We start from the raw sequence: 144,179 nt of genomic DNA, 5'->3' as shown, positions 1-144,179 counted from the left end.
TCCTTGTAAAGTCCACTGGACAGAGACGTGTATTCACTATTCACTTCAGTTTCCTTTAATAGTGCTGGACCTTGAGGGTGGATCATTGTTAGGGTTAAGAGTGAGGAGCTGCAGTACATTCATACCAGAGACGATCCAAATCACTTATTATCTCTGGTTATACAGCCTCTCCATTGTCACACAAAGACAGCTGGTGGATCTTAATGATGGGCAGAGTCCCGTGTGGAGGGGGCTGGGGATGGCTGGGCCCCTGGCTGGGCCCCTGGCTGAAGCTCCTGTCTCTGATGCAGCAGCAGGTTTTCAGCAGATTCTTACCGCACAGTTGGGCCACCTTAGCCCGTCCTGTCTCTACCGCTGTCCCAGACCCTGCCACGGAGCTTCCAGAGAATACCCTCCACTCCCTACCATCCCTAGAGGAGGGTGTGCGGGACAGGGCTATGGAGGAGGAGGGGCTAAAGCAGGAGGGGTCACCTTGGCCATCTAGTCTCAGAGTGAGAGAATGACCCTGAACCTGGGCTGGACCCTGGTGATGAGTGGCTCTGGACTGGGCTCTCAGACAGCGCACTCCCAGAATACTCTGGAAGGCCTTCTTAAACTCCTGATTGGAACAGGGGTAGATGATAGGGTTGATGCAACTGTTGAAGTAGCCTAGCCAGAAGGTGATCTTGAAAACTGTGTCCGAAGGTCTGTATGCTGGGAATATGGAACCTATAATAGGCCACACACACCACACATACACACACATGTGCGCGCACACACGCACACACACACACACACACACACACACACACACAGACAGACAGACAGACAGACAGACAGACAGACACAGGCAGACAGACAGACACAGGCAGACAGACAGACAGACAGACAGACAGACAGACAGACAGACAGACAGACAGACAGACAGGCAGACAGACGGGAAGGGAAGGGAAGAAAACTGATTAACATACTTGAGCTCTTTACCACAACACAATGCACAACAACAAGTGTTTAACCCAGATTGTTATTTCAGGGTCTTTGTTGATGATATGACTACGTAAATCAGGATATCAACATCAGATAAGAAGAAACAAATAGAGGAGCATATTTCCATTAAGATTTTGTGCCATACTTTATAACATTCCTAATACATCTAAATCCAATCAGGGTTAATGTTGATCACGTGTGAAAGAAGCCGATACTTTGTATACACTCAACAGAAGAGCCAAAGACTGTGTTGAGAAAAACACATTTATTTCCACTTGGGTTCAATTTATAGTTTTATCATATTTCTAGAGCTACCTCTTCAAGGTATTGACATCAAGGTATTTGTTGTATTAAAATTGCCTTCATAAATCCTGCTGCTTCTGATTAGAGGGACTAATGTGAGAAAGTGTGAGAGTGTGTGAGCTGCACACTTAATAGTGCAGTAGAGGAAATGGTTTAAGATACACATTACATGCAGACTTTTCCAGTTCTTTAGAGTACTACTAGTACTTAAGTAGTTTTTGGGTGTATCTGTACTTTACTATTTATATTTTTGACAACTTTTACTTCACTACATTCCTAAAGAAAATAATGTAGTTTTACTCTGTACATTTTCCCTGACACCCAAAAGTACTTGTTACATGACAGGAAAATAGTCCAATTCACGCACTTATCAAGAGAACATCCCTAAATGCTTAGTTTGTAAATTATGTCTGAGTGTTGGAGTGTGCCTCTGGCTATCCGTAATTTTTTTAATTAATCATTGTGCCATCTGGTTTTCTTAATATAAGGAATGTGAAATGATTTATCATTTTACTTTTAATAATTAACAAGATTTGAGCAATAACATCTACTTTTGATACTATGTATATTTCAAATCAAATACTTTTAGACTTTTACTCAAGTAGTATTTTACTGGGTGACTTTCACTTTTATTTGAGTCATTTTCTATTAAAATAATTAAATGGCTGAGGTCTTGGATAGCCTTGAAATTGAGCATCTATCTTCAAAGGCAGGATGGGATGAGCTGTCTTGTGAAATTCTTTATTGGAGAGGCCGTCGGAGACAAAAATGAAAAATGACAGCGTGATGTGGAGATGGATAGAGAGAGAGAGAGGAGAGAGAGGAGGTAGTTTGAGCGATATGATTCCGTGCTAAGTACATCTCAGATGACTCCTACTGTGCAACGAGCAACAATAATTATATTACTCTGCTATTGACTGAATTCATACATTTTGGAGCCTAAAATCTCCTAAGGGGGAACTTGATTGGTATTTGGTATTTTATTAGGATCCCCATTAGCTGTTGCAATAGAAGCAGCTATTATTCCTGGGGTCCACGCAAAACATAAAATATGAAATAATACAGAATATTAATGGAAAATAACAGCTCGAGGACAGAACTACATACATTTAAGATTGCCGCTACTCAAGTAGCCTCATTTGTCTATAAAATGTTGAATCCATAAAAAGACAGTGACGCAAAACATGCTTTTTAAAGAAAACAGAGGGTTTATAGTGATGAATAGCAAAGGAAAACAAGATAGATTGAGCAATAAATAATGGAGGACCAATAGATATGTGCTTACTTCCCAAGAGAGACGTTGTCATACTGTACATCCAGGAAGACAAGGATACTATTGCTATAGTACTATAGGTCATTATCAGAATCACCACCACCACCACCACCAAATACGATTCATATTGTTGATAATGATTTAAGATAACAATACCAAAGATACATGGCTGGCACCATAGCAACTACTGACTAACAACCACAGCACCAGCGGGAAGGGTGCAAAATACCACTACCCTTGTGAAAATGTGAGTAAACCGTTGCTATGCTCTTGGTCATGCCTTCAGAAATGGCTCCTGGAATGTCAAGAAGAAGCAAGAACAAACCAGTCTCAAAATAAACACACTGCCAAGACAGTGATATGCCTCCTTAACCTTTTGACCCACTCAAATCCCCACAAGGGTTCGTTTATAAAGCCTGTCCCAATAAAACAAGCAAACAAAAATAACCATCCCCAGCCTAACACAATCAATCTTAAATGGAAAATCGTTATATTTAACAGGATAATAATAGATAACATTGTGACATGTTGTCCTTGATGCCTTCATGGTTTTGTTAGAAAGGGCAGCCAGCATGGTTAGGGAGTAGAATAACCAACAAGAAGACCCAGCCCTCTGTTGCGCTTGCTATATTTATGAGCATGAGAGAGTATAATAAATCTGAACCCTGAGGGGTTAGGAAGTCCGGAGTTGGACAGATAAAAAAAAAAATGAAACACTTGATTTGTATTTCATTCCCACATTCATCCTATACTAAAATTATGAAACTAACTAGCAGTGAGTGTAGAACACATTTGTGCTTTTGCTGAACTCCATATTGTTCTTTATTACAGTTTTTCTCAATTGCTAAAACAATAAAACCCATTGGCTGAACAAAGTTCTCAGTTGCTAAAACACTAAAACCCATTGGCTGAACAAAGTTCTCAGTTGCCTGGACTCATTTAGCTAATTATGCCGTCTGTTCTCAATACCTTAAACCATTTCACATGGTAAAACACAATTTGCAGATCTCACTTAGACTTTTCAGCAAAACAATGAAATACAAATAGAGAACACATGTCATTGATTGAAAACAACCACTCAAAATTGATTTAACCTGTTTTAAATGATGCGACACAACCAATATAAGCCAGTTCAGAGAGCAAACAGGTTGTTGAAGGTGGGAAGGAGAAAGTCTGAGAATGGATAGAAGAAACCATGTGAGAGGACGAGGACGAGTGCGTATGCGAGGTGAGCGACGAGGAGGAAGAGGTGGAGGAGGGCAAGAAAGAGGAAGAGGAGGACGAAGAGGAAGAGGAAGACAAAGAGTGGAAATATCTGATGAAATTTGAGCAACAGTTATAGACCATGTTCTTGTCCATGGACTGACAATGAGGGAAGCAGGAGTTAGAGTGCAACCCAATTTGAGCCGATTTTCTGTGTCCACCATAGTAAGGACATTCAGAAAAGAGAACAGGTACAGTATACTACTGTATTTTTGTAATTGCAAATTTACTGTACTACACTATATGCAGCTGTTTCAATAGACATTTGTAAAGTTAATCATTGTATGTATTGTACTGCATGAATATGTTTTGTAACTGCACAACTACTTTTTGTAGAATTGCAAGGCTGCCACATGCAGGTGGAAGGAACGCTATATTCACTCAGGAGCAAGAGGCCGTTATAGTTGGCATGGTCCTTCAAGATAATGCAATACAACTCAGAGAAATCCAGGAACGAGTGATACAAGACAACACACACTTCCAGGGAATCGACAGTGTGAGCATTTCCACAATTGACCGTGTCCTCCATCGTAACAGGATGCGAATGAAACAAGTATACAGGGTACCTTTTGAGCACAACTCACCAAGGGTGAAAGAACTGCGAGCTCAGTATGTGCAAGTAAGTGTGCATTCAGAAACATTTACTGTAATCCAGATTGTCTACAGTACTAACACATACTATGTGAATGACATTACTCTTCAGTACATACAATGTATGTGAATCAGAAGCCTAATTGTACTCTACAGTATAGCACTGTCTCTGTACGACTTACAAAATCCTACATACAGTATATTGTATTTCTACACAGACAATATTTGACTTGGAATCCTTGGACAGACCCCATGAGTTCATCTTTGTCGATGAAGCAGGCTTCAATCTAACAAAGAGGAGAAGGAGAGGCCGAAACATAATTGGACAGCGGGCCATTGTTGAAGTCCCTGGTCAACGAGGTGGCAATGTCACAATCTGTGCTGCTATCAGCAACCATGGTGTTCTACATCACCATGTTACACTCAATGATGTACTCGGGCCATATAACACCCAGCACCTTCTAAGATTTATTGCCAATCTAAGAGATATTTTATTTGAGCAGCAGGTTCAAGAGCAGCAGGGTCAAGAGCTAAATGAGAATCCCATTCCCACCTATGTGATAGTGTGGGACAATGTCAGTTTCCACCGAGCTGCTCAGGTAATGGAATGGTTTAACATCAATGGGCAGTTTATGAACTTGTACCTCCCTCCATAGTCGCCTTTCCTGAATCCGATTGAGGAGTTCTTCTCCTCTTGGAGATGGAAAATGTATGATAGACAACCCTACACCAGAGTAAATCTGCTGCAAGCCATGGATTTAGCCTGTGGTGATATAGGTGAGGAATCATGTCAGGGCTGGATACGGCACACAAGAGGCTTCTTCCCCCGTTGCCTCAGGAGGGACAATATTGCTTGTGATGTCGACGAAGTGCTCTGGCCTGACCCAGCCCAAAGACAAGAAGAAGCACATTGATCACATGTTTACTCCTTTGATTTTTGTACCTTTTAGTATTGTATACTGTGGTACAGTGCATTGTAGACTGTATACTGTACAATGGACAAATTGTATGGCCCTGAACATTGTGCTTTCCATTTATTAACAGTACTGACTGCTCAATAGATTTTGACTGGTTGCAGGTTCATATCAACAAAGAACAAGAATTACAGTATCACTGAGACAAATGACAAGTTTGTGAGATGCAGGGTACAGTACTGTAAAAATAGGGGTACAAAGAGGAGGAAGAACAAAAAACAAAATTGCCAAGAGCAAAGCAGAGTAGTAATTTCTGATCCATTTTGAGCTACTATGATAGAACATGTTTTCGTTCACCAAAAGACAATGATGGAAAAATATGAATCTTTTTTTAGATTAAAAAATCTACTTCTCCCTGAGAATTGTATTATTTGAACAATGTGTTTTCTATTTTTCGGTATGTTCAGGAAATGGAGCAAGGTTTCAGAAATTGTGTTTTAGCAATTGAGGAAAACTGTAAACAACCACGAAGGGGACCCGAGGTCGACCTTCAATAAAAGCAATGATGTGATGACTATCTGTCCTTCCTGCTGTGATCACATTGTTGAGAATGCCTCTATGTGATAAGTGAGTTGCAAGCAAGAGCAATAGATGACAAGTCTGGGTAGAGAGAGAGAGAGAGAGAGAGAGAGAGAGAGAGAGAGATGGAGAGGCAGAGAAAGAGAAAGAGAAAGAGAGAGCCAGATAGAGGTGGTGAGAGAGAGAGAGACAGATGGAGATAGGCAGAGAGAGAGAGAGAGACAGATAGAGAGATGGAGAGAGGCAGCGAGAGAGAGCGAGTCAGACAGACGGACGGACGGACGGACGGGCGGACAGAGAGATGGAGATAGGCAGAGAGAGAGAGAGAGAGATGAGAGAGAGCGGTGGAGAGAGGCAGAGAAAGAGAGAGCGAGAAAAAAAACAGTTATCTTGTCAAATGCCAGGAAGACTTATTGGCTCAGTGGGGGCTCAAGTGTGTTATTGAAATATGAGCAGCTAACAGGTCTGGCAGCGTGTGCTCAGCTCTCAGCAGCAGCATTATCACAGCAGCTCTTTCATCACACTGAAAAGATGACTGGGACAGAGGCTGACGGAAAGGGACTATAAAAACATTGAAAAGGGACTACCCACCCATGCTGAGAGTATCTCTGTTATCTGCGGAACCCTATGATAGCTCAGCGCCTGGCTAGCCTAATGCTAGACCAGACCACAGCTTTTACCTGAGTTAGCTGCACTGCATCACTGAGACACCTGACACCCAAATTACAGTAACCCCTCAGTGGCCTTCTGAAAAACGAAACTATTAATTTGAAAAGCACTTAAGGCTGTGGCTGGATAACAAATCAATAAGAGTGTCTGAAAATGAAAAATGAACTGGAAATGAATTAATAATGTCAATGTATACTGATCAAAAATATAAACGCACATGCAACAATTTCAAAGATTTTACTTAGTTCCAGTTCATATGAGGAAATCAGTCAATTGAAATAAATAAATTAGGCCCTAATCTATGGATTTCACATGACTGGGAATAGAGATATGCATCTGCTGGTCCCAGATACCTTTAAAAAAATGGTCCTCACATTGGGCCTCAGGATCTCGTCACGGTATTCCTGTGCATTCAAATTGCCATCGATAAAATGCAATTGTGTTCGTTGTCCGTAGCTTATGCCTGCCCATGTCATAACCCTACCACTACCATGGGGCACTCTGTTCACATCAGTAAACTGTGCACCCACACAACGCCATACATATGGACTGCGGTTGTGAGGCTGGTTGGAGGTACTGCCAAATTCTCTTAAATGTCGTTGGAGGCGGCTTATGGTAGAGAAATTAACATTAAATTCTCTGGCAACAGCTCTGGTGGGCCTTTCGGGCAGTCAGCATTCCAATTGCATGCTCCCTCAAAACTTGAGAAATCTGTGGCATTGTGTTATGTGGAAAAAACTACACATGTTAGAGTGGCCTTTTATTGTCCCCAGCACAAGGTGCACCAGTGTAATGATCATGTTGTTAAATCAGCTTATTGATATGCCACACCTGTCAGGTGGATGGATTATGTTTGCGAATGAGAACTGTTCACTAACATTTGAGAGAAATACACTTTTTGTGCTTATGGACAATTTCTGTAATCTTTTATTTCAGCTCATGAAACCAACACTTTACACTTTTTGTTCAGTTTAAATGGGTGTTCCAAACTTACTTTAGGTCTCTCAGTAGCTCTCTATCACTCTCACTCTTTAATGTGTGAGCGTGCGTGTGTGTGCACAACACAGGAGGTTGGTGGCACCTTAATTGGGGAGAACAGGCTCGTGGTAATGATTGGAGTGGAATCAGTGGAATGGTATCAAATACATCAAACACATGGTTTCCAGGAGTTCCCTGCCCTTCCATTTACTCTGTTCTAGACATTATTATGAGCTGTTCTCCCCTCAGCAGCCTCCTGTGGTGCACATGTGTGTGCGTGTGCGTGTGTGTGTGTTTGTGTGCATGCATGTGGGTGTGTAGTTCAACTCTCTAATGTAGGATCATTTCTTGAGACTGGTATTTTGGCTCGCATGAAAATCCTCTCAATAATTTTTACACAAAAGCGTTATGTAAACACGATACTTTCATAATATGAAACAGTGAGGATGATAATATTGCCTATTCTGAAACTTTCATCAATCAGTGTTATTTTTTAAATAATACTGACTCTATTCAAAGCTTTGTTAACATCAGAAAACGCTTACGGGCAATTATACTTGTCTTTCAACATTTTGTGTGGTCTGAAATAAAAGCTACTGAAATTACTTTATTTTATTAGTTACACATGAAATACCCCATTATTAGTACGTGTATTCATATACTCATAAAATAATAGTATGGTTGTTAAATTATATTTCAAAGCAGTCGTGTATGAAAGGTAAAATAACAACAGGATGAGAAGGAGATTGAAGTGTTGCATGTGTACACTTTCTGATGCAACATTTTACTTATTTCAGATCGTTTTAATTTGGCATCAATAAAAGGAAATCTTTGCAGATGCAGCCCAATACTGATTAATGGAAGAATAGCACAGAGCTCAATATAATTTTTTACATCATCCACATCGAACAACCTCACATAACATAAACCTATTTATTACACATGTAAATAAAGTTGTTCTACTTCTATGGTTGATATCGTATGACATGAGAAAGGTATGAATGATACGGCAGAGACTGTTGTGAAAATCTATTTTGGGAGTCATCCAACACCCCCCCCCCCTCACCCTCCCTCCCGCCAACAGCCATCTCTGCAATACAATTTAATTACAAAACCTCATAAATTATTTTGCCAAGTATAGATACAAGAGGGGGTGGCATTAACAGCATGACATGGTAGCTGTGGAGCACGGTCGACAAGGTAAGGAGCCTGGGTACAATGGGTAACACTCACCTATGGGCAGAACCAGGAAGAAAGGGAGCCAGCAGAGCACAAAGCAGCCAACCACAATGCCCAGGGTCTTGGCGGCCTTCTTTTCTCTGGAGAACTTCAGGAGACGCAGGGCGAAGTGTGTGCGGCTGTGCAGGGCCTCATCCTCAGACACGGCCATGTTGCCGCGGTGGATCCTCAGCGTGACGCTCTCTGAATCTGACTTGTCTGTTTTGTGCCCCTTTCTCAGGCCCCGGCTCTCCTGGCGGGCCACCACATACACCCTACAGTACATAGACAGTATGATGGCCAGCGGGAGGTAAAAGGAGCCCACAGCAGAGAAGATGGCGTAGGCAGGCTCCTCTGTGATCTTACAGATTGACTCGTCTTCTGGCGCCGGCTCTTTCCAGCCAAACAGAGGGCCAATGGAGATGGTGACGGACAGAGCCCACAGGCCAACCAGGACAAGCAGTGCCCTGCGCTCTGTCACGATGGCTGGGTAGCGCAGCGGGTAGCTGACCCCGATGTAGCGGTCCACTGAGATCACACACAGGCTCATGATGGAGGCTGTGCAGCACAGCACATCCACCGCTGCCCACACATTGCAGAAGGGCCTTCCGAACACCCAGTACCCTAGGATCTCAAAGGTGGCAGAGAAAGGCAGAACGATGGAGCTCAGCAGGAGGTCTGCCACCGCTAGGTTGACGATGAAGTAGTGTGTGACTGTTCGTAGGTGTCGATGACAGACCACCGACAAGATAACCAGGATGTTCCCAAAAACCCCACATACAATAATTGTCCCAAGTATCAGTCCCAGCACGACAGCCTTAACCACATTGAGCTCTGGGACAAACGCCTGGCTGCAGTTGGAGCAGTTCTGTGTTGGATGCTCTGGGGTCATGTTCATGTTGTCTGCTATAGGAACCATCTGTTCTCTAAATAGTATTGATACACTGTCCTGCCCTGTACTGAACAGTAGACTGACAGATAAACTGCAGACAGTTAAGTTCGCTGAGAGAAGACAAAGACATCAGGGCACTTTCCTGAGAGCCATTCAAATAGTGATTACATTAAGTCTGTCATGTCAAAGCATCATTTGACTCATGTTGTCTTAATCTAATGGGCAATTACAATGAATCAAAAGTAGAAAGCTATGAGCTTGTTTAAAACACTGATAGAGACAAACATTGTGTATGCAGAGGAACGCTATTTAACAAACAAAAGCTAATCCATCTTGAGATTATCCTTGATGCTAAACCACAAGTTTTAATACAGCTGGAGACCTAAAATATATTTGATGGAGTGTGGAGTTGACTCCGACAGTCTGACCTATCAGAGTAGTATTTGGTTACTGAGGATCATTATCATAGGCATAGGTTCTGGGGTCCCTCTCTCTGATTTTCCCAATAGCTAGATCAAAGTGAACAAGTGCAAGTCTGTATCATATAAAAAATGTTGAATAGTGGGAAGAGGAAGTGAGGCATATGAAATCTGTAAAAGCATCAATGCTAGTAATTTGGTTTTAGTTTGGTCCAGTCCAACTGGAAGTGAATACTGAACGATGTCCTCCCTGTTAAAGCATGAGCTCCAGACCAGACCCCTTACCAGGGTAGGAGGTAGGAGGGTTATTACAGGTGAAAAAACAGGCCAGTCCCAGGGAAAGTCTTCTGAATGTTGGGACAGCCTCAGTCTGGACGTGGATGAGTTCAGTAGTCACTGTGTGTCTGTGGCGTGACTCCCCCTGTAACAAAGAGATACAGCCACAGTGATTCTTTGCTCGAGTAAGGAAAAGTGTAAGCTGGTTTGACATCCAATATCCACAAAAGATCTAATGCTAAATCAACTCTCATCAGACAAGTGCATCTTATAAAAAATGTTCAGACAGCCACATTTTGCATTCTGCAGCATGTTTCAATATCATTAGCTGTTCAAAAAACTGTCTCCTATCCATCGCCATTGTATGGGAGCGAGAGCATGTCTCAAGAATGCCCTCTCCTCTGGCTGATCAATGGAGCTGTGGCCTCATTTTGTTGATTGGACATGTTGGTTGAAGAATACAGAGGCAGATCCAGCTATGGACACGAGTGACCAATAAGGTGCAGAGGCGTCATGCCCACAGGGGCACGTGCCCCCTCAGATTTGTCCTGTATGAAAATGATTGTTTTGTTAAACATTGTGGTTTTTGTTTATTTGTAATACTACTAGCCACCCAGCAATTGTATGAAGTTGGCTTTATCTAGCCCAGATTGAGAACCTATCTCCCAACCTCAATTAGCTACCAAGAAGGTATTACAGGCTATGAATCAAGTTAGAGTTGTCTATCTTAGCTGGCATGCCTGCTGGCAAGGTTGGTAGAAAATCAAGTGATAACTAAATGTACTGAATAAGACTCACATTCCTTTCAATCTTTTACCCAGATTTTATCAGCAATGCAGAGTATATTTTGTTTCTTTAAAAAAAAAGAAACGCCAGTCAGGAGGATAGAGACAGATCAAGTGGGAGGCTTAGATATGCAAAACGTCAGTACAGAGACAAAGTGGTGTCGCAATTCAACGGCTCAGACAAGACGTATGTGGCAGGGAATCCAGACAATCACAGATTACAAAGGGAAAACCACCCACGTAGGGGACACCAACGTCTTGCCCCCGGACAAGCTAAACATCTTCTTTGCCCGCTTTGAGGATAGCACCGCCCCCAAGGACTGTGGCCTCTCGTTCTCAGTAGCCGACGTGAGTAAGACATTTAAGATTGTTAACCCTCGCAAGGCTGCCGGCCGAGACGACATCCCAAGCCGCGTTCTCAGAGCTTGCGCGGACCAGCTGGCTGGTGTGTTTATGGACATATTCAATCTCTCCCTATGCCAGTCTTCTGTCCCCACTTGCTTCAAGATGTCCACCATTGTTTCTGTACCCAAGAAAGCAAAGGTAACTGAACTAAATGACTATTGCCCTGTGGCACTCACTTCTGTCATCATGAAGTGCTTTGAGAGACCAGTCAAGGATCACTCAACACACGTGCTTCGTTTGTAAATGATGTCTGAGTGTTGGAGTGTGCCCCTGGCTATCCGTAAATTAAAGTATAAAAACAATAAAATGTTGCAGTCTAGTTTGCTTAATATAAGGAATTTGAAATGATTTATACTTTTACTGTTTATAAGTATATTTTAGCAATTACATTGACTTTTGATACTTAAGTATATTTAAAGCCAAATACTTTTTGACTTTTGCTCAAGTAGTATTATTTACATACACCAAATACATTTAAACTCAATTTTTCACAATTCCTGACATTGAATCCTGGTACAAATTCCCTGTCATGTTCGTTATAATGATTGGACCAAGGCGCAGCATGTGTAGAATTCCAAATGTTTGCAACGAATTTCCTCCTCTTCGTCTGAGGAGGAGTAAGGATCAGACCAAAGCGCAGCGTGGTTAGTGTTCATCTTATTTAATAATAAACCAAACTGAACACTGAATAACAAAAACAACCGAACCAGTTCTGTCCGGTGCAGACACACAAAGACTGAAAATAAACACCCACAAAACCCAGGTGGAAAAAGGCTACCTAAGTATGATTCTCAATCAGAGACAACTAACGACACCTGCCTCTGATTGAAAACCATACTAGGCCGAACACAAAAACCAACATAGAAAAACAAACATAGACTGCCCACCCCAACTCACGCCCTGACCATGCAAAAACAAAGACAAAACAAAGGAACTAAGGTCAGAATGTGACAATGTTTAATAAATAATAAACTCCCCAAACAAAACAGAAGAAAAACAAAACGTGCCGCTAACAATAGTTCTAACAGGCAACTATCCATAGTCAAGAGCCCACCAAGCACAATGGGGAAATGGCTGCCTAAAATGATCCCCAATCAGAGACAACGATAAACAGCTGCTTTGAGAACCATACCAGGCCAACATAGATCATTAAACACCTAGATGACTCACCCTAGTCACTGTCACGCCTCAACCAACATAGAGAATAAGCAGCTCTCTATGGTCAGGGCATGACAGTCAGTTAGGATCACCACTTTATTTTAAGAATGTGAAATGTCAGAATAATAGTAGAGAGAATTATGTATTTCAGCTTTTATTTCTTTCATCACATTCCCAATGGGTCAGAAGTTTACATACACTCAATTAGTATTTCGTAGCACTGCCTTTAAATTGTTTAACTTGGGTCAAACGTTTCAGGTAGCCTTCCACAAGCTCCCCACAATAAGTTGGGTGAATTTTGGCCCATTCCTCCTGACAGAGCTGATGTAACTGAGTCAGGTTTGTTGGCCTCCTTGCTCGCACACGCTTTTTCAGTTCTGCTCACACATTTTCTATAGGATTGATGTCAGGGCTTTGTGATGGCCAATCCAATACCTTGACTTTGTTGTCCTTATGCCATTTTGCCACAACTTTGGAAGTATGCTTGGGGTCATTGTCCATTTTCAACCAAACATTAACTTCCTGACTGATGTCTTGAGCTACTACAGTCCCTCCTGCAGCAAAGAAACCCCACAACATGATGCTGCCACACCCATGCTTCACGGTTGGGATGGTGTTCTTTGGCTTGCCTCCCCCTTTTTCCTCCAAACATAACGATGGTCATTATGGCCAAACAGTTCTATTTTTGTTTCATCAGACCAGAGGACATTTCTCTAAAAAGTACAATCTTTGTCCCCATGTGCAGTTACAAACCGTAGCCTGGCTTTTTTATGGCGGTTTGGGAGCAGTGGCTTCTTCCTTGCTGAGCGGCCTTTCAGGTTATGTCAAAATAGCACTCGTTTTACTGTGGATATAGGTACTTTTGTACCTGTTTCCTCCAGCAACTTCACAAGATCCTTTGCTGTTGTTCTGGGATTCATTTGCACCTTTCGCACCAAAGTAAGTTAATCTCTAGGAGACAGAACGCGTCTCCTTGCTGAGTGGTATGACGGCTACGTGGTCCCATGGTGTTTATACTTGCGTACTATCGTTTGTACAGATTAACGTGGTACCTTCAGGCGTTTGGAAATTGCTCCCAAGGATAAACCAGACTTGTGGAGGTCTACAATTTTTTTTCTTCTGAGGTCTTAGCCTATCAGAAGCTTCTAAAGCCATGACATAATTTTCTGGGATTTTCCAAGCTGTTTAAAGGCACAGTCAATTTAGTTTATGTAAACGTCTGACCCACTGGAATTGTGATACAGTGATTTATAAGTTAAATAATCCGTCTGTAATCTTTGGAAAAATTACTTGTATCATGTAGATGTCCTAACCGACTTGCCAAAACTGTAGTTTGTTATCAAGATATTTGTGGAGTGGTTGAAAAATGAGTTTTAATGACTCCAACCTAAGTGTATTTAAACTTCTGTCTTCAACTGTATATACACTACCATTTGAAAGTTTGGGATGACTTATTAATAATGTCCTTGTTTTTGAAAGAAAATCAAAAAACATTGTCCATTAAAATAACATCAAATTGATCAGAAATACAGTGTAGACATTGTTATTAATGTTGTAAATTACTATTGTAGCTGGAAACTGCAGATTTTTAATGGAATATCTACAGTTGAAGTCGTAAGTTTACATACACTTAGGTTGGAGTCATTAAAACTTGTTTTTCAACCACACACAAATTTGACTAACTGACTTGTTGGAAAGGTGGCATCCTATGGCAGTGCCACACTGAAAGTCACTGAGCTCTTCAGTAAGGCCATACTTCTGCCAATGTTTGTCTATGGAGATTGCATGGCTGTGTGCTTGATGATACACTTGTCAGCAGCGGGTATGGCTGAAATAGCCGAATCCACTAATTTGAAGGGGTGTCCACATACAGTACCAGTCAAAAGTTTGGACACACCTACTCATTTAAGGGTTTTTCTTTATTTTGACTATTTTCTACATTGTAGAATAATAGTGAAAACATCAACACTATGAAATAACACATATGGAATCATGTCGTAACTTAAAAAGTGTTAAACATATCAAAATATATTTTATATTTGAGATTCTTCAAAGTAGCCACCCTTTTCCTTGATGACAGCTTGGCATATTCTTGGAATTATCTCAACCAGCTTCATGAGGTGGAATGCATTTCAATTAAGAGGTGTGCCCTGTTAAAAGTTAATTTGTGCTATTTCTTTCCTTATTAATGCATTTGAGCTGTGTTGTGACAAGTTAGGGCTGGTATACAGAAGAAAACCCTATTTGGTAAAATACCAAATCCATAAGAAGAAGATAATTGCTTGGGCCAAGAAACACGGGCAATGGACAATTAGACCATTTGAAATCTGTCCTTTGGTCTGATGTGTGCAAATTTGAGATGTTTGGTTCCAACCGCCATGTCTTTGTGAGACACAGAGTAGGTAAACGGATGATCTCCAAATGTGTGGTTCCCATGGTGAAGCATGGAGGAGGGGGTGTGATGGTGTGGGGGTGCTTTGTTACACTGTCTGTGATTTATTTAGAATTCAACACACACTTAGCCAGCATGGCTACCACAGCATTCTGCAGCGACATGCCTTCCCAACTGGTTTGCGCTTGGTGGGACTATAATTTGGTTTCAACAGGACAATGACCCAACACACCTACAGGATGTATAAGGGCTATTTGACCAAGAAGGAGAGTGATGGAGTGCTGCATCAGATGACCTGGCCACCACAATTACCCAACATCAACCCAATTGAGATGGTTTGGGATGAGTTGGACCGCAGAGTGAAGGAAAAGCAGCCAAAAAGTGCTCAGCATATGTGGGAACTCCTTCAAGACTTGGAAAAGCATTCCTCATGAAGCTGGCTGAGAGAATGCCAAGAGTGTGGAAAGCTGTCATTAAGTCAAAGGGTGGCTACTTTGAAGAATATAAAATCTGAAATATATTTGATTTGTTTAACACTTTTTTGGTGAATACATGATTCCATATATGTTATTTCATAGTTTTGATGTCTTCACTATTATTCTGCATTGTAGAAAATAGTAAAAATAAAGAAAAACTCTTGAGTGAATAGGTGTCAAAACCTTTGACTGGTACTGTACATGTGCATATATAGTGTATTTCAATATCAGTGACAACCTTTTATAAACACATTATCTTTGAAATGCTTTAATCCTTGACTTCATCAATCTCTATCCCATGTCCGTGTAAATCAATGTGGGATAATCAATGCATCACATTGTGACAACTGTAAGCCATGTTGATTACGATCTGGATTCTGAATAGTGTACTGTCCATGTTTAACTCCTCACACTGCACCCTATTGTATGGCATCAATTTACTTGCTTTTGGTTTTACTCGCTCTTGTCTTTTATAATTACCAGAATGCACTGATAAATAATGGCAGTCTATGCAAGATATGTAGCATTTAGAATTTTTTTACTAAGCTTTCGTCACGCTTTTTTTCAGTTACCCACTGGTCACAGACGCCAACTCAACGTCTATTCCACGTTGGTTCAGCGTAGTTTCATTGAAATGATGTGGAAACCTTGTTGATTCAATCCGTGTGCCCAGTGGGAAGGGATAAAAACAAAAAAAAACTAAGCTAAAACATAAAACTGTTCCATCACAATAACAGCCTTAATCTTTCTTCTAACCTTTCTTTTACATTTGTATTCTCTCGTCCTGATTTTAGTTCTTTAGTATCTTTTGAAAGAAAAACAGATGCAGAGTTTGCACCTGCTGCAAACGCTTAGCAAATATGTCCCTTTATCTCAATTTATCTGTGTAGACTAAGAACAGAAGAGAAAATTGGATTTGATTGTTGACTTTAATGACGTCAAAACTCTTAAGACATGCCGGGCTAGATCCTTTTATATAATTCATCTTGACTTTGATGTATGGCGGAAATGCAACAATCCTTCTGGCTGTCTCTCCTTCTGTTTCAAAACAAACTTTCACAATGTCTCACATAAAATGCCCACTGTCTCACTGCTCAATGGCAATTCGTACATGGACGTCATCTATGGAATATGGTTTTGATAAAATGCCTGACATTGACAACAGGGTAGAATACTAAAAGTGGAGGGAAACGGCCCTAGTGGATTTATATTGGGTTATGATAAGCAGCTTTGACTGAGAAGATGACATTAGAAGTTAATCTGATTGCAGCTCTTAGACTATATGTCCATCAGTGTCAAGGTTTATGTATTCTAACCAAACCCCCTCTCTTGCACTTTGCACGCACCCTATCCATTAGACCTGCCATGCAGAATAGGTGAGCAGGGGCGGACTAGCCATGTGGCATTTCAGGCAAGTGCCAGATGGGCTGGTCCATTTTTAGGCCAGTGGGCATGTCTAACTTGTCTCTTTTTTTGCACAATGTGATCATTATTTGGCTAATTATGGGTACCTCAAGAAAAAAATGGCCCGATGTGTTAGAAATGTCAGGGCCAATTTCTGGTCCCAGAGCTGATACAATGGGTGGGAAAAACGCAGATGTTGGGTCTAAAGTATTACTTGGTCCGCTACTGTCCTCCCTCGATATCTCCTCTGTCACATTATTAACCACAGCGTGACCTTTCCTCTGTGCCCCACTGAGTCCTGCTCCACACTGGCTGAGCAGCTGCCGAAGCAGCCTGGTGGACTCCTGTGTGCAGTCAGCTGCCATCCACATTCACACCTCCAACCAGCTCCTGCCTGTGCTGTGCTGCTGGAGCTAACACTGGGATGGTGCAGCCATATTACTCACAGTGTGGTTATAACACACAATAGCACTTGGCTTGTGTCCTACAGATGTAGAATATTAATTTGATCACCCTGTCGCAGGAGAACTGTCCAGCAACACAGGAAATGTAAAACATGTAGTGTATTTGAGGTTTAAAAAAGCTTCTAAAGTTTGCAATTTCCACTTTGAAATTTCAGACTTGATTTGCATTTACGAAAAGTATGTCAACCCCTACAAACATGTCCATTAATTATAATCCACATAATAATTCACAATTCCTGTTGGTGCAGGATTATTTTCCTGCTGTAGGAAACTGGCTCAAATTAAAATGCTACATCTGTAGCAGGATGAGAGTGCTCATTTGCTTTAAGGGCAATATAGGGTGCTAATACTGTAATATATCTTGGGTAGTGTTCTAGCAGGATAAGAGAGTGCTAATTTGCTTTGGGGGCAGTATAGGGTGCTAAGACTGTGTCTGATTCTCAGCCACTGAAGTGTGTGGAACAAATTAAAAACAGCCCATGACAAAGTTATGACATTTGTTAGTTCATTTCTCCAGAATAATCAACAATGACAGTTGCATCATCGTCACCCATGAAAGCTCAGTTGTCCTCAGCCTAGTGCCTTGTAGGCAACATCTGGATGCTAGATATTAGGTGCATACCAGACTCAGGTGCACAGGTCTCCTGAAATGTCTCAATAAATTACCACAAACCCAAACTGCAAACACATTGTACTAAAATCAAGAAAACAGGGATCGTTTGAGTCTAGCAAGCTGCACAAACAGTCAAGATAAGTCATGGATGGTTAAAGGCAAGCATTACATTAAGCCTAAAAAAATTGTGTCCGCATAACTGCAGTCGTGACTGCCCCTACAGCAAATTCCATTCTGTCCAAGATTACATTACAAATACTGGTACGCTTTAATGAACAGCCATCACATAGTATGGGGATGCTCAGCTATCACATGGCATGGGGTGGCAGGTAGCCTAACGGTTAGAGCGTTGGGCCAGTAACTGAAAGGTCACTAGTTTGAATACCCAAGCTGATAAGGTGAAAAATCTGTCGATATGTGCTTGAGCAAGGCACTTAACACTTGATCATAGCAGACCCAGAATTGTGACCCCACTCTCTCCGAGGGTGTATCACAGGAAGTTGGGATATGCAATAAAACACATCCAATTTGCATGTGTTAAATACACACTTGTACCTGTGTGAAATAGGACAAATATAAGCACCCACCAAATTATTAGTATGGTTGTATTCACTGTCCCTTACCAATAGCTCTAATGCTCAATAGTCACACTGTTTGTTTTTCACGTACATTATTCGACTAGACCTATTTCAGCTCAATTCTATTAAATAAAACTAGGAAGGAAGTAAATTAATACAGTATGTGGGAAAAAATGCATCAAAGAAATACAAATACACCATTTGTATGAACATACCATTTCCTCCGCAAAGAAAGAAAGATAGTAAGAAAGAAAGAAAGAAAGGAAGACATAGAAGCCATAGCCTAACAAATAACTGTTTCTCCATACTGCTTTTCGAGGCTAATGTAAAGTGCAATGCAATAAACAATTAAACATTATTTCAGGTATTGTTACTAGCCTACTGCAGTATACTGTTATTGTACACATTTTAACTACACAAGCCAGGCTCTGCAAAAGCAGCGGATATCTAACGATGAGTATGCTATTAGACCAGTATTGAAAACGACAAAGTTTATAAAAATGCAGATATTTATGATGAACTGTAGACACTAGAATGAACCGTTTTCATTCTGTACAAAATAAGAAGAATGAGAGAATGAAAAAGTCGAGTAGATAATCGGTCTTTTGTCCGTGACTGTGATTCTCGTAAATGGAACCGTGTTCAATATAACTGGGTGTAATTTTACACCAGAATTAGACTATCCTACATTGAATCTCCTTAGCCTATTATTCCAATGCAGCCCCGCGTACAAGTAGCCTGTGCAATGCATGCAAACGTTAATAACATATCTGTTGGCAATCAACCAAAATATATTGCAATTAATGGAGCCATCTGGGAAACAGATAAGATTCTTCAAAAAAACTTAAACTCGATCCCATTGACAAAGGCAATCAATAAAACATTTTTACCGGACCGGCAGGCTACTCACCTAACTCTTTATCCTTGTACGGATGGTTTGAACATCAACAAATGTCAAGTATACGGTAAAGCGAAAAGGAATATGAAAAAGAGGTATTGTTAGGTGTACTCATGGTGTAATGACTGCGGGCTTATGTGATGTGCTCCGCTATCTTGACCGAGGTGAGGTATTTGATATTTACGCAGATAGCCAAGTGCGCTCCTAATGGAAAGCCCTGGGATCCCGCATTATAATTGCTCCTCTTCAAGAGCATTAAATCCTTGAAACGATGACTACGGAATTAGTCATTGCTACAATCACCCCTTCACTCACCTGCCTCCGCATAGGCTTCATTATAACCTATACCTCTCTTTATTTAAAAAAAAAACAATCATTTTTAACCCCCTTTTTCTCCCTCTTTCCTTCATCAGATTAGCATTCCTTTGCGTCATCACTATTTATACAGAACTTTTGATTTCCCCAGCAATATAAACAGGGTGGCACAGTAATGTTCCATGATTTCCAGAAAAGTATGGTTCATTATAACGCGATCAAACTAAGGAATATAATAAAACAGATTTGGAGAGCCTGTTTAGTCGTTTATTCCTTAATTAATTGCTGTACAGTTATGTTTCTTTAAGCTCAAAACTATTGAGATGGAAAGTCCATAAAGACGAAAAAAGTTATACAAAATGCCTAAAGCTCTCCCCCTGTTTGTAATGCTAAAATAAATATGCCTGCAAGTCTTTTAGTTTGTGAATGTAATTTCACTCGCTGCACAATTAACTTAATGGCAAAAGGCAAAGCATGGAATCTCCCTTGACTTGTACATTTGCTTACTCTTTAGAAGAGCTGCAGAACAAAGCAGATGATTATGTGTTGTGAATCAAAAATATTGGTCTCAAATCTCTTACGGGCCTCAAACACACACACACGCACACACACACACACACACGCACGCACGCACGCACACACACTATGTGATTGAAATCTTATCTGTTTTCCAGATGGCTCCAGATATAAGGGGTTAATGGGTGCTGGGAAATGTATGATATCTCAGTTTTACAGTGAGAGATGACTGTAGTAGGACTCTAAATTACTTAATCAGGGATAGATGTCACTGTCCCTGAAAAGACCATCTGACCATCTCTGGTTAGTCCTATACTCTCTCTCTCTCTCTGTCTCTCTCTCTCTCTCTCTGTCTCTGACTCTGTCTCTCTCTCTGTCTCTGACTCTGTCTCTCTCTCTCTCTCTCTCTCTCTCTCTCTCTCTCTCTCTCTCTCTCTCGCTCTCTCTCTCTCTCTCTCTCAATTCAATTCAATTCAATTTAAGGGCTTTATTGTCATGGGAAACATATGTTACAGTTTTTCTCAATTGCTAAAACACAATTTCTGAAACCTTGCTCCATTTCCTGAAAACATTAAACACAAAACCTCATCTTCAAGCACTATTTACATAACCTCTGACTCCTTTTGCAAAGTGAAACATTCACCTCAAAACGGTTTTACCTGTGATCAAAATCAAACACGGCTCTAAAATCATAAACAAAGTGATCAACATGATATACACTCTCAAGCAGTCAGTAAACAATACACCTAAAATAGAAAACACATTGTTCAAAACATACAATTCTCAGGGAGAAGTACATTTTTATCTAAAAAAATATTCATATTTTTCCGTAATTGTCTTTGATGAACAAAAACATGTTCTATCACAGTAGCTCAAAATTGATCAGAAATTACTACTCTGCTTTGCTCTTTGCAATTTAGTTTTTTGTTCTTCCTCCTCCTTGTACCCCTATTTTTACAGTATTGTACCCTGCATCTCACAAACTTGTCCTTTGTCTCTGTGATACTGTAATTCTAGTTCTTTGTTGATATGAACCTGCAACCAGTCAACATCTATTGAGCAGTCAGTACTGTTAATAAATGGAAAGCACAATGTTCAGGGCCATACAATTTGTCCATTGTACAGTATACAGCCTACAATGCACTGTACTACAGTATCCATTCTCAGACTTTCTCCTTCCCACCTTCAACAACCTGTTTGCTCGTAGAACTGGCTTATATTGGTTGTGTCGCATCATTTGAAACAGGTTAAATCAATTTTGAGTGGTTGTGTTCAATCAATGACATATGTTCTCTATTTGTATTTGATTGTTGCCACTTGTGTTTACCAGTATGGATGACATGTGCATTAGAGTGCAGAATGTGTTTTGAGAATGAGAATGTGTTTAGAGTTTTGCTGAAAAGTCTAAGTGAGATCTGCAAATTGTGTTTTACCATGTGAAATGGTTTAAGGTATTGACAACAGACTGCATAATTAGCTAAATGAGTCCAGGCAACTGAGAAATTTGTTCAGCCAATGGGTTTTAGTGTTTTAGCAATTGAGAAAAACTGTAACATTGCCAAAGCAAGTGAACTAGATAATAAGCAAAAGTGAAAACAACAGCACAAATGTACAGTAAACATTACACTACTTATGTGCCAATAGTTAAAGTACAAAAGGGAAAATAAATAAACATAAATATGGGTTGTATTTACAATAGTATTTGTTCTTCACTGGTTGTCCTTTTCTTGTGGCAATAGATCACAAATCTTGTTGCAGTGATGGCACACTGTCGTGTTTCACCCAATAGATATGGGAGTTTATCCAAATTTGGTTTGTTTTTCGAATTCTTTGTGTATCTGTGTAATCTGAGGGATATATGGGTGTTTAATATGGTCATACATTTGGAAGTTTCCACCTAATTGTGTGGGCAGTGGGCACATAGCTTGTCTTCTCTTGAGAGCCTACGGCGGCCTTTCTCAATAGCAAGGCTACGCTCACTGAGTAGGTACATTGTAAGGGTTTTCCTGTGGTGAAGGAGAGGCGGACCAAAATGCAGCGTGGTGGTTATTCATGTTCTTTAATAAAGGAACTACACATGAAATAACTAAAAAAACAATAAATGTGCGAAAACCTAAACAGTCCTATCTGGTGCAAACACAGAGACAGGAACAATCACCCACAAACACACAGTGAAACCCAGGCTACCTAAGTATGATTCTCAATCAGAGACAACTAATGACACCTGCCTCTGATTGAGAACCATACTAGGCCGAAACATAGAAATACCCAAATCATAGAAAAACAAACATAGACTGCCCACCCAACTCACGCCCTGACCATACTAAATAAATACAAAACAAAGGAAATAAAGGTCAGAACGTGACTTTATCCCCCCCCCCCCCAAAGGTGCGGACTCCGGCCGCAAAACCTTGACCTATAGGGGAGGGTCTGGGTGGGCGTCTGTCCGCGGTGGCGGCTCTGGCGCGGGACGCGGACCCCACTTCACCATTGTCTTAGTCCGCCTCATTGTCCGCCTCCGTAGCTCTCTAACCATGGCAACCCTTCTCAATGACCCCACTGGACAGAGGGGCAGCTGCTCGGGACAGAGGGGCAGCTGCTCGGGACATAGGGGCGGCTGCTCGGGACAGAGGGGCGGCAGCTCGGGACAGAGGGGCGGCAGCTCGGGACAGAGGGGCTCTGGCGCCTCTGGGCTGAGGGGCTCTGGCGCCTCTGGGCTGACTGGCGGCACTGGCGGCCCCTGGCTGACTGGCGGCACTGGCAGCCCCTGGCAGACTGACGGCACTGGCGGCTCCTGGCAGACTGGCGGCAGTGGCTGCGCTGGGCAGACTGGCGGCTCAGGCGGCGCTGGGCAGACGGGTGGCTCAGGCGGCGCTGGGCAGACGGGGGGCTCAGATGGCGCTGGGCAGACGGGTGGCTCAGATGGCGCTGGGCAGACGGGTGGCTCAGGCGGCGCTGGAGAGGAAGGCTCTGGCAGCGCTGGACTAAGGAGCTCTGGCGCCTCTGGAATGAGGAGCTCTGGCGCCTATGGAATGAGGGGCTCTTGCGCCTCTGGAATGAGGGGCTCTTGCGCCTCTGGACTGAGGGGCGGGAGCTCTGGCAGCGCCGAACAGGCGGGAGACTCCGGCTGCGCTGGAGAGGAGGACATTTTTGGGGCTGACTCTCGGGCTTCCATCCGTGCTAGCTCCTCATAATGCCGCCTCTCTGCTTTTGCTGCCTCCAGCTCGGCTTTGGGGCGGCAATATTCCCCTGGCTCTGCCCAGGGTCCTTTCCTGTCTAGAATCTCCTCCCAAGTCCATCTCTCCAAATAGTGCAGCCTCTCCCACTGCTGCTGCTGCTGCTCCTGCTGCTGCTGCCTCTGTTGCTTCTCCTGCTTCTGCTTTTGCCGTTGCCCGTTACCACGCCGCTTGGTCCTATTGTGGTGGGTGATTCTGTAAGGGTTTTCCTGTGGTGAAGGAGAGGCGGACCAAAATGCAGCGTGGTGGTTATTCATGTTCTTTAATAAAGGAACTACAGTGGGGTAAAAAAGTATTTAGTCAGCCACCAATTGTGCAAGTTCTCCCACTTAAAAATATGAGAGAGGCCTGTAATTTTCATCATAGGTACACTTCAACTATGACAGACAAAATGAGAAAAGAAAATCCAGAAAATCACATTGTAGGATTTTTAATGAATTTATTTGCAAATTATGGTGGAAAATAAGTATTTGGTCAATAACAAAAGTTTATCTCAATACTTTGTTATATACCCTTTGTTGGCAATGACTGACAGCCACATTTCATCTTCAATGCCCTTGCTGATAGAAGGAGGTTTTCACTCAAAATCTCACGATACATGGCCCCATTCATTCTTTCCTTTATACGGATCAGTCGTCCTGGTCCCTTGGCAGAAAAACAGCCCCAAAGCATGATGTTTCCACCCCCATGCTTCACAGTAGGTATGGTGTTCTTTGGATGTAACTCAGCATTCTTTGTCCGCCAAACACGACGAGTTGAGTTTTTACCAAAAAGTTATATTTTGGTTTAATCTGACCATATGACATTCTCCCAATCTCCTTCTGGATCATCCAAATGCTCTCTAGCAAACTTCAGACGGGCCTGGACATGTACTGGCTTAAGCAGGGGGACACGTCTGGCACTGCAGGATTTGAGTCCCTGGCGGCGTAGTGTGTTACTGATGGTAGGCGTTTGTTACTTTGGTCCCAGCTCTCTGCAGGTCATTCACTAGGTCCCCCCATGTGGTTCTGGGATTTTCTTGTGATCATTTTGATCCCACGGGGTGAGATCTTGCGTGGAGCCCCAGATCGAGGGAGATTATCAGTGGTCTTGTATGTCTTCCATTTCCTAATAATTGCCTTCCTAATAATTAATTTCTTCAAACCAAGCTGCTTACCTATTGCAGATTCAGTCTTCCCAGTCTGGTGCAGGTCTACAATTTTGTTTCTGGTGTCCTATGACAGCTCTTTGGTCTTGGCCATAGTGGAGTTTGGAGTGTGACTGTTTGAGGTTGTGGACAGGTGTCTTTTATACTGATAACAAGTTCAAACAGGTGCCATTAATACAGGTAACGAGTGGAGGACAGAGGAGCCTCTTAAAGAAGAAGTTACAGGTCTGTGAGAGCCAGAAATCTTGCTTGTTTGTAGGTGACCAAATACTTATTTTTCACCATAATTTGCAAATAAATTCATTAAAAATCCTACAATGTGATTTTCTGGATTTTTTTTCCTCATTTTGTCTGTCATAGTTGAAGTGTACCTATGATGAAAATTACAGGCCTCTCTCATCTTTTTAAGTGGGAGAACTTGCACAATTGGTGGCTGACTAAATACTTTTTTGCCCCACTGTAGTCAAGTTTGGGTCAGTCACAGTGGTCAGGTATTCTGCCACTGTGTACTCTCTGTTTAGGGCCAAATAGCATCCTAGTTTGCTCAGTCTTTTTTGGTTCATTCTTTCCAATGTGTCAAGTAATTATCTTTTTGTTTTCTCATGATTGGGTTGGGTCTAATTGTGTTGCTGTCCTGGGGCTCTGTGGGGTCTGTTTGTGTTTGTGAACACAGCCCCAAGACCAGTTTTCTTACGGGACTCTTCTCCAGGTTCACCTCTCTGTAGGTGATGGCTTTGTTATGGAAGGTTTGGGAATCGCTTCCTTTTAGGTGGATTTAGAATTGAACAGCTCTTTTCTGGATTTTGATAATTTGTGGGTATCGGCCTAATTCTGCTCTGCATGCATTATACGTTGTACACTGAGGATATTTTTGCAGAATTCTGCATGCAGAGTCTCAATTTGGTGTTTGTCACATTTTGTGAACTATTGGTGGGTGAGTGGATCCCAGACCTCACAACCATAAAGGGCAATGGGTTCTATATCTGATTCAAGTATTTTTTAGACAGATCCTAATTGGTATGTCGATATGTTATGATCCTTTTGATGGCATAGAAGGCCCTTCTTGCCCTGTCTCTCAGCTCTTTCATAGCTTTGTGGAAGTTACCTGTGGCGCTGATGTTTAGGCTGAGGTATGTATAGTTGTTTGTGTGCTCTAGGACAATGGTGTCTAGATGGAATTAGTATTTGTGGTCCTGGCAACTGGACCTTTTTTGGAACACCATTATTTTTGTCTTGCTGAGATTTACTGTCAGGGCCCAGGCCTGACAGAATCTGTGCAGAAGATATCGGTTCTGCTATAGGCCCTCCTTGGTTGGGGACAGAAGCACCAGATCATCAGCAAACAGTAGACATTTGTAGTAGGATGAGGCCACTTTGTGTACATGGATTTTATAATGTTGTTTTTCCCCCAACACCACTTTCCATCAATTTGTATAGCAGACTCTCATGCCAAATTGATTCGAAAGCTTTTTTTTTATCAACAAAGCATGAGAAGACTTTGCCTTTGGTTTGGTTTGTTTGTTTGTCAATTGTGGTGTGCAGGGTGAATACGTGGTCTGTCATATGGTAATTTGTTAAAAAGCCAATTTGACATTTGCTCATTACATTGCTTTTATTGAGGAACTGTACGAGTCTGCTGTTTATGATAATGCAGAGGATTTTCCCAAGGTTGCTGTTGACACATATCCCATGGTAGTTATTGGGGTCAAATTTGTCTCCATTTTTTTGTGGATTGGGGTGATCAGTCCTTTGTTCCAAATATTGGGGAAGAGGCTAGAGCCAAGGATGATGTTAAAGAGTTTAAGTATGGTCAATTGGAATTTGTGGTCTGTATATTTAATACCATTGAGGATACCATCAACAATCTCTCTCATTCTCATCCATTGTAAACTGTTCATAGCTTGTTTGTTTTCAAACTCATAAAGATTCAACACCAACCCAAGCATTTAGGACGCTATCATAGCAGAGCTTTGGGAATCCTCTTTCTCCTGGAAAATGAGCAATGAACTGCCTCTCAGTACCTGCTGCTACTGCTTTGGGAAGATTCACTTTCCCCAACTAACACTTACATAACCATGACAACTCCTAGTTGTTAATCACCACTCATAATTACTAGCAATGGTAGTTATCAACAGTAAACATATTTCACAATGACAACATTTGGGTTGCACATTTGGGATCATGCAGAGTAAATCTGGTCTGACCCTTCGTTCCTGCACATCTGCCATTTAATTTCACTGATGTGATATTATCAGTGATGAAAAAATATCAAAGACATCATTAAATTGAATGATGGAATACGAACACATGTCAAAAAAAATAGATTAATTTGGTTAGAGATGAGAGATTTCTCTAAATGTTAGAACAATAGCAGACCATTACTAATACAGATTGTATCTCTTTCCCTCCCTTTCCACCACCTCTCTCTGTCTGTCTGTGTGTGCATCTTGTCAAGTTCCATCTGTAAAAGACCTGTCAGAATGGCAATTATCAGTCTGAGCCTTTCAGACACCAGGGCAGACTGCTGAGTTTTGACAATTCTAAAATCAATTAAATTAGACAGGTAGAGCACGTTACACTTAATTTAGGGACATATCTTGTCTAAACATTCCTACAAATATTGCAATTTACACTGACACTCACCTTAATGACTTCCCTTAGATACCCAGCTAGAACATTTGGTTCATTGGAAGTTGTGGGTACAGATGTTTTTGGTTTCACAACAGTTGTGGGAATGAAGCCATACGTTTCCTGACTGGTAAAACTGAAATTTTGCCTCTTCTGGGAATGTTTATTTTTAGGTTGCAGGGAGGTTCTGAGAATGTTTTACTCTGGTTCCTTGAAAGTTTTCCTGTATTTGTCACGCCCTGCCTTTAGTTATCTCTGTTTTCTTTATTATTTTGGTTAGGTCAGGGTGTGACGAGGGTGATATATGTGTTTTTGTCCTGTCTATGGTTTTTGTATGTTTATGGGTTTTTTTCCAGTCTAGGTGTTTATATGTCTATGGTTGCCTAGATTGGTTCTCAATCAGAGGCAGATGTTTATCGCTGTCTCTGATTGGGGACCATATTTAGGTAGCCATATGCCTTGGATAGTTTGTGGGTTATTGTCTGTGTAGTTGTATGTCAGCACTCGTGTTTATAGCTTCACGTTTGTTTAGTGTTCTTCGTTTAAATAAAGAAGAATGTTTTCATCTCACGCTGCGCCTTGGTCTCCTCGTTATGACCAACGTGACAGTATTTTTTCAATTGTTTTATTTAATCTTTATTCAAGTAGGCAAAAATGTTAAGAATCAATTCTAATTTACAATGACAGCCTTTATTAATTCTCTGAGAATGGAAAATATAGGTTAAATTAATTTCCTAGGCATTAATCACGCAAACACATTATTTTTTTTATTGTGACACAGCCTCAGTATGATTCAAACCTATGTTTTCTATCAATGGAATTAGTCCACTGTACCACCAGGATGGAGCTAGCATGCCATATTTTTTTAAAGCATACAAAGCTGTTCATTTTAGCCTATTCAAACAGACTCATTTCAAAGGAGACAAGAACCCATTAAGATCAGGTGTGGCCAATTAGTGGGCATGGGCAACACACCTGAGCACACTTAACAAGATAGAACATAGAGAAGGGTGGGATTAAAAGCTCATGATCTATAGTTATGACTGAAAACACTATAATGTATACTGAATGTTTAAGTACTATCCATCCAGATGTAATGCATATCAAATAAGTAGAGTTTTGCTATGTAACTATTGTGTAAAGAAGTACCATGTGTGTAGAATGTGCATGTAACAACAACAAAAAAGTTACAAAAGCAAAGTTATTTGTGTCATCCAAAGATGGGGGTGGTGGAATGGCCAATAACATTTTTTACATACAGTAACAGTCAAAGGTTTGGACACACCTACTCATAAATTTTTCTTTATTTTGACTATTTTCTACATTGTAGACTGATAGTGAAGACATCAAAACTATGAATTAACACATATGTAATAACCAAAAAAGTGTTAAACAAATCAAAATATATGTTATATTTAAGATTCTTCAAAGTAGCCACCCTTTGCCATGATGACAGTTTATAAAATATCCCTAACTTTAGATGAGACCACGTAAAAAGACTTAACTAATGATTAGTAAATGATTTATGAGGACCTATTTTGAACATCTTATAAATGATCTTATGAATCATTATTTTGTACTTCAAAAGTTTGTGTGAATAACTAGATTACTAGCATTTACAAATGTCAGAGTAAAATAAAATTATGAATAAATGATTTACTATTCCATTATAAATGCCTTATTACAAGGTGTTGTTATATACAAAAATATAGTGTTTTGTTAATGCTGTGAACATGCCGTTTTAAATAGCATTCTTAGAATGTTCTCTGAACATTACTAAAGTTTTCTTTTGGTTTTTATGGAAAGTTCTCGGAACAATTTAAGAACATGACTTAGAACCATGAGGAAACCTGTAGGAAACGTTATGCTGATGTACTGAAATTCCCACAGTAGAACATTGTTTCTTAACATTCTCTCAACTTTTTGAAAACATTCCCAATGTCAAATCAGATGGAGAGCATTCCTTGAACATTGCCAAAACGGAAATGTTCTGCGGAATCGTTCTGTTAAAGTAATGAAATACCAACATTTTTTGGTTTGTTTTGTCAAGTTCCTTAAAACCTCTCTGGGATATGTGGGACGCCTGCATCCCATCTCGCCAACAGCCAGTGAAATTGCAGGGCGCCAAATTTAAACAACAGAAATCTCATAATTAAAATTCCTCAAACATACAAGTATTATACACCATTTAAAAGATACACTTCTTGTTAATCCAGCCACAGTGTCTGATTTCAAAAAGGCTTTACGGCGAAAGCACACCTTGCGATTATGTTAGGTCAGTGCCTAGTCACAGAAAACCATACAGCCATTTTCCAAAGAAGGAGAGGTGTCACAAAAGACAGAAATAGCGTTAAAATGAATCACTAATCTTTGATGATCTTCACCGGATGACACTACCAGGACTCCATGTTAGACAATAAATGTGTGTTTTGTTCGATAAAGTTCATCTTCAAACCTCATTTGAAATTGGTGCGTTATGTTCAGAAATGCATTGTCTCAAACAAATATCCGGTGAATGTGCAGAGAGCCACATCAAATTACAGAAATACTTATCATAAACATTGATCTAAGATACAAGTGTTGTACATACGATTATAGATAACCTTCTCCTTATTGCAACCACTGTGTCAGATTTTTTTTTTTTAATTAAGGTAAAAGCACACCATGCAATTATGTTAGGTCAGTGCCAAGCCACAAAAAAACATACAGCCATTTTCCAACCGAGGAGAGGTGTCACAAAACTCAGAAATAGCATTAGGAATCCCAGTTCTACAATAAATGTTTGTTTTGTTCGATAACTTGTTATGGCTGGGGGCAGTATTGAGTAGCTTGGATGAATAAGGTGCCCAGAGTAAACTGTCTGCTACTCAGGCCCAGTTGCTAATATATGCATATTATTAGTATAGTTGGATAGAAAACACTCTGAAGTTTCTAAAACTGTTTGAATTATGTCTGTGAGTATAACAGAACTTATATGGCAGGTAAAAACCTGAGAAAAAAATCCAACCAGGAAGTGGGAAATCTGAGGTTTGTAGTTTTTCAACTCATTCCCTATCAAATGCACAGTATCTATGGGGTCAAATTGCACTTCTTAAGGCTTCCACTGGATGTCAACAGTTTTAGAATCTTGTTTCAGGCTTCTACTATGAAGTGGGAGCGAATAAGAACTATTTGAACCAGGTGTCTGGCAGAATGCCATGAGCTAAGTCTCACGCGCGGCCGTGAGAGCGAGCTGCATTCCGTTTAATTTCTAAAGACAAAGGAATTGTCCAGTTGGAATATTATTGAAGATTTATGAATAAAACATCCCAAAGATTGATTCTATACATCGTTTGACATGTTTCTACGAACTGTAATGTAACTTTTTTTACTTTTCGTCTGGACTTAGTGCTTGCGCGTTGTGCATTTGGATTACTGGACTAAATGCGTGAACAAAAAGGAGGTATTTGGACATAAATTATGGACTTTATCCTCTTTGGGCTGAGATCCCGCTAACGGGATCGATATGACAACAGCCAGTGAAAGTGCAGGGCGCCAAATTCAAAACAACAGATATCCCATAATTAAAATTCATTCCTCAAACATACAAGTATTTTACACCATTTTAAAGATACACTTCTTGTTAATCCCACCACAGTGTCCGATTTCAAAACGGCTTTACGACGAAAGCAAACCAAGCGATTATGTTAGGTCAGAGCCAAATCACAGAAAAACACAGCCATTTTTCCAGCCAAAGAGAGGAGTCACAAAAAGCAGAAATAGAGATAAATTAATCACAAACCTTTGATGTTCTTCATCAGATGACACTCATAGGACTTCATGTTACACAATACATGTATGTTTTGTTCGATAAAGTTCATATTTATATAAAAAAAATCTCAGTATACATTGGCGCGTTACGTTCAGTAGTTCCAAAACATCCAGTGATTTTGCAGAGCCACATCAATTTACAGAAATACTCATAATAAACATTGATAAAAGATACAACTATTATGCACGGAAATATAGATACACTTCTCCTTTTTTTTATTAATGGGTTGGAGCACAAAACCATCTATGGATTTACTGACAAAAAATTATGCCATCCAGTTCTAATAGCAAGAGCCTTTTACAGTATGAGGAGATGACAGATTAATAGAAAACCAAAGAGAGACATTGTATGATCATGCACATCTGTCCTGCAGCCTCTTATAGATACCTGGGTCTTCACATGTATACATCCTTTGAACTGAGGATGAAGCCTTATTGAAACTGATGAAGTTTGTTACCACACCAGCCAATCATCCATCCACCCACACACAAAAACATTTCAGGTAGAAAAAAAGACAGGCTTTGATGCGTCAGTGGTTCAAGTGAATTCAAGGCTCACATGGGCAGACAGTTGGAAGATGAGAAGGAAATTCTTGCATGTTGATTTTGAGAACCAACATTTTCATGTCAGATAATATTCAACAGGTTACAAATACATGAAATACAATGATGTTTGTTTCCAACAAAACAGGTTGTTTTCCTAAAGAAGTTAAATCTGCCTCCCAAGTGGCACAACGGTCTAAGGCACTGCATTGCAGTGCTTGAAGCGTCACTACAGATCCGTGTTTGATCCCAGGCTGTGTTGCAGCTTGCCATGAGGCAATGTACAATTGGCCCAGCCTCATCCGGGTTAGGGGAGGGTTTGACTGGCTTGGATGTCCTTGTCCCATCGTGCTCTAGCGACTCCTTGTCGCAGCCGGGCACATGCACAGCTGACTTTGGTCGCCAGCTGTACGGCAGTGATTCAAGAAGCAGTGCGGCTTGGCGGGGTCGTGTTTCAGAGGACACATGGTTCTCGACCTTTGCCTCTCCTGACTCCGTAAGGGAGTTGCAGTGATGGGACAAGACTGTAACTACCAATTGGCTATCAATAAAAAGTACAAAAATAAATACAGGTGGCAAAACAGTGTCTCAGTATCTCACTCTCTGTGAACCAATCACTTTCGGTAAGATCACCTTTTCTATCCCTTTAAGAGGAATTTAAAAAGCATCATGTTCCATGTAGCCTATGTAATGGCATCTGTGGGGAAGGAAAGGGTCATTATTGTTGTCATACTGTTCTATACCCACCTAAACTTAGCATATGTGTCAGACACACAGAATGTCCCATCGATTGATGTCTGGGGCCCAGCAGTGAGTTTAAACTGACAGCAGACCGGCACAGGGCAATAGTGTGACGCTGAAGTGGTGTAATGGTCAAGCCAGCGGTCAAGCCCCTCTCGGAATTTCTGTAATGAAGTCGGCTTAAATTTTTTTTAGCTGATGGAACTCTGCCCCCAAACAGGACTCTAATGATGGCCCTGCTGCAGCTCCCTGACTGCTGTGCTATGTCACGCCCTGGGTTACGGAGGGATGATACCACACACACACACACACACACACACACACACACACACACACACACACACACACACACACACACACACACACACACACACACACACACACACACACACACACACACACACACACACACACACACACACACATCCCCAGGGCTATGTTCATCTGGTATTATGCTATAACTGACAGTTGGGGAATTATGCTCTAGTGGTTATCATCTAAAATGACAACACTCCATGTCTCCTTCGGACAAACTATTTTAGATGTTGACAAACTAAGTCTTGAGCAATTTAGAGCTTGGTTTCACACATCTTTATCAAGTTTTATCATGTAACCATATTGATGTGTTTCAGTGTCTTTAGTGTCTCATTAAACACCCGGAGCAATATTTTCCAAATAAAATTCCCTTTACATCTGTATGTTCAAAGTAACATTTTCATCACATCCTTGTCAATTAAGTATTCCCAAGGTTACTCTGAACTCTAACCATATGTTGTATTATCTGATCACAGAGTAATTAGCTAAAGCATCTTCAAGATTCAAATACCTTTTCAGACAAGATATTAATGTATTTTATATAAAGCAACACTGATTTTTTTCAGATAATGAAATCATATATTCCCTGTTTTATTTGCTAAAGCACATTTATCCGTAAGATGATTCATAATCTACTGAGCATTTACTCCATGAACGCTGTGCCCTGTGACCCTGACAAAGTGCTCATATCACTGTTTCCCAGCTACCTGGCTGGAGGGCTGTATGGTGAGGTTGTTATCAGACACTCCTGCCTACAGGGGGCTCTCTATTTTGTCTATGAGATTGTCCAATTTTCCCAGGACCAGAGGGGAAATGTGAATAACCCAGCTAGCACATTTGGTTCCTTGGAAGTTGTGGGAATGTCTGTTTTTGCTTTCCCATTGGTTCTGGGAATGAAGCTATAAGTATCCTGACCAGTAAAATGCAAAGTTTTTTAATCATTCTGAGAACGGAAGTGAACATTTTGCCTGTTCTGGGAACGCATATTTGTAGGTTGCAGGGAGGTTCTGAGAACATTTGACTATGGTTTCCTGAAAGTTTTCCTGTGAGGTTTTACTAACATTCTGAGATGGTAAATTCCAGGTTATTTTAAGGTAATTAAATAATGTTCTGGGAACATGTTTCAATAAGACTTAATAACACTGCTAGCTTAGGTTAACTGTTTCAAACTCCAAGCACAAAGAGGACACATTGTAGGCTTTAATTATGCAAACATTCATTTTTATTGTGGTACGTCGTAAGTAAGATTTAAACCATGATCTTCTGTTGTCCATGCATGGAATTAGTCCACTGCGTCACCAGGATGGAGCTAGCATGATTTTTTTTGTACTCATACAAAGCTGTTAATTTTAGTCCAGTCAAACAGACCCTATTTCAAAGGAAACAAGCACTCATTAATATCAGGTGTGGCTAATTAGTGGGTGCAGCCAACACACCTGAACACACTTAACAAGATAGATGATAGACAGAGTTTTGGTGACACAGAACAGAATGTACAGTATATGTTTTTATATAAAATTCGTACAACATTATTTAAACGTTACTAATGATTTCTTGTGGTTTTTATGGAAGGTTTTCTTAATCTTCTAAGAACATGAGGAACCCTGCAGAAAATGTTATGCTGAAATACTGAAATTCCCTCAGAACATTGTTTCTTAACGTTCTGAGAACAATTTGAGAACATTATTTGAAATAGAACCATGAGAAAACCCGTATACTGAAATTCCCACCTCAGAATGTTATGTGCTAGCTGGGTATCCTGCACCATTCCCAGAACGTTGTGGGAAGGTTGTGAGCAAAATAACCATAGGACAACCACGCTCTCACCAAGCATTCAAAAACATATGATTCTCAGAACATTATTTACTAGCTGGGAATAAAGCAATTTTCAGGGAAGGAAGACAATTACCCTCTATCAATGGCAACTACATTCATTATTTATCAGAGGGTAAAAGGTGTGCAGTACTGCTTTATTGTGCCATCCAGGCCATTGCTGTGCGTGACCAGAGAGATGACAATCCATTGCACGGAGAATCCGTCAGACAACCGTAGTCACAACCAGATGAACCTTCATACATAATGTCATCAAAGCTTTTGTACAAGTTATCTGGTGTGCTTCTGTTTCTAATCGCCTTGAATACAACACACTGTAGAGGGTAAAAATAACATTGATGTCACTCTGCTACCTGATAAGAATCATCAGATAACCTGAATAGACTGTCTGCCTCTGCCCTTCTCTGCTTTCTCTTCTCAGACCGTGTATCCACTTTATTGACCTGTGCAGAGTCATCAGGCACAGCTCTTATTGCACGGACACTGGATGGATAATCAAATGGTTTGTAGTCTGTTAAACACTCTCCGAGACAGAGCCATGGTAAACACGAGCAACATCTTCTAAGAAGTGGATGGCCTTTAATTGTTTTTTTGATCCAATATCACCATTCATTGAAAAAGTAAACTTCTTGTATCACAATTCGTGAATGTACTAAAGGGCTATTGATCAAAGGCGATATGTCATTTTATAGACCACAGTGTTCTGGACAAGATTGACACTGCAGAGTTTTGTTTATTCTGAGGCAATTTGATGAAAACAGACATACAGCATGGGAGTGGATGGTGCAAATGTAATGCACCTCAGTAAGTACGTACACTGAGTGGACAAAACATTAGGAACACAGGCTCTTTCCATGACATAGACTGACCAGGTGAAAGCTATGATACCTTATTGATGTCACCTGTTAAATCAATCAGTGTAGGTGAAAAGGAAGAGACAGGTCAAAGAAGGATTTTTAAGCCTTGAGACATGAATTGTATGTGTGCCATTCAGAGGGTGAACGGGGTATGGTAGTAGGTTTCCAGGCGCAATGGTTTGAGTGTGTCAAGAACTGCAATGCTGCTGGGTTATTCAGGCTCAACAGTTTTCTGTGTGTATCAAGAATGGTCCACCACCCAAAGGACATCAATTCAACTTGACACAACTGTGGAAAGAATTGGAGTCAACATGGACCAGTATCCCTGTGGAACGCTTTCGACACATTGTAGAGTCCATGCCCCGACGAATTGAGGCTGTTCTGAGGGCAAAGGGGGGTGCAACTCAATATTAGGAAGCTATTCCTAATGTTTGGTACACTCCATGTATGCCTATTAGGACACAGAGATGGAAACAAAGCAGTGAAACACTGAAGTATATTAAACAATAAAGTCATTTTTACATCAGCAGATGTCACAAAGTGCTTATACAGAAACCCAGCCTAAAACTCTAAACAGCAAGCAATGTAGATGTAGAAGCACGGCGGCTAGGACAAACTCCCTAGAAAGGCAGGAACCTAAGAAGAAACCTAGTGAGGAACCAGGCTCTGAGGGGTGACCAGTCCTCTTCTGGCTGTGCCGGTGGAGATAAGAATACCCACAACAAAGCGCCGACAGAGATGGCCGCCTCGCTTCGCGTTCCTAGGAAACTATGCAGTTTTTTGTTTTTTTACGTGTTATTTCTTACATTAGTACCCCAGGTCATCTTAGGTTTCATTACATACAGTCGAGAAGAACTACTGAATATAAGATCAGCGTCAACTCACCATCAGTACGACCAATAATATGTTTTTCGCGACGCGGATCCTGTGTTCTGCCTTACAAACAGGACAACGGAGTGGATCCTATGCAGCGAACCAAAAAAACGACTCCGAAAGAGAGGGAAACGAGGCGGTCTTCTGGTCAGACTCCGGAGACGGGCACACCGTGCACCACTCCCTAGCATTCTTCTTGCCAATGTCCAGTCTCTTGACAACAAGGTTGATGAAATCCGAGCAAGGGTAGCATTCCAGAGGGACATCAGAGACTGTAACGTCCTTTGCTTCACTGAAACATGGCTCACTGGAGAGACTCTATCCGAAGCGGTGCAGCCAACGGGTTTCTCCACAGAAACAAACATCTCTCTGGTAAGAAGAGGGGCGGGGGCGTATGCCTCATGGCCAACGTGACATGGTGTGATGAAAGAAACATACAGGAACTCAAATCCTTCTGTTCACCTGATTTAGAATTCCTCACAATCAAATGTAGACCGCATTATCTACCAAGAGAATTCTCTTCGATTATAATCACAGCCGTATATATCCCCCCCAAGCAGACACATCGATGGCTCTGAACAAACTTTATTTAACTCTCTGCAAACTGGAAACGATTTATCCGGAGGCTGCATTCATTGTAGCTGGGGATTTTAACAAGGCTAATCTGAAAACAAGACTCCCTAAATTTTATCAGCATATCGATTGCGCAACCAGGGGTGGAAAGACCTTGGATCATTGTTACTCTAACTTCCGCGACGCATGTAAGGCCCTGCCCCGCCCCCCTTTCGGAAAAGCTGACCACGACTCCATTTTGTTGATCCCTGCCTACAGACAGAAACTAAAACAAGAGGCTCCCACGCTGAGGTCTGTCCAACGCTGGTCCGACCAAGCTGACTCCACACTCCAAGACTGCTTCCATCACGTGGACTGGGAGATGTTTCGTATTGCGTCAGATAACAACATTGACGAATACGCTGATTCGGTGTGCGAGTTCATTAGAACGTGCGTTGAAGATGTCGTTCCCATAGCAACGATTAAAACATTCCCTAACCAGAAACCGTGGATTGATGGCAGCATTCGTGTGAAACTGAAAGCGCGAACCACTGCTTTTAATCAGGGCAAGGTGTCTGGTAACATGACCGAATACAAACAGTGCAGCTATTCCCTCCGCAAGGCTATCAAACAAGCTAAGCGCCAGTACAGAGACAAAGTAGAATCTCAATTCAACGGCTCAGACACAAGAGGCATGTGGCAGGGTCTACAGTCAATCACGGACTACAGGAAGAAATCCAGCCCAGTCACGGACCAGAATGTCTTGCTCCCAGGCAGACTAAATAACTTTTTTGCCCGCTTTGAGGACAATACAGTGCCACTGACACGTGCGGTCTCTCCTTCACTGCAGCCGAGGTGAGTAAGACATTTAAACGTGTTAACCCTCGCAAGGCTGCAGGCCCAGACGGCATCCCCAGCCGCGCCCTCAGAGCATGCGCAGACCAGCTGGCCGGTGTGTTTACGGACATATTCAATCAATCCCTATACCAGTCTGCTGTTCCCACATGCTTCAAGAGGGCCACCATTGTTCCTGTTCCCAAGAAAGCTAAGGTAACTGAGCTAAACGACTACCGCCCCGTAGCACTCACATCCGTCATCATGAAGTGCTTTGAGAGACTAGTCAAGGACCATATCACCTCCACCCTACCTGACACCCTAGACCCACTCCAATTTGCTTACCGCCCAAATAGGTCCACAGACGATGCAATCTCAACCACACTGCACACTGCCCTAACCCATCTGGACAAGAGGAATACCTATGTGAGAATGCTGTTCATCGACTACAGCTCGGCATTCAACACCATAGTACCCTCCAAGCTCGTCATCAAGCTCGAGACCCTGGGTCTCGACCCCGCCCTGTGCAACTGGGTACTGGACTTCCTGACGGGCCGCCCACAGGTGGTGAGGGTAGGTAACAACATCTCCTCCCCGCTGATCCTCAACACTGGGGCCCCACAAGGGTGCGTTCTGAGCCCTCTCCTGTACTCCCTGTTCACCCACGACTGCGTGGCCACGCACGCCTCCAACTCAATCATCAAGTTTGCGGACGACACAACAGTGGTAGGCTTGATTACCAACAACGACGAGACAGCCTACAGGGAGGAGGTGAGGGCCCTCGGAGTGTGGTGTCAGGAAAATAACCTCACACTCAACGTCAACAAAACTAAGGAGATGATTGTGGACTTCAGGAAACAGCAGAGGGAACACCCCCCTATCCACATCGATGGAACAGTAGTGGAGAGGGTAGCAAGTTTTATGTTCCTCGGCATACACATCACAGACAAACTGAATTGGTCCACTCACACAGACAGCATCGTGAAGAAGGCGCAGCAGCGCCTCTTCAACCTCAGGAGGCTGAAGAAATTTGGCTTGTCACCAAAAACACTCACAAACTTCTACAGATGCACAATCGAGAGCATCCTGGCGGGCTGTATCACCGCCTGGTATGGCAACTGCACCGCCCTCAACCGTAAGGCTCTCCAGAGGGTAGTGAGGTCTGCACAACGCATCACCGGGGGCAAACTACCTGCCCTCCAGGACAAGTACACCAGCCGATGTCACAGGAAGGCCATAAAGATCATCAAGGACATCAACCACCCGAGCCACTGCCTGTTCACCCCGCTATCATCCAGAAGGCGAGGTCAGTACAGGTGCATCAAAGCTGGGACCGAGAGACTGAAAAACAGCTTCTATCTCAAGGCCATCAGACTGTTAAACAGCCACCACTAACACTGAGTGGCTGCTGCCAACACACTGACTGAACTCCAGCCACTTTAATAATGGGAATTGATGGGAAATGATGTAAATATATCACTAGCCACTTTAAACAATGCTACCTTATATAATGTTACTTACCCTACATTATTCATCTCATATGCATACGTATATACTGTACTCTATATCATCGACTGTATCCTTATGTAATACATGTATCACTAGCCACTTTAAACTATGCCACTTTGTTTACATACTCATCTCATTTGTACATACTGTACTCGATACCATCTACTGTATCTTGCCTATGCTGCTCTGTACCATCACTCATTCATATATCCTTATGTACATATTCTTTATCCCCTGACACTGTGTACAAGACAGTAGTTTTGGAATTGTTAGTTAGATTACTTGTTATTATTGCATTGTCGGAACTAGAAGCACAAGCATTTCGCTACACTCGCATTAACATCTGCTAACCATGTGTATGTGACAAATAAAATTTGATTTGATTTTGATTTGAATACATGGCAATCAAGGCTAGATTGTTCTTCAAGATGTTCAAATGTTCATAGATGACCAACAGGGACAAACAATAATCACAGTGGTTATAGAGGGTGCAACAGGTCGGCACCTCAGGAGTAAATGTCAGTTCTGCCCTTCATAGCCGAGAATTCAGAGGTCGAGACATCAGGAGAGAGAGAGAGAGAGAGAGAGAGAGAGAGAGGGAGAGAGAGAGAGAGAGAGTCGAAACAGCAGGTCTGGGACAAGGTAGCAGGTCTGGTGAACAGGTCAGGGTTCCATAGCCGCAGGCAGAACAGCAGAAACTGGATCAGGACCAAGTGGACTGGGGACGGAGACTGCCAGGAGTCGTCAGACTAGGTAGTCCTGATGGAATGGTCCTGAAGGCTATATTTACACAGAAATCTATATTTGAGTACAAGCCTCAAGGCAAATGAGGATATATGAGATAACCATATTAGATAATAATTTCAGATAACAATGATTGCCAATTCAATGTGACGTGCTGTCATCGTATGAAAAGGAATGTCTAACATGGATTTTATACCATTTCATGTTTAGTTACAAATACTTTTGTGCAACTGTGTAGGGGTGGGAGGTGATCCCTGAATAGTTTTGATTGTTATTTCAACAGACCTTCTTAATCTTATTCGCACAAACAACAGGAAGTGACAGATGCAGTAGCTGGAGGTCTGGAAGCCAATCAAGAGTCGTGTTAGGTGAACTGTTACAAAAGCCCTCCCAGTTACCATCTGTTGGTTTGATTTCTTTTCATATGCTCACAAAAGACACGAGTCAATACTATGCACTATGCTGTGAACATGCACAGTATAATCATGTACGATCTGACAACTACCTCAAGGTGTAGCCAGGGTATAAGTAGCGTAGCTCTTGAAAACCCTACTCTCTGTATGGTTTTCAGAGGTTAGCTTCGCCCTTGGCTGGCTCTGTGTGAACTACAACTCAGACACTGTGTTTTAACGTTTAGAAATGTCAATAATCATCGCTTGTGAAATGGTTTTCGAAACATATGGCCTTTATCTTTCATATCAGAGTGAAATACATTTTCAAATAAACAAGATACACTTACTGTAGGTGATTTTCACAGATCCATACACGGTGTGTGCCTCCAGTTGACGAACTACACTTACTCCTCAGTTACGCTTACACACAGGTGTTTGGAGCACACTTCTGTCTTCCGTCTGTTTTCCGTAAACAAGCACTGTAACATGGAGATATGGCCATGTGGGAACACTAACCCTAACCCTATAAAAGGTGTGTGTAGTAATTTAACCTTTTCTTTTTATTAATATTTCTCACTGATATGAAAAATACACTGAGTGTACCAAGCATTGGGAACACCTTCCTAGCATTGAGTTGCACCCCCTTTTGCTGTGGTGGACCATTCTTGATACACAGGAAACTGTTGATCACATCTGCATTGCTTGCTCTCTGGAGTTTTAGCCTCAGTTTCTGTATAAGCACTTTGTGACAACTGCTGTTGTCTTGCCCATTCACCCTCTGAATGGCACACATACACAATCCATTGTCTCAAGGCTTAAAATTCCTTATTTAACATGTCTCCTCCCCTTCCTGATTGAAGTGGCTTTAACAAGTGACATTAATACCGGATCATAGCTTTCACCTGGATTCACCTGTTCAGTCACTCATGGAAAGAGCAGGTGTTCCTTATGTTTTGTACACTCACTGTACGTTCCTAATGTTTCAAAAACCATTCTGCAAGCGATGATTGTTTTGAGCAAGTGTCGGGGCTCTTAGCAAAAGTCCCCGGGGAAGAAGAAACCTTCATCAATAGGCGCTAAAGGTAGCTTCTATGAATGGGCTGAAGTAAACTATGCATGGGAAGAGGATGCAGAGAAAGCTACACTAAAACCATTACAAAATCACAAAATACAGAATATAAAAACGCTAACTATCTAACATCAGTGTCACTATTACAATATGTGGACTCACACGTGATAGATCTATTGATTTTATGAAAAGACAGATACTGACATGAGTGTCTCCTTGCCTACATGTGTTGTGGTCCACTTGAGCTGCACCAACTTGTTTTTTAGATGTGATACGGCACCGCCCCTTAGTGGTAGCCTAGCCTACTTCCATTCCAGTTCAGGGACGGTTCAGAGCATTGCGCAGGCGTTGTACAGACTAAACAAGGAAGAGGGCATGAGTGCGGACGTTTTTATTGCAACAACATGTTATGTTTATGTTCTAACTCCTGATCTGAAAAGGCGGTATCCCTCTTTCTATTTTCATTTGGTTGCAACATAGGCTAATCGTAGTGAGTCGAGAGGAGCTGACACACTGATTAACACGTTCGTTGCAAGTTGACAACAGTGTATCTGAATAGGCAAGTGTCATCATTGTAGCATTTCTCAATATGAAATGATACAATGTACCGGCTGCCAATGTAACATAACAATGCAACAGTTTTAGCAAGTAATTTAAAGTAAAGATGAACGCTCGCAGCAGTTTAAGACAAGGAATACTTAACACTAAGGTCAGGTACTCCAAACTAGCCAATGATGATGACGGCTACATTGACCTGCAGGTAAGGCTTTAGTGTGCTAGAATGGGCCTGGTAGGGTTGGAATAGAATCTATATCGGTTTAGTTTTATTTGAAATGAACTGCCCATGGTAATTATGGGATTATGTAGCCTATAGACATAGTCCAATGTTGTTATTGCATCAAACAACCCTGTATATAGAATAATGTTTTCATATCAGTATTGAAAAAAAGCTTTTGGGATGGTTTGGTGATACACAAATTACAAAAATGTACCATTCAATTTATTGAACTTCTGTGGTATGTTGTTATGAAGTCATGTTTGTCCCCCCCAGTTCAAAAAAAGCCCACCAAAGGTCCCATACAAAGCCATTGCACTGGCAACTGTCCTCTTCTTGATTGGCTCTCTGTTGATCACCATTGGAGCTCTCCTTTTGGCAGGATACTTTGAAGTCACAGTGAGTATGAACTTTGAGTCCATCTGTACATTCCTGTCATGTTTTACAACAGCACAACAAATAGATTTCACATAATTAACTTTGACACATTCCATTGTGTTTCTTAGATATCTTTTTTCTTCTTCATTCATTTCAGCATGCTGACCGGACTGTGCCCGTTCTCATAATTGGAATCTTGGTTTTCCTTCCTGGATTCTATCACCTGCGGATAGCTTACTATGCATCGAAGGGCTACCGTGGTTACTCCTACGATGATATCCCAGACTTTGATGACTGAGCCACTCCTAACTGAGGCAACTTCTTTGTTATTTTCACATAACATTGTTGAATACAGTAAACAGACTGGGATCCAGGGTAATCCTAAAGCAGATGTCCTTTTGATGTTTGTTCATCATGTCATGTCTGTTCACTTCTTGTTCTTTGACTGGATTACCACCATACTTCATTATGAATGACTACTATATTTAGATAGGTTTGTGTTATTGTTTCTAACAAATAACATGCGCATTTGTATTTACTTCATGACATGTCTTGTTTTTTTTCTACATATGCATATATTTTACATATACATTTTACATACATGGCACTTTCATATACAGCAATCACATAATAATAATACAATAATACATAACCGAACAGAGCTATTTAATCCCACCTCTCAGCCACTCTCATCCCACCTATCACTGTAGACCACCCTTGATTTTTAGTTGACTGACCAATTGGAAATGTGATTCTAGGATGCATTTTTCCCCACATGACTTGCAGTTTGAGGTTTAGAGCAAATGTTGTTTATTTATTCCCATAGTTTTGGCCTCATGTAGGTATACCCACACTTATCTATAAAAGGGAAGGATGTAATTTCTGATAAAACACATAGCTGTCCTGTAAGGGAGGCATGAGTTTAATTGTATTGTCCAACTGAAAGACCTGATCAGTGTAACCGTAAATCAATTTACTCTCACTCTGGTTGGTACCCCAACAGAACCATGAGTTTGAGATATGTTATGGCTAAACTTGAAAGTTGACTTTGTTTTTCTGTTGAAATGTCTCTTATGCTTTCCTGGAGGGTTCCTGGTAGGAGTATTTTATGTGATTAATGCCAATCCTTTGATCTCCATATGGTGTGCTGCTAGGCCTGTGAGAGTCAAGAAGGAAAAGTTGTCACGCAACAATATAGTGTCTGGTGTAGTTTTCCACTGGCTGATTTTGAAAGGCATTGTCACTTGCAATGAAGTCTGTAGTGTATCCATATATTCAATTTAAAGGCATTTGTGGTTGAGCATCAGCTCCAATAAAGACTGTATCATGAACTACTCCCCACTTTTGTGTCAACTCACACCCCCCTGTGGTGTGCCAAAGTTGACTTTGTGGATAAAAAAAATATATATTTATATATACTGTATATATATATATATTCTACAGACAACCATTGATGTTGTCTGAACCAAAAGTGTAATATCTGTGAGTGTGAGAGCTGTTATTATTGGATATTTTCTGGGTCAATGGTGCTACTGGCAGTGTAGCAAGTCTACAGTAGTTTTTCCTAAATCAACTGAGCAGGGGGTTGCTACTTGGGCAGGTCTAGGATCAGTTTACCACAACAACTCCAGACCCCAAACAAAGCAAAGCTCACAGACATTACATGTCGTTCTTTGAGGGACAACACTGTTGCATTTGTTCAAAGTAAAACTATCCCACTCCCATATTGATTGGCAAACGTGTGGTGAAGGAACTTTATTGTAACTTTTGTGACAAAGTAGCCTATTTTCTCCCAGTAATAACGGCTTTATGAATAATTGAATATACACGGAAAGACACATGGAGGGGAACAAAAGCTTAACGCAAGAACTTTTGGATAACATTTTGATCATTTAAAAAAATGTAGAACTGGTGGATATGCAACATTACATTGCCATTGTCTAAGGACGTGTTCCGTTGCATAACGTTTGTCTTTTGTCAGGGACCCCGACACGTCCTCTATACGTTGGACTTTCCCACGAAAAGGCGCTTTTGTCTGGAGCGCTCAAACTGAGTGCATGTGGTAGGGAGGAGAAGAAAGATACGACGAAGGGACGAAACCGCGAGAAACGTAGTAGATGAATAGACGACTGTATTCTGTCTACACACTCCGTCATTGCAGTGGGGAACTGGCGGGCATACATCATTTTGGGGTATTTTGAGCAACGTATAATTTAAATGCGCTCTATGGATTCGGATAGTATTTTTTCTACTGCTCCTTTTTACAACACTTTGGGTAACTTTGGACAAAGCAACACGAAGAAGAGCAAAATAAAATAATGCTCGGAAACTTTTAAACGATTCTAAACCAATCTAGGTACTTCTTAGGTTTTTCTCTATCTTTATATGGGATTTAAAACCTGAGAATTGAATGAGATAGTGCTACAGCTAAATCTACAAGGAGCTTTTCCGACAACTTCCCTGGTTATGTTTAACAACTATCATGTGGCGCGCGTGAGACAGTCTGCCACGCTTTTATAAACTATGCGACCACTTGCCTTTGTCGAACACCTGCATTTTAAAGGCAACCTTATCAAACTTTAGAGTAACTAATGAATGCCCAAATACGTCAACCTGCATGCTGAAAAAAAGCAAAGGACCCGATGGACTGATTTGATTCTGGTCAAGTCAGAGAAGTGCCTCAAGCAAGGTAAAGGGACTTTTAAATCGGGCACAACCTACATGTGAATAACAGCCTCTGTGAGTCTCACACGGGGTCCACTTTTGATGCAAATGTCAATAGGGGCCATTCACTTACGATATACTATTATATTAAATGTTTTTATTTCACAATCACAATTCCTCATTCTAGTTTTAGTCTAGACAAAACTTATGCTGTTGTAGGCTATACTTTTGTCTCGAATATTCAACCGACCATGGAAACAGTCTGACAAGCAGAATATCTCCTGTAGTGCATTGTGTTGACGTCTGTTCTTGTTGATTATTTAGCTCGTGACATGTTTCTTTATCCACTGTAATTACAGATTGATAATTGCTTAAGCGTGCGTTAGCATTTACTGTAAGTGAACGTTTAGAACCAGGCAGATTATTCATAGCCTTCAATAAATTAAGATTAATTAATGCATTACGTTAATGCATACAGAGAAAAATGGTCAATCAATCACAGCAGAATAGTAATTTCTTATAGAGGTTGGGTCCCTTTCCTATCAGTCCACGTGACTGCACATCAGACAATAGAGGCAACTGTTTTTGCCTGATATGGAGACTATGACATGGGCACCCATGTAAACAAACCATCTAGTTACTTAATTGAGTTCTAAAGTAACCATTTCAGAAATGTTTTTTGATATTTGATTTAATGATTATTCTTGACTTATTTATTGCATGCAAATATAAGCCTGACTGCTACACATGATCTTTTTTCTTTGTGTTTGAAAACTGATAAATCAGAACAGCATCTGCTACTAAAATATGATGTAGAATTTCTTACTTCATACTCTGAATGAGTTGCCAGTTCAGTCCACACGTGGTTATTGAGACTGGTTTCATTCTGAAAGACCATGCGTTGTGTCTTTCATTTCTTCTGCTTGACATGGGTATGAGTTTGATACTGGAGATCCTGACTGTTGGCACTGTGGTGCTTCATCATGACACAAGGGCATCATTGATGCTAAAACGTTTAGTTCTCTAACATGGCACTTATTTCATGGTTTAGTAAAAGTTTCCATTATAACAGAGTGATGGGGGATTGTTATTGCTAATTTTGTAGATTTAAATATTCAGGGTTTTGACCTTTGTGACCGAAGTCCAACTGTAACGCTCAGTTCATCCATGGGCCTTAGTTATTTACCAGACTCTGTGGTTCAATGTTCTGCATACTTGTTTAGAGAAGGTCTACCTTTTTACACTGTTTTAAAATGTTGGGTAATGACTTATTTAGCATTGAGGTGTACTAAAGCATATATAATTGACTTTTCTGTTTCTTGCATGGATTTGAAACAAAACCGCTTATAGTTTTTTTGGGGGAAACCTAAAGGAGATTTAAGAGAGGGAGCAAAGGAAGAAATATTCTGCTGAATGTAGTGTCAATAGCACCATAGTATAGACAGAGCTATTTCAATCTGCAGTGTTGTTGGCAACTCTGAATATGTTCCTCAGTCTTAGACGGTAAGAGTTGACCTGGTTAGGTACAAATGAACCTCCAGAATCAAATTGGTTCTTTAGTGTTATTTTTAGCTTTCTTTGGCTCAACCAAGACATTGGGGTAGCATCTTGATTTTGTCTCTCACCTTCTAACAAAACCGACGTGGTCATTTGTGTGAACTATTCTAGCTCAGGTGCAGCAGTCAGCTATCTATGCCTTGAGACACTTTCTGTTCACCTCACTCAGTTCAGTGTCTGTAAGCAGCTTTATGTCCCCATGGTTTGGCCTGAATTAGGATTTGCCTGGCCACCAGAGGTCATAGGGTGGGACAAACCAATCTAAAGGGCTGGTCAAATTAAAGAAGGATGTCGGTACACAACATTTAGACCTAATGGGTCTCAAATGATGCCAGGCTGATCCACTTCTCCACTGAGGGTTTTATAGACTTGATAAGAAGCACACTTCTGGAGAGGCAAAATAGCACATTCAAAATGAAGCATTTCACTGTACGTATGCATGTGACAATAACATTTCAACTTGAACAGCATAACTGGTGGATGTAATGTTGTATAACTGGTGGACATGCAACATTACATTGCCTTTGTCTACGGACGTGTTCCGTTGCATAACGTTTGTCTTTTGTCAGGGACCCCGACATGTCCTCTATACATTGGACTTTCCCACGAAAAGGCACTTTTGTCTGAAGCGCTCAAACTGAGTGCATGTGGTAGGGAGGAGAAGAAAGATACGACAAAAGGACGAAACCGTGAGGAACGTAGTAGATGAATAGATGACTATACTCTGTCTACACACTCCATCATTGCAGTGGGGAACTGAGGGATACACATCATTTTGGGGTATTTTGAGCAACGTATAACTTAAATGCCCTGTATGGATTTGGAGAGTATTTTTCTACTGTTCCTTTTTACAGCACTTTGGGTATCGTTAGACAAAACAACACTAAGAAGCGAAAAATAAAAGTCTACACACTCCACACAATGAGTTTGTGCTACAGCTAAATCTACTAGGAGCTTTTCCTTCAATTTGAACTTGATATCAGAGTGGAAATGGTGGAACCTTCAGATCTTTTAAGAAGTAGGAAATGCTTCCTCCGATGTCTCTTTTTCCATTACATCTTGAAATAAGAGTTTGGTCTCAGTACTCCCTCATTGGGTCAGTGAAGTTTAGGTTGTTGGCCTAATCCTTTTGCTTTTAAGAATTAGTCTTGTGGGATGTGGAGTGGATTAATTGTTTCCTTTGTTTATGATTTACTAGTAGGTGTGTTCTTTCTTTTGCACCTGTGATATGGTCCTCAGTTTGTCAAGTTCCCCCCTCAAACCCAGCTGGCCTGTTCAGAGGCCATGGCCCAAGCAGGATTAACCAGGATTACTAAGAAAGTAATATAGCTGCTTATCAGTTCCATCTCTGTCACCACCATCACTGATGGGCCTTGGCCGCTATGCCAATAGGATTTCCTTAGGGTTAGGGTTATGTATTGCCAGATGAGTGGAAGTAGAGAGTAAAACAGATGGATAGTGTCAGGTAGATTTTTCATGAGTTCGAGGTATAAATTCACAATATTGTCTGGGTGTGATTCTAGCTGCAAAGCTGTGATCTCAATGGAAATCCTTTTGATCTGAACTTCACCTTCTTTTTTCAGGTCTGCTTTCAGTGGGCTCACTACTGGCCTGGCCTGGGGTGGATTATTTCCCTCCACATTTCGACCTTTTCACCTCTTAATGTAGGGCTCTTCAAACTGTGCTGCAGCCTACCTGCTGGTATGTGATCCGGCTTGGCCCTCTTCGTTGTCTGCTCCCTTAGCTCTACTGCAAGTATGTGACACATTTGGATGGGATAAACCGTCCATGTTATTTATAATGCGATCAAAATGGCAAGCATTCCTGTAAACAGAATGTTCTAGAGGATTAGGGTACAGTATTTGCTGACATGATTACAACACTTTACTTAGGAGTAGACACAACAGTATTGATAGATTATGGATTTGATGTATGATGGCTCTCTCACAGGTGATGGATGGAAGGGGAGAGTTTTGGTATAGTGCATCTGTCAGCTGGATCAAAGACTGTCAGTCTGCTAGGGGTAGCAGTGCCAAATAATAAATGCACCAAGTGTTTGTACAAGCATATCCAGGACAGTGTGCTGCTGACAGATGCCCTTTAACTTTGAATTCTAATTTGATTACACTATTAAGGTTGGGAGCGGCAGTACTGGATTAGACTAGGTGTTCACAAGGGTGCAGTCTAAGGTAATTTGTCTCATTGAAGACCAGTAAGAGATGCAACTAGTCTTAACAAGGTTAAAAATCCTTACACTGTCATTGCAAAGTCAAATGTAAGTGTGTATTAGTCTACTGCATTGATTGCCAAACTTATGGGAGCAAAAGCCCAGACTATATGAGTGTCTGTGGTTGTGTATCAGTTGTGTATCAGCTTACTCAGTTTGGCAGAACGGTCCAGATCACCCTCAATGGCTTCTTAGACATTATTATGTCATTTCTGTCTTCCCCTCAGATACCCCCAGGTTCCCCTCTCCTCAGTTCCCCAGACCCCTGGTTCATCTGCTCCCTGTGTTGGCAGAGCTGCATTTGTCTGCTGTTCAGGACTGTGTAAAATGGTCTTAGCTACCACTCATTCCCAACCCTCTAAACTAAAGCTAGTTTTTAGTGAAAGGAACTTAAGTTACTGTTGGGCAATATTAACATAATTCAAAAGTAGACGTCTAAGCTGATAATTCATAATCATTTACAAGGTGTATTGGTATGAAACCAGCTACTCAAAAAACTAAAAGAAAAACTCTTGTTGAGCAGGTCCCATAATTGCAATGATGTCTGAATATATGCTTTCAGAAAGAACTCTGAGCCCTCTGTTTAGTTAAAAATAGAGAGATAATCATTGTAAATGCACCCAATTTTCTTTTCCATTGTGAGAGGAAAGACACTTTGACATTATGGAAGATGGTGTACTGTGCATCAGCAGATGACTAGCACTATCATTTTATATACATACTACCAGTGACCTACAGTATGTAACCCCTCATTACTACATACAATGTATGTAGCGTCTTGAGCTAAACTTGTAGGCCTCATTTGTTTGCATTTAAAGGACTTTGTGCCTTGTTCTGTTGCCATGGGAAACAGGTTGTACCTGAAGCCACAGAATAGTGGTGGGGGCTGTCCTATGTCTCTCATGTCTACACTTGTAGACTTTGACCCCTACAGGCTCTCTCTGCAGGGTCTGTAGTCTGGACACTCCCCTGTCAACGGGTCTCTCACAAGACATGTCAAATGTTGTCAATAAGCAACATTAAATTCAGTAGGCCTAAAAAGTCGGTATTATGAAACAACAACTTGTTGTTCTAGGGCACGCGCCCAGGCTCTGGGTTCGCGCCCAGGCTCTGGGTTCGCGCCCAGGCTCTGTCGCAGCCGGCCGCGACCGGGAGGTTCGTGGGGCGACGCACAATTGGCCTAGCGTCGTCCGGGTTAGGGAGGGTTTGGCCGGTAGGGATATCCTTGTCTCATCGCGCACTAGCGACACCTGTGGCGGGCCGGGCGCAGTGCACGCTAACCAGGTCGCCAGGTGCCCGTTGTATCCTCCGACACATTGGTGCGGCTGGCTTCCGGGTTGGATGCGTGCTGTGTTAAGAAGCAGTGCGGCTTGGTTGGGCTGTGTTTCGGAGGATGCATGGCTTTTGACCTTCGAAAGCCCGTACGGGAGCCCGAGCCCGTACGATGAGACAAGATAGTAACTACTAACAATTGGATACCACGAAATTGGGGAGAAAAGGGGGTAAAATAAAATTTCAATAAATACAGTTACAGGCACAATAATTGCTCCCTGTGGGCGTATAATACAGACAATGGAGACTATGGAGGGTTTTATACACATCCAAACTTTTCACAGGAGCTGGATCCAATATATGTCCACTCACAGTTATGCTGCTCTCAAATGTAATGTTTTATAAACATCATGGAACTGTCTCACAGATCATATTTGCACTTCTCCGGAAATAGCAGACTAAATTGCATTGCATTTGAGCCATGTACTGTACATTCTCACCCATAGACAGTGAATTTTTATACGTTTTTTTTTTTTTATCATGTTAAACGAAAAAATAATCAATCAAACAATATTGCTAAATCTGATCGGGTCAGAAACATGATATCATAAATTGCTTCTCTCATTCTATGGCACTCTGTGCAGACTGCACACGTACTGTAGGCCTAAATGTATTTTTGCATAACATTTGCACATCTATACAAAACACTAGGCTCCTGTCAATTGTAGGGCTGTGACGATACCAATACCGTAATATTCTTTCCATGGCAAAAATGTAAACATGAAGTAGACCACACTCTTTGGTCCTTTAAAAAACTTGCTGTAATAAAATATTGTGTGGGTTCGCTGACAACGTCACGAAAACGATGCGAGTGCTTCAAGAGGCAGAAGGCAGTGTGTTGTTGTGATTCTGGACGGCCAGATAGCTAGCAACAATGACTACCATGTGGGAAATCGTAAGTGGCTCATTCCAGCAAGTTTGATCTTGTTCTTGATACCATGTCTTGTGTTGAGGTGTTTTGACTAACGTCATGTCTTTGGTAATATGGCTCAAATTCGCTGTAACAGTGTAACAATGTTTTTTAGAGACAACAAGTGCTCATTGTGCAAATTGATTTATGCTATCATAAACATCGTAGACTAAATTTGTCTTGCGGTGAAGGAGAGTCGGACCAAAATGCAGCGTGGTATTCTTGATACATGTTTAATAACGAATAAACACGAACAATACAAAAACAACAAACGTAACGTGAAAACGAGGCGTCACTAGAGACTCGGGTTCGATCCCGGCCTGTGTCACAGCTGGCCGCGACCAATAGACCCATGAAGCGGCGCACAATTGGCCCAGCATCATCCGGGTTAGGGGAGAGTTTGGCTGGCTGGGATGTCCTTGTTCCATTGCACTCTAGCAACTCCTGTGGCGGGCCAGGCTCATGCACACTGACAAGTTTGCCAGTTGGACAGTTTTTACTCCAACACATTGGTGTGGCTGGCTTTGGGTTAAGCGAGTAGTGTGTTAAGAAGCAGTGCAGTTTCCTGAGTCTGTACGGCGATGGCACAAGACTGTAACTTCCAATTGGATATTGAAAAAAAAATATATATAATAAAATGTATTATTTAAAAAAAGAAGAAGTTAAATCCGCTTTGTGTTTGGTTTCCTTGCCACGATACTAATGACTATCCTGATACTGGTATCATCCTGCCCCTAGTCATTTGTATCAATTCCTATGTGCGAGGAAGATTCTCAGTCTTTGGTAAACGGATGAGAGGCGCTCATTGCAAATGGGGATGGATAGTGTAGCACAGATTCAGTTTTCAGGATTAGGCAGCTAGATTCAGCCGCTGGCCAATTTTTGTCCGAGTGATTTAAATAATTTGTACCCTGCCAATTGACCACAATTAATCCCAAAAAGAGATTGTATTTGAAAATGACAATAATTTCATAAATTGAGACACAATCACCTTTGTCTCTTTTTTTTTATTCGTGGGAATACCTTTTAGCTGAATTCCTGGTGATTTTACAGTATTTCTTTTACCAAAAACGAAAATCCTAAAGACTTTAGTCGGCCCCAAAAAATCCCTTTCGGGACAGTTTTGGCCCGCGGGCCACCTATTGCCATCCCCTGGCCTACTTGAACAAGTGAAATTCAGATATGTGAATTGTGAGGGAAAAAACCTCAAAGCACTCTCAGTAGACCATATTAAAACCCCTTTATTCATAGGGTACTTTTGGCTAATGGTCAGGATAAAAAGACACACCTATGCGATGCTGCTAAACCAGCCTTGATTAAAGGGAGGGTAGGCTATGCTTAGTTTTTAATCTAATTAAACAAAATGGGGGGAAACCCATATATTTTTTATGTTTCTAAAAACGAGATTCACCGGCGCAAAAGCCACATCTCTCCTTCCATGTAAACTGTGGGTCATGGCTAGATAGGTCAAGGACACACCTCAAATATTGCCACTCCTCCCGTCTCAGCACTGGTAAATTGCCGAACCTGGAGTTAGGGCTGGATAATACTAGTGCGCCAGTTTTTACATGATGAAATGGCAAACTAACATGCGACACTAGAGCACCAAATGTGTCACGTGAGTTGAGTTGGCGTAATATGCTGTTGTTAGCTTTCCAAAAATAGCCTCCTTATATTAGTGTAATTAACTTACACTAGTGATAAGCTGGTATTAGTGGCTCTGAATAAAGTGTGTGGGAGAATACAGTGTGTATGTGGGGATGGGGGGGGGGGTCATTCCATTATTTTCTAAGAAAGGGAAGGGGATAATCTAAATTGTAGATTTTAAGATGTAGGTTGCAACCTTAACACATCACTGACCAGACAGTGTAGCACAGATTCAGTTTTCCCAGCTTTATTGACCTATTTTATTGTCAGGCTCTAAACATTTTACTTTCTAGGAAATTGATTATTGAGCAGTCTGGTCACAGTAATATCCTGTTCGTATTCAGTGGGTCGGAGCAATACTGCACAATGTCAGAGATATAAATTAAATTCCCTTGCATTTACAGGGTTCTCTTCTCAAAAACTCTGGGCGATACCATTTTTTACATTGAAACTCAAGAGGAGAAATGAATTGAAAGTTCATTGAAGACTGGGTTTTGGGATGAAGACTAGACTGGGTTTGGGATGAAGACTAGACTGTGGTTGGGATGATGACTAGACTGAGGTTTGGATGAAGACTAGACTGGGGTTGGGATGATGACGACTGGGGTTGGGATGATGACGACTGGGGTTGGGATGATGAGATCTCCTCTATACCATGTTTCTTGTAGGATGACAATGTCTGTATTTCCAATTTCTTTGATAAAGTCTGGGTTCCTGCTCTTTAGGCCAAAGGCAGATGACCTCAGACCTTGTATATTCCAGGTTGAGATAGCCAGTCAGTAAACAGAGATGTCGCTGGTGTTTTCCTCTTGCACGTGTCACATGTCTATAGCTTTTAGCCCAGTTAGCATGATAGGAGACCTACGGTATGAGCTGAACCAATCAAAGGCAGAAGGTAAATCTCTTTGACCGTATCAGTGACAGGGACACACACACACACACACACACACACACACACACACACACACAAACAGGGCATGATGTCCACTCAGAGGAAATATTTCCCCTCCCAATGCTAGTTTGAATAAGCATGTTTCCCAAATCCCAACCACAGATCAGACATCACATTTGCAGTGTGCAAAGATTATTTACAGAATGCAGTCAGTTATCAAGTGATCAACAGACTGGAATCCAGTTTAAAGTAGGGATTATGAAATACTTTAGGGTTGATGTTAACTTGGACGATTACCTTGGTCTTGTCTGATGCCAGATGCAGTGGGAAGGTCCTTGTACAGTATTAAAGGCTGTGTGTTACTGTATGTCAGAGGTTTGAATTGAATGTGTGTGTTTCTGTGTTTTCAGGTTGGGAGATGTGTGAAGGAGTGTGAGGGACGGCCATGGGATTGGAGAGACTGTGGCTTCTGGGTGTCACCACTGTTGTTGCCCTCTGTCTGCTGCGTAAGTATCATACTGTACATCTGGGAAGATTTGCTATGCTCATCACATTTTTATTGGTTTCTCTCCTTACACCTGCCTTGCTCTCCTAGCTACCCAAATAATTCACTTCATACATTTCTATTACAATGGTACAACACTGTAGTTAAGTTATACACCGTAAAAACGTATCAAGTAAACTGTACCTCTAGAGAAAACCTCTCATCCAATTCACTATCAGAGAAACCCTCTCATCCAATTCATTATCAGAGAAACCCTCTCATCCAATTCATTATCTTCCGTTTATGTCACTCTGCATCCTTTTCTACCCTTAACTACCAATGTATTTTCCTCTGTAGTTTATACCACTCTCTTTAGATTCATTGTTCACATAGCCCTTGACTCTCATGTACTGGCCAGTGGAATTTTCTGAATGTACTCCCTAGAACATATGATTCACAGCATCATACGGATAAATCTCTGACATCTGCCACTATGTACACATGGCCTGGATTGGGGAAAGTGATGAGGAGGGGGTCTGGGGGTCTAGACACAAGTGTGTACAAGGGAATGGGGTGAAATCCTACTCTAAAAAAAATCTACGGGTGCGGATTAAGATCAATCTGGGATTTATACTGGCCCCATCCCAAAGGCACGCTTCTAGGGGGAGGGGAGTTTTGTGGAGCGCAAGCCATGTGTGGACCCCAGGGGGTGGCGGAGTGGGAGGGAGCGGTGAGGGGCCTGCTGCCCTGCCCTCTATCAGGGAGTGTCCCCCTTTGAGATTAGTGCTTAATCACTAGGCCAGACGAGGTGCAGAGACAACACAACACTGCCAGGCTCTCAGGCTCTGGCCCATGTGTCGTTAATGGAATTGAAACATGTTTAAAGAGTTGCAGTCCAGCGGCCTTGTCACCAAATGGAGTGTCATTGTTTTACATGGCCCCTGTATGTCTGTTTTAAACTAAGGAAACTCTAGAGATTAACACAGTCATTGGAAATATGCAGGCTGACATCCAATATTTATGCTATCTACTCTAATCTCTTATCCTTTACTGCATGTTAGTTTCTCAATGTCCTTCCAGTTTTTTTCCATCCTTGCCTTTTGGGTTTAGCCTTGTTTCTTGTTTCTTGTCCTCCCCTTCCCTCTCATAAAGGAGCCAAGCTGTTGCTGGCTGCTAAACAATTTTATCATCGGTTCTCGGCCCTGCAAAAAATCAAGGGAATATTTACTCAATATCTTCAGAACCAGAAATTCCACAGAATGCATTTTGGAGAAAACTCAGCATGTATCTGGCTCTGCATGACTCAAACCTATGTGGAACAGATCCACATGTGGATCTTGACTGTTGACTCTTCAGGCATCAACATGTTTTACTGCCGATTCACCAGTCATGCTCAGTCTACCACCATTGTATTATTGCAACCTGTGTGCTTTCTCCTCAGGTACGTCCCAGGGTGTGGAGGCGGTGGTACGAGCCAGGGTTGGGGGGACTGCAGAGCTAGGTTGCAGTCTTAACCCCCTTTCTACTGGAGTAACCACCCCAAACTTGTTCCCACTGCACGTGGTGGAGTGGGTTCGTCTGGGTTACAATGTTCCCATCCTCATCAAATTCGGAGTGTACGCACCACGTGTGCATCCCAACTACAAGGGTGAGTCCTCTTGTCCCAGATCTATGTCTTATCACTGCTTCTTTCAAATTACACAATGCATAGCAAATACACTGTGGCAATTGCAGTTATACAACATGGCTGAACATTTGAACCTTTTGGGTCTCACTTTGAGTCCTGGTGCAATTGAATCTTTTGTCCTGCTGATTTATTGGGAGTCATTTGCCTGCATACAACACCCCAGTGCAGTCTCTACATTCCTCAGTGTATCATATGGGGGAAGGACAAAGGAGAGTTTAACCTCAAGACAAGGACCTGAAAAATACGCATTTCTCTGATTATATCTGAAGAGATTCTGTGCAACAAGGTCACATTGTCTTAAAACAACTTTCAATTACCTTCCTTTGAGCCTTTCTTTCCCCTCACTAGTAGCTGGCTGGGAATGTGATTTAAGTACAGCTGTTTTGTTTTGAGTGGGGGTGGGGAAGTGGAAGGGGGCTACAATGGTATTTATGAATGCTGGGGGGGTTTAGTGGTGAGAATACCCCAAATAGGTAATCCACCCAAACAAGAGCCCTGTAATTACACTGTGTGTCTGGGTGTGTGGTAGGGCCTCCATAGTACCGGGGCGGGGACTGGGGCAGGGGACTGGGGCAGGGCTTGGGTGAGGACGTAAATATGTTAATGGCTCAGTCAGGGAGGTGGGATGACAGACGGGGCTGTGTGTGGGTGTGTGCACATGAATGTGTGTATGTTTGTGTGTTTTTGTGTGTGCATGCATATGTGTGTGAGTGCAAGGGGGGGATAAAAAAAAAAGTATGGTTGAATTGAGACAGGCTTGGTTGGGGTGGGGGCTGGTGGTCTGATGACAGTTTTTTATTGGTATTCAGTGGGGTGACCCAGTGAAGAGGTTGCTTTGCTGTATGGAGAATGAATGAAGTATATGGAATAATATAGTTTTCTTACCTAGAGTACCATAATCCAGTCATTGTCTCTCAGAGAACAAAAGACAAAGGTCTATATCACATCCACCCCTTCCTCTGACGGAGCCCACACCAGTACTTGTGCCTCCAAAATCCCATATTCTCTCATCGAGGTCACTGAACCTGGCAGGAAGCCTTTCAAGTCCACCTACAGTTGGTTTTCACTTAAAAACAATCAGTAGATGATTTCAGCTATCACACTAAAGATCAAATGGACCCTGGCATGCACTGGACACCGACCAGGCTCTGACAATTCAGGAATGGCCAGAAGAGCACTAACCAACAGATGTCTGGCCGTCTTTCTGACCCACCCTTAAGGCAATCATGTGATGCAACATAACCCATAATTCATCACTGAGGCTATGGGGGTAAAAACAACAGAAAAGTAACAACAACAATCTAACGGTTTGTTAGAAATCAAAAAGGACTTGGTTTTGATGAGGGATATTCTCCCTCTCTGTGTGTCTGGGGTCTGCTTAACCCCTGTCTGCCTCATATCCTCTCAGCTCCCCTCCTTTTGGAGGCAGGTGGCAACATGTGAAGCGTATCAGCACTGCGGATCTAATGTATTCTACCATCAAATTAAAATGTATGGGGGATTTCAGATTGAACCACAGCCCCACCTCACTAGACAGTATGAAACACAACCACTTCCTGATCTTTGTCTCAAGCTGTCTATGCTCAGGGACTAACAAGCACAACAAAAAAATGTAGTAATAGGAAGAAATGCCTAGCTTTGTTTCATCCTTATTAAGAGTTTATGAGACTGCTCTATCTCTCATGTACAATCTTGCACTGACGCCATCCGCCAGTCTAATAGTGTCTCATGAAAGAATGAGAGGAAGCATTATCTTGGATGGGGGTATAATAAAGTAATACGTTTAATCTCTAATTGTTCAGATAGGATATCAAGTGTATTTCAGATTACAGTGAGTGCTTGAGGAGTGCTTGCTGTGTCTGTGTCTGTGCCACAGAGTAATGTCCTTCTGTTGACCCCATTAGAAGCCATTCGCTCTGAAACAGACAGATTACTTGTGCAGGCTGCTCTGCAAATCTTTTATTTCTGGAGAGAAACCATTTTGAAGGAGTCTGCCCAGTGCCACATCCTTCTTCCTCCATGTCTCTTTTCTAAACATGCCCTGGAGGGCTGAACATCAATCACCTGAGAACAAAGAGGAAGAGACAAATAAATAGTCACTGAAATACTGAAGTAGAGTGAACTCGGCTAGTGAAGTCTGTTGGAGTTGTGCTTTTTGAGGAAATGTGAGTCTCCATTCACTGGCCGCGCTGTCAGGGGCACTTGCTCTAAAAAGGGCAGATCAAATGTGTCCTCTCCGCTGAAGTAAATGAGTGGAGACGGTGTGAAGGGCACACCCTCCTGGGGGTAGAACGACAGCGGCAAAACCCCAGACTCAGCCCAGCAGGCCCCCATCATTCTGTCTCAGTGTGAGCCGTGAACACCGGGGGAGTCATGGCCTTGTTTGGCCCTCATACAAATACACACATTAAAGAACCTCAATTAATGAGCCTTGTTCCTCCACCATCTTTTAATTGGAATTGACATTTTACGTTGGTCAACAATGCCTTACTAAACATGACCCTATTCGACCAACTCAGCCAGGAAAGAGCCAAACAGAGAGGTGGCAGCTGAGGCTGACCCACATGATCCAGCAGCAATCTGTATTTCTACTAAAACTGGACCAGGGAGACGTTTGCCAAACAGTGACACAATATGAGAAGAATGCAGGCTAGACCCGTGGATCTCATGTTCTCCAGCTTTAAGTTACTCCATCAGGACAAAGGTTATGTTACTTCATCTCACATCGCTGTAGGTGTGTCCCATGGGAATGAGATCAGGCCCAGTATTGTGCTGCTTGGGAGCTTTTGTGTGAAGTTCTTCTTTAAGGCCCAAGCACTGCCTGGGAGGTTCTACCTTATCCCAGACCTGTCCCAGACTTGGCTTGAGTTTCACACAGGAGAAGAGAGGAGCTTTGGTTGAGCCAGGCCTCTGTTACCTACAGATATAGGATCTTAATCTGAGTTCATCTAAGTTTCTCACAGAAGGAAAATAATCATGCAGCAACAGGAAATGTGCATTTTTTGTTTGGATTATAATTTTAAAAAATTAGGGGTTGATGCAGTTTTGGATAGGGAAAATCAAGTCTGAAATGTTAAAGTGGAAAGTTTAAACCTTGAATACACTACAAATGTGCATTTCCTGCAACAATAGGATGATCAAATTAAGATACAACACCTGTACTGTTGGAAGAGTAGTTTACAACAAGGAGAGGGTTATAAATTGAAAGTATCAGAACTCAGGATAAGACCCAGATGCAGACAGCTAGAATCACAGATGTTTATTGACCAAACAAGGGGCAGGCAAAAGAAAGGTCAAGGGCAGGCAGAGGTCCGTAATCCAGGGCAGAGTCAGTAAGGTACAGAATGGGATCAGAGCAGGCAGAGGTTCGTAATCGGGTCAGAGTCAGGCAGGTACAGAACGGCAGGCAGGCTCGGGGTCAGGGCAGGCAGAATGTCAGAACTGGGAATATTAGGAAACAGAAACTTGAGAAAACAGGAAGACGGGAAAGCACGCTGGTAAAACCTGACAAGACAAGACAAGCTTTTAACAGACAAACAGAGAACACAGGTATAAATGCACATGGGATAATCGGGTAGATGGGCCACACCTGGAATGGGGTGGAGACAAGCACAAAGACAGGTGAAACCCATCAGTGTGTGACAGGACCCCTTCTGCCTGGGCACATACCTGGTTGACCAGGGTGCCGGCGGTGGAACTCAGCAATGAGGGCTGAGTCCAGGATGTTCTTAGCAGGAACTTAGCACCTCTCCTCTGGGCCATAACCCTCCCAGTCAACCAGGTACTGGTATCCCCTGCCTCGAGGTCGAACACTCAGGTGGCGCCTCACCGTGTAAGACGGATGGCCGTCGGTGAGATGGGGGAGAGGAGTGGACCTGGAAACACAAGATAAAGGACAGTGAGACACAGGTTTTATCTTGGACACACGAAACGTAGGATGGATACGGAGGGTGTGGGGCAACAGAAGGCGAACAGCAGAGGGGCTAAGGATTAGAGATGAGGAATGGGCCGATGAAACGGGGGGAAAGTTTACGGGACTCCACTCGGAGGGGCAGGTCCCGAGTGGAGAGCCATACTCTCTGCCCAAGCCGCTAGCGGGGAGCAGGGGTACGGTGGCGATCCGCTTGTTGCGATACCTGGATGTGGTCTTCAAAAGAGCAGCCCGGTACGGCGACAGCGGCGGATGAACATCTGGGCAGAGGGTATGCTGAATTCCTCTTGTTCGGGGAAGAGCGGGGGCTGATATCCCAAGGAACACTCAAAGGGCGAGAGACCAGTGGCCAAGCATGGAAGGGTGTTGCGCGCGTATTCAACCCACACGAGTTGCTGGCTCCAGGTGGTGGGGTTGGTGGAGACGAGGCAACAAAGGGCCGTCTCCAGGTCCTGATTGGCTTGTTAGATTGGGGGTTGAAACCAGAGGACAGGCTGGCCGACGACCCAATGAGGGTGCAAACGCCTTCCAGAACCGGGACGAGAACTGGGGACCCTAATCGGAAACCATGTCGCCCGGAAGTCCATGGATCCAGAAGATGTGCTGCACCATGAGCTGAGCCGTGTCCTTGGCTGAGGGTAACTTGGGAAGGGGAATAATATGGACGGCTTTAGAAAACCTATCCACCACCGTCATGATAGTAGTGTTGCCGTCTGATGGGGGGAGCCCAATATATGGGATCAGGGGCAGTGAGGAACAGGGAGTGGTTGAAATAGGCCAGCCATATCTTGCTTGAGAGTCTTATTTTGTGCACACACCGTGCGGGCGGTGGCGAATGCGGAGACATCCGGCACCATGGAAGGCCACCTAAAGCGTCGTCGAACAAAAGCCACGGTCTGACTGGAGCCTGGATGGCAGGTCAGTCGAGAGGAATGTGCCCATTCCAGGACCGGGGAACGGCCAGAGTCCGGGACAAACATCTGGTTAGCCGGAACCCCTCCGGGTGAATAACAGGGCCCAACGAGCCTGCCTAGAGTTGAGGTGCTTGGTGGTGCGGAGATATTCCAGGTTCTTATGGTCCACCCACACTAAGAATGGGTGTTCTGCCCCTTCCAACCACTGCCTTCACTCCTCCAACGCCATCTTGACAGCAAGGAGTTTTCAATTTCCCACATCATAGATCCTCTCAGCAGGGGTAAGACGATGGGAGAGGAAAGCGCAGGTGTGCAACTTTTGATCCTGGGCAGAACGCTGGGACTGGACGGCCCCAACTCTGACATCCGAGGTGTCGACCTCCACCACAAACTGACGGGATGGGTCCGAATGGACTAAGATGGGGGCTGTAGTGAATCGATGTTTGAGGTACGAGAACGCCTGGTCAGCTGTTGGAGACCACGTGAAGGGAACCTTGGGGGTGGTGAGTGCTGAGAGGGGGGAAGCCACGATGCTGTAATCCTGGATGAAGCAGCGGTAGAAGTTAGCAAAGCCCAGGAAACGTTGCAGTTGCACTCTGGATGTGGGTTGAGGCCAATCCACCACCACTCTCACCTTGTCTGGATCCATCTGTATATGTCCTGCAGCGATGACGTATCCAATGAAGGAGATGGTGGAGCGATGGAACTCACACTTCTCTGTTTTAACTAAAAGCTGGTTCTCCAGGAGACGTGAGGTGAGTGGTAGAGGGTATCCTTTACCCATTAACCCCTGTAGTTGATACATGGGTGCAGGGTTTTGTCCTTCTCCACAAAGAAGAACCCTACGCCAGCGGGGGAGGCCGATGGGCAAATACTCCCTGCAATGAGTGAGTTCTCTATAGCCTTGGTCTCCAGACCCGACAGGGTGTAAAGCCAACCCCCGAGGGGGTGTAGTGTCTGGGAGAAGGTCAATGGCAGGTATTGCGGGTGACTCTGCCAATAGTTTGCCCATCCAGCACTCTGACGTCCATGGGAATGGAGATGGGCTGAGTGGAGATACCAAGCTCCAACACCAAGGGAGCATTGATAAAGCTCTAATTTGCCCCAGAGTCAATGAGCACCCAGAGTGATTTGGCCTGGTCACCCCACTCTCAGCTGCCAACGTGTGATAATCCACCGCGTAGTCTGCCACACTATGGACGTCTTGACGTAGCTGGAGCAGTTTACGAGCAGCCTCTCTCCCGGACAATGGAGACCCGACCACCTTCCGTACCTCCGCCACAAACTCCTCCAGACTGAGGCAGACGGTGGACTGTTGCTCCCACACCGCCGTAGCCCAGGCGAGTGCCCTCCCGGACATCAGTGTTATGATCTACGCTATCCTCAAGCGGTACAAGGGGAATGAAGACGGCTGGAGCTCAATGGATGCCGAGCCCTCCCTCAGAAGCCCCACCTTCCTGGCTATAATAACTGGGCTCGCATCCATTTCCTCAATTCTTCGCACTTCAGCTCTCCCGAAGGAAGAACATGTCACGTAATTTACAAATGTTTTAAGCACACGAAGGCTACGAGATTTGGCTCCGAGTTACAATACGTGTCTGTTAGTGGAGAGAGAGTACTCGTCACTGTAGATGTTGTGAGTTTTGGGTCTTGGCATTGGTTTTTTGGATTTGCTAAAAGTAAACTACTTTGCTTTGCTTGTGTAGCTAATGCTTCCTTGCTTGAGTAAGATGGTCAGTGGCAAGAGTAAGTTCAAAAAGGCTAACCAGCTGAGTTTGAACCACTGACCCGTGGCTTATGGCATGTGGTTTCACAATGAAAATGAATGATACTCATGAGTGCTGTCCTGTTTGCCAGAGGTGGAAACAAACTCAGGAGGCATTGGTTTGGAATATTTTGTGTGAACATTGTCTCTCTGGCCGGGCTGACTTTGTGAGGAAGACTGATGGCTGGAGTTGATAGGGGTATCATCTCAGCTGAGTTTGGCTCATTCTGGTTTCTTTACATGTGTTCAGAGTTTGGATTCCGAGGACGATATACTATCCCTGATTGGCGGGTTTTCAGAGTGTGAATCGGATTACATCATTCCGGGGCAGCCTGAAGCCCCGGCTTTGGTTTCGGCGGGGGAGAGTGAACCATTGGTGGTGATGCGCTTTTGATGGTGTTTTTCTCCCCCGCAGTGGAGTTCCTCAAGATTTGGGTGAAGGTATTTACCTATTGTCCCTGAAGCGTGGCTTACCCCTTTTTAAAGATTTTGCAGATGAGTGTGTACCTAACCATAAACATCAATGCCTTTCTTTAAAATCAATACACAGGTATATATTTTTAAACCTGCATATTTAGTTAATAATGCCTGCTAACATGATTTTCCTATAACTAGGGAAATTGTGTCACTTCTCTTGTGTTCCGTGCAAGCAGTCTGTGTGAAGTCAAATCAAATCAAATATATTTATATAGCCCTTCTTACATCAGCTGATATCTCAAAGTGCTGTACAGAAACCCAGCCTAAAACCCCAAACAGCAAGCAATGCAGGTGTAGAAGCAGGGTGGCTAGGAAAAACTCCCTAGAAAGGCCAAAACCTAGGAAGAAACCTAGAGAGGAACCAGGCTATGAGGGGTGGCCAGTCCTCTTCTGGCTGTGCCGGGTGGAGATTATAACAGAACATGGCCAAGATGTTTAAATGTTCATAAATGACCAGCATGGTCAAATAATAATAATCACAGTAGTTGTCGAGGTTGCAGCAAGTCAGCACCTCAGGAGTAAATGTCAGTTGGCTTTTCATAGCCGAACATTAGGAGTGTCTCTAGAGAATTGAAAACAGCAGGTCTGGGACAGGTAGCACATCCGGTGAACAGGTCAGGATTCCATAGCTGCAGGCAGAACAGTTGAAACTGGAGCAGCAGCACGGCCAGGTGGACTGGGGACAGCAAGGAGTCCTCATGCCAGGTAGTCCTGAGGCATGGTCCTAGGGCTCAGGTCCTCCGAGAGAGAGAAAAAAATAGAGAAAGAGAGAATTAGAGAGAGCATACTTAAATTCACACAGGACACCGGATAAGACAGGAGAAGTACTCCAGATATAACAAACTGACGCTAGCCCCCCGACACATAAACTACTGCAGCATAAATACTGGAGGCTGAGATAGGAGGGGTCAGGAGACACTGTGGCCTCGTCCGATGATACACCCGGACAGGGCCAAACAGGAAGGATATAACCCCACCCACTTTGCCAAAGCACAGCCCCCACACCACTAGAGCGATATCTTCAACCACCAACTTACCATCCTGAGACAAGGCCGAGTATACCCCACAAAGATCAACCCAAGGGGGGGGCGCCTACCCAGACAGGAAGATCACGTCAGTGACTCAATCCACTCAAGTGACGCACCCCTCCTAGGGACGGCATGAAAGAGCATCAGTAAGCCAGTGACTCAGCCCCTGTAATAGGGTTAGAGGCAGACAATCCCAGTGGAGAGAGGGGAACCGGCCAGGCAGAGACAGCAAGGGCGGTTCGTTGCTCCAGAGCCTTTCCGTTCACCTTCACACTCCTGGGCCAGACTACACTCAATCATATTACCCACTGAAGAGATGAGTCTTCAGTAAAGACTTAAAGGTTGAGACAGAGTCTATGTCTCTCACATGGGTGGGCAGACCATTCCATAAAAATGGAGCTCTATAGGAGAAAGCCCTGTCTCCAGCTGTTTGCTTAGAAATTCTAGGGACAATTAGGAGGCCTGCGTCTTGTGACCGCAGCGTACGTGTAGGTATGTACGGCAGGAAATTCATTCCTAACAAAGACCATAATTAATTTGCCAGAATTGTACATAATTATGACATATCATTGAAGGTTGTACAATGTAACAGCAATATTTAGACTTAGGGATGCCATCCGTGAGATAAGGTTCTGTATTTCACTGAAACAATAAACGTTTTGTCGAAAATGATAGTTTCCGGATTCGACCATATTAATGACGATAGGCTCGTATTTCCGTGTATTATGTTATAATTAAGTCTATGATTTGATATTTGATAGAGGAGTCTGACTGAGCGATGGTAGGCAGCAGCAGGCTCGTAAGCATTCATTCAAACAGCACTTTCATGCGTTTGCCAGCAGCTCTTCGCTGTGCTTCAAGCATTGAGCTGTTTATGACTTCAAGCCTATCAACTCCCAAGATTAGGCTGGTGTAACCGATGTGAAATGGCTAGCTAGTTAGCAGGGTGCGCGCTAATAGCATTTTAATCGGTGACTTCACTCGCTCTGAGACCTTGAAGTAGTTGTTCCCCTTGCTCTGCAAGGGCCGCGGCTTTTGTGGAGTGATGGGTAACGATGCTTCGAGGGTGGCTGTTGTCGATGTGTTCCTGGTTCGAGCCCAGGTAGGGAGCGAGGAGAGGGATGGAAGCTATACTGTTACACTGGCAATACTAAAGTGCCTATAAGAACATTCAATAGTCAAAGGTATATAAAATACAAATGGTATAGAGAGAAATAGTCCTATAATTCCTATAATAACTACAACCTAAAACTTCTTACCTGGGAATATTGAAGACTCATGTTTAATGGAGCCACCAGCTTTCATGCTGTATGTTCTCATGTTCTGAGCAAGGAACTTAAACGTTAGCTTTTTTACATGGCACATATTGCACTGTTACTTTCTTCTCCAACACTTTGTTTTTGCATTATTTAAACCAAATTGAACATGTTTCATTATTTATTTGAGGCTAAATTGATTTTATTGATGTATTATATTAAGTTAAAATAAGTGTTCATTCAGTATTGTTGTAATTGTCATTATTACAAAAAAAACTAAAAAATTGTCAGATTAATCGGTATCTGCTTTTTTTGGTCCTCCAATAATCGATATCGGTATAGGCGTTGAAAAATCATAATCGGTCGACCTCTAACTTAGACAATACCTTTGATGATACAGTGGTAGTAATACAAGTTTAGAACATTTACAGAAAATACAGAAATGCCAGTGGTGGAGGTGTTGCTGTTTATATTCAGAGCCACATTCCTGTAAAGATTAGAGAAGATCTCATGTTAAATATTGTTGAAGTAATATGGCTACAGGTTCACCTGCCTCACCTAAAGCCCATTCTTGTGGGAAGCTGCTATAGACCACCAAGTGCTAACAGTCAGTATCTGGATAACATGTGTCAAATGCTTGATAATGGATGTGATATTGGCAGAAAGGTATATTTCTGGTTGATTTAAATATTGACTGGCTTTCATCAAGCTGCCCACTCAAGAAAAAGCTTCAAAAAGTGTAAAACTGTAACCAGTGCCAGCAACCTAGTTCAGGTTATCAGCCAACCTACCAGGGTAGTTACAAACAGCACAGGAATGAAATAATCAACATGGATTGATCACATCTTTACTAATGCTGCAGAAATGTGCTTGAAAGCATTATCCAGATCCATCGGATGTAGTGATCACAATATAGTAGCCAAAGGCTGGGCCTAATACAGTTTATAAGAGGTCATACAATACGTTTTGTAGTGATGCTTATGCTGTTGATGTAAATAATATTTGTTGGTCTGTGGTGTTTAATGAGGAGCAAACAGACGTTGCAATTGACACATTTATGAAATTGTTTTCCCCAGTTACTAATAAGCATCCACCCATAAAGAAAATGACTGTAAACACTGTTAAATCCCCATTGATTTATGAGGAATTGGAAAATTGTATGGTTGGAGGGATGAGGCAAAAGGAATGGCAAATAAGTCAGGCTACACAACCGATTGGAAAATGTACTGCATATTGAGAAATCATTTGACTAAACTGAATTAAAAGAAGAAGAAACTACACTATGAAACAAAGATAAATTACATAAAGAATGATAGTAAAAAGCTTTGGAGCGCCTTCAAATACATTTGGGGAAAAAGGCAAACTCAACTCCATCATTCATTGAATCAGATTGATTGAACCGACTGATATTTCCATCTACTTTAATGTTTTTTTTCATTGGCAAGATTAGCAAATTTAGGCATGACATTTCAGCAACAAACGCTGACAATACACATCCAAGTATATCAGACCAAATTATGAAGGACAATAATCATTTTTAAGCAACACAAACATAGGCATAGAGGCATGCATACACACACATGATAACATACGCACAATACACACACATACACCTTGATTTTGTGTTGTAGATATGTGGTAGTGGAGTATGGGCCTGAGGGCACACACTTAGTGTCTTGTGAATTCTGTAATGAATGTATTGTAATGTATTTAAAATGTTAGAATTGCCTTTATACAAATTCCATGTCTGAAATGTTCTGTATAAATAAAGCTTGATTTCATTTAAAACGAATGAGCAGAACAAATGCAGCATCTGTCAATTATTTACCAGTACTGTACATCATGTACAGAAATAAAAAGGGCTCATAAAAAAACTCACACATGCATGAACACCTGCACATGATAATTTCTAAGTCATACAGTATGTTAGTATGTCTCAAATACAGTGTCATTAAAAACAGGTATTGGTACATTGACACTTCCATGCTTTGTCACAGATTTGAATGCAGTAGACCATGGTTGACTTGTTGCTTCTAAATTGTTTGTTTTCTGATTCAGGCATGGAGGGCCATTCTGTAGTTGGCCAAGTTGGCTGGGGCTGAGGTTTGGATGTGTCACTCACTGTTGCAGTGGCTTGACCATGTGAGCAGAACGTGCTTGCTGGTGCAAGGGTTAAAACAGCCGGACAGAGAGAGAGGGACTGAGTTAACTGTAATCTATTGCTTGACAAAGAGCTATTCATAAGAGGGTTAAACTGATTAGGAGAGAGGAGGGTTGAAGAGGGAAATTTGGGGGTAAGGGAGGGGTGGGCTGTCAGGGGCTGGCCCCAGACTTATGATTGTATTCAAATCAAAACACATCCCACAATGCACCTCTGCCTGTCTCCCTTAAACACATACGGAACAGACAAAGAAAAACAAAACTGAGGCCTCTGTAAACAGAATGATCTGTCTTCCTCCATAGGTGCCGCTATTAATTGTAGCATATGAAATTCTGTATATCCCCGTGCATTACAACATGTAATTACGCAGCAGTGGGAACCACCACTGCAACAATCACATGTCCATTCCATTTCCTCCGAACAATAGAACATTATCCCAGAGATTTAACGCTGAGAGGCTGCATGGACCACAATGAACAGCATTTGCCACACAATCACTGCATCGGAAGTGTTGACTTCCATATGTGTGACAACCAGCTTGAATGGAATTATTTTGGGTAAAATTAATACGATTTTAACACCAGTTTGACTAAAGTAAGCATGGGAGCAAAGAGTGATTTTAAACACCATGCAGTACATTACAGTATATTGTATATTAAAACCCCAGGCCATGGTTACATAAAAACTGTTGTCACGAGTACAGGCAAGCCAGTTCTCTGGCAGTGCAGTGAGCGGTGCAGCTCAGAAAGAGCTGAGTGATTTTTAACCTGCCACCCACTGGGGGAGAACTTGACTCTGGCTAATGTGAAGAGGGTGGTGCGTCTTAAAGGGGAACGCTGAACTGAACGGGTGCATTAGAGTTTCCATTATGCACCCTTCACTGCACCCCAGCCAGACCTGTCAGAATAGCAGCTCGTTGTAAGGTAGACTGAAGTCGTCATGTGATATCTGGGGGTGGAAAAACAGTGAGGAGAATAGACAGGAAAAAGGAGCAGATAGTGTTTCTCTGTCTCTGTGCTCCATAGAGACTAGTGTATAGGAGGGCCTCAGGATATTGTGCTAATGCAGGCCAAGTGGGAGTAATGAATGTGTCTGCTGGAGTGTTGCAGGCTCACTGAGGTCAGTGAGGTCTCACTCATTGGTAGTAGTCGGTGGATTATTGATCCAAATTCCTTCTATAACCTCGCCATAATCTGTCATTGTATTCCTTGTAGAATGCAGCAATGAGCCGTTTAACAATTTTCATCAATACTTGGTCATCTTTGATGAGTATTCAGATCCCAATATTTTTCTTTCGAGTTGGGATGGATTGGAAATTGTCCACACCTTTAATTTGGAACATTATTTTAAATCATGTGGTAGTGACTCATCTGTCCATCTTAACAAAATAAATCATTTACAGGGCACATATTTAGTTTTTATCTTATTCTAATTTGTTTTTTATGAATGGAAGCAATTTTGCCATTTGTGACCATCCATGGCTAGACAAATAATTAAAATAAAACTGCATTTGTCACTATTGTCTGACCTTCCGATTCGAATTAAAACATGCTTTTCTCTCTCTGTCTCTCTTTTATCTCTCACACTGGGTGCGTTCATAATTTCAATCTGGAGTGCCAGAGTGCACTCAGAGTGCCCGCTGGGCGTAAATTCACACTGGAGCGCACACTGGACGCTCTGGCCGAGGAGCATGGTTGATCCGAGCGTTCTGGCCTCACAACTGCAGTCAAGTACCCAAGCTAACTGGCTAATGTTGGCTAGCTTGCTAGCTACTTCCAGACACAAATGAGAGAACACCTCACTCTGACCATTTTACTTGCCCTAGCAGAGCTGGGTAGGCTGTTTTTATGTTATCCAGAGCATTATCAAGAACTGCTGCTGACAACAATTGAATTACGCTTTTTTTGCCGACGTTTACTGACACCAGCCATATTCAATGGGTGTTGAGCGTTCGTAAATTTGTCAGTTATTCTGCGCTCTGGCACACTCAGACGAGAGTGAGTAGGTAGCCAGAGTGCATTTACGAATGCACCCACTGTCTCCATTTCCTACTGCTGAATCGGTCACAAGCCATTTACCCATTATTTAAATCCAAACATGTTTTCTTCCATGTGTAATTTTTTGAATCACAGGCACAAACCCACCCCCTGTGATTGGCCCTCCCTTCCCAGTGTTTTACCCCCGTCGCTCCCCGTTTCCACAGCAACTGAATTCAAATCCAAACTCCCAGCCCTGGGTATTCTTGGTTTCATCACTATGGTAATCTGAGAGAATTACGAGGGGTGGTGTGGGGGAGTTGCCTTCCCTTTGTAGTGATGGACAGACAGGAGGGGAGCAAGAAAGTTAAGTGTTTCATAGTCAAACTAAAAATTCCCCAGTGGTGAGCCAGTTGGAACTGCACACTCAAGGTTTTGAAAATCAACTCATATGCTGTGCACCCTCATGCTTGCATGTCAGTATTTAGATTTATTTGGCCATTGGGAATTCCTTGGTTTGTGTTTGATTCTTAATCGTTCTTAGAGGTGCTGGTAATCTTAATGAATTTAAAATGTTCCTCAGCATTTCTAGCCACAAAGGGATTAGGTGTGAGATTCTGTATGAAGTGATACACATGAAAGAGTTTTTCTCCAGTGCACTGGGTGTGGAGTTAATTCCATTGCTGTTTGGGAAAAAGTCTGTATAGGAAATAGACAGCTCAGGGAGGATCCCTCACTTTGAGATAACAGCCCATGCCTGAAGTCTTTGATACACCTGTTATCATTTCAGCACACATTTCCTTTCTTTGAGTGTCCTATCAGCTCTCCTAATAACACTGACCTGGGATCAGAGGTACCTTTTTATGTAAGCACAAACTGAGAGCCGCCCAGTAATGATTGGGTCTGTGTTGAAGCAGGTCAGACAATCATTATCTCTGCAGGCATACCTTGCCATTAACCAAAACAACAGCCCCTCTCTGGAATGTGGGGTTAATTGTGACTCATTCTAATCCCTTTTTAAACACAGTGTGGTGTTTCACCCTGAAGCCTCAAGGCTGTGGGTGCATTTTGCTTAATTAATCACAAGACGACCTCCGGCCACTGCTGTCTGAGGGGAAAACATCCTGGACAGCTGAATAGTCGCTGTTTTCCTCTGATCTTATTTGTCAAAACTTCAAAGTTGAAGTAAATTCAATAAATCTTTTCTGTCATTCAACACCCTGGTGAAATGACCTCAGGAGCTGAAGTACAAGATTGTGTCGTGAAAAGATTCAATGATGAGGGTGCAACTCCATCTCTATTCTCATGCTTATTCAATGAACAGACTAGGGGCTTTTTTTCATGAAAATAGGGGCTTTTTACACATTGTGTTGTCAATCATAGGATTTAGTGTACAAGATACCTACAGTCTTTATTCTAGATTCTGCAGGCTGTAGAATTGCATTGGTTATCTAATACAATTGCTTACTACAGAGGCTTATAAAGCCTAAGCATTTATCAGACCTCATCATATGAAGGCATTCAGTTGTACAACTGGCTAGGTATCCCCCTTTCCCTATTCCTTGTCAGAGGGTTAATTGGTTTAACTTTTTCCACCTTGAAAAATATGTATGTTTCCTGTGTTTAAAAGAGAAGGGCTTCCTCCTCTGCTCATTTATAGCTCCAAACATTATTAACTTACATTTATGAGTAACTCAGTGGGTACGTTTGTTTTGTTCTGAGGGGATGCATGAGGTTTCTCTGTGACTGCTCTGTTTATTTTAAAACTGCTTGTCTGTTGCCTGCTAAAAGCATGAGTTTTCCACTGCTTTACAATACACATCCTCCTATCATTTAACACCCTGCATTTGGGGAAAAAAAGAGTTCATTGAGAGACTGAATAAAAGGAGGGGGTGGGGAAAGACGGGTAACTTAGTACCCTGAAAACCAGGCTTCAGTCACCAGGCAACCAAAAGATCACGTTTCAAAGCCCGACAAGGAGTTGTAAGAAGTAGAAAGAAAAAGAGAGGGGCGGAGTGTGAGATAGAGATATGTGTGTTTGGAAGGAGGTGGGGGGGGGAGCACTTCATAAAGTGTCTTCCGCTTTCCACAGTTTCCCTCTCTGCCATATGCTCCTCCATGATAAACAAAAACAGGTGATACATTTCAAAACAAATCTTCAGATTCCGGTGGAATCTGGTGACATTTTGACATTGATAAGAGCTTCTCTCTTGTGTTGGTATTGGTACCAAACTGCCTTTACCCTTTTTATCTATTCTCTTCATCACTCTCCGTATTGTAAACAACAGGAAATCTAAATATGGTAAATCTTTCTCAACTAGAATCTTGCTCTGCTTGTCAAAATTGAATCATGTGTTTGTACTTCCCTATCCCAAGGTCTCTGTTTTCTCTTTAAATTACATTCTCTGTTTGCCATTTATGTCATTCCATATATTCCATTAAGCAGACCGAAAAGTCCTAAACCCTTTGGGGAATTTAAGTAATGTATAATTGATTATTTAATACTAACTCACCGAAAACTTTATGGGACAGTATAGTTGATGTCCTGAAAACCCATGAGGTTTGACTTTGCCTGTGGCCTTTTGTGACACTGGATGCCTGTGTCCTCTGCTTGGTAAGCTCACTGCCTGCATGTGCTGACTCTGCTAGTCTGGTTGTATGTTCTGACCCTGGGGGCTCTCTGTCTCTCTCTGTGCCCAGGCCGTGTGTCTCTGACCCGGGGGGCCTCGCTGCTGGTGGAGGGGCTGAGCCTGGAGGACGAGGGCTGGTTTGAGTGTCGCATCCTGCTCCTGGACTGCACCACAGATGAGTTCCGCAACGGCACCTGGACCTTCCTCTCCATCACAGGTGCAGCTCAGTGGGTCTCTGTGGCAGTCAGAGGAACTGGACCTACAGGACAAGTCATCCTCTAACTGCTCACAACCATCAGTGTTTTCCCTTTAGAATATATTCAACATCTTCAGCATGTCCCTCTCCTGTTTATCTTCATATGGAGTTTTTTTTCAGTGTATAAGTTGTTGTTGCAAAATGCTCAGTGTTTTACACAGTGCTCACGACACGTCTCGTCTCGTCTCGCCACAGGGGACGTAGACACAGTGCACGTGACCTCACCAGGATAGTGGAGGCTAAAGGGAAAACAATGTTTTGTGTTCAAGTGTTTCCCTTGTCCTGCATCCTTCTCTCCTCCTACTGTCACTCTCTCCTTCTCTCCTTTTCCTATTCTGTTTTCCCATTGCCACACACATATCAAAACACATGCTACTCCAATTTACTATCTACCTCTCATCCTCTCTTTCTTTCCATTTGTACATCTTGTCTTGTTTTCTTCCTCCCTTATGCATCAAATAGGATATCATCAGGGCAAGTATTGTGTTACATCCATGAAACGTACCTGGTTACTCAACATGTTTGGGTGATCAGAGGCCACTACTAGCTTACAGATATAGCAGTAACATAATTCATAGTTTCCCATTAGTTAACTAATTGTTACACAATAGTTAATTAACTAGCTAGATAATTGTTTTACATTTGTTTAAAGATCATCTAACTTTCCCCCTACAGCCCCACCTGTATTTATCAAGACTCCGCCTACCTTTGTGGAAGTCCTGCTAGGGGACTCCCTGACCCTCAGCTGTGGTGCCCATGGTAACCCTCGACCAACTGTTATCTGGCATAAAGATGAGGCCCCAATTGAGAATGGTGAAAACATGGTGGTATGTAGAAAAGCTTCTATTTGCTGTTGTTGGATGAAGTTGTTGGTCATGATTCAAAGCATCTGCAATCTCTTTCTCTCTCCCTCCCTCTCTCACAGGTGCTCAATGGCACCTTATCTTTGGCCCCCGTCACCAGAGAGACATCAGGAATGTATAAATGTCATGTGTCCAACTCAGAGGGGAATCTGACCCATACTACCCAGCTGCAGGTCAAAGGTCAGTCTGACTATCTTCTAACCATCTGGGAGAGGCAGGCTTCTCATAAGCCCAATCAGCTCAGTTCGCTCACCTTAAGGGTCTCCAATGTATTAACCCCTAAAGGTTCCTAAATTAGTCCTTAAAACCTTAGGTCTGGTCTAGAAGACAAACTATTTTGTTTACTAACCATTTAGTTTACGGAGTGGCTGCGGATAGGTCTTTTCTGGACCCCTCTTCCCGTCAGCTAAAGGTCCTAAAGCTTCTGCGCATGTATGGGATTCCCTACTTTACTCATAGTCTCTGCTCTACTCATAGAGAACAGGCTACTCGGATGAATGGTGGTTGTTTAATAAAGTTAGATCAAAGCTGAATCAATGTTCCTAACATTAGGAACACAAGAATTCAGTCTTTCTCACCACTGTATGTCTCTCATTGGAGAGGAGCCTGGAGAAAGGGAGAAAGAGCCTACACTGACCACACAAAGCATACTGTCTCCACCTAGTGTGCTTGCCTTTACCCTACACTTACATTTTTGCTACATAATTTCTGCAACTCCAAGATCTCAGGGTATTAGCAAGTACATACACTGAGTGTACAAAACATTAGGAATACCTTCCTAACATTAAGTTGCACCCCCTTTTGCCCTCAGAACAGCCTCAATTCGTATAATTATCTATATATATAATTATACTAATATATATATTCATTATAATATATATATATATATATATATATATATATTTTGCCATTTAGGAATGTCTTGTTCAATGTGTTTCTATGGGCTATAGTGGTAAAGGCCAAATTCAATATTTTATCAAATAATTTATACATATTTAGTTTGATACCTAAAGGTGTCCTAAAATTCAAAATCAAATAGCTAAATTATCCATGGTAGGACCTTCTTAAAACAATTCCATATGTCAGCTTACAATATTTCACCTGTAAAACTTGACCACAAAAATATGTGAGTAAATTAGAGGTAAAGAAACACGTGCACAGAACGTGATTCCGATCTTCAGCACTGGGCCACGTTCAGTAGCCAAATGTTGTTGAACATTGCAGATAGGAATGCCATGAATAGAGCCTACGTGATTCCTTGTTCAACATGTCAGAGAGGCATGTTTGCTCTACAACACATATTTCTCTCTGAACGTTCCAAAACATTGCGTCCTGCTGAATGCGTCCCTGGGGAAAAGGGTTCTTGGGGGCTGGGATAGGGGGGTTACCTACGGATCCGCAGCCTTTGCCTTTAGTTTAACAGAAAGCCAACTTAAAGAACATATGTTTTCTGGGAAAATAGTCTGGGTAGCCATTTGATTAGCTGTTCAGGAGTCTTATGGCTAGAGCGTAGAAGCTATTTATGAGCCTCTTGGACCTAGACTTGGTGCTTCGATACCTGATTTCCTGTTTGCTTATGGCGGTATACAGCTCATTGAGGTGGTATGTAGACAGCTACGAAAAATACAGATGAAAGCTCTCTTGGTAGATAGTGTGGTCTAAAGCTTATCATGAGATACTCTACCTCAGGCGAGCAAAACCTCAAGACTTTCTTAGATATCGTACACCAGCTGTTGTTTACATAAATGCATAGGCTCCCATCCCATGTCTTACCAGAGGCTGCGTTTCTGTCCTGCGATAGAGTGTATAACCCGCCAGCTGTATGTTCTTAATGTCATCGTTCAGTCACGACTCGGTGAAACATAAGATATTATAGTTTTTAATGTCCCGTTGGTAGAATAAACGTGCTTTCAGTTCGTCGCATTTATTTTCCAGCGATTGAACGTTAGCTAGCAGGACGGAAGGCATGGGAAGATTAGCCACTCGTCGCCTGATCCTCACAAGCACCCTGATCTCTTTCCGCAAAATCTGCGTTTTCTTCTCCAGCAAATAACGGGTATCTGGGCCTGGTTGGGTGTCTGTATTAAATCCCTCCCGCTCGACTTATTGAAGAACAACTCTTCGTCCAGTTTGAGGTGAGCAATCGCTGTTCTGATGTCCAGAAGCTCTTTTCGGTCATAAGAGATGGTAGCAGCAACATTATGTACAAAACAAGTTACGAACAACGCAAATAAACAAACAAAATAGCATGGTTAGTTAAAAGCCGATAAGCCTTCCCCTCCGGCGCCATTTTACTATCAGGGCCCGTATCCCCAAAGCATCTCAGAGTAGGAGTGCTGATCTAGGATCTGTCAATATAATCTTATTCATTATAATCTAAAAGGCTAAACCGATCCTAGATCAGCACTTTTACTCTGAGATGCTTTGTGGATACAGGCCCAGAGCTACTGTGACACTTCCATCTAGTGGTGTATGGTCTATAAATGCACTGTTCTTGTCACATCAAATCCTCAGCTGTTATTTGTGTCCGCATACCTGTATCATTAAGTTTATCAGTATGACTCACTTGTTTTACAACCAGAGAAAAATACATGTATGCAGTAACTTAAATTCTCCCAACTTCAAAATAGGTCCTCCACTCATCATCATCGCCCCAGAGGACACCACCCTCAACATATCCCAGGATGCAGTTCTGCAGTGCCAAGCTGAGGCCTATCCCTCCAACCTCACCTATGAGTGGTGGAAACAGGGACAGAATGTCTACCATATCGAGTGAGTTGACTTTGACACATTGTAAACACACAAACTACATTAGAAACACAAACTACAGTAGAAACACAAACTTCAACACAAACACACACAGGAATACAAACTACAGTAGAAACACAAACTACAACACAAACACACACAGAAACACAAACTACAGTAGAAACACAAACTACAACAGAAACGCACAGAAACACAAACTACAGTAGAAACACAAACTACAGAAGCTACTGGGATCAGTGGCGGTCAGTGCAGTTTAAGATGACGGAGGACAAGCTTTTTTATTTTCATAAGCATGGCCTTATTTTATTACAGCATATTGGATAACATTCATATTCCATTCACCCACTTTAATGTGACAGCGATAGGTTTAGGCTACTACAGTACATTATACTCAAATTTCCCTATATCCATCATGAGGTTGCTTCAACCTAGCCTATGAATGAAAGTTTACAATGTAGGTGCACACAGGTCGAGATATTTTCTTTTAGGTGACAGACACATGGACAGACAGCAACACATTCAATACTGCATTGCACACTCTTGCCTGCATCTAGCTGATCTAGGGTGGAATCATTAGTCCAACAGTTGCAAACAAGAGTTTCTATTGGACAAATTCTGGTATGTTTATCCCCGTTTCATTCCATTTGCTTCCGTCTAAGAAACGTTATTCAAGAGAATCGGCGGAATGAATACACACCTGATCACGTGTAAACACAGTTCACTTTCACAGCAGCCATGTTGAATTCCTTCTCGCATCTATGCTTTCTCCTCATCTCACCTTTTCCATTCCCTTGTGGACTTCAATGCACAACACATCAGCTGTATGTGACCAGGCAAAAAATAATAATCCAAGCCAAACCATATCATAACCGCCATGCACAGCCTACATTGTTGTCACCATATAAGCTAAAGCAACATCATCATCAACATAGCTAATAGAACTAATGCGTTTGTAAACCCTCTACAATCATGCAGTAACGTTACAGTGTATGGTCAGTAAGCAATTTAGCACTTACACCGGCAGGCCCCGATGGCAATAAATTAGTAAAACCAAAAGCTTACCTTGATTTGGAAGAGTTCCAGTGTTGTGTTGGATAGTTATAGCCAGCTAGCTAAAATAGCATCCCTCTGTTTGAGCAGTGTGTTTGAGTAGGCTAAACTAGCTACAGTTGTAGTCGGAAGTTTACATACACCTTAGCCAGAAACATTTAAACTCAGTTTTTCACAATTCCTGACATTTGATCCTTGTAAAATTCCCTGTCTTAGGTCAGTTAGGATCACCACTTTATTTTAAGAATGTGAAATGTCAGAATAAAAGTAGAGAGAATGATTTATTTAAGCTTTTATTTCTTTCATCACATTCCCAGTGGGTCAGAAGTTTACATACACTCATTTAGTATTTGGTAGCATTGCCCTTTAAATTGTTTAACTTGGGTCAAATGTTTCTGGTAGCCTTCCACAAGCTTCCCACAATAAGTTGGGTGAATTTTGGCCCATTCCTCCTGACAGAGCTGGTGTAACTGAGTCAGGTTTGTAGGCCTCCTTTTTCAGTTCTGCCCACAAATGTTCAATAGGATTGAGGTCAGGGCTTTGTGATGGCCACTCCAATACATTGACGTTGTTGTTCTTAAGCCATTTTGCCACAACTTTGGAAGTATGCTTGGGGTCATTGTCCATTTGGAAGACCCATTTGCGACCAAGCTTTAACTTCCTGAATGATCTTGAGATGTTGCTTCAATATATCCACATAATTTTCCTGCCTCATGATGCCATCTATTTTCTGAAGTGCACTAGTCCCTCCTGCAACAAAGCAACCCCACAACATGATGCTGCCACCCCCATGCTTCACAGTTGGGATGGTGTTCTTCGGCTTGCAAGCGTACCCCTTTTTCCTCCAAACATAACGATGGTCATTATGGCCAAACAGTTCTATTTTAGTTACATCAGACCAGAGGACAATTCTTGAAAAAATACTATCTTTGTCCCCATGTGCAGTTGCAAACCGTAGTCTGGCTTTTTTTATGGCGGTTTTGGAGCAGTGGCTTCTTTCTTGCTGAGCGGCATTTCAGGTTATGTCGATATAGGACTGGTTCCTCCAGCATCTTCACAAGGTCCTTTGCTGTTGTTCTGGGATTGATTTGCACTTTTCGCACCAACGTATGTTCATCTCTAGGAGACAGAACATGTCTCCTTCCTGAGCGGTATGACGGCTGTGTGGTCCCATGGTGTTTATACTTGCGTACTATTGTTTGTACAGATGAACATGGTACCTTCAGGCATTTGGAAATTGCTCCCAAGGATGAACTAGACTTGTTGAGGTATACAATTTTTCTTTCTGAGGTCCTGGCTGATTTCTTTTGATTTTCACATGATGTCAAGCAAAGAGTCACTGAGTTTGAAGGTCGGCCTTGAAATACATCCACAGGTACACCTCCAATTGACTCAAATGCAGGTACACCTCCAATTGACTCAAATGATGTCAATTAGCCTATCAGAAGCTTCTAAAGTCATGACATAATTTTCTGGAATTTTCCAAGCTGTTTAAAGGCACAGTCAACACTTAGAGTATGTAAACTTCTGACCCACTGGAATTGTGATACAGTATAAGTGAAATAATCTGTCTGTAAATAATTGTTGGAAAAATGACTTGTGTCATGCACAAAGTAGATGTCGTAACCGACTTGCCAAAACTATAGTTTGTTATCAAGAAATTTGTGGAGTGGTTGAAAGACAAGTTTTAATGACCTAAGTGTATGTACACTTCCGACTTCAACTGTAGCTGCATTTGCTAGCTAAATCTGTCTCTCTATCTCTTTCTTGCTTCTTTATTTTTGGAATAAATTAATTTGTTCAAAACTGTTCAACTATTGTCTTTCTCTCTCATTGATTCAACTAATCACCACATTTTATGCACTGCAGTGCTAGCTAGCTGTAGCTAATGCTTTCTGTACTAGATTAATTTTCTGATCCTTTGATTGGGTGGACAATATTCCAGTTCATGCTGCAAGAGCTCTGATAGGATGGAGGATGTCCTCCGCAAGATATAATTACTGTGTATGTCTATGGAATGGGGTGAGAACCATGAGCCTCCTAGGTTTTGTATTGAAGTCAATGTACCCAGAGGAGGACAGAAGCTAGCTGTCCTCCGACTACGGTGGTCGCTACTGTAACGATGTTCGCTGAGAGTCGGGAAGCAAGTTTAGGGAGTGAGTGTTGTAATAAATAAACACAACATAATACAAAACATGAACAATGCACAGCCATAAAACTGAAACAGAAGCAATTATGCCTGGGGAAGGGGAGTGACATATATAGGGCAGGTAATCAAGGAGATGATGGAGTCCAGGTGAGTGTCATATTGCGCTAATGCGCTTAGCGATGGTGACAGGTGTGCGCCTTAACGAGCAGCCTGGTGACCTAGAGGCCAGAGAGGGAGCACACGTGACAGTACCCCCTACCCGACACGTGGCTCCAGCCGCAGGACGCTGACCAAGATGACGATCCCGGGATCAGGAGCGGACTGGTCACCTCTGCTAAGGCGTGGGAACCTGTCGATCCAGCTGAGGTGCAGGAGCATGGCGACCTAGAGCATACGTGACAGTAGTCCCCTCCCCGGCGCGTTCGGCTCCAGCCGCAGCCACCACGACGATCCCGGGGATCAGGAGTGAACCGGTCGCCTCCGCTGAGGCGCAGAAATCTGACGAACCAGCTGAGGAGTGTGAGCCTGATGAGCTGGCTGAGACCTCCCCGGTTGCCTCGGTCCTGACACCCGGACCCGACATCACCTCCAACACAAAAACAAAAAAACTCCCTGATGCTTCCCTTTGGTGAGGTGTCATTCTGTATGATGTTCGTGTCGTGTTCTTGGTTTTGTTGTTTTATTAAAACGTTTCACCTGCACTTGCTTCCGACTCACCGTCTCATTATTACAGCTACCCTACAGAGTGCTGTTGAGGCTACTGTAAACCTTCATTGCAAAACAGTGTATTTTAATAAACTATTTAATGACATTTGAATATATTTAGTATAGCTTTATCTAAAACGGATGGTCCTCCTCTTCCTTCTCTGAGGAGCCTCCACTGACTGGGATATGTGAGAAGCATACTGTCTTATGATGTGTATCTATGTTTCCAAGCCCATTGCATTGATTCTATGTAATCTCACAAAGCGTTTGCCTCTACAATACAAGTTAATTTGATTGTTAGTGAGTCAATTATATACCAGTAGTAGCATTGTGACCACAGGTAATTCTTAGACAATGGAGCATATTGCAACTAAGAAGACACTCAAGGCCAGGTTGTGATGTGTGTGTGTTTTGTTCTCAGCTATCTCAAGACCCGTGTGAAGATCTTAGTGGACGGAACACTCCTCATCCCTAGTCTTGTCCCAGAGGACACTGGGATTTACACCTGTACACCAACCAATGGGTTGATGACCCCACCCTCTGCCTCAGCACACCTCAAAGTAAAACGTAAGAATTGTGGTTGACTATGGCTACTGTATGCATGTCTTGATTTCCTGGCCTGTGTGTTATATTCCATCTCTGGGAGAGTGACTTACTGTATATATATTTCCTTTGTCTCTCTTAGACCCTGCTCGGGTGGGCCGGATGCCCAGGGAAACGTATCTACCTACGGGCATGAGGGGAGTCATCTTCTGCCCAGTCCAGGCTGAGCCCCCCATGCTCTTTGTCAACTGGACCAAAGATGGGAACAATTTAAACCTTGACAATGTAGGTATTCACACTGGGAAACATGAATCCTAATACATAGAATATATGTAATTGATCTATGTTGTATTTCATGTTTGTTTTCTCCTTATGTCTATGTCTGCTCAGGTCCCTGGCTGGAAGATGAACTCTGAGGGCTCAGTGTTTATAGCCACAGCCAATGACGATGCAGTGGGCATGTACACCTGTACTGCCTATAACAGCTATGGAACCATGGGCCAGTCTGAACCCACTAAGGTTATCCTGCAGGTAAGGCTGGTCTCCAGGCCTCTGTTCCCTGGTCATAGAAAACCCTGCTGCCTGTGGGTCTGGTATGGACTTAAAACTGTCTTTCCCTCCGCAGGATCCGCCCTCATTCTCTGTGTCCCCTCGTGCTGAGTACCTGCAGGAGGTGGGCCGGGAGCTAGTCATCCCATGTGAGGCAGATGGAGACCCCTCTCCCAATATCACCTGGAGCAAGGTGAGATGTCCCTAATAGACACAGCTGATGGAACCCCAGAGAGCATAGCCCTCTCTCTCTGTCTGTTTACGCTCATCTCTGTTGTTGCTCTCTCAACTCATAGGTTGGTCCCACTCCTCGCTCCACATACACTGTGCTGTCCAATGGCTCCCTCCTCCTGAAGCCTCTCAGGAAAGACCACCAGGGGGGCTGGGAGTGCCTTGCCACCAACCGCGTGGCCACTGTCAACACTGGCACTGTGGTCTTGGTTCTGGGTGAGTTGACCTCTGCATGGAGTAACATGGCAAGACATGCCATTCTGTAGTACATTGGTAAACAGGGTATACCGTTCCACTGGTGTATGCCAAATTGCCCTCCTCATCTTCCCCCCCAGGCACCAGCCCTCATGCTGCCTCATTCGTGTCAGTAAGCACCGGGATGAACCAAGCCAATGTGTCCTGGGAACCTGGATTTGATGGAGGATACACCCAGAAGTTTACTATCTGGTTAGTAATTAATCTCAATGTTTATTTGAATGACACTGGCCTATCTCTTCTTTGTTATGGTTTTTAAATCTCTGAGTCCCTCCCTCTTGGCCCCAGGGTTAAGCAGGCTTCCAGAGGGAAACATGAGTGGGCATCTCTCCCAGTGCCCACGTCCAAGTTCCACCTTTTGGTGACAGGGCTGCTGGCTGGCACCAGCTACCAGTTCAGTGTCCTGCCTCAGAACAAACTGGGCTCTGGGCCCTTCAGTGAAATCATCTCTGTCAGGACGCAGGGTCAGTACAAGTTTTAACTGACAAAGCACTCTTTCATTTATCTGTATTGGACACTGATCAACATTTTTTTGTATGTACAAGTATGATCTTATCCTGTCTCTCCTCCACAGCCCTACCAACAGATCCACCCACAGTGGTCACCACTCTACCAACTATCGACCCTCCCTCGTTCCTGTCAGCCAATCAGACGGTGCTTGGGATTGTTCTACAGTGGTATGCTCCTGAGTCTCAGGCCACATCCCTCACTGGGTATGTCCTCCAGGCTCGGAGGAACAGAGGCCAATGGGTCATTCTCAACAGCGCTGTGAAGGCCAACCAGAGTGAACTACTCGTACAAGGATTACTGAGGGTGAGAGGCAATTATAATTTTGGACCTTGGCAAAATGAATGAAGACACTAACTATTAGATAAATGAGGTGCAATGAAAAGTACTTTAAAGTACATTAACTGTAATCTGAAGACGATGACTTGCAAGCTTTAATGTGTTTTCAGATACAGTGCCTTGCAAAAGTATTCACCCCCCGTGGGGTTTTTCCTATTTTGTTTCATTACAACCTGTAATGTAAATTGATTTTATTTGGATTTCATGTAATGGACATGTACAGATCAGGGTTAGGTTATAAAAAATATCCGAAACTTTGAACATCCCACGGAGCACCATTAAATCCATTATTAAAAAATGGAAAGAATATGGCACCACAATAAACCTGCCAAGAGAGATCCACGCACCAAAACTCACGGACCAGGCAAGGAGGGCATTAATCAGAGAGGCAACAAAGAGATCAAAGATAACCCTGAAGGAGCTGCAAAGCTCCACAGCTGAGATTGGAGTATCTGTCCGTAGAACCACTTTAAGCATTTGTCCGTAGAACCAATTTAAGCTGTACACTCCACAGAGCTTGGCTTTATGGAAGAGTGGCCAGAAAAAAAGTGATTGCTTAAAGAAAAAAATAAGCAAACACATTTGGTGTGGGAGACTCCCCAAACATATGGAAGAAGGTACTCTGGTCAGATGAGACCAAAATTGAGCTCTTTGGCCATCAAGGAAAATGCTATGTCGGGCGCAAACCCAACACCTCTCATCACCCTGAGAACACCATCCCCACAGTGAAGCATGGTGGTGGCAGCATCATGCTGTGGGGATGTTTTTAATCGGCAGGGACTGGGAAACTGGTCAGAATTAAAGGAATACTGGGAATTTCTTGAGGGAAACCTGTTTCAGTCTTCCAGAGATTTGAGACTGGGGTGGAGGTTCACCTTCCTGCAGGACAATGACCCTAAGCATACTGCTAAAGCAACACTCGAATGGTTTAAGGGGAAACGTTTAAATGTCTTGGAATTGCCTAATCAAAGCCCAGATCTCAATCCAATCTGTGGTATGACTTAAAGATTGCTGTACACCAGCGGAACCCATCCAACTTTTAATTCCAGGTTGTAAGGCAACAAAATAGGAAAAATACCAAAGGGGGTGAATACTTTCACAAGCCACTGTATGTTGCCCAGAATTGTGTTTATTGAACACGTGTCCTTCTCCCCTCTCAGGACTGCATTTATGATCTGAGATTGGTGTCTCGCAGTAACAAGCTACTGAGTGAGCCCAGTGAGTCTGTCAATGTGAACACCACAGGTTAGTATCATTACTGTACAGCCAACCCTGATCAACTGTATTATAGAAACACTGGTTATGTTATAAAGTTAAGACTATCATGACACAAGGCAAGACCTAGATGCAGACACAGGAGGCAGATGGTTGGAGTCTTACAATATTTAGTAATCCAATAGGGTAAGGCAAGAGAATGGTCATGGACAGGCAAAAGGGTCAAAACCAGTTCAAAAGGTAAAAAAAGTTACCAAAGGGCAGGCAGAATCAAGGTCAGGGCAGGCAAGATGATCAGGCAGGGGTCAAAACCGGGAAGACTATCAAAAAGAGAATCGCACAAGGAGAACGGGAAAAACATGCTGGTTGACTTGACTAACATACAAGACAAACTGGCACAGAGAGACAGGAAACACAGGGATAAATACACTGGGGAAAATAAGCGACACCTGGAGGGGGTGGAGACAATCACAGAAACAGGTGAAACAGATCAGGGCGTGACAAAGACTAAACAGCTCTAAACATTATGTAACAGTTATATCAATTGTGCTTGGTGATAGTCATGACTCTTGACAGTAGTCATTATGTTGATACATGTATTACGCTGATTGTTAGCCAAAAGCATGGCTGTCTCTACGGTGTTGTTAGTGCATTACTAACACACTGTGCCTGGTGTGGTTGCAGGCATGGAGATGTACCCTGTCTGGCCAGGCTTCCTGGAGTTTGTCCCTGAGCCCTTATTGGCTGGTGTGTTGGGTGGAGTGTGCTTCCTGTTCCTGGCAATCATCCTCTCCTTGGTGACAGTCTGTGTTATGAGTCACAGAAGAGCCCATCATCGCAGGAAGAGGAGAGATGGTAAAGACTGCTTTATCCTAACATTCCCCTGATACTAAAAGAGAAAGAATTTCAAGCGTTCTATCCATTGAAGTGTTTTATGAGAGGTTATCTTTAAATGGGCACTCTGCAGTTGAAACAATAACAAAGGAATGGAAAGCTGAAAGATGGGCCTGGAGAAATGTTACCACTCATAGAAATAGCTATTGATGCAATGTACTGACCATCCAAGATATCAAAATGATAGTTTTAAGCATATTGTCAGGGAATCCCATGTTAACAAACATTGGAGTAAAACAAGCTTTTATTTTGGATTCTGATTGAGTTGAGCTGAGCTCATGAGGCATACATGTACAGTACCAGTCAAAAGTTTTGACATACCTACTCATTCAAGGGTTTTTCTTTATTTTTTACTTGTTTCTACATTATAGAATAATAGTGAAGACATCAAACCTATGAAATAACACATATGGAATCATGTGGTAACCAAAAAAAGTGTTAAACAAATCAAAACATATTTTAGATTTAGATTCTTCAAAGTACATGTCTTGATGATAGCTTTACACACGCTTGGCATTCTCTCAACCAGCTTCACCTGGAATGCTTTCCCAACAGTATTGAAGGAGTTCCCACATATGCTGAGCACTTGTTGCCTGCTTTTCCTTCACTCTGCAGTTTAACTCATCCAAAACCATCTCAATTGGGTTGAGGTCAGGTGATTGTGGAGGCCAGGTGATCTGATGAGGCATTTCATCACTCTCCTTCTTGGTCAAATAGCCCTTATACAGCCTGGAGGTGTGTTGGGTCATTGCCCTGTTGAAAAACAAATGATAGTCCCACTAAGCGCAAACCAGAAGGGATGGCGTATCGCTGCAGAATGCTGTGGTAGCCATGCTGGTTAAGTGTGCCTTGAATTCTAAATAAATCACAGACAGTGTCACCAGCAAAGCACGCCCACACCATCACACCTCCTCCATGCTTCATGGTGGGAACATTCAGAGATCATCCTTTCACCTACTCTGCGTCTCACAAAGACACGGTGGTGGGAACCAAAAATATCAAATTTCGACTCATCAGACCAAAGGACAGATTTCCACTGGTCTTATGTCCATTGCTGGTATTTCTTGGACCAAACAAGTAATTTATTCTTATTGGTGTCCTTTAGTAGTGGTTTCTTTTCAGCAATTCAACCATGAAGGCCTGATTCACCCACTCTCCGCTGAACAGTTGATGGTGAGATGTGTCTGTTACTTGAACTCTGTGAAGCATTTATTTGGGCTTCAATTTCTGAGGCTGGTAACTCTAATGAACTTATCCTCTGCAGCACAGGGAACTCTGGGTCTTCCTTTCCTGTGGCGGTCCTCATGAGTGCCAGTTCCATCTTCACGCTTAATGGTTTTTTGCGACTGCACTTGAAGAACCTTTCAAAGTTTTTGAAGTTTTACGTATTGGCTGACCTTCATGTTTCTATTTTCTTATTTGAGCTGTTCTTGCCATAATATGGACTTGGCCTTTTACCAAATAGGGCTATCTTCTGTATACCATCCCTACCTTGTCACAATACAACTAATTGGCTCAAACACACTAAGGAAAGAAATTCCACAAATTAACTTTAAATAAGGCACACCTGTTAATTGAATTGTATTCCAGTTGACTACCTCATGAAGCTGGTTGAAATAATGCCAAGAGTGTGCAAAGCTGTCATCAAGGCAAAGGGTGACTACTTTGAAGAATCTCAAATATAACATATATTTTGATTTTTGTAACACTTTTTTGATTACTACATGATTCTATATGTGTTATTTCATAGTTTTGATGTCTTCACTATTATTCTTCAATGTGGAAAATAGTAAAAAAAATAACCCTTTTATGAGTCAGGGTGTCCTAACTTTTGACTGGTACTGTGTATAAGTTATATTCTTCAAGAATCAATGTGTATATATAATTAATTTATGTCCAAAAACAGATGTAGCAACTAAAGTATTTTCAAAGCCTATTAAGCTGGATTTCCAAAGCCTTGAGAGCTGGTCCAAAGCCTGGTTCCTTTTCATGTAATTGCATGTTAATCTATTTCAGTTGACAGCATTTTTGTTTATTTTATATGTGCCATTGTTTGACCTCCTTGTTCTCCCTCCTCCAGATCTCCCCTCTGCTTTCCAGAAGAGTCCTTCTCCAGAGTAAGTGCCCATCCATACCAGCATATTTCCCTCATTGCATTGGCTGCATTCTAACCAACCCATTTTCCATTCTTATGTGCCCTTTTTAAAGAATCATTGCATATTAATGTGTGTTTATCTGCTTCTCATAACAAAAGGCATAGCAATTTTAGCCACTGAATGCATCCTTACATATTGTTATTTTAAGCTTGAGACAATAATGTAATATTGCACTATCCTGTCTTATTCTGTTCAACTGAACTCATCACTTCTCCTATGACTCTCCTCTCTTCCTCAGAGCTCGCTCGCCTTCTGACAGCCCTGACAGCGTTCTGAAGATAAAGCTGTGTCCTCCCCTGTCTTTCTTCCCCAACTCCTCATCTTCCCAGTCTGACCGTTCCTCCTTTGATAAAGGCAGCCGTGGAGAGTACCAGGACCAGCGTAGTCAGCTCCTGTCCAGCTCCTCTCCCCCACCCCACTACACCATCTTTGAGAGCCACCTGGGGGGTAATGCCCCCTCACCCTCTGCGCTGGAGTCCATCTCAAGAGGCCCAGATGGACGTTTCATTGTCCAGCCCCTGCTAGAGGGGTCTACTCTTTCCAACATGAAGAAAAACGTGAAAACAGTCTTCCTACAAACCAAAACCAATGGGGGAGATAGCGGCACAGGGAGCAATCAGACATCTTTCAAAGACTCTCCAAAGTCCAGCAGTCTGGGCTCTGAGAGGGGAGAGAGAAAGGACTCCTACCTTACAGTGGAAGTTACAGACCTCAGCAAGCCCCCTGCTTCCCCGGGTAGAGTGAGGGCCATGGCCAGGAACTTCTCCCGTCACGGCTGCTTCCACTCTGATGACGATCAGGGCATCTCAGAGGCTCTGCTGGAGAGAGACAGCTTCTACTCCGACAGCAGTGAGAAGAGAGCCTGTGACTCCCTGAAAAGATACCATGCTGGGCACCCAGAGGACATCTTCCCCAGCCTGGGCAGGAGAGCCAGACAGCTGGAGAGGGACAGGCATCACCAAGCAGGCTACCATACCATGGAGAGAGAGAGCCAGCTGACCAACGCCAGCACACTGGTCTCACAGATTGATACAAGTGACCAAGAGCGGGATAACCTCAGCAAGTGTCTGCAGTTGGCCAAAGAGAGGGAGGAGATGGAGAGGGAGCTGGAGAACTATACCGCCAGCCAGAGGGCAAGGGAGCGGGAGAAAGAGGAAAGGCAGCCTGAAAAGGCAGAAAGCCCTAACAGGGAACTAGATAGTTCAGGGGCTGAGGATCCTATATGGAAGCCACAAAACATTACCTTACGTCCCAAAGCCCACCGGGCTTCCGGGCAGACCCATCAGCTGTTGGACTATAGGAGGGCCTGCTACTTTGGGAACACGAGCAGCCCAATGGACCGGCTCCCTTCCTCCTACATCCAATGGGACATCAGCCCAGTCACCTCTATCAACAGCCTTATCCCAGTGCAGAGCCCCTTAGAAAGCACGACACCAAGGGTCCAACATCCTCACCAAGGTCACATTGGGTCGGCCATGAAGGACTCGCTACCTGAAGACTGCTCATGCTCCCCAGCCACTCAATGCACCACTCTATCTCTGCTCTCCCCTACAACAGAAAGCCCACCTATTGGTCAAGGAACAGCCAGAAGCAGAGCCAGGTCGAGGAATCCTGACAGAACTGTAGAAAGAGAGCAGGACACGTATCGTAGAAGCTCTATGGTTGAGGAAGGCTGGAGGGGAAAGAAGCAACCAGGGGGAGGTGCCTTAAAACTAAGATCGTCCTTTGCTTGTGGTACACAGCATCTGGAGCCAGCAGCTGAAAGTGTGAGATCTGTTTCAGCAGATCGAGTAAGGGCCACAAGTCCTGTTCAGCCTTACCCAGGCACTGCATCATATAGTCTGTCTGAGAAAACAGAGACAATAGATGGCCTAAGGGAGAGAGTAAATCAGAGTCCTTCTAGTTATTCTACTTTACCCTATGAGCTCCACAAAGCAGGGGCCAAAGGGAAAGTGATAGATGATAAGATTGGGAATGACCCTCGGAGTTCACTGTTATACCCTGAGCAGGAGAGAGAGTGTGTCAGGACACACTCCAGAAGGAGTGATAGGGCGCTTTTTAGTGACAGCCCCAGTCACATTTCCCACTTAACTCTTCTGGAAGAGTGTGATAGTGACCAGTCCCAGTTCTCTGTTGCCAGAGTCTCAGAGTCTTTCAAGAACAAGCAGACAAACCAGGCTCCCAAAATGTCGCCACTGCAGACAAGTGCAATTCTGGAGTATTTGAGCCTCCCGGGTTTCATTGAGATGAGTGTGGATGACTCTGGGGATGAATCTGAACTCACAGTCACTACTTGCCAAAGCGTAGAGCCACAGACAGAGACTTCTCTGGAAGGTAAGCCAGACGTGGTTCCAAAAGACTGGGCAGTTCATGTGCAGGAGAACCTTGAGACAAGTTCATGCCCAAAAAAAGTTTCTTTTTTAGAAAACAGACACTCTGTTGGTCAAGCAGGAACTTCAGAAGCAGTTGAGAAGCCAGCCTACAGATACTCTCTGCAAGTGGAAGCAAGAGATTTAAGCCACAAAGCTGGGATTCCAGACTGGTCAAAAAAACAATCACCTGGTTCAGAACTCACAGGGAGTTATCATCACAACCATGAGCAGTCGCAACCACTGATTAGTCAAAAGACCACAGCCTCAGAGAGACAACTATCGAGAAGGGGTTTAAGTCCAGTCAAGACGTTGGTTAGTGCAGATAAAAGCATGGCAGACGTTGTGTCAAAACAACCTGACACTTTTGCCGGTAAACCAGAGTCATATTCAGAACAAGCCCAAAGACTTCATTCTCAGGGCAACAGGACTAATAAAATAGCCTCTAAGATCCATCAGCCCCGTGCACCATTCATGAAGAAATCTCTGAGCATCGGCCCCTGCAGAACACTCTCAGGCATGGGACAGCCTCGTCCATTTCTGAAGAAGTCCATCAGCTTAGGGTCACAGAAATGGGAGCATTTTGAAAGCCCAAGGACTTATGTCTCAGAGAAATGTTACTGGGATAAGTTCCCAAACTCAGACGTCCAGGTCAAGTCCTATAGTTTAGGACGCACCCCTGCATCCTCCTTCTCCAGGCCAGGCCCCTTGTGGCAAGAAGGTGTCCCTTTTAGACGGCCGAGTGAAAGCAGCTTGGAAAGGGCTAGGTATGCTGAAAGATCCCTGGAGAGGCCTCGGTATGACAGATCCCTATCCAGTTCTTCCTATACCTACCTAAGCTCCTCCATGTACCCGCCAAGCCAACCCCCTGGCTCTGCTAGACGAGACCTATCTGATCTGCGTAGACAGGCCAGTGCTTATCCTGATGCATCCAGGTCACCTATCACATATCAGGATGCCCTGAGGTCTGTACAGCACATATATGTCCCTATGGATTTCTCAATACCCCAGTACCCACCCAGACCAGACAAGTACCCACCCAGACCAGGCATGAGGGGGGACTACCCCAGGCCGATAGAGTCCAAGAGGGGCCCACTGAGGCCCAACCTGCCCCGGATGTATAGCTGGCCCTCACCCTACAATGGTGGCCCTTTCCCACCCAGAGATGTAGACAGTCATAGACAAGCAGAGAGAAGGATGGGTAAGGGGGCAGGGGCAGAGGTGGAGATGAGCGATAACAGGGAAGGAGGGAGGGCCAGTTATGCTAGTCAGAGCAGTGGGAGAGGTAGCGTTGGCCTCCTTCGCCAGTCCCTCTCTATCACTCCCACCCTTCTCAGCTCCCCAGAGACAACCGAGGAAAGTGAGACACAGAGACACAGAGCCGAGATGGATCTACTTGAGCGGAGAAAGAAAAGGTGAAACTACCGCACCAGTCCAACATCACACAGATTTCTTCACAGCCCAAAAAATGTAGGATATTGCAAATATGTTATTGATATATTTTGTTGTCCTGTGTATGTCTGACTGACCACTTGTTTTGTGTGTCTGTCAATAGAAGGAACACATCAGTTGATGAGAGTTATGAGTGGGATTCTACTGATGTCTGTGTGGACTCGGAAGTCCTGGAGGCAATGAAGCCACAGGCAGGGGTTAGACGGGGCAGGGGGGAGGCCAGGCATGATCGACCCCGTTCTGCGGCTGGCCTCCAGGACCGCCACAGGAATGGTAAGAGAATAGTATGTTATTATTCACCACACTGAATGTATCATATCATGCGTGAATGAATTTGTGCCTTTTGTTGTGGTTGTGGTTGTGGTTGAGTTGTACCCATGACTCTCCCATTCCATGCTGTTCCTCTCCCTCCCGCCCCTCAGTCAGTTCACCAGTTTCCAACCCACCTCGCTGCCAATACAGTCGCTCCCTAAGTGAGGCACGCTTCAACGCACTCCGCCTGGAGTACCAGGAGTACAGGCGCACTCAGGGATCCTCCTGCACCAGTGATCCCTGCCTCCCCCCCGACACAGACTCCAACTCAGCGCTCCTCTAACCGCCTGCCCACCTTGGTCCGTTCCTCTCTGCCTGCTACTGCTACCCTCTCACCTTCTCTTTGACCTCTCACTGCCTGCCTTTGTCCCTAACAGTTTTCATCCCTCTCTGTTGTGAAATTGTACATTCACTTTTTTCTTTAATTTTACAACGCTGTCTTTTTAAGCAATGCACAATTTCACAACAGATGGATGAAAATTGTCAGGGACAACAGCAGGCAGTACTAGCTAATGGAATGACTATCTTGCAGTATTTTGATGTATTGTTTGTCCTGGGAATGTATTTAACAGTGTGCTGTATTCTATCATTTTGTGTTTCAGATATTTCAAAGAAAGGAAGTAAATAGTTTCTCAGATGCACATACTACAGCACTGTGGTCCTCGATAAATGCTGGATATCTTTATTGAAGCTTCATGATACCTAATTTTTATATGTACAAAATCCATATCCTCAACAGTTCAACTGGATCTTCTGTGGACAGAACAATGCCAACTGACAGACCGGATATGCTGCTTGATCATATGGCGCACATTGTACACACCAATTGCCACAGATATTGATACTTGTGTTGTGTGCCATCATTATTGACACAGAATAATACTTTGATCTGTTTGAAGCCTATTATGAGATGCTGGATATTTATATTTCTTGTGTTTTGTGTAATCAACACAAACACTATTTTGCATTTAGAGTCACCAATCCCCAAGGGAAATGGATTGTGCTTTGAGTGAGCGAGGCTTCATCTTTGTATTGCATTGTTACAGTGGGTAGAAAAATGTTTTTTTTTTATTACTTTCCCAATTACAATCTTGTCACAGGTGAATCTCCCTCATTTATGTGTTTGTAATCATCCTTAGTTTTCTCTGCAGAGTATTTCAGACTAACAGGAAAGTGTTGAGTGATTGCTTGTAAGAGTTAACAGTGTAAATGTGTTCATGTACTGTAGCCCTAGACAATTAAACCTTATATTTTTGGTACCATTTAAAAACTCAACATCCTAATACTCGATCATATGAAAAATAATCCATGCTGACATTTCTTGACTTGAATTTAAAAATATCTTATGTTGTTCATGACAGGGAAAGGTTGTGTATCATCTTTGCTTTACCTTTGTCAAAAATAAGGTAGTTAGTTCACTGTTCACAAATATGGTTAAACATATTCCCAAATTAAGCATATATTAAATTATTAGAGATCAAGAATAACAATATGGTTTGAGATTAAGTACTATATATATTTTAATCATTATTTTTATATTTTGTACTACAAGCATAATTAGCATTATTGTATATTTATTAACATGGGTTTTGATATGCAACAATGTTTACATGCAAATTCACATCATTGATGTGAAAACCACACTGTGAATATACTCAGTTAAGATTAATTATATGTTGGAATAAGAAGTCTCCATTTATTGTTGTACATTTTATGCACAAAAATGTGTCCTGACTTTTGTTATGTAATGACAAAACTGTACTTTATACTGGAACTGTTTTACAGTAACCAAAAAAGGAAAATAAAAAAAGAATCGAGGCCTGTACTATACGTAAGGAGCGGCTGTAAATCTGTACATTTGGAGCACATCTGCATTTTTTAAATAAATGTTTTAAAATTTTGTTCCAACTGGGTTTAAAAAAATATATCTGCACATTTGGTTGTTCTTAATGTCATTTTTATGTTTGTATTGAATAAATGGTTTTATTCTGAATGTACCAGAATGTGACATTATTTGACATCGAAGTATTGAACAGGGTCCTGAACTATCCAGTTTACACTCATGTTAATTTTATTGGTCACGGCCGCACGCCCGACTAGCATCACCACCCTGGATGGTTCCGACCTAGAATATGTGGACATCTATAAGTACCTAGGTGTCTGGCTAGACTGTAAACTCTCCTTCCAGACTCATATCAAACATCTCCAATCTAAAATCAAATCTAGAGTCGGCTTTCTATTCCGCAACAACGCCTCCTTCACTCACGCCGCCAAACTTACCCTAGTAAAACTGACTATCCTACCGATCCTCGACTTCGGCGATGTCATCTACAAAATAGCCTCCAATACTCTACTCAGCAAACTGGATGCAGTTTATCACAGTGCCATCCGTTTTGTTACTAAAGCACCTTATACCACCCACCACTGCGACCTGTATGCTCTAGTCAGCTGGCCCTCGCTACATATTCGTCGCCAGACCCACTGGCTCCAGGTCATCTACAAGTCCATGCTAGGTAAAGCTCCGCCTTATCTCAGTTCACTGGTCACGATGGCAACACCCACCCGTAGCACGCACTCCAGCAGGTGTATCTCACTGATCATCCCTAAAGCCAACACCTCATTTGGCTGCCTTTCATTCCAGTTCTCTGCTGCCTGTGACTGGAACAAATTGCAAAAATTGCTGAAGTTGGAGACTTTTATCTCCCTCACCAACTTCAAACATCTGCTATCTGAGCAGCTAACCGATCGCTGCAGCAGTACATAGTCTATCGGTAAATAGCCCACCCAATTTACCTACCTCATCCCCATACTGTTTATATTTATTTAATTTTCTGCTCTTTTGCACACCAGTATCTCTACCTGTACATGACCATCTGATCATTTATCACTCCAGTGTTAATCTGCAAAATTGTAATTATTCGCCTACCTCCTCATGCCTTTTGCACACAATGTATATAGACTCTTTTTTTCTACTGTGTTCTTGACTTGTTAATTGTTTACTCCATGTGTAACTGTGTTGTTGTCTGTTCACACTGCTATGCTTTATCTTGGCCAGGTCGCAGTTGTAAATGAGAACTTGTTCTCAACTAGCCTACCTGGTTAAATAAAGGTGAAATAAAAAAAATAATAAAAAAAACAGTTAGTGAGATGGAACTCAAGAGTGTATCATTCACAGACTTGACACCTTTACTTTATTCACAGACAACACACTCAGTTCAAAACTGAGGGATGCATATTTTGTGATGATAATGCTGTGTCCTACTGCACCACTCTTCTCAGACGGGATCTCAGCACAGCTCGTGCCTTCTTCTGCCTCTCTTCTATTCTGGAGTTTAGGCTCTGTTTAATGGCTGGCAAGATTACTCTTTCTCTCATGCCAATCGGGGCTGGGGGCCTTCAGAAGGCAAAAATAATATGCTTATTTTAAGTAATATCATGGAGCACATTAATAACACTATAAATAGCATGACTGACTTACAGTTTTTTTGGCAGCGACTTGAGAGGTAGTTTTGGAAACATTCCAATGTCTTTGTCTCTGAAATAAATAATTCAATATGAAGACTATTTTAGGGATGAGTTTTTCCAAACATTTTGATAAATTCTGTAGGCTATTTCACCTGTCTGCATCAGAGGGGTAGGCCTTGGTCAGTGTGTAAGCCTCTTGGGACATTTTCTTGTTGTTGACTATTATGTCTTTGAGGGTGGCCTTCACACGTAGCAGCTGAAAAACAAGTTGAGAGAAGAGAGTTTTAACATTCTAAGATTAAATGTGACATGGTGTTCTTACATGCTGACATGGAATGAGAGCAGAACATGATACAGTAGGGTCCTCTCTGTAGCCTACCTCCTGGGACTGCAAGTTGTTGTTTTTACAGAGCTGTCTGATGATGACCTCACACTCCTGCAGGGTGGGGGCATAGGGGGAGTGAAATGGACCACCATCAATCCGCAGGGGAAGCAAGGATGTGATCAACCCCCTTTTTGATTTTGCATTTAAATCTGATCTTAAAAGATGAGATGTGCTTGCTGTATCCACTCTGCATGCGAGTGAAAATAAAGACAATGTTCAATCAACACTGCCACCAAAGTATTTTATTATTAATGATATGTAAGAAAGATATTATATGGGTGTTAAGTGTGATGATTACCTTAGATTTGCTGATGGAGATGGCAGACCATGCAGAGGGTGGCTGGTCTGCTCTGTGTAGCTGGGCTGTTGTGTTTGAGATCTGCATCTTGGAGATACTAAACCACAAGGGGAAAAGGGGGGGGGGGGGGTATAAGAATACATTTCAATAGGGAGGGACACTTACAATTTGTTCCCCAATAGCATGATGGTGTGGGAGGAAAAAAACTACAGAAGAAAATATCAGGCATAGGCCTACTCATACCTTCAGATTGTTGTGGCTCCATTATCGATTGATAGTGCAGTTCTGCAAATTGAATCAATTATTAGGGCTGTTACAACACTATTTAATAATACAGTAGCCTACTAGGATACTCATGATGCATTTAACTGTATACCTTTATTTTCACGTTTTAATTCTTCGATTTCCTCATGCAGTTTCCTCAGTGTTTCTCTGTGCTGTTTTTGTAGGAATAAAACATCCTTCTTCAATGATGCCACTCGTCTAATGTCAGAATCCATGGTGCATTGAAAAGTTAAACTTTCTGGGTCCATCATTTGTGGAGGATTGGGTGGCCAGTCACGGGGTAATTTTCGGTGACATCCGACATGGGACCAGTGGGGCAGGTTCCGGACTGCTTTTTTTTGACATGATAGTAGAAAATACAACACGCCTGTCTATTAGCTAACGTACCACTTGACACTATATATGAATCTGGCTAACAATGTTTGACATTTTAAAATTGTAAAATCAGTGCTTGACTTGGGCAGGAGCTCACCGGAATGTAGTGAACTACCGGTACCTAAAATTGTCCACTGCATGAGTTAGTGCACTTCTTATAGAATATTAGCTTAAAAGTATTGCAGAGTTCGTTCACCTAAATATAAAAAGTACCGTCCCAAATTAAACAAGTACCAGCACATATTTCAGTCCAAGCCCACCACTGGGTAAAATTAGGCTACATATCTCTTAGCAGCATGGTAGCCTAAATTAATAGCACCAAGAGCCACATATGGCAGAGAACCACGATCATGAAAAAATACGTAACTTTTCAGATAGGCCAATAGGTCCTGATTAGGCTGTTCATGCTGACATTTCTCTTATCTTAAACATTTCAGCTTCAAAAGACTGGACTCCGCACTGCTCGACTTACTTCCTGATGTCTCAATTTTGCCTCCCTTCAACAAAACAGTCGTTACCATAGCGACCGACAGTTAAATTACTAGAGGGCTAATGTCATAATCCCTCAAAGTTCCAGAATGGAGTTAAAATGACAGCCATATTGGTCAATGAGACCTCCAAACCAGTCAAATTGGAATAAATGGCAGTAGAGGCATAACCTTGATTTTATTTATGCAGGAACATAAAAGTAAGGCAGGATATTAGAAATTGTGTAATATAATTATTGTCATCCTAAAATATTGTTATCTAATTATAAATACAGTTGAAATAGGTTTTATACACATTTTCTGTATAAATCTCCTATAAAATATATGTAAACATACCCTAAATGTCTGCATTTTTGTTTTCTTGGAAAACTGTGTGTGCTATTATATGAAACAATGGGTGCGTTCGTAAATTCGCTCTGACTCTCTTCTGAGTGTTCCAGAGCGCAGAATAACTGATTCATTTACGAAAGCTCAACACCCGTTGAATTTGGCCGGTGTCAGTAAACATCGGCAAAAAAAACGTTATTAAATTGTTGCCAGCAGCACAGTTACAGTCACCAACGCTCTGGATACCATGAAAACAGCCTAACCAGCTCTGCTATGGCAAGTAAAATGGTTAGAGTGAGGTGTTCTCTCATTTATGTCTAGAAGTAGCTTACAAGCTAGCTAGCTTTAGCCAGTTAGCTTGGGTGCTTGACTGCAGTTGTGAGGTCAGAACGCTCGGATCAACCCTACTCCTCGGCAGGAGCTTCCAGGTTGCGCTCTAAACACTCCGAGAGTGAAACACTCTGAATTTACAAACGGACAATCTTGACAACGCTCTCAATATACGAACGCCCAGAGCGCACTCTGAGTGCTCTCTGGCACTCCAGAGTGAATTTACGAACGTACCAAATATCAGTACTTGTTGCATCTACAACTTGTCCCAAGTCCTATCAACTGATCTCAGCCAGTCTATTGCTGTGACCGCATTGTTTGAATGGAATGCTGGCATATTGGCAGTTAATGTGAAAAATGTATGGAATCATTCCTCTAAAACTGTCTGGATAGCTAGCTAACAAACATATAGTGCAGATAGATTCTTCAAATTCATTATTTTACACAATATCTTATCACAGCACAGACAAACCATGGTTGACCAACTCCCTGACCTTTATCCCATCATAATTAGGTTCATGTCCATTCTAGTATTCTAATTCCTAATTATACTGTAGACCACACATGGCTCAAGACATCCACACATGATTGCATAAATATTGTGTGCAGCCTACATTTGAATAGCAGTGGAGGCTGCTGAGGGGAGAATGGCTCATAATAATGGCTGGAATGGAGTAAATGGAATGGTATTAAAAACATGGTTTTCATGGGTTTGATACCATTCCTTTCACTCCATTCTACTCCATCCCAGCTATTATTATGAGCCATTCTCCCCTCAGCAGCCTCCACTGTAACAGTTTATTTCCAAAACATCATATAGACCAATTTTTCACGTGTTTTTTCATCAGAAATAAATGCTTATGGGTAGCTAGCTACCTTTATGTGTCTGTAAAATATTACTCTTCTCAGATTTTAAATTCATAGATTTTAGACATTATTGGGCAGTGGTAAAACTACATGTAGTTCAACTAGTAATTTAATTACATTTTGCAGTAGCTTGGTGGTAGTTGGAACTAAATTCAAATTTTGGTAGTGTTTTCAGTAGTTAATTAGGCTACTTTTTTTTGCCATGTAGAGGTATAGCCAACTACTGGAACTACACACTACCCTATCCCCCCCCCCCCCCCCCCCCCCCCCAAAAAAAAAAAAATATGGGCGTACGGTAGGTAAGAATTTTCTTTCTTCAGACCTGCCTAATTCTCACGTGAAACACTTTTTGTGAGCTTAATTCTCACTTTGTGTTTAAAGCTGCAATATGTAACTTTTTTTGCGACCCGAGCAAATTCACTTTGGAATGTGAGTTGTCGATATCACTCTCATTGAAAGCAATTCTAAGAAGCATTAGATCTGTTCTATATGCGCTATTTCAACACTACACTATGCTTGTTTTGTCAGAATTTTTTTTAATTAGGCAAACTATTTGAATTTTAGCAACCAGGAAATGGCATAGCGATTTCTGCATATTGCATCTGTAACAGGCAAAATAACATTTAGTTAACATCTGACTACAGTGTTCTGTTCTTGCAATTTATACCCTATGACATTTCAGATTTAGATACATTTTTTACCAAAGAAGTTTGGAAGAAGTTACATTTTTGGGGGGTTTTGTCCAACATGTCTCTGGACCTACTCACTGTCACAGTCATACTCTGGACCTAGTTTTGTCCCATGGAATAAATGTTGTGGATCTTAATGTTTTTTCTCATAATCCTGGACTATCGGACCACCATTTATTACGTTTACAATTGCAACAAATAATCTGCTCAGACCCCAACCAAGGAGCATCAAAAGTCATACTATAAATTCAGACAACACAAAGATTCCTTGATGCCCTTCCAGACTCCCTCTGCCTACCCAAGGACGTCAGAGGACAAAAATCAGTTAACCACCTAACTGAGGAACTCAATTTAACCTTGCGCAATACCCTAGATGCAGTTGCACCCCTAAAAACCAAAAACATTTCTCATAAGAAACTAGCTCCCTGGTATACAGGAACTATTCGAGCTCTGAAAAGCAAGCTTCCAGAAAATTGGAACGGAAATTGCGCCACACCAAACTGGAAGTCTTCCGACTAGCCCTCACTGCTGCTCGATCATCCTATTTTTCCAACTTAATTGAGGAAAATAAGAACAATCTGAAATTTATTTTTGATACTGTCACAAAGCTAACTAAAATGCAGCATTCCCCAAGTGAGGATGGCTTTCACTTCAGCAGTAATAAATTCATGAACTTCTTTGAGGAAAAGATCATGATTATTAGAAAGCAAATTACGGACTCCTCTTTAATTCTGCGTATTCCTTCAAAGCTCAGTTGTCCTGAGTCTGCACAACTCTGCCAGGACCTAGGATCAAGAGAGACACTCAAGTGTTTTAGTACTATATCTCTTGACACAATGATGAAAATAATCATGGCCTCTAAACCTTCAAGCTGCATTCTGGACCCTATTCCAACTAAACTACTGAAAGAGCTGCTTCCTGTGCTTGGCCTTCCTATGTGGAACATAATAAACGGCTCTCTATCCACCGGATGTGTACCAAACTCACTAAAAGTGGCAGTAATAAAGCCTCTCTTGAAAAATTCAAACCTTGACCCAGAAAATATAAAAAACTATCGGCCTATATCGAATCTTCCATTCCTCTCAAAAAAAAATTAAAAGGCTGTTGCGCAGCAACTCACTGCCTCCCTGAAGACAAACAATGTATACAAAATGCTTCAGTCTGGTTTTAGACCCCATCATAGCACTGAGACTGCACTTGTGAAGGTGGTAAATTACCTTTTAATGGCATCAGACCGAGGCTCTGCATCTGTCCTCGTGCTCCTAGACCTTAGTGCTGCTTTTGATACCATCGATCACCACATACTTTTGGAGAGATTTTAAACCCAAATTGGTCTACACGGACAAGTTCTGGCCTGGTTTAGATCTTATCTGTCGGAAAGATATCAGTTTGTCTCTGTGAATGGTTTGTCCTCTGACAAATCAACTGTAAATTTTGGGTGTTCCTCAAGGTTCCGTTTTAGGACCACTATTGTTTTCACTATATATTTTACCTCTTGGGGATGTCATTCAAAAACATAATGTTACCTTTCACTGCTATGCAGATGACACACAGCTGTACATTTCAATGAAACATGGTGAAGCCCCAAAATTGCCCTCGCTAGAAGTCTGGGTTTCAGACATAAGGAAGTGGATGGCTGCAAACTTTCTACTTTTAAACTCGGACAAAACAGAGATGCTTGTACTAGGTCCCAAGAAACAAAGAGATCTTCTGTTGAATCTGACAATTAATCTTAATGGTTGTACAGTCATCTCAAATAAAACTGTGAAGGACCTTGGTGTTACTCTGGACCCTGATCTCTCTTTTGACAAACATATCAAGACTGTTTCAAGGACAGTTTTTTTCCATCTATGTAACATTGCAAAAATCTGAAACTTTCTGTCCAAAAATGATGCAGAAAAATTAATCCATGCTTTTGTTACTTCTAGGTTAGACTACTGCAATGCTCTACTTTCCGGCTACCCGGATAAAGCACTAAATAATCTTCAGTTAGTGCTAAATACGGCTGCTTGAATCCTGACTAGAACCCCAAAAAAGTATCATATTACTCCAGTGCTAGCCTCCCTACAGTGGCTTCCTGTTAAGGCAAGGGCTGATTTCAAGGTTTTACTGCTAACCTACAAAGCATTACATGGGCTTGCTCCTACCTATCTCTCTGATTTGGTCCTGCCGTACATACCTACACGTACGCTACGGTCACAAGACGCAGGCCTCCTAATTGTCCCTTGAATTTCTAAGCACACAGCTGGAGACAGGGCTTTCTCCTATAGAGCTCCATTTTTATGGAATGGTCTGCCTATCCATGTGAGAGACGCAGACTCGGTCGCAACCTTTAAGTCTTTACTGAAGACTCATCTCTTCAGTGCGTCATATGATTGAGTGTAGTCTGGCCCAGGAGTGTGAAGGTGAACGGAAAGGCTCTGGAGCAACGAACCGCCCTTGCTGTCGGTTCCCCTCTTTCCACTGGGATTCTCTGCCTCCAACCCTATTACAGGGGCTGAGTCACTGGCTTACTGGTGCTCTTTCATGCTGTCCCTAGGAGGGGTGCGTCACTTGAGTGGGTTTAGTCACTGATGTGATCTTCCTGTCTGGGTTGGCGCCCCCCAACCATGGGTTGTGCCATGGCGGAGATCTTTGTGGGCTGTACTTGGCCTCAGGATGGTAAGTTGGTGGTTGAAGATATCCCTCTAGTGGTGTGGGGGCTGTGCTTTGGCAAAGTGGGTGGGGTTATATCCTTCCTGTTTGGCCCTTTCCAGGGGTATCATCGGATGGGGCCACAGTATCTCCTGACCCTCCTGTCTCAGCCTCTAGTATTTATGCTGCAGTAGTTTATGTGTCGGGGGGCTAGGGTCAGTTTGTTATATCTGGAGTACTTCTCCTGTCTTATCCGGTGTCCTGTGTGAATTTAAGTATGCTCTCTCTAATTCTCTACTTCTCTCTCTCGGAGGACCTGAGCCCTAGGACCATGCCTCAGGACTACCTGGCATGAGGACTCCTTGCTGTCCCCAGTCCACCTGGTCGTGCTGCTACTCCAGTTTCAACTGTTCTGCCTGTGGCTATGGAATCCTGACCTGTTCCCTGTCCCAGACCTGCTGTTTTCAACTCTCTAGAGACAGCAGGAGCGGCAAAGATACTCTTAATGATCGGCTATGAAAAGCCAACTGACATTTACTCCTGTGATTATTATTATTTGACCATGCTGGTCATTTATGAACATTTGAACATCTTGGCCATGTTCTGTTATAATCTACCACTCGGCACAGCCAGAAGAGGACTGGCCACCCCTCATAGCCTGGTTCCTCTCTAGGTTTCTTCCTAGGTTTTGGCCTTTCTAGGGAGTTTTTCCTAGCCACCGTGCTTCTACACCTGCATTGCTTGCTGTTTGGGGTTTTAGGCTGGGTTTCTGTACATCAGCTGAGATATCAGCTGATGTACGAAGGGTTATATAAATATATTTTATTAGATTTTTTTCTAACTAACTTTAGTTAAGTAAACTATTTTTCTTAAGAGTAGCTTTAGTGTAGCTTACCTTCTTCCTGTATGAAGTAATTGGTAGCTTGGTAAACTATTTATTCAGAGTAGTTTCCACAACACTGATTCCAGATGTGTGTATAAAAAATTGGTTTTGTCGCAAAACACTATAGCTTAGATCCATTGTTTAGCTGGAATGGAATGTTCATATCTTGTATATTTTACATACAGATCTCATATTACTGTATCATATTATTGTATTATTAAATTGCATAGTTCTTTATTAAAACATTTGACTGTAAAACCTTACAGCACTTTTTTCTCTGGACATATATAATTTTGCAAAAATTGTCCCTCTGAAATGAAACCATTTAGTGAAATGTATTTGTTTAATAATAATAATAATATGGGAAAAATATACACCAATCTCTTTCATAAGCTCTTTAAACCAAAAAATGCTAATTGGCCAACATTTCTGAAACTGCATACATACAAAATAGGACGTTTTGGAATGAATCTCTTCATTTTTAGTTCTAAGATTGAATGCAATTAGTTAAAACAAAATTGGACATTTATTTTTTATTTAGAATACGACCAGCTTTATATATAAACTGTCCACAATATTTTACTTAACATTTCTACACACTTATGAAAAGTAAAGCAGAAAGGCTAAAATAAAAGAAACAATATCAAAATAAACAATAGAGCAACAAATCACTTGTACAACTAGATTATTATTCACATGAAAAAAAGGCTGAATCCTAACACAAGTTGAGATTACTTGTGTGAAGTATTCCATCCCAAAAGATTTCAATAAGATTCTCACAATCCTGAGGATCAGGGGGAAGAACTCATGCACAGACAACACACATTACTTAACTTGAGTTATCACAAAGTACAAATAAAAGTTGTCATTCAGTTGGATACATTTGAGTGAAATTACTGAATTTATGAAATGACCAATGCATTGTGGACAGAGGATGAGTCTACATCTACAATGGCATACTACCCTTTTTGCCAGAAAATAATGTTCCTCTATTTGTCCAACATCTGAAAAATGTGAATAACGTACATTTCAAAACCATGAGAAACTTTACATTTCTCATGGCTTTCCATTAATTACTTTCATAACAATTTGGGCCTCAATCACTGGCCATGTTTATGTAAAATAACTATTTTTACTACTACTGTGACTAACCAATCTTACTTAATATGGAAAACCTATTGACTTCCAAGTTCAGAACTGCACAACTGTTAAGACTAAATGAAATGCAAAACAGTGCCTTGCATTCACATAAAAAAAAGTTACCACACCAGGCAGGGACAGACAGTTAATAAATAATGGTCCATTTCAATTGAGAAATAAATGTCTAAAATTCAGTGTGTTTAACCTCGGTGCCTTTCAGGTTTAACTGATAAAATGTCCAATTATAATCACATGGCAGGCAAGTCAAAGAGTTCACTCAAATGATCGATGTTAAGCGGTCATTTAACACTTCAAACCAATGCCCAATACTACTGCCACACTGTCGAAAGCCCAAACTTCCGAACTTGACCTTTGTTAAGCCATGACTTAAAACACTGTCATACACTATGTTGAGTCTCACGCCATATCTGATCATTCAATAAACCAGGTGTAGACCCAAACCGTACAACAGTTCTTAAAATAACACCCCATATATTGCCAGTTTCTCTTGCTTTACATGTAAGGGTCAAGTCCTTAATGACATATACATGCAAATTCCTAAAAGCCAAGCTTCAGTGGTGAAAACACGAATCAAGTATTGAATCTCTGCCACCGTAAAAGGAAGCTTTCATGCACTCAAGCACCCACAATCAAGAAATAAGTGTGTCCATTTGTGTTGATGTTGATTATAGAAAGCAGAGTATTTGCAGAGAATATCCATTGGGTACAGTTTTTGGATCACATATCTGTAGGTGTTTGAGACAAGGCCAATAGACGTGCTCATAGAGAAGCATGGATGTAAGAGAAAGAAGTGGCCGGGCTGGCTACATTAAGGCGTGTATGCAGGAGGCGGCTGGAACTGGTTGGCAATGTCATAATCGGCAGGATATGTTTCACTGCTCTCCTCCATCTCTGAGAGAAGCTCTAGAGCCTGCTCCTCCTCCTCTGTGGGGTAGTGGCGCAGCAGGTTGGCAGCTGTGGCCAGAATGGAGGCGCCGCCAGCCCCCGCCACCAGGTAGAAGCTAATGGCAAACGTGACATAGATGAGTGATCCGTGGTACTTCTTATGCTGCTGCTGTAGCGACAAGATGAGCTCTGAGGCCCAGTAGCAGAACCCGATTACTGTGGCACACTGCAGCACTAAAACCATAAAAAGAAAGAGCAGGCAGGGGAAAAAGGAAAGGGATTATTTTATTTCCATTGTTTCTACTAGGGCCAGTATTGTGATACTCATTAGTATCGTGGCAGAGAAACAAAACCATTTATTTTGAACTTATTTAGCAAAACAGCCCTAACGTTGGAAACAAACATCAATATGTCATCCAGAGTCACATGTATTTATTTTCCAAGCTATAGCACACAATATTTACATACAGCAGGTTTTTAAAGGACCAAGTTTGCTTTGTGTTTCCATTTTTGCCATGGGAAAAATATTGCCATACTGGTATCATACCAGCCCTAGTTTATACTTTGCCTTGAAATCGCTGTTACACTTTAGCTGAATCGCTAATTTCCTCTCTTGTCCACAGCCCAAATCCATTCATACCTGTGAGAATGTGGGCAAATGCGTATCTGCGGGTGATCTTGAGGGCAGGGTGCTTGGGCCCAAAGACATCCAAAAGGAAAGCTATCAAGCTGCATAGGATGCCCAGGAAGCAGAAGGCAGCAATGACCCTTAGCAGCAAGATGGTCTGGGAGTTCACACAATAATCTGAAGAAGAAGTTGGTGATAGTTAACACAAACCACAGGTAGTAAGTAGGTGCTTTGAGCCACTGTTGGCAAAATCATTACTTACCCTCCAGGAGTTTTGGGTCAATGTATCCCAGGACATCAGCCACTCCAAGCTCCTGCTTGGGACACGTCCCTCCATGAACTCGGACCCAAGCTGGTTCGGCCAAGGCCGTACATAGAGCCGTGATGGACAGTGCTCCGGGGAGGGCAGATGCCAGGCTTCGCTCTGGCTGCTTGGGCAGTGCAGTACCCCCTCTCCTTCGCCGGTTTCCGGGGACAGTGGTACCCGGTGGTGCATACATTGTCATCCAATTCCCACTTGGCCGTCAACCAGGAGTCAGTGCCTGATTTATAGCTATGCTAAGTCAGTCTTCAAATGACAGACAGCTTTTGTTTTGACAAAGCGTCCTTCTGTCTGTGAAATTATCAGCTAACTTAACTAAAACCGATAACGTTAGTGTAGGTCAACTGGTAACAATGTGTCAAATAAATAGGTTTAAGTCTATTCACAATGCGTAATCTCTTAGCTAAATTACTCAACAACAAAACAAATTGAACAATAATTTTCAGTCTAGCTAGCTACAAAGCTCAGACCTCGACGTAGGCCTGTTAGCAGCAGAAGCTAGCTAGCAGTCTAAAATCCTAGTTGATTTACTTCAAACAAATTGTAACGTGAACTGACACCCATAATATATCAAATCTGAAGACATGATACTCACAATCTGTTCAAGTAATCTAAAACGCCCAAAGGAGGAAGCATACTAACGATATTACGCTAAAAACAAAAGGCAGCCAAGTAACTAGCTATCTTCCTGTAAAATTGTTTCCTTGTTCATCATCACTTCTTCTTTTTAGATTTAATGTTACACCAGACCAAGGTACATTTGTTGTTAATACCGCCACCTACTGGGATATTCTGCAGTTACACTTTGGCCATTTGGTACAACGTGTCCATAAAACATGCAATGATCATCGTGTACTGATAGTGGCAGTAATGAGCCGAATGGACTTTAGATTGGCAGCACTTACCTACGGAGAGGAAGAGAAAGTAGCACATTGATGGAGTATTTTCGGTAAAACGTTAGTTGCGAAATGTATTTACAAATACCATATACAAACCTCGTATTTGAAGTGGATATTAGCTGTCTTCCTTGTTTATGTGTATGACGTTTGCATAGCTACGACTAGCTTGCTGTTTTGGTAGCAGCATTATCAGTTGCCAATAACAAGTCACTAGCTAGATAGCAGCTTGCTAGCAATGAACGACACTGTGGCCCTTCTGCAGAAATTCAATGCGCATCCAGATTCCCGCTGTTGGTATGTGGCATGGAACCCCAAAGGCACATTGCTGGCATCATGCGGTGGTGACCGAGCCATTCGGATATGGGGAAGGGAAGGTAAATACGACAAATCCGCTGTGAAATTAACATTAAAAGCAGCATGTGCCCGCGGAAACAAAACAAACATTTGAAGGGGGCGTTCCTGCATGTGGGCATTTCTGCATTAGCAGGCACCTCTTTATATTTAAATTGTTTTTAAAGATCCACATTGCAGAAATCGCTCCGCCATTTCCTGGTTGCCACAATTCTGATTGTTCGCCTAATTTAGGTTTGTGACAAAACAAGCAGTCATTGTACCATCTAAACCTTTGTGAAATGTTTTCCAAATCCACATATATTGTATTTTCAACTGTTTGAAGTTGGTCTACAAAACCAAACTTAAGCACATTTAACAGATCTACCGCTTCTTAGACTTGATTTAAATGAGAATGAAAGATCTATATTTCTATGTGAATTTGTTCTGGTCGTTCAAAAAGTTACATTCTAGTTTTAAGTTAGGGACAGGCAGGATGCCAATGCCCTTCAGTACAGTAGGTGGCATTAATGCACAATAATGTTGGATGCCAGCCACTGATAAACCATCATAAGTAGGATCGGTGGCGACAACGTTATCTATCTAGCCGTACGCCAGTGGACAGTCTGCTAGTTTAGCCATCTAGTCCTTAGGAAGACTCCGGTACACATTAGACGGGAGTGTCACCGTGTGTTAGTTAACTAGCAGGCTAGCTAGCACATGGAGCGACAGTGTGCTAGCAATCTAGCTGGCACGCGGTGTCGCTAACTATCAAGCTAGCTAGTACAATAACCTCCAGTCTGCCCTATTCATTTATTTCAATTGAGTGATTTCCTTATATGAACTGTAACTCGGTAAAGTCTTTGAAAACAAGGCTCCCTAAATTCTATCAGCATATCGATTGCGCAAACAGGGCTGGCAAAACCTTAGATCATTGTTATTCTAACTTCCGCAGCGCATATAAGGTTCTCCCCCGCCCTCCTTTTGGAAAAGCTGACCACGACTCCCATTTTGTTGCTTCCAGCCTATAGACAGAAACTAAAACAGGAAGCTCCTGCACTCAGGTCTGTTCAACGCTGGTTCGACCAATCGGATTCCACGCTTCAAGATTGCTTCGATCACGTGGACTGGGATATGTTCCGCATTGCGGCGAACAACAACATTGACGAATACGCTGATTCGGTGAGTGGGTTTATTAGCAAGTTCATCGGCGATGTCGTACCCACAGCATCTATTAAAACATTCCCAAACCAGAAACAGTGGATTGATGGCAGCATTCGCGCAAAACTGAAAGTGCGAACCACTGCTTTTAATCAGGGCAAGGTGACCGGAAACATGACTGAATACAAACAGTGTAGCTATTCCCTCCGCAAGGCAATCAAACAAGCTAAGCGTCAGTGTCGACAAAGTAGAGTCGATATTCAACGGCTCAGAGACTAGAGGTATGTGGCAGGGTCTACAGTCAATCACGGACTATAAAAGGAAAACCAGCCCCGTCGCGGACCAGGATGTCTTGCTCCCAGACAGACTAAACAACTTCTTTGCTCACTTTGAGGAAAATACGGACAAACTGAAATGGAAATGGTCCAAACTGAAATGGTCCAACCACACAGACAGCGTGGTGAAGGCGGCGCAGCAGCACCTCTTCAACCTCAGGAGGCTGAAGAAATTTGGCTTGTCACCAAAAACACTCAAACTTTTACAGATGTACAATCGAGAGCATCCTGTCGGGCTGTATCACCGCCTGGTACGGCAACTGCTTAGTCCATAACCCTACGGCTCTCCAGAGGGTAGTGAGGTCTGCGCAATGCATCACCGGGGGCAAACTACCTGCCCTCCAGGACACCTACACCACCCGATGTCACAGGAAGGCCAAAAAGATCATCAAGGACAACAACCACCCGAGCCACTGCCTATTCACCCCGCTATCATCCAGAAGGCTAGGTCAGTACAGGTGCATCAAAGCAGGGACCGAGAGACTGAAAAACAGCTTCTATCTCAAGGCCATCAGATTGTTAAACAGCCATCACTAACATTGAGTGGCTGCTGCCAAAATACTGACTCCACTCCAGCCACTTTGATAATGGAAAAATTGATGTAATAAATGTATCACCAGCCACTTTAACCTCTCTGGGATCGTTCGGGACGCTAGCGTCCCACCTCGCCAACAGCCAGTGAAATTGCAGGGCGCCAAATTAAAAACAACAGAAATCTCATAATTAAAATTACTCAACCATACAAGTATTTTACACCATTTTAAAATATACACTTCTCGTTAATCCAACCACAGTGTCTGATTTCAAAAAGGCTTTTCGGCGAAAGCAGAACATATCATTATGTTAGGTCAGCAACTAGTCACAGAAAGCATTCAGCCATTTTCCAACCAAAGAGAGGTGTCACAAAAAGCAGAAATCTAGATCAAATGAATCACTAACCTTTGACAATCTTCATCAGATGACACTCCCAGGACTCAATGTTACACAATACATGTATTTTTTGTTCGATCGAGTTCATATTTATATCCAAAAACCTCAGTTTACATTGGCGCCATGTTTAGAAATGCCTCCAAAACATCCGGAGAAATTGCAGAGAGCCACATCAAATAACAAATACTCATCATAAACTTTGATGAAAGATACATGTTTTACATAGAATTAAAGATAAACTTGTTCTTAATGCAACCGCTGTGTCAGATTTCAAAAAAGCTTTACAGCAAAAGCACAATGTTCAATAATCTGAGAACAGCGTTGAGCCACAAAAGCAAGCCATACAGTTACCCGCCAAATTGTGGAGTCAACAAAAGTCATAAATAGCATTATAAATCTTCACTTACCTTTGCTGATCTTCGTCGGAATACACTCCCAGGACTTCCACAAGAAATGTTTGTTTTGTTCGATTACGTCCATATTTATGTCCAAATACCTCCCGTTTTGTTCGCGTGTTTAGTTCACTATTCCAAAGGCACAATGCGCGAGCGCAAAATCCAGATGAAAAGTCAAGTGTTCCATTACAGTTTGTAGAAACATGTCGTACAATGTTTACAATCAATCCTTAGGGTCTTTTTATAATAAATCTTCAATAATATTCTAACCGGACAATAGCGTATTCATTACAGAGGAAAAAGAAGGAATGGCGTGAGCGCGCAGTAAACAGCTGATTGGCCTCAGCCTAGTCCACTTGTTGGAACAGCTCTTATTCGACACCCTTCCACAATAGAAGCCTTAAACAACTTTCTAAAGACTGTTGACATCTGCTGGAAGCCTTGGGAAGTGCAATCTGGCCCCATAGACACAGCATATTGGATAGGCAATCACTTAAATGAAACTACAAACCTCAGATTTCCCACTTCCTGGTTGGATTTGTCTCAGGTTTTCTCCTGCCATATGAGTTCTGTTATACTCACAGACAACATTCAAACAGTTTTAGAAACTTCAGAGTGTTTTCTATCCAATACTACTAATGCATATATTTGCATCTGGGACAGAGTAGCAGGCAGTTTACTCTGGGCACCTTATTCATCCAAGCTACTCAATACTGCCCCCCTGTCACCAAGAAGTTAAACAATGCCACTTCATATAATGTTTACATACCCTACATTACTCATATGTATGTATTGTACTCTATACCATCTACTGCATCTTGCCATCTTGATGTATCACTAGCCACTTCAATATAATGTTTACATACCCTACATTACTCATCTCATATGTATATACTGCACTCTATACCATCAACTGCATCTTGTCTATGCTGTTCTATACCATCACTCATTCATATATATTTTTATGTACATATTCTTATTAATTCCTTTACACTTGTGTGTGTGTGTGTGTGTGTGTGTGTGTGTGTATAAGGTAATTGTTTTGAAATTGTTAGGCTAGATTACTCGTTGGATATTTCTGCATTGTCAGAACTAGAAGCACAAGCATTTTGCTACACTCGCATTAACATCTGCTAACCATGTGTATATGACAAATACATTTTGATTTTGATTTGATGTTGCATTTATAATTTTGTTAGGCATAGCTTGCTGTGCACACTGTGTCGCAAACTACACTGAACAAAAATAGAAATGCAACATGCAACAATTTCAAATATTTTACAGAGTTACAGTTCATATAAAGAAATGAGTCAATTGAAATAACTTCACTGGGCCCTAATCTATGGATTTCACATGACTGGGAATACAGATACCCTAAAAAAAAGACAAGGGCATGGATCAGAAAACCAGTCAGTATCTTGTGTGAGCACCATTTGTCTCATGTAGCGCTACACATCACCTTCACATAGAGTTGATCAGGCTTTTAGTGGCCTGTGGCATGTTGTCCCACTCCTCTTCAATGACGGTGCGGAGTTGCTGGATATTGGTGGGAACTGGAACATGCTGTTGAACCAGAGCATCCCAAACATGCTCAATGGATGACATGTCTGGTGAGTATGCAGGCCACGGAAGAACTGGGACATTTTCAGCTTCCAGGAATTGTGTACAGATCCTTGTGACATGGAGCTGTGCATTATTATGTTAAAACATGAGGTGGTGGTGGCGGATGAATGGCACGACAATGGGCCTCACAATTTCATCACGGTATCTTTGTGTATTCAAATTGCCATCGATAAAATGCAATTGTGTTTGTTGTACGTAGCTTTACCTTCCCATACCATAACCCCACTGCTACCAAGGGACACTCTGTTAACAACGTTGACATCAGCAAACCGCTCGCCCACACGATGCTATACGTCTGCCATCTGTCCGGTACAGTTGAAACCGGGATTTATCCGTGAAGAGCACACTTCTCCAGCGTGCCAGTGGCCATTAAAAATGCATTTGCCCACTGAAGTCGCTTATGATGCCGAACTGCAGTCAGGTAAAGACCATGATGAGGACGACGAGCGTGCAGATGAGCTTCACTGACACAGTTTCTCAGGGAAGCTGGGTGAAGAAGCTGTATGTGGAGATCCTTGGCCTGTGTGGCTACACTTGGTTTGCAAGTGTTGGTCGTACTGCCAAATTCTCTAAAATGACGGAGGCGGCTTATGGTAGATACATGAACATTACATTCTCTGGAAACGTTCTGGTGGACATTCATGCTGTCAGCATGCCAATTGCATGCTCTCTCAAAACGTGAGACATCTGTGGCATTGTGTTGTGACAAAACTGCACATTTTAGAGTGACCTGTTTTTGTGCCCAGCACAAGATGCACCTGTGTAATGATCATGATATTTATACAGCTTCTTGGTATGCCACACCTGTCAGGTAGATGGAATATCTTGGCAGAGGAGAAATAATCATTAACAGGGATGTAAACATTTGTGCACAAAATTTGAGAGAAATACTTTTTGCGCTTATGGAACATTTCTGGGATCTTTTATTTCAGCTCATGAAACATGGGACCAACACTTTTTACGTTGCGTTTATATTGTTCAGTGTAGTTAGCACACAGTGTTGCCGGTGTTTCATGCAGGAACCAATGGGATGCTTGGGGGGATGCAGGAATGCCCACATGCCAGACCGCCACAAATTGTAGGTTGCAGTAGCATACTACTGGAAAAAATGACCCCCATTTGATTATCTGTGTAGGTGACTCTTGGGAATGCAAGACCTTGCTCCAGGATAGACACCAGAGAACTGTCAGAAAGGTGGCGTGGTCCCCATGTGGGAACTACCTGGCCTCAGCCAGCTTTGATGCCACAACCTGCATCTGGAAAAAGAAGAATGATGATTTTGAGGTGAGGGGACTGGTCACTGTGAACAGCTTACTACTGTATATGCATTTATGGTGATGGTAAGATATGGCCCTAGTTGAGAGCATCACACTGTCTCTGTTTCTTTCAGTGCTTGACTGTGTTGGAAGGACATGAGAATGAGGTCAAATGTGTGGCCTGGGCCCCATCCGGTAACTTGCTGGCCACGTGTAGTAGAGACAAGAGCGTCTGGATCTGGGAAGGTTAGTCCGGCATCAATATAGGAATAAAATGTGTTTGTATTTCTATCATGTGAAACAAGTATTAACATTCAACTGTTTCTCTGTATGTAGTTTTGAATAGTCTCTCACAATCTCTTTCCTTCTCAGTGGATGAGGAGAATGAGAATGAGTGTGAGTGTGGTAAACTCTCATACACAGGATGTCAAGCATGTTGTCTGGCACCCAACACAGGAGGTACTGCCTATTTCATATGCTGTTTCACTCCTTGTACTAATAGCAATGTTATATAATCTCATGACACCCCATTGCTATTGCAAGGCTTCTCTGGACTAATCGTTTCAGTATTCTGTACTCTGCATTCACTGTCTACCCCACTAAAGCTAAGTGATGTTCTCTACGCAGCTCCTCGCCTCATGTAGCTACGACAACAATGTGTGCGTCTATAAAGAAGAGGATGATGACTGGGAGTGCAGGGCGACCCTGGAAGGACACACCTCCACTGTCTGGGGTTTGACCTTTGACCCAAGTGGCCAGCGACTGGCCTCCTGCAGTGATGACTGTACTGTAAAGATCTGGAAAGAATGTCAGCCAGAAGGTGGGCAGGGTGAGAAAGATACACACAATGCTCCATAGATGGTGTGGTGAAAAGGAAGGTCAGGAAAAACAACTTTTTTTATTATATATATTTTTTTTTTACAGAAGGCACTGACGCGGCTTGGAAATGTGTTTGTACCCTTTCAGGGTTTCATGGACGGACAGTGTATGATATTGCATGGTGAGAGTCCTCTTTATAGAAATATATACTAACGTTCAAAAGTTGGGGTCACTTAGAAATGTTTGTTTCTGAAAGAAAAGCAAAAAAAATTGGCCATTCAAATAACATCAAATTGATCAGAAATACAGTGTAGACATTGTTAATGTTGTAAATGACTATTGTAGCTGGACACTGCAAATGTAAAAAAAAATTTTTTTTTTAAATATCTACATAGGCCCGTTATCAGCAACCATCACTCCTGTGTTCCAATGGCACATTGTGATAGCTAATCCAAGTTTATTGTTTTAAATATCTAATCGATCATTAGAAATCCCTATTTCAATTATGTTAGCACAGCTGAAAACTGTTGTCCTGATTTAAAGAAAAAATAAAACTGGCCTTTAGACTAGTTGAGTATCTGGAGCATCAGCATTTGTGGGTTCGATTACAGGCTCAAAATGGCCAGAAACAAAGCACTTTCTTCTGAAACTCGTCAGTCTATTCTTGTTCTGAGAAATGAAGGCTATTCTACGTGAGAAATTGCAAAGAAACTGCCAAGAAACTGAAGATCTCGTACAATGTTGTGTACTGCTCCCTTTACAGAACAGTGCAAACTGGCCCAAACAAGAATAGAAAGTGTGGGAGGCCCTGGTGTACATCTGAGCAAGAGGACAAGTACATTATAGTGTCTAGTTTGAGAAACAGATGCCTCACAAGTCCTCAACTGGCAGCTTCATTAAATAGTACCCACAAAACACCAGTCTCAACGTAAACAGTGAAGATGCGACTCCGGGATGCTGCCCTTCTAGGCAATTGCAAAGAAAAAGCCATATCTCAGACTGGCCAATAAAAAGAAAGAATTAAGATGGGCAAAAGAACAGACACTGGACAGAGGAAGATTGGAAAAAAGTGTTATGGACAGACAAATCTAAGTTTGAGGTGTTCGAATCACAAAGAACATTCGTGATATGCAGAACTTGACGCCATCTGTCAAGCATGGTGGAGGCAATGTGATGGTCTGGGAGTGCTTTGGGGGTGGTAAAGTGGGAGATTTGTACAGGGTAAAATGGATCTTGAAGAAGGAAGGCTATCACTCCATTTTGCAACGCCTTGCCATACCCTGTGGACGCTGCTTAATTGGAGCCAATTTCCACCTACAACAGGACAATGACCCAAAGCACAGCTCCAAACTATGCAAGAACTATTTAGGGAAGAAGCAGTCAGGTGTCAGGTATTCTGTCTAATGGATTGGCCAGCACAGTCACCGGATCTAAACCCTATTGAGCTGCTGTGGGATCAGCTTGACCGTACTATTTAATGAAGTGCCCATCAAGCCAGTCCAACTTGTGGGAGGTGCTTCAGGAAGCATGGGGTGAAATTTCCTCAGATTACCTCAAAAATTGACAACTAGAATGCTGAAGATCTGCAGGGCTGTAATTGCTGCAAATGGAGGATTCTTTGAACGAAAGCAAAATTTGAAGGACACTATTATTTATAACCTTGTCAACATTTCCTATTCTTTTTGCAACTCATGTATGTTTTCATGGAAAACAAGGATATTTCTAAGTGGCCCCAAACTTTTGGAAGGTAGGTTATATTTGAATGGATTTACATATTTTAAAATGTAGCCAGATTCACCAAGTCAGTACTCTTTGGTTGTTCTCAGGTGTCCACTGACGGGTGCCCTGGCGACTGCATGTGGTGATGACGGAGTACGTGTGTTTAAGGAGGATGAGACGGCTGACCCAGACCAGCCTGCTTTCTCCCTGTCTGCCCATGTACCCAAGGCCCACACCCAGGATGTCAACTGTATCGCCTGGAACCCCAAGGAGGCTGGGCTCCTTGTCTCCTGCAGTGACAATGGGGAGATAGCAGTCTGGAACTACCAGTCTGGGGTCTGAGAACATGTACAGTATGTGGGGCTAGTTAGGACTTCCAGATCCAGTGTTTAACAATGCTGAATTTACCTTGTACTGTCAAGGGTGCCAACAGCACTGAAATGGTCATGTATGATGTTTATTATTAATCCCTCTTGCAATAACCTGTTTTAATGAGGTTAGAGTGGTTTTGATTTCATTATACTGATACCTGCCTGTGCACTTGTGGTTCAAAACTGAATGTGGGCCCTAAATGTCATAATTATGTATTTGATTAACAATACAATATAAACATTCCAATGGTGTTTTGTAATATCAAGAAAATAAAATTGTCATAGCTATTTAATTAAGGGATTCAGCACACTTATGTCTAGAACTAGATAAATGTTTCCAGAAACCACTTCTAGTAAGCGTTGATGGAAAATGTCTTCGCTTTCACCTTTTATATTAATTGTTCATAAAGATGGTCTTCAGATATATTAATTTACAGTCAAAGGAGTCTGGATCATTTTTATTGGAAAAGCCATGACAGCACAAAGGTATTTCACCAGCAAACAAAACAGGCTTTTCACTCTTAATAGCAGACAGGGTTGGGAGTAACTGAATTTATTTGTACTAATCAGTTGTTGCCAGGGGGAAAAAATACATTGACTGTTCAATGACATTCAAATTAGTCTTGAAAGGCGCCAGCTTGTTCCACCTGAGCGAGTCAGAGGCCACTATGATTACACATGATGGATGGATCCTTTCTTCTGATTTAAGGGGAAAGTAATCAGTTTCACAATTGACAGATTATTTAGAAAGTACCCAACCATGATTGCAGAGTTGTGAAACCGCTACAGACAAATTGAGAATCTCTGATATACTATGACTTGTTTACTACAAATGTAAGCAGACTTCTCTAATTAGGTACTATATACACATCACTATCCTCGACTGGAGCACATTTAAACAAAAAGGTCTGACAATTACCTCAAGCACAATAGAATAGCAGCCCATAAACGTGACTCATCTACACTGAACAAAAATAACCGCAACATGTAAAGTGTTGGTCCCATGTTTCATGAGCTGAAATAAAAGATCCCAGTAATGTTCCATATGCACAAAAAGCTTCTCACACATTTTGTGCTTTGTTTACATCCCTGTTAGTGAACGTTTATCTTTTACCAAGATAATCCATCTACCTGACAGGCGTGGCATATTAAAGAGCATGATCATAATACATTGTGTGGGCAAGTGGTTTTCTGATGTAAACAGTGCCCCATGATGGAGTTATGGTATGAGCAGGCATAAGCTACGGGCAATGAACATTGGCAATTTGAATGCGCAATAATACCGCAACAAGATCCCGAGGGCAATTTTTTTGATGGTATCTGTATTGCCAGTCGTGAAATCCATAGAAATGTATTTATTTATTTCTTCATATGAACTAACTCAGTAAAATTGTTGCATTTATATTTTTGTTCAGTATAAAACAAACAACCTCTACTGATCCCAGCTTGAATTGAGAAATGACTTGTCATCTGATGCCTGATTAGTCTGAATCACTGTCTCCATCGCTGTCTGCCTCCTTCACATCCACGCTGAACTTATACTCCTGATCGCAGCCCATGTAGGCATCACTCATGAAGTACAGTGTGTAGTTGTGAACGCCCAGCACTGGTGCAACAAAGTCCAGCTTCACCTGCAATGGGAGAAAAGGGCACAGAGAGTGAGGCCAAGCATTGCTGACACAGAGGGTATTCACCTTTAAGATTACTTTCGGGCTTTCAGACGCTAAATCAATATGCAGATGCAGATGCTTGCATTTATTGGCTCTTTAAGGTCCAGTTAGGGTTATAAACAGACCTTGGCCTTCTGCTGCAGGGTCAGCCTCTTTATGGAGATCAGGCTATTGGACTTGGGGTCTCCAATCACCACCCACCAGCCCTCCTCACGTTTCTGAAACAACAACACAGTCAAAGGTTAAACATGGTCATTGTTGAGTTTGTGCTTTTTGAATGAATCACTAGAGGAGTTTTGACAAACTGGAGGTGATGATCCATACCTGGGGGAAGAGTGGGGCAATAACGGGCCCAGTCACCTCTTCTTCTCTCTCCAACTGGACCAAAACCAGCACTGGACCTCCACTGTAAACACAAAGATATGATCAGACACCTTCACTTACTCTGCTCCTCTCATTCTCAATGGTCTATAGATTCACTGAGCAGTCGCTAGTAAGTAGCAAAGACCTGATAATTAACAACCTCCGAAGCAAACAAACATTTTCCTGTGGTACTGATCTCTCTATATTCAGTCAACCTATTTCCCCACAATTATTCCTCTCTACATCTAACACCCCCATTTAAATCACCTCTTGATGTTCTCCTTCTCTGCCACCTCGTAGGACAGTTCAATGTTAGGGTAGCGGTTACAGAAGCGAGCCACGTCAGCTATCTGGGTGTCTGAGAGCTGCAGCAGCCCACTACGATCCTCATCCTCCATCTCCATGATGTCAAAGATACTCTCCACACCCTTGAGAAATACGAGAGATCAGCTTCAAGATCCACATCAAAGCAAGATGGCCATGTTCCCTTGTCTGGAAAATGGAAGTGTAACAAATTAATAGAGTAACAGGCAGTAGTAGATGTGTTACCTTGTCCATGCAGCGTTTGATGTGCTCAGAGGTGAAGTAGGGCAGCTGTTTGAGGTAGGAGTCCTTAGACCACATGGCCTGGGTGACCATCTGAGCTAGCTCCATAGCAGCCAGCGCAGGGCTCAGCCAGCCATTACTGGACAGCACATCTACACAGGCCTGGATCAGACGCACAGCCTGGACAGGACACACAACCACACACATAGATTTTAAAACTAGCACACTTCAAATCTGACCCTCTACTTTCTGAACTCTTCAACACTAGGTCATACTAGAGTCTTTCTGCTCTACAGAGTCCATTTACCACAGTGTAGACTGCACCAAAGCATCTATTCATTTCTCATTCACCTTGCTGAGGATCTCCTCTGTGTCTGACTGGAGCTCAGCGCTCAACTGCATCCTGGACAAGTGAGCCTGCAGCAGCAGGTTGGTCTTCACATGGGGGTCGTTGAACTTGGGGTTGTTCAGTTTGTGGGGCACCTTCTGGGCCAGCTGAAAACACAACATATACAACTTGATTAATGACAATTTCATAGAATGCTTCCAGATTAGTATTTGTGAGCAATGAATTCACACTTTCCATTACTTCCAGTTCTACATGACTATTTGGGTGGGGTAAGTCTGCAAAAGTGCATATTATGATTATTGATGTGAATTAGTGTGTTTACCTGTCTGAGCAGGTTGTCCTCATGGTGTCTGATGGGGATGTTCTTGTACTCAGCAGCATTGGAAATGATCTCAATCAATCCACGGATCTTGGTCTTGGCGTTCAGGGACATACTGAACAACTCTGATACAAACACAAAATATCAGTAACTCAAGTTATATACTGTATAATGTATGTATTCTATTTTAACACTTGCTTAGTCTATTTGGTGGTTCACAGCATAGGTGATGTGACTGATAAAGCCATATTTAGTGACAACGGGATGTTGGTTGTGGTAGTTCTCACCGATAGTGGTGTAGTTGATATAGTAGTAGGCAGCAATCATGCCCAAGTTAAGAGGTGCCACGTCCATCTCATCCTCGATGCTGATGCACTTGGACTGCTCCAGGTCATGCAGGGTGTTCTCCACCAGCTCTGACAGGTGGTCGGACAGATGACGGTGAGACATGCCTGGAAGGGAGAGATGGAGAGCAGCACATTAACATAAGACTCCTAGACAACAACACTACAGGTATGGAAAAACACTACATGTCTAGAATTTCAACAGTAGAGAGCAGTGCCAGTGCTGTAGGTGTGCCTGTCTCACCTTGCAGGTTGTAGTAGTTGGGGTTCTGGGTCATCCGGCGGTACAGGAAGGTCCAGGTCAGGTAGTCCACTGCGTCCTGTTTGTTCTCCACCGTCTTGGTGACGATCTCAGCGTTGAAGTGGTCGTGCATGCAGTGGTCCAGGTGAGATTCCACCGGCAGGGGCTCATACAGGAACTTCTTGAAGAAATCCTAGATTTGAGAAAAATAGATTAGGTTCTAAAATTACAGAATGATGGAGTGAAAGAAAAAGTGACAGTGAAAATGGAGAGAAAAAGAGGATATTGCTGACGTACCTTTTTGGAACCCTGGCACATGATGACACAGCGTCCCTCATCGTCCTGCAGGGGCCGATTGGCCTTGCCCACCATCTGGAGCACATCGTAGATAGGGTAGTCCACATAGCTGGGGACACAGAGGACATGGTCACTAACACACTTAACCTGAGGCAGGGGGGGTCTGAGTGACATAGACTAGGAAATGTAGTCATTACAACAACCAAAAATATATATAATAAATAAACAGTGTTACTTACGCATGTATTTTGCCATTGTAGTACTGGGTGTCCATGATAACAACCAGGTGAGCAGATATGTTTGTGCCCCAGCAGAGGGAGCGTGAGGCCACTACAACCTGGACTGCACCTGCAGACAGAGGACCAGACACAGTATGTCATTTAACAATCACCCGCTATACTTTCTCTAACTATGTACTATATCAGCAGGTCTAAGGGAGTGGCCAGTTGTACCCGAGTTGAAGAGCTGCTCCACAATCCTGCGTTCTGTAGTGGACAGGCCCTCGTGCAGGTAGCCCACCCCATTGGCCAGTGTCTCCTTTAGGGTGCCGTCTGTCACCTTCTCCAGGAAGGGAGCCAGGTCCTTCTCAGTGCAGTGCAGGAACCTACAGGGAGACAGGGACATCTGTTACTGCTCTGAGACCTCATGTTATAACATCTACCAACATTGTATACATAAAGAGATTAAACTCCTTGCATCACTCAGAAAGATTAAAGTGTGTAAAGGTTATGGGTCTGACCTCTGAGGGACCACATCAGCAGCACAGAAGGTGAGGATGTCAATGGCGGTGAGGCGGGTCTGTCGGCGGGACGGGACGAACACCACAGCCGGTTTAGAGGGGGAGTGCTTCATGATGGCGTGGTACACTGGCTTGGCCATGGACAGCAAGCGAGTCTGGGTGTGACTCACATTGAAGCCCTGAGAGGAGAGAGGCATTACAATTAAGGTAAATTGAGCAGATATGATATTATCCAGCCAGATAATAATATATTTTATGGAAAAACCTTATGGGGGTTTTATTTGGATAAGGGCAGGTTGATGATGTAACAGGTTGAGAGGACATTACAGTCATGGTACAGACCTGGATGTGCAGCTCCAGAGGGACAGGCCTGACGTTGGGGTGGAAGTTAAAGGTTGCGGTGGTGCTGCATCCCAGCCAGTGGGCCACATCTTTGGCGTTGGACAGGGAGGAGCTGAGGGCCACGATGCGGATGGGACGCTCAATCTGAGACGAGATGTACCTCATCCTGGAGCAGATCACCTCCAACACAGGCTTCAAGCAAGACGGTGAGTATGAATATCAATATATTTTACTTCACATGTCAAAAAAGCATTGTGTAGTTGCTATCAAAGCACTAGGCATGTGGATACATAGGTTTCATCAGTTTGGATCATGGCCTTACCCCGTTCTCTCCTCCAATGAGGTGAGTCTCGTCCACGATGAAGAGGCTGACGTTCTGGACGTTCTTCCTCTGCTTCCAGCGGCGCGACAGGATGTCCCATTTGTCCGGGGTGCTGACAATGATGTCACCCTTCCCCAGGAGCTTCAGGTCAGTGCTAGTCTCTCCTGTCAGCAACACCACCTTCTTATTCAGAGCATCCTGGAACTTCTGGTGCCAGTCAACAAACACCTGGACACACACGAGTGACGTTAAACGGGGTGGAAGGAATGGGTAATATAAGTGCGAAAAATCAGAAGTCAGACAAAAACATTATGTTAAAGTTGAAAACACTCCATCTTGATAGCCCTGTACCTGTTCAGCCAGGGCCTCCATGGGTGTGATGTAGACACAACGTCCCTCTGCGTTGTGCAGCAGCATCCTCAGGATGGCAAACTCAGCACAGATGGTCTTCCCACTGCCGGTGGGGGCTCCCACAAACACATTGTCATCACTGTTGTACACAGCGTTGAACACTGGACAAACACAGAGAATACCACATGTTATTTTACTCACAATGTTAGCGCCAAAGGTATAGAGGCATGGGCCTGATCGAAGTCATTGAATGGGCCACATTGGTCTTAGAGGTCAGATGGGTGCAGTGAGAAACTGTTAGCCCAAATGGTGACACTTCAGAGTCTCAGAGTGTGTCTTACCCTGTGTCTGGATGGGGTTGAAGAAGGGAAACTTGTTCTGGTAGAGGGTCTCGAAGGCGGCATTACGCAGGGCAGTCACAGGCAGGGGCTGCAAGTCCAGCAGCTCAGTAGGAGGGGGGTACTTCTCTGGCAGGATCAGGTGGCGGAAAGACACCGGCAGCTGGGTCTCACAGGCTGAGAGAGAAATATGTGCAGAGAGAGAGAAATACTTTCAATTGACATCCTCCAAAACTTTAGATTTGCTTACACAGTTTGAATCGACTAAGTTACTAATAAGAGCTAGCCAGAGGAGTGTCGCACTCACACAGCCAGCGGTCCGAGGCCACGCGGATGAAGTACTGTGGGGGCAGGGGCTCGAACACGGGCACGAAGAAGGTGACCAGGTGCTCGTCCTGGGCGTACTTGGCCTTAAGCAGGAAGTACTCGTGGTGTAGGATGACCTCACTGTCTACATCCTCCACCAGGATCCAGAAGGCCTCTGACGAGCCATGCACCTGTATGGGCCACAGAGAGGGTGTGTATGAATGTGTGGGTGTGTCACAGTAAGAAAAACCTAATTTAATCTGAGCCATGTAACAGCTTTCAACTAACAGCCTGAGGGTAGTATACAGATCCACTGACCTTGTCATCCCACTGGAAGTCTGGTGTGATGGTGAGCTCCACCTTCAGTGTGGAGCGGGTGATGGGCTGCAGGTGAACAGCAAGGTCCAGTTTGGGGAACTGGTGCACATACTTATGGATGGTCTTCCCCATCTTGGGCATGCGGATCAATTCACCTGAGGGACAGAAACACTTTCAATGACAACTTCAACAACCGGGGATGAATCAATGAGTATGTAGTGTTAGTGGGTCCAGATCGAGGTGGGGCATTTGGGGTGCAATGCAGAGCAGACTCACCAATCTCATTGTGGTTGAGGTCATAGAGGCGCTCGAAGGGGAAGTTCTTCTTTTCAATCTTCTTGATGACTTCCTCTGGGAGCTTCCTGAACTGACGCAGAGGAGACATGGACTGCCACCTGTGTAGGAGAGGGAAACATTCAGACAGAGAAGACCAGAAGAACATCACATTTCATTCTAGCCTCGTCATGTACACTGAACAAAAATATAAACACAACATGTAAAGTGTTGGTCCCATGTTAAAATAAAATATCCCCAAAATTATCCATCCAAAAAGGTTATTTCTCTCAAATTTCAAGCACAAATGTGTTTAAATTCCTGTTAGTGCGCATTTCTTCTTTGCCAAGATAATCAATCCACCTGACAGGTGTGGCATATCAAAAAGCTGATTAAACAGCTAGATCAGTACACAGATGCACCTTGTGCTGGGGACAATAAAAGGCCACTCTAAAATGTGCCGTTATGTCACAAATCAAATCAAATGTATTTATATAGCCCTTCGTACATCAGCTGATATCTCAAAGTGCTGTACAGAAACCCAGCCTAAAACCCCAAACAGCAAGCAATGCAGGTGTAGAAGCACCTGCACAACACAATGCCACAGATGTCTCAAGTTTTGAGGGGAAATGTAATTGGCATGCTGACTGCAGGAATGTCCACCAGAGCTGTTACCAGATAATTTAATGTTCATTTCTCTACCATAAGCCGCCTTCAATGTTGTTTTAGAGAATTTGGCAGTACGTCTAACCGGCCTCACAACCGCACACGTGTAACCACGCCAGCCCAGGACCTCCACATTCGGCTTCTTCACCTGTGGGATTGTCTGAGACTAGCCACCTAGACAGCTGATGAAACTGAGGAGTATTTGTGTCTGTAATAAAACCCTTCTGTGGAAAAAAAGTAATTCTGATTGGCTGGGCCTGGCTCCCCAGTGGGTGTGCCTGGCTTCCAAGTGGATGGGCCTATGCCCTCCCAGGTCCACCCATGGCTGCGCCCCTGCCCAGTCATAAGAAATCCATAGATTAGGGCCTAATTAATTCATTTAAATTGACTGATTTCCTTATATGTACTGTAACTCAGTAAAATCGTTGAAATTGTTGCGTTTATATTTTTGTCCACTATAATTCACTAGGACTGGTGACTAAGGTGTTCATCAGTGAAAACTAGGAATAAACAGCAATGGTTAATTTACATCCTCTTGTCAATCATCTTGCAAAGGTTCATGGTCTTGTCTGTGAGCTGGGCCCATCCCCTGCTCAGGACGATCTCAAAGATGGCTCGCATCAGTCTTCCAGCACTCTGAGGAAGGATATAGTTAACAGTCAGATACTGGTAACATACTGAAAACATCTCTCTAATCAAACAAACAAATGGACGTAGCCTTACCTGCGTCACATAGACCATGTCAGCCATCAGAGCAAAGCCCTCCAATTTGAGCTGAGAGATATAAGCCTGGAGCAGCACGTTGATCTGTAAAAAGAACACACACCTCAGAACTGGCTCATAGCAACAGGGCTCTAGCAATACATACTGCAGTGGTGTTCCATATAATTGATCAGTGTACAGTGTCAACATTGACACGTGTAGTAGTAGTATACCTTGGCGCTGGGCTCTTCAATGCTCTCCTTCACTGGAATGGGAACTCTCTCCAGCAGCTTTTGCAGTTCCAGCTTCTCTTCCTGAAATAAGAGCATTCATGTATCTGTAGCATTTTACTGTACAGTTTCTGGTGTAGACCTCAGTAACATTTCTGGCCTTCTGTTCTGCGTGCTACCTGTCCCAGACCTGCTGTTTTCAACTCTCTAGAGACAGCAGGAGCGGTAGAGATACTCCTAATGGTCGGCTATGAAAAACCAACTGACATTTACTCCTGAGTTATTGACTTGCTGCACCCTCGACAACTACTGTGATTATTATTATTTATGAACATCTTGCCCATGTTCTGTTATAATCTCCACCCGGCACAGCCAGAAGAGGACTGGCCACCCCTCACAGCCTGGTTCCTCTCTAGGTTTTGGCCTTTCTAAGGAGTTTTTCCTAGCCACCGCGCTTCTACACCTTCCTTTTTTAAAATTTTATTTTACCTTTATTTAACTAGGCAGGTCAGTTAAGAACAAATTCTTATTTTCAATGACGGCCTAGGAACAGTGGGTTAACTGCCTGTTCAGGGGCAGAACGACAGATTTGTACCTTATCAGCTCGGGGATTCGAACTTGCAACCTTACTAGTCCAATGCTCTAACCACTAGGCTACCCTGCCGCCCCATTGCTTGCTGTTTGGGGTTTTAGGCTGGGTTTCTGTACTGCACTTTGAGATATCAGCTGATGTAAGAAGGGCTTTATAAATACATTTGATTTGGTAATTAAATATAGTATTCCAGAGTAGGAATGGGCATTTTAAATGATTTCACCTTTTTTTCCTGGCTATTCAGATAGTCGAAATACATGTTTTAATTTAAAAAATCTAAGACTTTTCAAACTTCAATGGAGACAGCCGGTGTGCTGCCCCCTGCTTGTTTCAGCAGAAGGGTGTGTGTGGGAGAGAAAGAAAGTAGCCAAACTTGTTGCTGCCATAGGTTATCTATCTTACCATCTGGTAGTGCCTGTCTTGGCTGCATCGAATCGTTGTAAAGAAGCTAGCTAGCTACAGGCCAGTTAAATACTCTAGCTAACTACCTGGCTAACTTAAATGGCTACTGTAGCTAGCTTCTTTACAACGATTCAATGCAGCCAGACAGGCACTATCAGATGGTATGATAGAAAAACGTGTTGCTGCCGTTATCTATCTAGCTAACTTAGCACAGCTAACTAATTGAGTATTTTTTGCATGTGCTTCCTGTCCTTGTCTACAACAACTCCATTCATATGAAACAGCCTACCTCTTGGTTGATTGTTTTAGCCTACTCCTTCTCATTTAGCCAACTTAATTCTGTAATTGTAATTCCATTTTGTATTGATTAGATCTCCCTCTTCACTTGCTACACATGGAGCCTCTGACTGCAGCAGCGATTTGATTGACCGACAATAACAACAAGCTTCACGTGTGAAACCAGTGTAGGCTGCTGGTGAATCCTTTTTGTGGCGCAATCATACAAACTGTCATTAAACAAAAAAATATGTAATGGTTTATCCTTTTAGGCTATGTAACAATGTCACATAGATAATCGTATTTCATTTTAGTCAAAGCCTTTTCATTGTTAAATTAGGCCGATATTTATTCTCTCAAAAGTTAATACTCTCCCAAGTCAGCGAATAGTAATGTCCATTTGGATATTTGAATAACCGTGCCCATCCCTATTCTAGAGTGCTGCATACCTCTCTGACAGTGATGTTCCTGAACTCAGAGGAGAGGGAGAAGACACGGAAAAGCTCGATCTCACTGAGGGTGGGCTTCAGCAGCTGGTTGTACGTCTGGATGGAGTCATGGGTGATGTAGAAGTGGCTGGCGATGCGACCCAGATCCGTCACCTTCAGGGAAGGACGAGAAAAGTAATCTATTATGAATATCAATAGCATAATCTTTGTTTTCACCATCTTAGAATCTTGAAGAGGCCTCAATAGGTCAGTGTCATTGCATTGATCCCACTGGACAGAGTGCATGTGTAGAGCAGTGTGTACCTGGAAAGCGCCGGTCCGCTTGTCGTACTTGACCAGGCTGTTCTTGTCCAGCACATTGGCTGCAGTGTGGACCAGGTCCATCCTGCGGCGCTCCAGCAGGGGGTCCGAGCTGCGGTCGTCATGGGAGACTCCGTACAGGGTGGGGTTACGGAGCATGCGCACGTACAGGTAGGTGTAGCCCAGCCAGTTCACTGCGTCCTGATGAGGAGACAACAAGGGAGGAGTGAGACCACTACAGCAGCAAGGGTTTGAATGTTAGCACTAATGGTTCTAGTTGACCAGTCTCCCCACAAGTAGTTTCAGTAGCAAACCACAGCATGTCTGTATTGTTATTAGTGGTGAGTTGTGTGAGGTGTTGTAAATCCAGTTAACGCTCACCTTAGCATTCTGCACGTTGCCCAGCACTATCTCAGCGTTGAGCATGTCTGGCAGCTTGGACACCATCTGGCTCTCGATGGGCAGCTGCTGGTTGAGCAGAGATAGGTAGTACTGCAGCTCCCCATGGGATGTGATCAGAATGCCCTCTCCCTTGGTGTCGTACTGAGGACGCCCAGCTCGACCAAGCATCTGAACACAGCACAGAACACAGGTGTCATTCAAACTCACAAAGCTAACAGAGTTTGAGCATTATTTAGCTCACAAAATACTCTGCTACAGTGAAGTCTAGCCCTGTGAATGTACCTCACTAGTCTAATCCAGCCAGTGCAGACTAACCTGTAGAATGTCTAGGGCTCCCAGCTCTGTCCATCTGCCTTTTTCTGGGCTGTACACCTGGGTGCCTTTGATGATGACAGTATGTGCAGGCAGATTCACACCCCAGGCCAATGTGGCTGTGGACACCAGCACCTGAAACAGACAGAGCCCTTTCAGTGAGACGGGTCCGGTGACATTGTAACAATAGCTCTGACTGTATTAAAGGAAAGAGGTTAGTAGAGACTAACCTGGATGTGGCGATCAGCAAAGAGATCTTCCACCAACGTACGGTCCACTCTGGTCATACCAGCATGATGGATGGCGAAACCGTAGGGCAGCAAGTCCTTCAGCTCAAGGTTCTGGGGGATGAAAAAAATGTATGTAATGTTCCTTTTTTTTTTAAAGGTGCAATATGCAGAAATCGCTTTGCCATTTCCTGGTTGCTAAAATTATAATAGTTCAATTAATTTCAGTTTGTGACAAATCTAAACCGCTGTGAAATATATTTTCAATAATCAAAAATATTGTATGTTCAGCTGTTTAAAGCTGGTGTTCAAAACCAAAAGTAAAAGATGTAAAAACTAAACTTACCGGGAAGCATAGAAATAGCGCACATAAACCAGATCTACCGCTGCTTAGACTTGCTTTCAATGAGAATGACAGATCTATAACTCACAATTCTATGTGAATTTGGTCACCCAAAAAGTTACATATTGCAGCTTAAATAATCCGATTATTGTAAGATTTGTTTTTTTACTCACAGATTTGGGGATAGATGTGTGTAGAATTCTGCACATGGAGAGATTCTACAGGCTTTGTTAGCTAAAATTAATCCCCAGGTCAGATGAACTCACCTTGCACTGCTCTGCCTCAGTCCTGAGGACCTCAGTTGAGGCTGACCCCTCCCTCAGGAACAGCCCCAGGGTGTCTTTCTCCAGACACATGTCCCTGATAGCCCGGGCCGTCTTCCCCGTCTCCTTCCTGGAGTGGACAAACACCAGCACCTGACAAACACAAGTTAGCACAGGAATACCAGATTGTGTGGAACGTTCTGTCTGTTGATATTTCTCATCTGATAGACATTAGGATTTTCCAGATCTCATGTTTCTCATGTTTTGCAGAGTCAGATGATGGTTGAAGAACACTAGGCTGAGCAGGCCTCACCTGGTTCTTCCCAGCATGCTCCATGATCTTCTCATAGACAATTTCGTTCATGATCTGGAAGCGCTTGATAGCCTTCTTCTCAGTGATGCCCACATATGTCTGTTCCAGGGGCACTGGACGGAAACTGGAAGACAGAAAAGACTATCAGTCAAATTTGTGCTTCCAATCCAACCTCTCACAAAACCTGTTCATCTATAGTAGGACGATAAGTGAGAGTGTGTGGAGAGATTGACCCTCCTTCCTGAGCCCTGGCTGACCTGTTGTCAAAGTAGAAGAGTCCCTTGGCGGGGTCTACCCGCAGGCAGGTGGCCACGTCCTCGTAGTTGGGCAGGGTGGCACTGAGACCCAGAAGACGCACGTCCTCCTGGGTCAGCTCCACGTTGCGGATGGTCCTGGCCACCAGAGACTCCAGGACTGGCCCACGGTCATCATGCAGCAGATGGATCTCATCCTGACCACCAGACACACTCAGTTACAGCTCTTACACCCAATGAGTTTATAACTACAGTTTTAAAAAATCCTGTCAAATAACATAAATGCTTGGGAAATAGTAATGGGATGTTTGATTAAAGGGTCTTGCATAAAGTCCATAACCATTTAAGTTTGAGAGAGTGTCTGTACTTACAATGATGATGAGGCGCACTAGCTGGGTGTAGGTGCGCTCGCCTCCTTTACGTGTGATGATGTCCCATTTCTCTGGGGTGCAGACGATGACCTGGGTGGCATTGATCTCCTCTTTACACAGCTGGTGGTCTCCTGTCAGCTCAGACACTGTGATGCCATAACTGGCCAGACGCTGAGAGGAAGGGAGACATGCAAAACACAATCACAGAATTCCTTATTATACAAACATAGCTCTCCTGGCAATTCAAGTGCATGACAGCACATAACACTGAGTTCTGACCCCATAAAAATAACAAGTCTCACCTTACTAAAGCTTCCCACCATCTCCTGTACCAGCGAGCGCATAGGAGCCACATAGATGATCTTGAAGTCATCCAAGTTGATGGTTCCGTCCAGGTTGATGTGCTTGCCGATCTCTCTTAGCATAGCCATGAGGGCCACGTTGGTCTTACCTGCTCCCTGGAGGCCCCCAGTGGAATAGACAGAGGAAGAAAATACATTGGGATAAGTTATAAAACAAAACAGAGTTCAACAACGGCACTGTTGAACATATGCTACATGACAGAGTGCTGAGCAGAGAGCAGTGTATTATAGTTGACCGTGGTTTATTTACTGACCGTAGGAGCACACACCAGCAGGTTCTCATCGGTCTCCATAGCAGTCTTGAACAGCTTGCTCTGAATGCGGTTCAGGGTTTTGAACCCTTCGAAACCTGCCTGGGCATACTTGGGCAGCTTCTCAATGGTCACCAGCACCTATTAATACAGATGATCAATTGAGACTTGGGGGAAGGTTCTTGAAAATAAGACCATTCACTTGCTAGAAGCGTCAGTACTGACTACATCAAAAAGATACATAGGCGCACACACACACACCTCATCGTCAGCGAAGGGCTTGGGTTTGAGTGCAGGGACGTGCACCTCCTCGTAGCCTTTGCGCTGCTTGCGAAAGGAGCCATCGGGCAGCTGGCACCTCTTGTTGGCCATGAAGTGGCTTCCCTGGGTGAAGGCCAGGTCCTCCAGGTCCAGCAACTGTTTAGGGGTCATGGACTGAGAGGGGGGAATAAATGGTTGAAGTTAGGATTTATTTAGCATCAATGTATTCATATTGAATGTATATCATTGCTACATGTGTGTACTGTTTATAGTTTATGTTAAAATCGTCTGTGGATTACAGTGGCTATAGACAGGCTACAGTCATGTGTGCATTATTCATGGTCCTCCTCACCTCTCCATGGTCGATGTCCATAGATTCCAAGTCATTGTCCACACGAGACTTCCTTACTCTCTCCCTGCGAGATCGCTCTTCCTGAAGACATGAACACCAGCCGTTGTTTGAGACCAAGGGAACCAACATTAAATGCTTAGGTGATCATTTATCCTTCTATGTATTTCAGTCTGTTCCAATACATCTACAGTACACAGCGTAGAAACAATGATTTATCCAGTGATTAATACAACAATTAAGATGGTTTCTTACCCTAATAATATCCTCCTTCTCAGTCTCCTGCAGCTGATAAAGAACTTTGGACAAGTCTGGATCTGTCTCCATCTTTCCTATGATCTTCTCCTTCTCTGCTTCGCTCTGAGCACTTGCCAACATGGTACAGTACTGGACTGTGAGGGAGCAGAGAAATGTATTATGAGTGACCTCTCAATTTTGGCAATGCATGCTGTTATAGTCCCCATCTAAATGTTAACTTAATGTACATTAGTTGTGGAAATGATAGGTACTCACTCATGCGACGATGCTGACGAAGGATTTTGATGAAGTCAAAGGTGTTGAATCCCAACAGTAAGACCAGCTGGTTCTCACATTCTCGGTCATCACTGGCCGTCTGTGGAATACAGAGACAGGAAGTCAGTCAGAGACCAAGGCAACCACATAGACAAAGGCAGATATACTGAAACAAATAAGACACACAAACACATACCTTGAGGATCTCCAGAACCTCATCTGCTTTCTTCTGAGAGATTATGGCATCGTCATAGAAACGGCTGAGCTGACGTTGGAGCCAGAAGGCATCGATGTCACGAGGGTGCAGCTCCTTCTTCTTGGCTGTCATCACATCACCTGTCACACCAAGCTACAGGATACATGTTTAATTAGTGCAAAGGTTAAAAGAGACATTGTAGTTTAGTATAAACACAGACGTGTGTGTTATGTGAATGAGGGGTCTTACGTTGGCTGTCAGAGTGCAGCCCAAGTCTGCTTCCTCTCCTTCACTCTCTTCATCTGAGCCATCATCTCGCACCTCCCCAAACTGGTCCTCATCACCCTCCTCCTCATCAGATTCAAACTGGACATTCACTCCGTATGTTTCGTCAATGTTGTCATCTGTATGTTGAAACATTGGTTCATTTTAGTGCATAATAGTAGCCAGAAATGAATGCATGATCCAGTTGAGTGAATATAATGTAAACATTCCTTCATCATTGTGTTTGTTTCCTTACCCATGTTCTGGAGCTCTTTGTCACCACCGTAGTCACTGATCTTCTTGCCCAGGTTGACCAACACGTGGTAGCGTGTGTCATCTGCAGGCCCTAGTAACTGCTCCACTTCACGCCGTCTCTCCTTGTCCCTCATCTTGTCATTCTTCAGCACAGCCAGCACCTCGTCAGCCGCTCCACACAGGATATCTCTCGGCTGCAGAGATACAGAAATACAGCACAGGCATATTCAAGTCATTGATTTGATTAGAACATTGTTCATTCCACCATTATATATGGCCTGCATAGTGTTCTTCATTCTTTTCAAACCAATGACCCCTTGAGACACACATAATTGCACAAGAGTCTTAACAGCTGTTTCTCTGACCTGATCTCCAAGCGCAGCCTGGATGAAACTGAGAAGGACCTCATAGGTCTCCCTGGTTTCCTTGGTCTTAGGCTTGTACACGATGCCCACCATCTCATCAATGCCCTCTGACAGGAGGGTGAAGCCCTTCATCTTGTTCATGTCGTGCCTGTCCTCATCTCTCTTCCTCCTTCTGCACAGTTCAAAAGACAAAGGTGGAGGGAATAGTCATACATGGGTTAGTCAGTCAAGAAGTGTTTCAGACATGCACCAGAAAAATACTTGAAGACGCACTTGTACTTACTTTGCCCGTCTCTCCTCCAGCATTGAAGGTTTGGTCCTCTGGGACTTGTCACCCATCTTGGTTCCCACCAACTTCCCCACCAGGGACAGCACCTCTCCTGTGGGCTCATCACGCCTTGTGCGGTCAATGAGCGAACGGTCTGCTTGCAAGACCAAGTTGGAGTTCTAGTATTGGACAATAGACAAAGTTAAGAGGAAGGGTAAAGCAATGTAAACTTGCCTTCACCATGCTGGCTAGTTATACACTTACTGAAGCACAAAAACAACACTTATTGAGAAATTCGTTTGCCAACATTGGACAAACTGGCTAGCTAACAGACTAACGTTAGCTGGCGAACTTCTCGCTAACTACCTAGTTAGTAACCAGTAGAAATTACAATACTTTGTCCAGACACATTAGCATACCGGTAACACGTTAGATAACTACCAAACTACTGCAAACTACTTAGGCGCAAGAAAACAATACAGCATGAGTGAAAACATCTCCAAGTGACGTTAGTTAGCTAAAGTTAGCTTAGTTCAATTTCATACTTACCGCTTTGTACTCGTACTGCAAGCTACGTGCAGTAACATCCGCCATGATTGCTTGAATGAAAGTTTAAGCACTGTTGTGGTTCAACAGTTACAATTTACAGTGTCACTAGAAGAACGATGACTAGTTAATGTTAGCTAGCTGAACATTAGCTAGCGAGTTTCTAGAGCAGCTAGCTAAGATGGAGATGCTATACTAAGATTGGCTAACGTTAGCTCCACAGCCAATGTTGATGTGCTTGGATCAAGAAATAGAGGTAAGCGAAAATCCTTTCTATCAATATATACACTTAGCGATATGTGATGTACTTGTTGTTAGTAAAAGCGTTAGCCATACGTTTCTGCGAACACGCTCGCTCCAACAACAAGCGGCGCTTCAGTTCCTACTTCCGCTTCCGTCCGTGTCGTAGGTCAAATTCGAGATTATATTTTTTTGTACAGTTACCTCTATCAATTCGACGAAGCAGTACCGCTCTGGCCAATTTAATTAAATATAGGGTTTTCTAGAATCTAAACTAATAGTGAGAGTATAGCATCCCCATCCATATGTTAGTGCTGGGTCAGGTGTCCCTGGTTCAAAACCCCCACTCAGACTGTTCCTCATCAACCACCACTGACTGTATTGTTAGCCTGGCTTGGTTTTGGTGACAATTATATAATGACAAGAGGTCATATAGGTTTGTGAATACTGCCCAACAAAGGCATAGCTAATAATTGGGCTGCTGTGCCATTCTTTAAAAAAACATAGTTAGGAAATTGCCTACAGTTGCTCCATTCCCTTTGTGTTTGTACATACTGCAATATACTGTAGCTGTAGTGTATAGCCTGATCGCTAATCTCTATTGCATTGCCTAGTAATCTGTGTGGCACTTTGGTGATTAAAAAAACTACAATTACAATGTTGGATAGTATTTTAATATGTAGGTTACTGTGTATCATCTCCTGGATCTTTTCCCTTCCTAAATACTTCCTGTACTGCGATTACCTCAGGCCCACCCAGTCTCAAATTATCTGCACACACACACTAGGCTACGTATACAGTAGATGTAAAATACTGTACTATCTACTGGTATCCACCATTTCATTATTATCTTATAATTTCTTATCACCCAGGTGCCGCACATAAACACATTATGTTCCTATGATTGATTATGTTAATGAAAGACTACAATAATCAAGATTTCATGAGGATTACAATGTCTCTTTATTGTATGTGCCTATGTAAACCATGACAGAGGGTATTCATCTATTATTTCTTCAAACTACATATCAAGTTACAAGTTACATATCAAGTCCTTGCCCGTCCAACATTTCCTCATCTCCCACCCCTTCTAATGTGACTATCCCGATGCTTCTCCTTCTTTTTCCCCTGCCCCGGTACAAAGTGTCTCCCTGTAGGCAGTCACTGAGTCCGGGTCCTTTCTGGGGAGGTTCCCATTGCTTGCAAGGCAGCCACGGTTCATCCTGTATTTAAAGGTGGAGCTCAAGCTGATCCTACTGTAACTGTTCTAGGCATATTTCTATTTTGCCCTGCTTATCAAAAGTGTTGGAAAAACTTGTCAATATTCAACTGACTGGCTTTCTTGATGTCTATAGTATTCTCTCAGGTATGCAATCCGCTCAGGTTATGGATGTGTCATTGCAACCTTGAAGGTCCTCAATCAGGGCAAGGTGTCTGGTAACATGACCGAATACAAACAGTGCAGCTATTCCCTCCGCAAGGCTATCAAACAAGCTAAGCGCCAGTACAGAGACAAAGTAGAATCTCAATTCAACGGCTCAGACACAAGAGGCATGTGGCAGGGTCTACAGTCAATCACGGACTACAGGAAGAAACCCAGCCCAGTCACGGACCAGGATGTCTTGCTCCCAGGCAGACTAAATAACTTTTTTGCCCGCTTTGAGGACAATACAGTGCCACTGACACGGCCTGCAACAAAAACATGCGGTCTCTCCTTCACTGCAGCCGAGGTGAGTAAGACATTTAAACGTGTTAACCCTCGCAAGGCTGCAGGCCCAGATGGCATCCCCAGCCGCGCCCTCAGAGCATGCGCAGACCAGCTGGCCGGTGTGTTTACGGACATATTCAATCAATCCCTATACCAGTCTGCTGTTCCCACATGCTTCAAGAGGGCCACCATTGTTCCTGTTCCCAAGAAAGCTAAGGTAACTGAGCTAAATGACTACCGCCCCGTAGCACTCACATCCGTCATCATGAAGTGCTTTGAGAGACTAGTCAAGGACCATATCACCTCCACCCTACCTGACACCCTAGACCCACTCCAATTTGCTTACCGCCCAAATAGGTCCACAGACGATGCAATCTCAACCACACTGCACACTGCCCTAACCCATCTGGACAAGAGGAATACCTATGTGAGAATGCTGTTCATCGACTACAGCTCGGCATTCAACACCATAGTACCCTCCAAGCTCGTCATCAAGCTCGAGACCCTGGGTCTCGACCCCGCCCTGTGCAACTGGGTACTGGACTTCCTGACGGGCCGCCCCCAGGTGGTGAGGGTAGGCAACAACATCTCCTCCCCGCTGATCCTCAACACTGGGGCCCCACAAGGTTGCGTTCTGAGCCCTCTCCTGTACTCCCTGTTCACCCACGACTGCGTGGCCACGCACGCCTCCAACTCAATCATCAAGTTTGCGGACGACACAACAGTGGTAGGCTTGATTACCAACAACGATGAGACGGCCTACAGGGAGGAGGTGAGGGCCCTCGGAGTGTGGTGTCAGGAAAACAACCTCACACTCAATGTCAACAAAACTAAGGAGATGATTGTGGACTTCAGGAAACAGCAGAGGGAACACCCCCCTATCCACATCGATGGAACAGTAGTGGAGAGGGTAGCAAGTTTTAAGTTCCTCGGCATACACATCACAGACAAACTGAATTGGTCCACTCACACAGACAGCATCGTGAAGAAGGCGCAGCAGCGCCTCTTCAACCTCAGGAGGCTGAAGAAATTCGGCTTGTCACCAAAAGCACTCACAAACTTCTACAGATGCACAATCGAGAGCATCCTGGCGGGCTGTATCACCGCCTGGTATGGCAACTGCACCGCCCTCAACCGTAAGGCTCTCCAGAGGGTAGTGAGGTCTGCACAACGCATCACCGGGGGCAAACTACCTGCCCTCCAGGACACCTACACCACCCGATGTCACAGGAAGGCCATAAAGATCATCAAGGACATCAACCACCCGAGCCACTGCCTGTTCACCCCGCTATCATCCAGAAGGCGAGGTCAGTACAGGTGCATCAAAGCTGGGACCGAGAGACTGAAAAACAGCTTCTATCTCAAGGCCATCAGACTGTTAAACAGCCACCACTAACACTGAGTGGCTGCTGCCAACACACTGACACTGACTCAACTCCAGCCACTTTAATAATGGGAATTGATGGGAAATGATGTAAATATATCACTAGCCACTTTAAACAATGCTACCTTATATAAATGTTACTTACCCTACATTATTCATCTCATATGCATACGTATATACTGTACTCTATATCATCGATGGTATCCTTATGTAATACATGTATCACTAGCCACTTTATACTATACTATGCCACTTTGTTTACATACTCATCTCATTTGTACATACTGTACCCGATACCATCTACTGTATCTTGCCTATGCTGCTCTGTACCATCACTCATTCATATATCCTTATGTACATATTCTTTATCCCCTTACACTGTGTACAAGACAGTAGTTTTGGAATTGTTAGTTAGATTACTTGTTATTACTGCATTGTCGGAACTAGAAGCACAAGCATTTCGCTACACTCGCATTAACATCTGCTAACCATGTGTATGTGACAAATAAAATTTGATTTGATTTGATTTGATTTGATTTGATGTCACCATTGCCCTTGATTTTAAGCAATGTTGTGCTGCTGTTTTTATTGACTTGGCCAAATCTTTTGATACGTTAGACCATTCCATTCTTGTGGGCCTGGTTTGCTAACTACCTCTCAAAGAGTGCAGCGTATAAAGCCAGAAAATCTACTGTCTCAGCCACTGCCTGTCGCCAAAGGAGTCCCCCAAGGCTCGATCCTAGGCCCCACGCTCTTCTCAATTTGTGGTTTGGTGAGGAGAATGCCCCTCTCCCCACAGGTGTGATTACTACCTCTGAGGGTTTAGAGCTTGAGGTAGTCACCTCATACAAGTACTTGGGAGTATGGCTAGATGGTACACTGTCCTTCTCTCAGCACATATCCAAGCTGCAGGCTAAAGTTAAATCAAGACTTGGTTTCCTCTATCGTAAACGCTCCTCTTTCACCCCAGCTGCCAAACTAACCCTGATTCAGATGACCATCCTTCCCATGCAAGACATACAGTGCCTTGCGAAAGTATTCGGCCCCCTTGAACTTTGCGACCTTTTGCCACATTTCATGCTTCAAACATAAAGATATAAAACTGTATTTTTTTGTGAAGAATCAACAACAAGTGGGACACAATCATGAAGTGGAACGACATTTATTGGATATTTCAAACTTTTTTAACAAATCAAAAACTGAAAAATTGGGCATGCAAAATTATTCAGCCCCCTTAAGTTAATACTTTGTAGCGCCACCTTTTGCTGCGATTACAGCTGTAAGTCGCTTGGGGTATGTCTCTATCAGTTTTGCACATCGAGAGACTGACATTTTTTCCCATTCCTCCTTGCAAAACAGCTCAAGCTCAGTGAGGTTGGATGGAGAGCATTTGTGAACAGCAGTTTTCAGTTCTTTCCACAGATTCTCGATTGGATTCAGGTCTGGACTTTGACTTGGCCATTCTAACACCTGGATATGTTTATTTTTGAACCATTCCATTGTAGATTTTGCTTTATGTTTTGGATCATTGTCTTGTTGGAAGACAAATCTCCGTCCCAGTCTCAGGTCTTTTGCAGACTCCATCAGGTTTTCTTCCAGAATGGTCCTGTATTTGGCTCCATCCATCTTCCCATCAATTTTAACCATCTTCCCTGTCCCTGCTGAAGAAAAGCAGGGCCAAACCATGATGCTGCCACCACCATGTTTGACAGTGGGGATGGTGTGTTCAGGGTGATGAGCTGTGTTGCTTTTACGCCAAACATAACGTTTTGCATTGTTGCCAAAAAGTTCAATTTTGGTTTCATCTGACCAGAGCACCTTCTTCCACATGTTTGGTGTGTCTCCCAAGTGGCTTGTGGCAAACTTTAAACAACACTTTTTATGGATATCTTTAAGAAATTGCTTTCTTCTTGCCACTCTTCCATAAAGGCCAGATTTGTGCAATACACGACTGATTGTTGTCCTATGGACAGAGTCTCCCACCTCAGCTGTAGATCTCTGCAGTTCATCCAGAGTGATCATGGGCCTCTTGGCTGCATCTCTGATCAGTCTTCTCCTTGTATGAGCTGAAAGTTTAGAGGGACGGCCAGGTCTTGGTAGATTTGCAGTGGTCTGATACTCCTTCCATTTCAATATTATCGCTTGCACAGTGCTCCTTGGGATGTTTAAAGCTTGGGAAATCTTTTTGTATCCAAATCCAAATCCAAAACTTCTTCACAACAGTATCTCGGACCTGCCTGGTGTGTTCCTTGTTCTTCATGATGCACTCTGCGCTTTTGACGGACCTCTGAGACTATCACAGTGCAGGTGCATTTATACGGAGACTTGATTACACACAGGTGGATTGTATTTATCATCATTAGTCATTTAGGTCAACATTGGATCATTCAGAGATCCTCACTGAACTTCTGGAGAGAGTTTGCTGCACTGAAAGTAAAGGGGCTGAATAATTTTGCACGGCCAATTTTTCAGTTTTTGACTTTGTTAAAAAAGTTTGAAATATCCAATAAATGTCGTTCCACTTCATGATTGTGTCCCACTTGTTGTTGATTCTTCACAAAAAAATACAGTTTTATATCTTTATGTTTGAAGCCTGAAATGTGGCAAAAGGTCGCAAAGTTCAAGGGGGCCGAATACCTTCGCAAGGCACTGTAATTTACAGATCGGCAGGCAAGGGTACTCTTGAGCGGCTAGATGTTCTTTACCATTCGGCCATCAGATTTGCCACCAATGCTCCTTATAGGATGCATCACTGCACTCTATACTCCTCTGTAAACTGGTCATCTCTGTATACCCCTCGCAAGACACACTGGTTGATGCTTATTTATAAAACCCTCTTAGCCCTCACTCCCCCCTATCTGAGATATCTACTGCATCCTCCACATACAACACCTGTTCTGCCAGTCACATTCTGTTGAAGGTTCCAAAAGCACACACATCCCTAGGTCACTCCTGTTTTCAGTTCACTGCAGCTAGCGACAGGAACAATCTGCAACAAACACTCAAACTGGACAGTTTTATCTCAATCTCTTCATTTAAAGACTCAATCATGGACACTCTTACTGACAGTTGTAGCTGTTTTGTGTGATGTATTATTGTCTCTACCTTCTTGCCCTTTGTGCTGTTGTCTGTGCCCATTTATGTTTGTACCATGTTTTGTGCTATTACCATGTTGTGTTGCTACCATGTTGTTGTTATGTTGCTACCATGCTGTGTTGTCATGTGTTGCTGCCTTGCTATGTTGTTGTCTTAGGTCTATCTTTATGTAGTGTTGTGTTGTCTCTCTTGTTGTGATGTGTGTTTTGTCCTATGTTTATATTTGATTAATTTTTAATCCCAGCCCCCGTCACCGCAGGAGGCCTTTTGGTAGGCCGTCATTGTAAATAAGAATTTGTTCTTAACTGACTTGCCTAGATAAATAAAGGTTAAATCAAATTTAAAAAGTTGACTATTCAAAATGAATATACTGTTAAACTTTTTCATTGCACTGTATTTTCTTGCTGGTAAATGTGTACCAAGCTTATAACTACAACAACAAATAGTTTGGTAATGTCATTTTATTTTGAATAAAACATTTCATTACTAATGCCTCTGGATGTACAACTCTTTCTAGTGTTAGCATGATCTGTAAACTAGACATTTAACAATACATTTTTTTATTACATGGCAGATGTTCAACATTACATCGTAATCAACTTCAGTGATGCTGGGTACTGTGCAGTAAACACATGTGTACAAATAAACAAATTCAGGACTTGGTATGTAAAAATGCTGAAAACACACATTTTTCAACACAGGTTGAGGGCAGGGGTCATCTCAGGTCCATTCGAACCTCACAGGATGTAATAGATGAAGAGAGCCATGATGGCAGCACTGATGGCAGATGAGCCCAGAGATGGGGATGGTTACAAACCAGGCGATAAAGATATTCCTGAACAGATGCCAGTCAACAGCCTTCCTTGAGCGCAGTCATCCAACAGCAACCACAGAACCCACCTGAGTGCACACAACAAAAACAAGTTTACTCAACACTATCCACAGGTTTCTATTAGCTCACACTGGTCAATTCATGAATTCATTGTTACTTATTTTAGTGTCATGCGATTCCTCCGTTATGGTATTATAAGACACATTTTCCAAATGATTAAATAACAGTGGTATAGCGCTCTAGCCAGTTTTTGATTGTTAGCCTCAAAATTGACCCGACTCATCTATACAGTTAAACTTGAATTACCTTGCAGTGAGTTATGCTGACAGGGAGACCAATATTAGAGGCTACTACCACTGTGAGCGCTGAGGACAATTCAATGCTGAATCCACTGGAAGGAGAAAATAAGATTTGCAAGAATTATATACTGTGTAATAATAAGATACAAGAGAACATTGAATGATATTCATACTTAAATCGACTTTGGGAGTTTGAACAATGTGATATTTTGTTGTATTGGCCCACAAACGTAAGTATGTAAAACACAGATAGTTTCAGTGCATGGTATACCTGGAGGGGGTGATTGGGGTGAGGTCCTTGCCAATGGTCTGGATCACTTTGCGTCCCCACACCCAGAGCCCAGCAGTGATTCCCACTCCTCCATACAAAAGCAGCCAAATGGGTGTGGGGGCATTGGACACCACAGAGCCACTCTCAAACACCAGCCACAGGGCCACCAGAGGACCAATTGCATTACTGAGAGAGAATAAAAAAGGAGAGCATATTTACTTCACATAATCATCCTATAACAATAAGCAGACAGTAATCATTTATCTTTATAAACTGGGTGGGTCGAGCCCTGAATACTGATTGGCTGACAGCCCTGGTATATCAGACCGTACACCACGGTTATGACAAAACATTTATTTTTTACCAATTACGTTGGTAACCAGTTTGTTATAGCAATATGGCACCTCAGTGGTTTGTGGTATATGGCCAATATACAGTACCACGGCTAAGGGCTGTATCCAGGCACTCTGCGTTTCGTTGTGCTTAAGTACAGCCCTTAGCCATGGTATATTGGCCATATACCACATCCCCCCGAGAATTATTGCTTAAATATTCCCTGTCCTAGCATACCTGACATCATTGCCTCCATGGGCGAGGAGCTGAAACAAGCAGTGAGGATCTGTTTGAACCGGAAGAGATGTGTGACCTCTGGCCGGTCCACCTCCAGCTCATCCTCCTCTAGAAGTACAGTGCCTTGCGAAAGTATTCGGCCCCCTTGAACTTTGCGACCTTTTGCCACATTTCAGGCTTCAAACATAAAGATGTAAAACTGTATTTTTTTTGTGAAGAATCAACAACAAGTGGGACACAATCATGAAGTGGAACGACATTTATTGGATATTTCAAACTTTTTTAACAAATCAAAAACTGAAAAATTGGGCGTGCAAAATTATTCAGCCCCTTTACTTTCAGTGCAGCAAACTCTCTCCAGAAGTTCAGTGAGGATCTCTGAATGATCCAATGTTGACCTAAATGACTAATGATGATAAATACAATCCACCTGCGTGTAATCAAGTCTCCTTATAAATGCACCTGCACTGTGATAGTCTCAGAGGTCCGTTAAAAGCGCAGAGAGCATCATGAAGAACAAGGAACACACCAGGCAGGTCCGAGATACTGTTGTGAAGAAGTTTAAAGCCGGATTTGGATACAAAAAGATTTCCCAAGCTTTAAACATCCCAAGGAGCACTGTGCAAGCGATAATATTGAAATGGAAGGAGTATCAGACCACTGCAAATCTACCAAGACCTGGCCGTCCCTCTAAACTTTCAGCTCATACAAGGAGAAGACTGATCAGAGATGCAGCCAAGAGGCCCATGATCACTCTGGATGAACTGCAGAGATCTACAGCTGAGGTGGGAGACTCTGTCCATAGGACAACAATCAGTCGTGTATTGCACAAATCTGGCCTTTATGGAAGAGTGGCAAGAAGAAAGCAATTTCTTAAAGATATCCATAAAAAGTGTTGTTTAAAGTTTGCCACAAGCCACCTGGGAGACACACCAAACATGTGGAAGAAGGTGCTCTGGTCAGATGAAACCAAAATTGAACTTTTTGGCAACAATGCAAAACGTTATGTTTGGCGTAAAAGCAACACAGCTGAACACACCATCCCCACTGTCAAACATGGTGGTGGCAGCATCATGGTTTGGGCCTGCTTTTCTTCAGCAGGGACAGGGAAGATGGTTAAAATTGATGGGAAGATGGATGGAGCCAAATACAGGACCATTCTGGAAGAAAACCTGATGGAGTCTGCAAAAGACCTGAGACTGGGACGGAGATTTGTCTTCCAACAAGACAATGATCCAAAACATAAAGCAAAATCTACAATGGAATGGTTCAAAAATAAACATATCCAGGTGTTAGAATGGCCAAGTCAAAGTCCAGACCTGAATCCAATCGATAATCCGTGGAAAGAACTGTAAACTGCTGTTCACAAATGCTCTCCATCCAACCTCACTGAGCTCGAGCTGTTTTGCAAGGAGGAATGGGAAAAAATGTCAGTCTCTCGATGTGCAAAACTGATAGAGACATACCCCAAGCGACTTACAGCTGTAATCGCAGCAAAAGGTGGCGCTACAAAGTATTAACTTAAGGGGGCTGAATAATTTTGCATGCCCAATTTTTCAGTTTTTGATTTGTTAAAAAAGTTTGAAATATCCAATAAATGTCGTTCCACTTCATGATTGTATCCCACTCGTTGTTGATTCTTCACAAAAAAATACAGTTTTATATCTTTATGTTTGAAGCCTGAAATGTGTCAAAAGGTCGCAAAGTTCAAGGGGGCCGAATACTTTCGCAAGGCACTGTATGTCCTTGCCTGCCTCCATTGTCAGCCCCACAGCCTCTGCCTCCTCCTTAACCACTATCTGCCTCTGCCAAGCGGTAGCTGTTGTAGCTGTCCAGCCGCAATCTCCTGAGCTTATCTGCTAGCTCCCCCTTTGTATCTGCGGTCCCCATGGATGCCATATATGGCGAGGGTGTAGGAGGTGTAGCTGTTGTTTCGCCGTATGGGTCATCCATCACCGTCATCAATGCAGTCTCCCACCTTAGCCAGGTGAAGCTTGTGTAGCAGGTCTTTGTAGAGCCCCGAGTCCTTTTGTACAGTGTGGGCTTGGCCACTATGTGGGTCTGTGATAGTCATGGGGCCCATTCTGCAATTAATACCTAACAGGGATAACCAGCAACAATACAACCAGTTCAAACAATAAAGATGAGTGGAAAAATACTATAAAGCTTAATCATTTTGTCACTAGTCACTAGGGGATCTCACTATTGCTGACGTCCAAGTCTTTGGTGTCCATGTTGCTGTCCAGATCAGCCTCCTCTGAGCCTCCAATGTTAAAGGCCACCCTTTGCTTATCGGCTGGTGGTGTCTGGGGAACGGAGTCACAAGGTTTGATTGTGGAGGGATGCTCCTGTGTGACAGGTTTGGAGGGGGTCTTCTCCATCAGTGGAGTTTCACAGTGACTGGAGGCCACTTCAACTGATGGACAAACAGCAGCAAGGAAGCAATCAGCATTATTTCTACATCACTCGATTCCCTTTCAAAGATGGAAGTTGTATAACAGCAATGAGATTTACGCTTCATCTTCTTCTTAAGCCGTGGACAGACGATGAACCACACAACCAGGGCTGTGATGAGAGCGCAGCCCAGCGAGATGAGCAGTGTTACCCACAATGGCATTTGGTCGAACCCCAGAACTGTGTACAGGACAAGGGAACAGGGGACAGAATGCTCAGACAAGGGTGAGGCGTAGAGGGCGCTCTCACTAAAGCATGTGCCCTTCACATAATTCAAGGTCATCCTTCTACACAGCACCTGGTATGGGAATTGCAACATTTGCCACTGTACTATATCACAGTCAAAGCAACCACAACAAACACATTCTGTTCAGATGTTTCAGTTGAAATGTGTAGTTGGATTCTATGCCTTTCCAAAAACTAGAAATGCCTATAATTCAGTAATTTAGAAGAAACTGTCCGTTTCATTTACCATACACAAATGTCAAGTACACTATTGAGTGTACTATTGCTTGTGCCTTCAAAGTCCTTTTAGATAATCACTAGGATGGTACAAACTAAATGACCCCTCTTTCTGTCTCTAATTCGTCGTTTCTCGGTCCCTTCCTACTTCATGACCGCATGAGATAGGAGACACGTGGTAGAATCTCTTGAGAACTTTTTCACTTCCAACTAAGCTATTTGTGTACATACTCAAATATGAGCAGTATCAGAAAGAGGACATGCAGCAACAAATAATGTGAGTCAGACAAGTGCTGAAGAGGAACTTATCAGGGTCACTTTCAACCAGGACGGTGCATTACTATACTCAGCAAATAAAGAAATGTCCTCTCACTGTCAACTGCATTTATTTTCAGCAAACTTAACATGTGCATATATTTGTATGAACATAACAAGATTCAACAACTGAGACATAAACTGAACAAGTTCCACAGACATGTGAATGGAATATTGTGTCCCTGAACAAAGGTGGGGGTCAAAATCAAAAGTAACAGTCAGTATCTGGTGTGGCCACCAGCTGCATTAAGTACTGCAGTGCATCTCCTCCTCATGGACTGAACCAGATTTGCCAGTTCTTGCTGTGGGATGTTACCCCACTCTTCCACCAACAGCGTTGAGATTGCCTGCAATAACAACAAGCTCAGTCCGACGATGCTGTGACACACCACCCCAGACCATGACGGACCATCCACCTCCAAATCGATCCCGCTCCATTCCTTTGACGATAATCACAAATCAGACCATCACCCCTGGTGAGACAAAACCACGACTCGTCAGTGAAGAGCACTTTTTACCAGTCCTGTCTGGTCCTGCGACGGTGGGTTTGTGTCCATAGGCGACGTTGTTGCCGGTGATGTCTGCCTTACAGTACAGCAGGCCTACAAGCCCTCAGTCCAGCCTCTCCTATTGCAGACAGTCTGAGCACTGATGGATGGATTGTGCGTTCCTGGTGTAATTTCTTTTTTCTTTTACCTTTATTTAACTAGGCAAGTCAGTTAAGAACAAATTCTTATTTTCAATGACCTAGGAACAGTGAGTTAACTGCCTGTTCAGGGGCAGAACGACAGATTTGTACCTTGTCAGCTCAGGGATTTGAACTTGCAACGTTTCGGTTACTAGTCCAACACTCTAACCACTAGGCTACCCTGCCGCCCCCTAAGGCAGTTGTTGTTGCCATCCTGTACCTGCCCCAGAGGTGTGATGTTCGGATGTACCGATCCTGTGCAGGTGTTGTTACACATGGTCTGCCACTGCGAGGACGACCATCTGTCCGTCCTGTCTCCCTGTAGCGCTGTCTTAGGCGTCTCACAGTACGGACATTGGAATTTATTGCCCTGGACACATCTGCAGTCCTCATGCCTCCTTGCAGCATGTCTAAGGC

The 144,179-nt window shown here is 42.9% G+C and overlaps 6 protein-coding genes and 1 pseudogene across 9 annotated transcripts; 3 read left to right on the top strand and 4 right to left on the bottom strand.

The window, feature by feature from the left end:
* Positions 1 to 71: 71 nt before the first annotated feature.
* Positions 72 to 10,160, bottom strand: LOC139412005 (adrenoceptor alpha 1Aa). The gene is made up of 2 exons (XM_071158782.1): positions 8,770 to 10,160; positions 72 to 708 (listed from the first exon to the last, which is right to left on the bottom strand). Exons 1-2 carry the CDS (start codon positions 9,671 to 9,673, stop codon positions 158 to 160), a joined length of 1,455 nt encoding a protein of 484 aa, XP_071014883.1. The 5' UTR covers positions 9,674 to 10,160; the 3' UTR covers positions 72 to 157.
* Positions 10,161 to 41,759: 31,599 nt separating this feature from the next.
* LOC139410877 (transmembrane protein 230-like) lies at positions 41,760 to 43,915 on the top strand. The gene is made up of 3 exons (XM_071156495.1): positions 41,760 to 42,188; positions 42,480 to 42,602; positions 42,739 to 43,915. Exons 1-3 carry the CDS (start codon positions 42,093 to 42,095, stop codon positions 42,877 to 42,879), a joined length of 360 nt encoding a protein of 119 aa, XP_071012596.1. The 5' UTR covers positions 41,760 to 42,092; the 3' UTR covers positions 42,880 to 43,915.
* Positions 43,916 to 44,673: 758 nt separating this feature from the next.
* Positions 44,674 to 92,668, top strand: LOC139410876 (immunoglobulin superfamily, member 9b). Of its 4 annotated transcripts, none has more exons than XM_071156492.1 (22): positions 44,674 to 45,270; positions 54,221 to 54,316; positions 55,736 to 55,942; positions 72,190 to 72,336; positions 73,051 to 73,202; positions 73,301 to 73,418; positions 75,869 to 76,010; positions 80,333 to 80,478; positions 80,597 to 80,739; positions 80,845 to 80,985; positions 81,080 to 81,196; positions 81,300 to 81,450; positions 81,570 to 81,681; positions 81,778 to 81,953; positions 82,064 to 82,302; positions 83,496 to 83,580; positions 84,235 to 84,405; positions 86,525 to 86,561; positions 86,839 to 90,384; positions 90,525 to 90,694; positions 90,844 to 91,032; positions 91,473 to 92,668. In XM_071156492.1, the coding sequence occupies exons 2-21, from the start codon at positions 54,256 to 54,258 to the stop codon at positions 91,014 to 91,016; spliced, it is 6,234 nt and encodes a 2,077-aa protein (XP_071012593.1). In that variant the 5' UTR covers positions 44,674 to 45,270; positions 54,221 to 54,255; the 3' UTR covers positions 91,017 to 91,032; positions 91,473 to 92,668. The 4 variants fall into 4 exon arrangements, 3 of the variants coding, with proteins under 3 accessions (XP_071012593.1, XP_071012592.1, XP_071012594.1); XM_071156491.1 differs by having other exon boundaries at positions 91,336 to 92,668; XM_071156493.1 differs by lacking the exon at positions 90,844 to 91,032 and having other exon boundaries at positions 91,336 to 92,668.
* A 9,609-nt stretch (positions 92,669 to 102,277) lies between these two features.
* Positions 102,278 to 106,115, bottom strand: LOC139410875 (transmembrane protein 127). The gene is made up of 4 exons (XM_071156490.1): positions 105,751 to 106,115; positions 104,696 to 105,660; positions 104,446 to 104,610; positions 102,278 to 104,039 (listed from the first exon to the last, which is right to left on the bottom strand). The coding sequence occupies exons 2-4, from the start codon at positions 104,937 to 104,939 to the stop codon at positions 103,729 to 103,731; spliced, it is 720 nt and encodes a 239-aa protein (XP_071012591.1). The 5' UTR covers positions 104,940 to 105,660; positions 105,751 to 106,115; the 3' UTR covers positions 102,278 to 103,728.
* LOC139410874 (probable cytosolic iron-sulfur protein assembly protein ciao1-B) lies at positions 105,840 to 115,035 on the top strand. The gene is given in 8 exon segments (XM_071156489.1): positions 105,840 to 106,028; positions 111,564 to 111,712; positions 111,819 to 111,930; positions 112,057 to 112,081; positions 112,083 to 112,143; positions 112,312 to 112,504; positions 112,609 to 112,684; positions 114,330 to 115,035. Coding segments are annotated over 8 exon segments (990 nt in total). The 5' UTR covers positions 105,840 to 105,889; the 3' UTR covers positions 114,565 to 115,035.
* A 1-nt stretch (position 115,036) lies between these two features.
* LOC139410873 (U5 small nuclear ribonucleoprotein 200 kDa helicase) lies at positions 115,037 to 131,831 on the bottom strand. The gene is made up of 44 exons (XM_071156488.1): positions 131,447 to 131,831; positions 130,913 to 131,076; positions 130,630 to 130,801; positions 130,266 to 130,458; positions 129,995 to 130,149; positions 129,746 to 129,898; positions 129,550 to 129,649; positions 129,292 to 129,428; positions 129,040 to 129,120; positions 128,688 to 128,861; positions 128,430 to 128,567; positions 128,116 to 128,271; positions 127,814 to 127,984; positions 127,446 to 127,639; positions 127,189 to 127,312; positions 126,879 to 127,028; positions 126,273 to 126,383; positions 126,046 to 126,177; positions 125,710 to 125,898; positions 125,332 to 125,529; positions 125,029 to 125,181; positions 123,313 to 123,393; positions 123,101 to 123,184; positions 122,907 to 123,013; positions 121,715 to 121,833; positions 121,439 to 121,593; positions 121,122 to 121,311; positions 120,818 to 120,991; positions 120,477 to 120,637; positions 120,126 to 120,353; positions 119,804 to 119,995; positions 119,462 to 119,640; positions 119,175 to 119,326; positions 118,962 to 119,070; positions 118,723 to 118,831; positions 118,429 to 118,618; positions 118,128 to 118,292; positions 117,844 to 117,965; positions 117,524 to 117,667; positions 117,176 to 117,352; positions 116,894 to 117,054; positions 116,588 to 116,669; positions 116,389 to 116,481; positions 115,037 to 116,224 (listed from the first exon to the last, which is right to left on the bottom strand). Exons 1-44 carry the CDS (start codon positions 131,489 to 131,491, stop codon positions 116,075 to 116,077), a joined length of 6,414 nt encoding a protein of 2,137 aa, XP_071012589.1. The 5' UTR covers positions 131,492 to 131,831; the 3' UTR covers positions 115,037 to 116,074.
* A 6,777-nt stretch (positions 131,832 to 138,608) lies between these two features.
* On the bottom strand, positions 138,609 to 142,580 carry LOC139412339 (sodium-dependent phosphate transporter 1-A-like; annotated as a pseudogene).
* Between the last annotated feature and the right edge of the window lie 1,599 nt (positions 142,581 to 144,179).

Source organism: Oncorhynchus clarkii, chromosome 6, assembly GCF_045791955.1.
Source record: "Oncorhynchus clarkii lewisi isolate Uvic-CL-2024 chromosome 6, UVic_Ocla_1.0, whole genome shotgun sequence".
Lineage (NCBI taxonomy): Eukaryota > Metazoa > Chordata > Actinopteri > Salmoniformes > Salmonidae > Oncorhynchus > Oncorhynchus clarkii.
The sequence above is the reverse complement of the archived record's forward strand: the minus strand, read 5'-3'. Positions and strand labels throughout refer to the sequence as shown.

Excerpts from the sequence above, each read along its gene's own strand:
- LOC139410876 (XM_071156492.1), top strand. The coding sequence starts at position 54,256 with ATGGGATTGGAGAGACTGTGGCTTCTGGGTGTCACCACTGTTGTTGCC. Across the intron at positions 54,317-55,735 it reads TGTTGCCCTCTGTCTGCTGC|GTACGTCCCAGGGTGTGGAG; the intron begins GTAAGTATCATA and ends CTTTCTCCTCAG. Across the intron at positions 81,451-81,569 it reads CACTGTGGTCTTGGTTCTGG|GCACCAGCCCTCATGCTGCC; the intron begins GTGAGTTGACCT and ends CTTCCCCCCCAG.
- LOC139410875 (XM_071156490.1), bottom strand. The coding sequence starts at position 104,939 with ATGACAATGTATGCACCACCGGGTACCACTGTCCCCGGAAACCGGCGA. Across the intron at positions 104,611-104,695 it reads TGACCCAAAACTCCTGGAGG|ATTATTGTGTGAACTCCCAG; the intron begins GTAAGTAATGAT and ends CTTCTTCTTCAG. Across the intron at positions 104,040-104,445 it reads ATTTGCCCACATTCTCACAG|TGCTGCAGTGTGCCACAGTA; the intron begins GTATGAATGGAT and ends TTATGGTTTTAG.
- LOC139412005 (XM_071158782.1), bottom strand. The coding sequence starts at position 9,673 with ATGGTTCCTATAGCAGACAACATGAACATGACCCCAGAGCATCCAACA. Across the intron at positions 709-8,769 it reads CTTCCTGGTTCTGCCCATAG|GTTCCATATTCCCAGCATAC; the intron begins GTGAGTGTTACC and ends GGCCTATTATAG.
- LOC139410873 (XM_071156488.1), bottom strand. The coding sequence starts at position 131,491 with ATGGCGGATGTTACTGCACGTAGCTTGCAGTACGAGTACAAAGCG. Across the intron at positions 123,014-123,100 it reads ACATGGTCTATGTGACGCAG|AGTGCTGGAAGACTGATGCG; the intron begins GTAAGGCTACGT and ends ATCCTTCCTCAG. Across the intron at positions 117,353-117,523 it reads CAGAGGAGATCCTCAGCAAG|GCTGTGCGTCTGATCCAGGC; the intron begins GTGAATGAGAAA and ends TGTCCTGTCCAG.
- LOC139410877 (XM_071156495.1), top strand. The coding sequence starts at position 42,093 with ATGAACGCTCGCAGCAGTTTAAGACAAGGAATACTTAACACTAAGGTC. Across the intron at positions 42,189-42,479 it reads ACGGCTACATTGACCTGCAG|TTCAAAAAAAGCCCACCAAA; the intron begins GTAAGGCTTTAG and ends TGTCCCCCCCAG. Across the intron at positions 42,603-42,738 it reads CAGGATACTTTGAAGTCACA|CATGCTGACCGGACTGTGCC; the intron begins GTGAGTATGAAC and ends CATTCATTTCAG.